The sequence below is a fragment of the Notechis scutatus genome, chromosome Z (genome assembly GCF_049901735.1).
Source record: "Notechis scutatus isolate UNSWTSFEM ecotype Mainland chromosome Z, rNotScu1.2, whole genome shotgun sequence".
NCBI classification, from domain to species: Eukaryota; Metazoa; Chordata; class Lepidosauria; order Squamata; family Elapidae; genus Notechis; species Notechis scutatus.
Genome location: NC_142025.1, coordinates 6,453,167 through 6,597,345, shown reverse-complemented (window position 1 = coordinate 6,597,345; position 144,179 = coordinate 6,453,167). Strand labels below are relative to the sequence as shown.

General features: G+C 41.4%; 2 protein-coding genes across 20 annotated transcripts; both read left to right on the top strand.

The window, feature by feature from the left end:
• Window positions 1-39,286: 39,286 nt before the first annotated feature.
• ACVR2B (activin A receptor type 2B) lies at window positions 39,287-110,873 on the top strand. Of its 19 annotated transcripts, none has more exons than XM_026678930.2 (13): window positions 39,287-40,283; window positions 86,308-86,515; window positions 88,801-88,910; window positions 89,003-89,059; window positions 91,318-91,469; window positions 92,161-92,304; window positions 94,593-94,736; window positions 96,142-96,290; window positions 98,335-98,461; window positions 99,479-99,617; window positions 101,122-101,252; window positions 102,394-102,508; window positions 106,758-110,873. In XM_026678930.2, exons 1-13 carry the CDS (start codon window positions 40,232-40,234, stop codon window positions 106,889-106,891), a joined length of 1,662 nt encoding a protein of 553 aa, XP_026534715.1. In that variant the 5' UTR covers window positions 39,287-40,231; the 3' UTR covers window positions 106,892-110,873. The 19 variants fall into 19 exon arrangements, with proteins under 19 accessions (XP_026534715.1, XP_087802732.1, XP_087802735.1 ...); XM_087946606.1 differs by having other exon boundaries at window positions 39,307-40,283; window positions 102,394-102,575; XM_087946609.1 differs by having other exon boundaries at window positions 39,307-40,283; window positions 102,394-102,580.
• A 5,158-nt stretch (window positions 110,874-116,031) lies between these two features.
• On the top strand, window positions 116,032-140,891 carry EXOG (exo/endonuclease G). Its single transcript, XM_026678927.2, has 6 exons — window positions 116,032-116,290; window positions 117,239-117,388; window positions 120,398-120,537; window positions 121,451-121,527; window positions 124,580-124,694; window positions 139,439-140,891. Exons 1-6 carry the CDS (start codon window positions 116,095-116,097, stop codon window positions 139,898-139,900), a joined length of 1,140 nt encoding a protein of 379 aa, XP_026534712.1. The 5' UTR covers window positions 116,032-116,094; the 3' UTR covers window positions 139,901-140,891.
• The last annotated feature ends 3,288 nt before the right edge of the window (window positions 140,892-144,179 follow it).

Sequence of the window (144,179 nt, the reverse complement as noted above, 5' to 3'; positions counted from 1 at the left end):
ATATTTTGTCTGCCAGAGATTCGTTCCATGGAAAGAAGCTTTCCCATGGACTGCAGGGCCATGGTTTCATGTGCTGCTTGCATCCCACATGTGTGCAGATGAGGCTTTGCTCATTTGTACAGACTAGTTTCTGATGCGCTGTGAACCAGTGCCAGACCGCGGCCAAGGACTTCAGGACTCTTGATCTATTTCTTTGATTCTGCTTCTTTGCACAATCTGCGTTTTGAGTCATTTGATGATTTTTTTCAATTCTGGCCTTGATTTGTAACTACATAGCCAAAAAGGCATGAAGAGTTGTTAACCTAATCCTACGTAGCTTTTTCTCTGGTAATATCACACTACTAACTAGAGCATACAAAACATTTGGTAGACCAATACTCGAATACAGCTCATCAGTCTGGAACCCACATTACGTATCTGATATTAGCACAATTGAGAAAGTCCAGAAATATTTCACAAGAAGAGTTCTCCACTCCTCTACTCGTTGTAGAATACCTTATGCCACCAGACTTGAAATTCTAGACCTAGAAAACCTAGAACTACACCGCCTTCGGTCCCATCTAAGTATAGTACAGTATATAAAATCATACATTGCAATGTCCTACCTGTCAATGAATACTTCAGCTTCAACCATAGCAACACAAGAGCAAACAATAGATACAAACTCAAGGTTAATCGCACCAAACTTGATTGCAGGAAATACGACTTCAGCAACAGAGTGGTCAATGTCTGGAATACTCTAGCTGACTCTGTGGTTTCTTCCCCAAACCCCAAAAACTTTAACCTTAGACTGTCTACTATTGACCTCACCCCTTTCCTGAGAGGTCTGTAGGGGACGTGCATAAGCGCACCAATGTGCCTACCGTCCCTGTCCTATTGTTTCTTTTATTTTTCTTATATGTATCCATGTATTCATAACTATGTTTTTACTTATACCAATTATCTTATAAGCAGTTGACAAACCAAATGAAATAAAATAAAATAAATAAAATAGATTATGTTAGAATAGTTTGCCCTTACATAGCCAAAATCAAACCTTCGGTCTCTTTCATAGGGTTCCAGTTATAAGCCATTACCACATTTTATCTTTGTCCAATTTCCCCTCAATCTTTTGAAAAAATTGACTGTGTGATGCTTCTTTTTTGGCAAGCATTCTGCTCCTGCTTTTATTGTATTATTTTTGATACTCATTTTTTGTTTTCTGTACATTTAATAAGATCTGATTTTTAACTTGCATCAGTGTTTGTTCTTGGCTGACTTTACGTTGTTAGTCAATGCATGCATTTCTACTTTGACAGGTTGTTTGACCTGAAGTAAACCTTTGCCTCCAGATCTGCAGGGCAGGTATAATCTATCAATATCATTATGGGGATGTAGGGGGCATGCATAAGCGCACCAACGTGCCGACCATCCTGTGCTATTGTTTCTTTTATTTTTCTTATATGTATCCATGTATTCATAACTATGTTTTTACTTATATCTATTATCTTGTAAGCAATTGACAAACCAAATAAAATAAACATAAATGCAATGCATAGTGAGTAGTCATTCATTTTCTTGTTTTTCACTCCAAATTGTCCAGTTTAGCTTGATATTATTATACTGATAAGGTAAATTTACACTCTGTTTGCTCATTCCTTCAATTACTCTTTCCCCCAGAAGTTACCAGGTAGTTTAATTATATTTAGTCCTTCTTTCCATATTTGCTATTCTTCCATGCAAAAATCATGGAAAGGCTAAGAACAAAATTAGAACTCTAAATGCTGGCCATGAATCCTATTAAGATAAGATAACTTTTATTATCATTTTTTTACTCTGCCCCACTTTAAAAATGAAATTATGTTGCCTGTTCTTAAAAGAAAGTACATACATACATAACACACAAATACACATGGTGTGTGTGTATAGCAGAAAGAAATAATTTAAGTCAGTGAACATGCTTAATAATCCTTCCCCCTCCTGTATCCCCACCAACAGCAAAACTATGAGGTGGGCTAGGCTGAGAATTAGTGATTGATCTAAAGTTACCTAGCCAACTTCTATACCTAAAGTAGACTAGAACTCCCCTAGTGATTGGCCCAAAGTCACCCAGTCTGTTTTCATGCCTAAGATGAAACTACAACTCACAGTTACCTGATGATTGGCCCATAGTCATTCAGCCGTCTAGAACTCACCATATCCTAGTGATTGGCTCAAAGCCACCCAGCTGGCTTTCATGTCTAAGTTGGCACTAGAACTCCCAGTCTCCTGGTGACTGGCTCAACCAGCTTTCATGCCTAAGATAAGACTAGAATTCACAATCTTCGATTTCTAGCCTTGTGCCTTAACCGCTAGACCAAACTGTCTCTCTTTCTCTCTCAAATGTTGACCAGGGAAACAAGATGGAAGGGATTCTACATCTCATGGATCACCAATCCACACGCTCCAATCTGAGCAGGAAAACTGGAAATTCTAGAATCTCCGTGGTTGGTACATTTGAAAGGTTCGATAGGGTTATTTTTGTAGTGGAATAGGACAACTAACCACATGGCTGTGCCCACTTCATCATGGGGTGCCCACCGCAGCCAACCCATTGTGAGCATTTATCTGCAGCTAACCCTCTGCCAGCATTTCCCCACCACCACTGTTTGCCTGCCACTGGTCCCCCAGCCCCTTGTCCTAGGCAATTCGCAGAGGGACACTTGTCTACAACCAATTGGCTATGCAGGACAAATAGCCATGTGGGGCAACCAAGTTGCTCCTCTCCAACAGGCATGCTTTCCCGGGAGTGGCATAGCGCCCTTCCACCCCCCAAAAGGGAGGGTGTTGAGCTCCACCCCACAATTTCTGCCACCATCATTGCTCGTTGCGTCCTGCATGGCCCCTCTCTGCACCCATCTCCTGTGGGACATGTTTCTGAAAGGGAAGGGGAAAGGGAATTTGGGGGAGGGGGAGTGCGCAAAAACTGGCAGCACTTCTTAAGAGAGAGCCGCAGAGGGCCAGTCACGGATAAATGCCTGTGATGGGTCAGCTACAGCTGGGGCTGGCAGTGAAGTGGGTGCGGCCAGGCAGCGTAGGACCAATTGTCCTAGGTCCATTTTGTACTTTGTTCAATGGAACTTCTGAAATCATTAGGCTCAACTGAGATCTTATGTTATTTTGCTTAAGAGCAACACTTTCAAATCAAGGTATGCCCTGCACAATATCCAGATGTGTGTGTGTGTGTGTGTTAAATCCTCCAGTGGGATTACATTGATAATAGATTGCATTGCAAAAGCAAAAATAGATTCCAATGGATGATGGATTAGCATCATACTATATAATGTAGATGCTTTATATCCATTATCCAGGTTTAAGCATTGATATTTAGGTGCATGCATCCACTTAAATACAAAGTGCATGCCTTCTCTGATCTATGCAATTTCTCTGATTGCATAGATCATTTGCAAACATTAGAGCCTCTTTGATCTTTCCCATCCAAATCTTAAAAAGGAAAATTAAACACAGCATTCAATTTTTCATTAAGTTGTCACCCAGTGGTTTTACAGCGATGACTCTTCAAATAAAGAGTCTTTTCACAAGTGGCTGAAGAGTAGGTGTTGTGTTATCCTTCGAATTATGAAAGCTATATCAGAGAAAAATTTAGCTACTACAGTCCTGCAATTCATACAATTTAAACTAATGGTGTTAACAAAAGGTGGGCCTACTATTTCAATTTCTCATCGTGTGGAAATGATCAAGCTCAAATTATCAAAGTATCCTATTTTGGACAAAGGCAGAGGTGGGAGTCAGCCGGTTTAGCCCGGTTCTTGCGAACCAGATGTTAAATTTGCATCTGGTTCACCAAACCGGTAGTTGAACCGACCAGCCGGCCCTGCCCACCCCGCCCCACCCGAGTCTCCATGTGGCCTGTTTTGGATGCAGGTAAGTGCAGGGTCCGCACGGAGGCTCTGGGAGAGAAAAACACGGGCTGAACTGGAAGTGTTGTGTCCGTCGCAGGGAAAGGAAACTCGGGAGCCAGTAATTTAGTTCAGCTCTTTATTAAGTCCCGAGATCGGCTCGGCTACAGAAGAAAAGCAGCGGCTTTTATTCTCTGGCTGCGGCGGCCGCGGCCAATGGCACCACTTTGAATCTCCCACGATTAGTTTCCACCAATCGCGGGGGATTCGCGGCGGGCCAATCAGTGCGGCTCGCTCAGCCAATCAGGTTGCCGTGCGTTCTGACCAATCACAGCGCGGCGCATGCAAGTATGTTAATGGATTGTACAGAACACCCCTCCCCTCTTGGTATGGTCCTACGTAACGTAGTCCCGTAAGTAGGCGGGGCTCCATACTTGCCTACTTGACCTGCGCAGGTTAGTTGCTGGTTGGCCTTCGGCCGGTTCAGTCGGGTTCTGTGTCGCTCTCTGCCTCTGTGACGTGGTTGATGTCCGTCACTTCGATTCCGAGCGGCGCGAACCACTGTAGTCCCAAAAGGCTGGGACGGTCTTGGTCCACGACCGTCAGGGGAAGCTTTGCTGTGCGCCCTTTGAATGTCACTTCAAAGTGTTCCGACTACCGGGATGCAGTTTCCTTGGTAGTCTTTAAGGATTAACTTCTGGCTTTCCAGCCCCCTCTTTTGGATTTCGGGCACCAGGCGTTTGATTTCCCGCCATGCAACCATGGACAGGTAGGACCCGGAGTCCACCTCCATTTTGCATGGCTTGCCCTCGATGCCCACTTCCACGTATACCTTTCGGGCGTCTGCGCTTGATGAATGGCCGATGACGACCATCTGGTGGGTCTCCTCTCTCCTCCGGTTCTCGCCGTCCCGTCGGCCCCGTCCGTCCCGGTTCCAACGACTCTCGGCTTGTTGGTCCCTGGGCCTAGGGGGTGCCGTCTCGTCTCCGGTCGCTGTTGTCTCGTCGTCGGGGGCTGTAGGCTTTCTTGAGGCGGCAGACTCGGGTGATGTGGCCTCTCTTATCGCAGTGCCGGCAGATCGCGTCGAAGAACCGGCACTCCGATCGAGGGTGGTCGCCTCCGCACCCGGCACATTGGGGCCCTGACTTACGACTCTGTCGATCGCGCCGGTCCCGTTCTGTTTGGAGTCGATGGATGTCCTCCTCTTCATCCGTGGTGTCGGAGGTGGAGTCGAGGTCGCCATGGTGGGTGGTGGTGGTTTCCCGGCGGCTTGCTTCTGGACGCGTCTTGGTTGCCATGCTCGCCTCGGAGGTCGCGGCTCGGTCCCCAGTGTCCGGTCTCCACATTCGAGCCGCCGATTTCCGAGTTGCCTCGGCGGCAGTGGCTTCGGCAAGGGCGTCAGCGAGGGAGATGTCTCCCTTTGCCATCAGCCGGCTTTGTAGGACCGGGTCTTTTAGCCCGAGGACGACGCGGTCTCGTAGCGCCTCGTCCATATCCGTGAAGCCGCACATGCCCCCTAGATTCCGTAGGTCTGCCACGAAGTCACTGATGCTCTCCCCCGACTTCTGGTCCCTCCGGTAGAAGTTGTGCCGCCTGATGAGGGTGGGCACGGCGGGAGCATAGTGGCCTCGGAGCAACGGTTCGAGGTCAGCCCAGTCCATCGCCTTCACGTCCTCGGGTTTCGCAAGGGCTTTTGCCATCTTAAACACTGTGGGCCCGCAGTGTGTCAGGAAAACAGCCCTTTTTTTCTGCCCGTTTGCGTCCTTGAGGTTGCTACTCTCTAGGAACATCAGGAACCGATCAATGTATGATTCCCAGTCCTCAGTAGCTTGGTTAAAGGGTGCGGGCGGTGTGAGGCTGGCCATCTCGTTGGTCTCGTTTCCTTAGGAGCACGTGCTCGGTGGGGATCAGTTGCGGGATCCCACCTTCGTCGCCAGTGTTGTGTCCATCGCAGGGAAAGTGTTGTGTCCGGCGCAGGAAGGAAGCTCGGAGTCAGTGACTGGTTTCAGCTCTTTATTGTGCTCCGGTTACAGCTTAAACTTGGAAGGAGGAAGCGGCGGCTTTTTCTTTCCAAGCGCTGGTGGCTTGCTGAGCCAATGGCACCGCCGAATCTCCCACGCTTGGTTCCACCAATTGCGGGAGATTCTTAACAGGCCAATCCGTGCGCCTCGCTCGACCAATCCGGTCGCGCGTTTTTGTAGCCAATCGCGCGCGGGGTTTACAGTATGTTAATTGACTGTACAGAACACCCCTCCCCTCTTGGTTCGGTCCTACGTAATGTAGTCCCGTGAGGTAGGCGGGGCTTCGTTCTTGCCTACTGGACCTGCGCAGGTTAGTTGTTGTTTGGCTCTCGACCGGTTCAGTCGAGGCCTCTGCGTCTCTTGGCCGCTGATGGAACCGCCTGGAAGGTGTTGCCGGGCCTGTCGTTGCAGCTGCCCCTCCCGGTCTACCGGGTCGGTCGAGGCTGCGACTCTGCGCCGCTCCCGCCTGGTCTTTCCGGGCTGGTCGAGCTGGCCTGGCTGTTTCTTCCTGGCGAGGCTTCGAGTTGGCTGTTACCCGGTGAGTATTGCTGGTTATTTTCTATTCTTTCTTGACCCCCTGTATATTCCTTCCCCTCTTGGTTTGTGTTAATGGGGTCGTCTGTGTTTGCTTGCGTGTCGGTTTTGTTTCTTGCCCTTGATCTTAACTGATCGATGTGGCGTTTCCATGATTGTCCGTCAGTTGTTTGCAGCCTGTAGGAGTGTGGCCCTGTCAGTTGGGTTATGGTCTCCGGTCTCCGGTAAGGTTCTTTGCATAGACTGCATCGCCTGGTGCAAAAACCCGGTGCTTGCTTGATGAGTCTGGGGGTTTTTCCGGGTTGCATGTGGGGTGCAGTCTGTCGAGTGGGGACCTTAGTTTCCTCCCATTAGTAATTCTGCCGGGCTTTTGTTTGTCGTTGTATTTGGGGTTATATGTTGTATTAGAAGCATTTTATTTATTTTTCTTGTATGTCCCCGTGTTCGATTTTTTTGGATGGTTTTCTTTGTAAATTGAACCATCCGTTCTGCCCTACCATTGGCTGCCGGATGTGCCGTCGCTGTCAGTGCGTGTCGTATGCCCCGTTCCACTAGGAATTTTTGAATTCCAGCGAGGTGAATTGGGGCCCGTTGTCTGACACGATGACGTCCGGGAGGCCGTGGGTTGCTGAAAAGTTTGTTGAGTACCTTGGTGACAGCTTCTGTTGTGGTGGTTTTCATGTTGCTTACCTCCAGCCAATTGGAGTAAGCATCCACCGTGATGAGGAATGTGTTTCCTCTTGTGGGCCGGCGAAGTCTATATGTATTCTGGACCATGGCCCCTGGGGGTCTCCCATTCTAGTATTGGCGGCGGGGGTTGGTCTGGTTTCTTGGCAGCGTGAGCACCTGGCTACCCAAGCCTCAATCTCCTTGTCCATGCCTGGCCACCAAGCATAACTTCTGGCCAAGGCTTTCGTCCGTACGATGCCTGGGTGCCCTTCGTGCAAAAGTTTTAATACTTTCCCTTGTAATTTTTTCTGGTATGACTACCCTGTCCCCTCATAACAAACACCCTTTCTGTAAAGACAGTTCTGTTTGCCGGTTTCGGAATGTCCTGAATGCTTCATCGTTGTCTTTCTCCGGCCACCCTTTCTCTACCCAATGTAATACCCGCGCCAGACGCTTGTCTTTATTAGTCTCTTGGGCAATGTCTGACGCGGTTATGGGTAGGTCGGGCAATGTCTCTATGCTGAGGGTGGTCGTTGTGGGAGCTGGGGTCGTCGTCTAGGTCGGGAAGCGGCGAGCGGCTCAGCAGCGTCTGCATGGGTGATCGTCTTACCGGGTCTGTGTGTGAGCCGGTAGTCGTGGCGGCGAGGAACTCGGACCACCTTGTCATCCTGGGGGATAGGATGTTGGGGTGGCCTTGTTCCCTGCCAGGATGCCCAGCAGCGGCTTGTGGTCTGTGATGATGGTGAATCGGCGACCGAGAGGTACTCGTGGAACTTCTTTACTGCTGTGACAATGGCCAGGGCCTCCTTGTCTAACTGGCTGTAGTTTCTTTCAGGTTTGCTGAGTGTTCTCGAGAAGAAAGCGATGGGTGCTTCTTTTCCGTCCGGAAGTGTATGGCTGAGGACGGCGCCGACATCAAAAGGTGAGGCGTCGCATATGACGGCGAGGGTAGAGTCTCATTGTATTGTAATGAGGACGGCCTCCGAGGTGAGCAGGTCTTTGGTTTTCGTGAATGCGGTGTCCTCCCGTTTCCCCCAGGTCCATTTGGCCGTCTTATCCAGGAGCCTATGCAAAGGCTCCGCTGCATGGTCGCTCTTTTGGGGCAAGAACACATTGTAAAAATTTAGCAGTCCCAAAAATGCCTGCAGCTCTGTTTTGTTCTTGGGGATGGGGGCTTCCTTGATGGCTTTGATTTTGCTTCCGGTCGGGTGGATGCCATGTCGGTCTAGGAGGTACCCCAGGAACTCGACTTGCTCTGTACAAAGCTGGCATTTCTCTCTCTTCACTTTTAGCCCGGCCCCCTTGAATTTGGCAAGTACCTCCCTTAGGCGACCCTCTACCTCTTCCCGGTTGGCTGCCGACACTAGTACGTCGTCGAAATAGGGGACCACCCCTTTATCCCTCACAGTAGTCTCTCCATGAGGCTCTGGAAAATTCCCGGGGCCAAACTGGAGTCGGTTACAGCGAAACGCTCCCGGTGTGTGACTATTGTTTGCGCCTCGGCGGTTTCTTCGTCGACCGGCAGCTGCTGGTAGGCTTGTGCCAGGTCGAGCTTCGCTAAAACCTTGCCCCCAGCGAGTGAAGTAGGTGTTGCACTACTGGGACGGGGTAGGCGCTTTGTTGCAGGCGCAATTGAGGGTGGCCTTATAGTCCCCATGAGATTCTTATTGACCCATCTGGTTTGACTGGGGTGACTATTGGGGTCTCCCACCGGGCGTGGTCGATTGGTTGCAACACCCCTGTTTGACGAGTTTGTCAAGCTGCTCGTCTATTTTTTTTCCGTAGTGCGAAAGGCACCCGCCTCGGTTTTAGGCGATGGGGGCGATGTTGGGGTCTAGAATGAAGGAGATAGGGGCCCACAGTACTTGCCTAGGGTGCCGTCGAATACTTCTTGGAAGTCCTTCGCCAGTTGCTGCTCCCAGTCGGCTTCCGCGATGTGATTTATGCCCGTGACCTCGATGCCCAGTGGTGCGAACCATTGGAGTCCTAAGAGGCTGGGTTGGTTCAGTTCACGATTGTCAGGGAAGCTTTGCGGTGCGGCCCTTGAAGGTCACCTCGAACTGCCCGGTCCCGATGACAGGGATTCGGTTCCCCTGGTAGTCCTTGATGACCAATTTCTGGTTCTCCAGTCCTCCCTTCTGGATGGTTGGCACCAGCGCTTGATTTCTTCCCAGGCGACCATGGAGAGGTAGGACCCGGAGTCCACCTCCATCCGGCATGGTTCGCCTCGATGCTCACCTCGACGTAGACTTTCCGGGCATCGGTGGTTTCGGCGTGCCGATGGTGACCGTCTGGTGGGTTTCCTCTCGTTGGCGGCCTTCTCCGTTCCGTCACCCCGGGTGTCTCGGCTCCAGCGATTTTCGGCTTGGCGGTCTCTGGTCCTGGGGGTGTCGTCTCGCCCCGGTTGCTCGGGTCTCGGCGGCGGGGCTGTGTGTTTTTCTGAGTCGGCAGACTCGGGCAATGTGGCCCTTCTTGCTGCAATGCCGGCAGATCGCGTCGATAAACCGGCATTCTGATTGAAGGTGGCTGCCCCCGCACCGGCGCACTGGGGTCCCGACTTACGACCTCGTTGATCTCGCCGGTCCCGTCCTGCTTGGAGCCGATGGACGTCTTCCTCCTCCTCCGTGGTATCTGAGGCGGAGTCCAGGTCCCCGTGGTGTGTGGTGGTCTCTCGTCGGCTTGCTTTGGGGGTTTCTGTGCGGTCCCGTTTTCTGCCCTCCGAAGCCTGGCTGCTGACTTTCGGGTAGCCTCGGCGCGGAGGCTTCGGTCAGGCGTCGGCGAGATCGATGTCGCCCTTTGCCATCAGCCGGCTCTTCAGTGCCTGGTCCTGAGGCCTAGGACCACGCGGTCTCGGAGGGCATTGTCCAAGTCCCGGGTCGCACATCCCCCTAGGTCCCGCAGGGCAGCTATGAAGTCGCTGATGCTCTCGTCCTGCCGTTGGTTCCGCCGGTAGAATTCGTCCCGCCAGATGAGAATGGGCACGGCGGGGGCGTAGTGGTTCAAGTAGTGGCTCGAGATCGGCCCAGTCCATCGCCTTCACATCCGCGGGCCGCGAGGGCTTTGGCCATCTTGAACACTGCGGCCCGCAGTGTGTGAGGAAGACGGCCCTCTCTTCTGCCCGTTCGCATCCTCCAAGTTGCTACTTTGAGGAACATTAGGAATCGGTCCGTGTACGATTCCCAGTCCTCGTAGCCGGGTTGAACGGTGCTGGCGGGTCATGCTAGCCATCTAGTCGGTCTTTGTCTTCCTCGGGACACGTGCTCGGTGGTTATTCTCTGGATCCCACCTTCGTCGCCAGTGTCGTGTCCAGCGCAGGAAGGAAGCTCGGAGTCAGTGACTGGTTTCAGCTCTTTATTGTGCTCCGGTTACAGCTTAAACTTGGAAGGAGAAGCGGCGGCTTTTTATTTCAAGCCGCGGCGCGCGCTAATGGCACCGCTTGAATCTCCCGCGCTTGGTTCCACCAATCGCGGAAGATTCTTAACGGGCCAATCCCGTGCGGCTCGCTCGACCAATCCAGTCGCCGCGCGTTTAGCCAATTGCGCGCCGGGGTTTACGAGTATGTTAATTGACTGTACAGAACAGAAAGGAAACTCGGGAGCCAGTGACTTAGTTCAGCTCTTTATTAAGTCCCAAGATCAGCTCGGCTACAGAAGAAAAGCGGCGCTTTTATTCTTCGCTGCGCGACGTGGCCAATGGCACCGTTAATCTCCGCGATTAGTTTCCACCAATCGCGGGGATTATGGGCGGCCAATCAGTGCGGCTCGCTCAGCCAATCAGGTTGCCGTGTGTTCTGACCAATCACAGCGCGGCGCTTGCAAGTATGTTAATGGATCGTACAGAACAGGAAGCTCCAGAAATGGGCCTGTTTCCGGCTTCTGGAAGCCCTCCAGAGCACGGGGAGGCTGTTTTACCCCTCCCAGAGGTCTGGGGGAAGCCTCCAGACTCTGAGGAAGGCAAAAAATGTCTTGCCTGGAAGTTCCGGTAGGCCACGCCCACCATGGCCACGCCCACCCAGCAACCAGGCAGAGAACTGGTTGCTGGGATTTTTGAATCCCACCTCTATGCAAAGACCTAGCTCTTTGTAAAGGACTGTAATCCTGGGAAAGATGGAAGGAAAGAGAAGAAAAAGACCACTAGCAGCAAGGTAGATGGGCTCAGTTCCAGTGGCAACATGGGCATCATAGGAAGAGCTGAAGGATCAGATCCTCCTGGAGAAAATCTATATTAAGATATTGAAATTTAATAGCTGGAGCAATGAGATTTTGTAGTGAGCCAGAACACACAGTTGTGATTGATTGATAGGAGAGGGCTGGCTCCTGCGTGAGGCAATCTGCACTGTGATTGGTTGCTGTGGGTGTGAAGTAAGAGTGCCCCTTTTTCCCACCTTTTTTCTTCTGATGGCTCTGCAATTTACCTCATGATGCTCCTTTTTGCCTGACTATCTTGTTCGCAGCACATATAGATGTGAAATATACTTATTTATATAAAACTACAAGTTCATTGCAGCATATCTGACTCCTTTTGGACACCCATTGCACAATTCTCTGACACGGGCCCAGAAGGTCCAGAAGGTCCCTGAAGTGACAGTAGTACATTTGTCTGAGGTAAAATTTTCTTTGTGAGCCTGAGGGAGGTTGAGGACGATTGGCCTGTAAAGGCAGCATGAAGTTATCTGTCATAGAAATGGGAGAGATTTCGTTTGGCTCGTCTTAATGAGGTGCATTATCCTCTCACGGAGCCTTAAAGATGGAGATGTTTCTGCGGAGGGAGGATAGTTGTAAGCATTCCTCTAGCAGATCTGAATAAGGAAGAGAAAAAGTAAAATGAAAACACACTAGCCAGTATAATTTTGTGGAAAGGCAAAAGAAAAAGACGACTGGCAGCAAGGTGGGTGGATTTGGTTCCAGTTGTGGCATGGACCTCATTAGAAGAGCTGAACGGCCAGATCCTCCTGGAAAAAGTCTACCTTTGTGGTTGCTATTGAGTTGATGGCACATAATCAATTCAGTGCAGGCAGAATTTGAAAAAGTGGTGAGCACCAGTGGAGGAATTTTATTACCCTAAATATGAACTGGCCAAGAAATATTACTAAATAAACTTCCTGAGAGTGAAACTGTGTCATGGAGAACCATACTTTGGAATGCCTCTGCAAGGAACAAAAAGGCATGTTTTTCTGATGAGGGACATTTATAATAATTAACCTTCATGGATGGTTTAAATAAGTGCCATGCAGAAACATCCTCTTGGGTTTTTTTCCCTACCACATTCATTCAAGATGATGATGGTGATGGTGATATGGTGATGATAGAATAGCAATAGCATTTAGACTCATATACCGCTTTACACTGCATTACAGCCCTCTCTAAATGGTTTACAGAGTCAGCCTATTGCCCCCCAAAATCTGGGTCCTCATTTTACCCACCTTGGAAGGATGGAAGACCGAATCAACCTTGAGCCTGGTGGGATTTGAACTGCCAAATTGCAGTTATCCAGCAGTCAGCAGAAGTAGTCTACAGTACTGCACTCTAACCACTGTGCCACCATGGCTCATATGATGATGATGATGTTATCAAATCAGTCATGTCCGACTCTTGGCGACTCTATAAGCCAGGTCTCTCTACATCTTCCAATCTTGCATTGCTTCTTTGAGCCTTCTTATGCTCTGGGTGGTGTCAGCTTTGATGGTGTGCAGCCACCGGGCTTTTTGACAACCTGGTTTCCTTTTACCACTAACTCTTCCAAATGTAATTGTTTTATCCAGTGAATTTCCCCGCATGACAAGGCCAATGTAAGTGAGACGCAGTTTTGTGATTTTGCCTTCCAGTGACATATCTGGTGTTGTGCGCTCCAGTACTTGCTTGTTAGTCACCTTGGCTGTCCGAGGAATACACAGGAGCCTCCTCCAGCACCCTAGCTCAAACAAGTCAATTTTCTTCCTATTTAGCTTTTTTAAGATTCAAAATGAGGAAAGGAATTTACTTTTAATTTTTATTCCAAAGAAGAAGAAAAAAGTTATCAGAATTCACAAGGAGTAGTACAGTTTCATCCCATTTGTTTAATGACAAATTGGTCCATGAGAGTATATAAATATCTGATTTTTCTGTCATCTGAGCTGTGGTGGTTCAATGGTTAGAATGCAGAATTGCAGGCAAACAGAGCGCTGTAAAACACTGTGAAGCAGTATATAAGTCTAAGTGCTGTTGCTATGGCTATCTTTCCATGGATTTTAAGCCTCCCAAGTGAAGACACCAAACATTCTGGTTTTTTTTTTTCAGTTGGAGGGATGAGAATAACCATTGAAACCACAGAGGTAGAAAGATATCTAATGAAATGAAGGTAATCCTTGACTTATAACCACTCATTTAGTAACTATTGAAAGTTACAACAGCACTAGGAAAAGAAACTTACAACAGTTCCTCACATTCACAGCCATCATAGAATCCCTATTAGTCATTTGATCAATATTTGGGTACTTAGCAACTGGCATATTTTTTACAAAGGTTGCAGTGACATCCGGGGTTACGTGATTACCATTTGCAACCTCCCTGCAGCCAGTTTCCCACAATCAAAATCAAAGCGGGAAGCCAACTACTGTTGACTGACCTTATAAATTAATATGACATCTACCACTCCAATAAAGCTTTCCCAAATGCCTTTTGATTGCATATCTATTAAACTGCTGTAATTTCTCCACTCCTTTTGCATCTGTCCTTCCATTCTTTTGCGTCAGTCCTTCCATTTGATCAATTATGACTTCTATTTTGCTTGCTGTTAGTTTTCCTGCAAAATCCTACCAAATGGAATCCAGATATAAAGGATAAGTTGACCCAGTGATGAATCAAATATGATGAAAGCCAATCAAATCCTGCAAACCTGATTAGGTACAAATAATTAACTATAAATAAAAAAAAATGGGGGAAGAATAACTGGAAAAAAACTAGAGAAAAAAATATAGAAGTCTTCTTTTTGGCTTCTATTTCGGAAAGGAACAAAGTCATTGATGGGGAAATGCGTTAGAAGTCAGTTTGGAAGTGGTTTTTGTCCTTTCTCAGGATGTATAATTCTCCTAACTGCTCTTCACATCTCAAGTGCCATTATTGTTGTTATAAGGGGATATATCCATCCATTTACTCGGAGTCAAGCCGCACGAAAAGCTTCCAATACAGGAACACAATGTTGCCAGCCAATCATGACAAAAAAAAGCTACAAAACAGACAGAAGATATTAGAAACACCAATCAAGCAGAACACAGCAAACTCCAAGACCAATAAACACAGACCAAGACTCCCAACCAATCAGGATGAAGAAAAAAAACCATTCTGGCACAGCAGTAGGCTAGCCCCAAATTTAAAACTGAAACGGCTGTGAAAGTCTAACTCACAGACGAACATAATACAGAAGCCTGATGATGGCAGATGAGATTCTGCCAAAACGTTGCTACAACTTTAAAAGCACAACTATAATGATGTGGGAAAATACCCGAACAAAGCTGGATTAGTTTTGTGATGGAACAATAATTCACAGAGCTTCCAACCAGTATGACAGCTATAGCACTCTGTCATTTGCCAGTGACTAAAAATTGGCTAAAATTCTAAGTATCTCATGACATCTAGAATATGTCAGAAGCTGATAATGCAAGCAAAGACCAGCATTGAAAACTGCATCCCTGTTCTCTATCCTCATGCAATTCTGTACTTCCAAGCAGTGTCAAAGCATTCTGTTATATTTATGGTGTGTTTATCTTTTCATTTTATTTTCTCCCAAAGCGACTCTCCTCTGTTTGTAATCTGTGTAAATTAGTTGTTGCCTAATTATTGTTGCAAAATATGTATTCATTAATAGCAATGCTTGGAGATGATTGCTAGCCAAGCAAAAATACTTTATTGAGTTGAAGTGACATATGGCAAAGATGCAAAATGACTCATATTTGGCAAACTAATTTGAGATCTTATTCATAAAGTATATATGTGTGTATGTACTTCTGTGCATCTGCGTGCGTGCATACGCTTGTATATTAACACTCATTCAAACACATAATTTGCATTTAATCCTGATTCTTTCAGCTTAATTTTGGAGGGAAGCTAGGAACCTTTTCCTGGTGATGATCAAATAATAGTTCATTGCACATTCATCCAGATGTTCAGATCAGTTTTGGCATTTTTGTGTACCCACTGAGTCCTTTCCAAGCATCTAAGATAGGCAGATATGGATGTTTGATGGTGTTAAAGATATATCGTTGCAGGATGTAAGCTGTTCCAAGTAAAGCTGCCTTTTGCAATTGACTGATGGGGATTTTGTCAATGCCAATAATGTTCAAGTGGTGCTCCAGATGTTTCGGGATTGCACTTATACTACTATTGCTATTTCTACTACTTTTGCTTTCTTTTGCCACGGTTGTTCAACTTCTATTTGCTGGTCTTTGCATTTTGTGATTTTCTCCAGTTCTTTCTCTTCTCTTCTGCGATTTCCAAGTATTGCCACTTCCAATATCCAGCTTGTCTTGTCTTCTTATTAACAATTGCTGAGGCTGGAGTGTTATTGTCATTATGGTTCATCACACAGTCAGCTAGATGTTCAGACTGAATTTGGCTTTTTATTCACCTATTGAGATTTCCCCCCCCACCAAGGACCTGGGATAGGCAGATATTCTTGTTTGATGGTATTATTGTTATTGTCCCCTTGATATGGTTGCGGTGTTTGTGTGGTCTCAAGGAAGATAAGAGATATGCCAGAGGTTTAACCACACTGGATAGGTACCACCAGACAAAAAGTATCTATCTTATAAAAAATATGGTGAGATATTATTTTACTTTCCCTGTGCCCTTCAAAGATGGGAGAGCAAATCTTATAAGTCATTACAAGTACAAGCCTATCAAACCTTAAGAACCATGATCGGTGAGCTCTTTATTTTTTATCCAGCAGAAAAAAGAAAGAGAGGGGGGGAGGGAGGGAGAGTGACAGAAAGGAAGGAAGGAAGGAAATATAAATTCAAATTGGAGAAAACAATTAAATATGGTAGGACTATTTCGAGTAACAGTGTTACAAAAAAGCAAGAACAGTACAGGTATTCCTCAAGTTACAACCACAATTGAGCCCAAAATTTATGTTATTAAGTGAAACATTTGTTAAGTGAGTTTGCCCCATTTTATGAGTTTTCTTGCCACAGTTGTTAAGTGAATCATTGCATTTGTTAATAACTTGGTCATTAAATGAATCTGGCTTCCCCATTTGACTTCGCTTGTCAGAAGCTCACAAAAGCTGATCACATGACCCCAGGATACTGCAACCATCATAAATATGAGCCACGTGTCAAGTGTCCGAATTATGATGACATAACCACGGGGATGCTGCAACAGTTATAAGTGTGGAAAAACTGTCTTAAGTCAGTTGTTTCAGTGCTGTGTAACTTTGGTCACTAAATGAATTGTTACAAGTTGAGGACTACCTGTATTAAAAACTGAACAATCGAAAGTACTGTATACTTAACTTCCCTTTCCTTTTCCAAACCTGGAAGTTTTCAGGCTGTTAATTCTGTACAATAACAATAGCAATAGCCTCAGATGTATATACTGTACTTTAAGGCTTTATAGCACTCTCTAAACAGTTTTTACAGAGTCAGTCTCTTGCCCACAGCAATCTGGGTCCTCATTTTACCCACCTTGGAAGGATAAAAGGCTGAGTCAATTGTCAACTAAAAAAATACTTATTTGATCTTTTTAGTTGCCAGCAGAAAGGGAGGGGGGAAAGCAGTGCATTCCTTAAATGCTTCAGATAATCGCCTTGGCAGCCGAAGCTGTTGGCGCACAAGATTATTACTGGAGAGCATGATTGATGACTCTTGGCTATGGATGTGTCTCATTGGAGAATATACATCCAGGGGGTGGGGGGAAGACCAGGGTCAAGGGGGAAATGAATGATGTGTCAGAGTCAGCTGCAACCAGGAAACACCAACATGTCAAGTCCTAATGAATCAATCTTTTTTACTCTTGAGAGTGGAGCTAGAGACTTGTGATTTGAATGGGGATGCATGTTGGAGCCCTGACATCAGCCTTGAGCCTGGTGAGACTTGAACTGCCGATAGTCAGCAGAAGTGGCCTGCAGTACAGCACTCTAACCACTGCACCACTGAGGCTCTATATTGCACATTTGCTTGGACAGCTTGGATTCAAATATCCTGTTCAGCCACCCCTTGAATAACCATGATTTACTGAATAAACCATAATTTGCTTTGAGCTTGCTAAACCATTAATCCCCAGTTATTTGTGGTTTTGAGAGTCCTGCAAAACCACAATCAAACAAGTATCCTTGCTTATATTTGGATCTGTAAAGTCAACCGAAGTACTGAAAGGATCGTAGCCATTCTTCTTTTGTAGAAATCAGAGTTTAAGGATATTTGGGGTTTTCTGAATTAGGACAGCTGGGAAGGAGCTCCACCAAAGCCTTCCTTGCTTATTCTTGTGGTATCATGCAAACCATGAATAAAAACATGTCTCCGCAGGTGGCAGCCTCAGCCTGTCGCAGATCTCAGGATTAAAGGAATTCCAGGGCTGTTGGCTATAAATTCAGTGCTGCCGTCTAGTGTATGTGTGTGTGTTACCACTTCCTCAGGTTTCCCCAGAGGCTTGCTGGAAAGCAAAGTACCAAACTAGCATCTTTTTTTAGAGGGCCTTTTCTCACATCGGCATCGAAGAGTGTCCCTTCTTAACAAAGTTGAAAAACAATGGCAATAAAGAAGAAAACTTATCGCTCAGGGTTGAAAATGAGAGGTCCCCAATGCCTTCCAACCCAGTGGTGGGATTCAAAAAGTTTTAACACTGGTTCGGTGGGTGTGGCTTGGTGGGAGCACTTTGCACACGTGCACACACTTTGCATGCCAAAGATGTACTTTGTGCAGGCACAGAGGCGTTTGAGCAGGCGCAGAGGCATTCCAACTCAGCTCTTGCAAACCTGCACTCTCCCGGTCGCTTCAGCAACTGCCGCGTGGCACTCTTGTGCCGTGCAAAGCAGCTGCACTTCAAAAGCAGAAGATAAAGGGGAGTATGGTAGCCTGGGTGGGCCCAACAGCAGCACAGCGGAGAGAACAGGTTCGGTCTCCGCTGCTCATTGGCGCTACCGGATTGACAGAACCAGGCGAACGTGTAGAATACCACCACTGCTTCCGACCTTGATGGTTTTCTTGCAGATGTTCCATTGAGCAAATCACTTAACATCATCAGGGCTAGACCTAAACTTGTTTCATTTGGATAATAAAAAGTCTGCAAGAAAATCACCAGGCTCAGAGAGTATCATGGACCCGACAAAAATGATGGTTGGGTGCCCACCAGGCAATTTACCCACATGCTAGCTGAGAAAATCTGGGAGCTGCAGTCCAAATGTCTTAAAAGTTTGCTGAGGTTGAAAAACATTGGGTTAGGAAGTGATCGTTCTGCTTCCAAAAAAACCCATAACCTGCAAATCTCAGGTTGTGCAGAGGAAAGGAATAAAGGAAGATTGTGGATGGAAAGTAATCAAGGAGAGAAGCAGCCTAGAACTAAGGAGGAATTTGATAACAGTGAGAACAACAGTGGAACAGCTTGCCTCCAGAAGTTGTGAATGCTCCAACACTGGAGGTTTTTAAGAAATTGGACAGCTATTGGTCCGGTATAAGATCTCCTGCTTGAGAAGGGAGTTGGACTTTCACTTCTCATGGAGAAGTCAAACGACTTCAGAGAAAAACCAGAAAGAACGGAATGGAATGGAATGGAACAGAATAAGAAACAATAGAATGGAATGGAATGGAATAGAATAGAATAGAATAGAATAGAATAGAATAGAATAGAATAGAATAGAATAGAATAGAATAGAATAGAATAGAATAGAAAAGAATAGAGAATAGAATAGAATACAGAATAGAATGGAATGGAATAGAATAGAATAAGAAATAGAATAGAATAAGAAATAGAATAGAATAAGAAATAATAGAATAGAATAGAATGGAATGGAATGGAATGGAATAGAATAAAAAACAGAATGGAATAGAATGGAATAGAATAGAATAAGAAACAGAATAGAATAAAATAGAATGGAATGGAATAGAATAGAATGGAATAGAATGTAACAGAATAGAATAGAATGGAATGGAACGGAATAAGAAACAGAATAGAATGGAATGGAGTGGAATAGAATAGAATAGAATAGAATAGAATAGAATAGAATAGAATAGAATAGAATAGAATAGAAAAGAATAGAGTAAGAAACAGAATAGAAAAGAATAGAATGGAATAGAATGGAATAAAGAATAGAATAGAATACAGAATGGAATGGAATGGAATAGAATAGAATAAGAAACAGAATAGAATAGAATGGAATGGAATAGAATAAGAAACAGAATAGAATAAAATAGAATGGAATGGAATAGAATAGAATAGAATAGAAAATAAAAGAAAATAAAAGAATAGAGTAAGAAACAGAATAGAAAAGAATAGAATGGAATAGAGAATAGAATAGAATACAGAATAGAATGGAATGGAATAGAATAGAATAAGAAATAGAATAGAATAAGAAATAGAATAGAATAAGAAATAATAGAATAGAATAGAATAGAATAGAATAGAGAATAGAATAGAATACAGAATAGAATAGAATAAGAAATAGAATAGAATAGAATAAGAAATAGAATAGAATAAGAAATAATAGAATAGAATAGAGTGGAATGGAACGGAATGGAATGGAATAGAATAGAATAGAATGGAATGGAATAGAATAGAATAGAATAAGAAACAGAATAGAATAGAATAAGAAAGAATAGAATAGAATAAGAAACAGAATAGAATAGAATGGAATGGAATGGAATAGAATAGAATGGAATAGAGAATAGAATAGAATAGAATAGAATGGAATGGAACGGAATAGAATAAGAAACAGAATAGAATAGAATGGAATGGAATAGAATAGAATAAGAAACAGAATAGAATGGAATGGAATAGAATAGAATGAAATAGAGAATAGAATACGGAACAGAATGGAATGAAATGGAATAGAATAGAATAAGAAACAGAATAGAATAGAATGGAATGGAATGGAATAGAATAGAATGGAATAGAGAATAGAATAGAATAGAATAGAATAGAATAGAATAGAATAGAATAGAATAGAATAGAATGGAGTAGAATGGAATGGAATGGAATAGAATGGAATGGAATGGAATGGAATAGAATGGAATGGAATGGAATGGAATAGAATAAGAAACAGAATAGAATAGAATAGAATAGAATAGAATGAAATACAGAATATAATACGGAATAGAATGGAATGGAATGGAATGGAATAGAATAGAATAGAAAAGAATAGAGAATAGAATAGAATACAGAATAGAATGGAATGGAATAGAATAGAATAAGAAATAGAATAGAATAAGAAATAGAATAGAATAAGAAAATGTTAGGGATAACATTGTTTACCCTAACTGGTTTGGGTAAAAATAATAAATATGGTATCATGGTTTGTTAGTTAAAGTGTGTGTAACTTTAACAGCAAGAATGTAATTAAGGGTGTGGTTGTAAAAGCACTATATAAGAAGCGAGGCAATTGCAGCTAGCTCTCTCTGGCTTACTGATCCCTAATTACTGAATGGATTGATGACTGCGTTCTTGCTAGAACGGGGAGAGATAAAGGAGTGTTTATTTTCTCAACGGAGAGAAGATAAAGATTGGACTGATTTATTGTAAGTGAACTGACATTGGCTATTCAACACGGACTTTGCAAATAGAGTATCCCCGACAAGACTTGACTGAAATTGATATATGACTAATGGACCGTTTATAATTGACTATGCTATAATTCTTAAATGGAATAAACTATATTTTTGATAGCACAAGCGTATCTGTATTTTTACTGCGTGTTAACTAGAAAACTTATCTCACACATTTACCTGTCTTCTTATCTGACTTCGCTGCACGTTCTGTTTAGTTTGTTTTCCTTAACACCCGTTGGGGAATCCAGGCTTAACAGAAATAATAGAATAGAATAGAGTGGAATGGAATGGAATGGAATAGAATAGAATAGAATAGAATAAGAAACAGAATAGAATGGAATGGAATGGAATGGAATAGAATAGAATAAGAAACAGAATAGAATAGAATAAGAAAGAATAGAATTGAATAAGAAACAGAATAGAATAGAATAAGAAACAGAATAGAATGGAATGGAATGGAATAGAATAGAATGGAATAGAGAATAGAATAGAATAGAATGTAATGGAATAGAATAAGAAACAGAATAGAATGGAATGGAACGGAATAAGAAACAGAATAGAATGGAATGGAATGGAATGGAATGGAATAGAATAGAATAGAATAGAACAGAAAAGAAAAGAGTAAGAAACAGAATAGAAAAGAATAGAATGGAATAGGGAATAGAATAGAATAAGAAATAGAATAGAATAAGAAATAGAATAGAATAAGAAATAATAGAATAGAATAGAATAGAGAATAGAATAGAATACAGAATAGAATGGAATGGAATAGAATAGAATAAGAAATAGAATAGAATAGAATAAGAAATAGAATAGAATAAGAAATAATAGAATAGAATAGAGTGGAATGGAATGGAATAGAATAGAATAGAATAAGAAACAGAATAGAATAGAATAGAAAAGAAAAGAAAAGAAAAGAGTAAGAAACAGAATAGAAAAGAATAGAATGGAATAGAGAATAGAATAGAATAAGAAATAGAATAGAATAAGAAATAGAATAGAATAAGAAATAATAGAATAGAATAGAATAGAATAGAATAGAGAATAGAATAGAATACAGAATAGAATGGAATGGAATAGAATAGAATAAGAAATAGAATAGAATAGAATAAGAAATAGAATAGAATAAGAAATAATAGAATAGAATAGAGTGGAATGGAATGGAATAGAATAGAATAGAATAAGAAACAGAATAGAATAGAATGGAATAGAATAGAATAAGAAACAGAATAGAATAGAATAAGAAATAATAGAATTGAATAAGAAACAGAATAGAATAGAATAAGAAACAGAATAGAATAGAATAGAATAGAATGGAATGGAATAGAATAGAATAGAATGGAATAGAGAATAGAATAGAATGTAATGGAATAGAATAAGAAACAGAATAGAATGGAATGGAATGGAACGGAATAAGAAACAGAATAGAATGGAATGGAATGGAATGGAATAAGAAAGAATAGAATTGAATAAGAAACAGAATAGAATAGAATAAGAAACAGAATAGAATAGAATAGAATAGAATAGAATAGAATAGAATAGAATAGAATAGAATAGAACAGAAAAGAAAAGAAAAGAGTAAGAAACAGAATAGAAAAGAATAGAATGGAATAGAGAATAGAATAGAATACAGAATAGAATGGAATGGAATAGAATAGAATAAGAAATAGAATAGAATAAGAAATAATAGAATAGAATAGAGTGGAATGGAATGAAATGGAATAGAATGGAATAGAATAGAATAAGAAACAGAATAGAATAGAATAGAATAAGAATAGAATTGAATAAGAAACAGAATAGAATAGAATAAGAAACAGAATAGAATAAAATAGAATGGAATGGAATGGAATGGAATAGAATGGAATAGAGAATAGAATAGAATGGAATGGAATGGAATAGAATAAGAAACAGAATAGAATAGAATGGAATGGAATAGAATAGAATAGAATGGAATGGAATGGAATAGAATAAGAAACAGAATAGAATAGAGTGGAATAGAATAGAATGAAATAGAGAATAGAATAGAATACGGAATAGAATGGAATGGAATGGAATAGAATAGAAAAGAATAGAAAAGAATACAGAATAGAATAGAATACAAAATAGAATGGAATGGAAGAGAATAGAATAAGAAATAGAACAGAATAAGAAATAATAGAATAGAATAGAATGGAATGGAATAGAATAAGAAACAGAATAGAATAGAATAGAATGGAATGGAATAGAATAGAATAGAATAGAATAGAATAGAATAGAATAGAATAGAATAGAATAGAATAGAATAGAATAGAATAAGAAACAGAATAGAATAAAATGGAATGGAATGGAATAGAATAGAATGGAATAGAGAATATAATAGAATAGAATGTAACAGAATAGAATAGAATGGAATGGAACGGAATATGGAATGGAATGGAATAGAATGGAATGGAATGGAATGGAATAGAATAAGAAACAGAATAGAATAGAGTGGAATAGAATAGAATGAAATAGAGAATAGAATAGAATACGGAATAGAATGGAATGGAATGGAATAGAATAGAAAAGAATAGAAAAGAATACAGAATAGAATAGAATACAAAATAGAATGGAATGGAAGAGAATAGAATAAGAAATAGAATAGAATAAGAAATAATAGAATAGAATAGAATGGAATGAAATGGAATAGAATAAGAAACATAATAGAATAGAATAGAATAGAATGGAATAGAATAGAATAGAATAGAATAGAATAGAATAAGAAACAGAATAGAATAAAATGGAATGGAATGGAATAGAGAATAGAATAGAATACAGAATGGAATGGAATAGAATAGAATAAGAAATAGAATAGAATAAGAAATAGAATAGAATAAGAAATAATAGAATAGAATAGAATAGAGAATAGAATAGAATACAGAATAGAATGGAATAGAATAGAATAGAATAAGAAATAGAATATAATAAGAAATAGAACAGAATAAGAAATAATAGAATAGAATAGAATAGAATAGAATAGAATGGAATGGAATGGAATAGAACAGAATAAGAAATAATAGAATAGAATAGAATAGAATAGAATAGAATAGAATAGAATAGAATGGAATGGAATGGAATGGAATGGAATGGAATGGAATGGAATGGAATGGAATAGGATAGAATAAGAAATAGAATAGAATAAAATAGAATGGAATGGAATGGAATGGAATAGAATGGAATGGAATAGAGAATAGAATAGAATAGAATAGAATAGAATAGAATAGAATGGAATGGAATAGAATAAGAAACAGAATAGAATGGAATGGAATGGAATGGAATAGAATAGAATGGAATGGAATGGAATAGAATAGAATAGAATAGAATAGAATAGAATAGAATAGAATAGAATAGAATAGAATAGAATAGAATAGAATAGGAATGGAATGGAATGGAATGGAATAGAATAAGAAACAGAATAGAATGGAATAGAATGGAATGGAATAGAGAATAGAATAGAATACGGAATGGAATGGAATGGAATGGAATGGAATGGAATGGAATGGAATGGAACAGAACAGAATAGAATTCTTTATTGGCCAAGTGTGATTGGACACACAAGGAATTTGTCTTGGTGCAAATGCTCTCAGTGTACATAAAAGAAAAGAAAAAGCCCAATTGCCTCCTGAAAAAGTATCTTTGGGATAACCATGACCTGGATGACTGACAATCTCCATAGACTTCAAGGTCCCTTCCTTCCAACTGTGTTATGCAGAGATATTGGTGCAGAAATGTTAAGATCATTCTCTCTGTGTTGGTAAACACTGTCATTATGCCATGCAGTGGGACCAGCGCCTGGCAGTCATACCTTTTATTTCTTTCCCACTTGCACAGGGATCAGGTGAGGAGTAGAGTAAACCCTGGGGGAAGGCAGATAGGAGGCCAGCCTATCAGTTAGAAAATTCTGGTCATGAGATACCAACCAGGTTGGATAATATAATTACTGGGCTGTGTCCTTCTTGCAAAGGCTTAAAGAAAGCCAGTGTTTATTTTCAGGAAATATTGAAAAGGCTTTCATATTCGAGCAGAAATTGATTTCAAAAACTGCTTCAGCACTCAAGTCAATGACCCTTTTTATCTTTTCAAGATCACCTCACTCTATTGTGCCACATATGAAATCCAAACAAGAACATCCTGAAATTACGTCCTGTTCCTCAATTCTGGTAGAGGCTTTACAGGATTCAGCCAGGAAAAGAAAACCTCTTGGTAAAACACAAGTGTTAGAAAGTTTCAGAAGCAAGGGTTGATATATTTTAAAAAAAACAAATGCAGATATTGTTAGGGGTTGCACAAATGCAATTCTCCCCCCTCATCCCATCAAGAGTTCAAAACCCACCAGCATGAAGATAAATCCAATCCATTCAATTCAGTCAGGGCAGTTAAATGCAAAACTAATGTTTGTGTATGTGTGCCTGTCTGTGCGCACACATATGTGAGTGCATTACTGCATAATTTGCTATTTACTGTGAATGATTGTTTTAGGAAACAATTAGGCGGAATACTTCCAGACAATGAAATAGCTTTAAGGAATGCATGCTGATGTACAAGTTAGTCACCTCATCTGCTATGTTAGAAAAAGCGAATATCCGCAGTGTGCCGAGGTAATTAACATCAAGTTTTGAGTATGTATGTATGAATGCCTACCTTTCTCTCTCTGTGTGTGTATGTGTGTGTGTGTGTGTGTGTATGTGTGTGTGTATGTGTATGTATGTATGTGTGTATATATATATAGAATATATATATATATATCAAGTTTTCGCAGGTATTTATATGTATGGTATTCAGCTTTGTTCGGGTATTTCCCCACGTCATTATAGTTGTGCTTTTAAAGTTGTAGCAACGTTTCGACAGAATCTCATCTGCCATCATCAGGCTTCTGTATTGTGTCCATCTGTGAGTCAGACTTTCACAGCCGTTTCAGTTTTAAATTTGGGGCTAGCCTACTGCTGTGCCAGAATGGTTTTTTCTTCATCCTGATTGGTCTGGAGTCTTGGTCTGTGTTTATTGGTCTTGGAGTTTGCTGTGTTCTGCTTGATTGGTGTTTCTAATATTTTCTGTCTGTTTTGCAGCTTTTTTTTGTCGTGATTGGCTGGCAACATTGTGTTTCCTGTATTGGAGGCTTTTAGTGCAGTCAGCTCTGAGTAAACAGATGGCTATCATTTATTAGGAAGCTAGGTTTCATCTGGGTGCCTGGTTGGGGTGTGTTTCAGCTGGAGGTATCCGGGGTGTCTGTTTGTGCCTGGCTTGTGGTGTGGAGATTTTTTTGTTTGTGAGTGCAGGCTTCCAAATAATTGACAGTCTGGTGGAATCATCTCTTCTATTCATGCTTTCAGGTCTTTTTTCAATCTCTATGGCTTCTCTGATAATTCTGTGGCTGGGGTTTTCTATAGCGGCTAGGGTTTTGGTGCCATTGAAGTTGATGCTATGACCTGTGGCTTCCATGTGTTGGACTAGTGAGGAAGTGTGTTCCAGCTTTTTGACTGCATTTTTGTGTTCATCCAGGCGGGTACTTATTCTTCTATTGGTCTGTCCAATGTATGTGGCAGACCTGAAAGCATGAATAGAAGAGATGATTCCACCAGACTGTCAATTATCTGGAAGCCTGTACTCACAAAAAAAAAAAAATCTCCACATCACAAGCCAAGCAAACACCTGGGCACAAACAGATCCCTCCCGGATACCTCCAGCTCAAACACACCCCAACCAGGCACCCAGATGAAACCTAGCTTCCTAATAAATGATAGCCGTCTGTTTACTCAGAGCGAAGCTGCACTAAAAGCCTCCAATACAGGAAACACAATGTTGCCAGCCAATCACGACAAAAGAAAGCTACAAAACAGACAGAAAATATAGACCAAGACTCCAGACCAATAGGATGAAGAAAAACCATTCTGGCACAGCAGTAGGCTAGCCCCAAATTTATGTGAAATATATATATATATATATATATATATATATATATATATATATATATATATATATATATATATATATATATATATATATATATGGATCTTTGGTTATTCGGGTTTTCTCCCGCGTAAGATTCAAAGTATCTAGGCAACGTTTGATGAAGTCTCATTCATCATCTTCAGGCTTGCTTCTTCGGCTCTGTGCTTCTCAGAGTGATGTGAGCTTTCAGCTGCTTCTTCCTTCTAACTGCCAGTGGGGGTGTGACTTGACTGGGTGGGGGCTTGGCTGCGTTCCGATTGGGTGGGGGTGTGTTCTCATTGGTTGGAGGCTTGGCTGTGTTCTGATTGGTTGGGGCTGGCCGTGTTCTGATTGGCTGGAGGCGTGCTCTGTTCAGGTGGGGGCTTGGCTGTGCTCAGGCTAGTCCCAGCTGCTGGGGGATTTGAGCTGGTGAGCTGGGATCTTGCTGTTTGGCTTTGAGTTCGTGGTCGTGCCACATCTTCATGGTGGGGTCAGTTCGCTTCATGTATGGCTCAGATGGGTTTGAAGTGGGTAGTGATGCAGCTGCAGTGCGGCTTCTGGTCTGTGGTCGTGTCTCATCTTCTGTGTGGGTGTGAGTCTGATTTTTACGTGGAAGTGTGGTGGTGGCATCTTGTGTGGCCCTCGTGGGTGTGGGTCTGGTGTCATTCATCATGTTGGGTACTGCCTGTTCATGAGGGCGGGTTTCAAATGGCTGGTAAGCGGGAGGTGTCATCTCTTTTATTCATGCTGTGTGGGCGTTTTCATCTCTATGGCTTCTCTGATTATTCTGCTGCTGAAGTGTTCAGTTTTGGCGATAGTTCTGGTATTTTTAAAGTCAATCTCATGTCCTGTGGCTTTGAGGTGTTGGACCAGGGAAGAGGTTGGTTCTTCTTTTTGATTGAGTTCTTATGTTCTTCAACGCGTGCACTTATTCTTCTGTTAGTTTGTCCAATGTATGTGGTGAGGCAGGCAGTGCAAGGGATTTCATATACTCCTTGGTTTTCTAACTCGATTTTGTCTTTAGGGTTTCTTAGGATGGTGGATATTTTTTGTTTGTGCAGAATGCTGTTTTAATGTTGTGTTTTTGGAGGATCTTGCTGATTTTGTCTGTAGTGCCTTTTATATATGGGAGGAGGGCTTTGCCGTTCTCTTGTTCTCTGTCTTGGATTTTGGTTGGGGTTTCTTTTTGGATTAGGTGGGTGATCTTCTTTCTTTGAAATCCATTGGCTGTTAGTACGTTGGTGAGAGTGTTTAGTTCAGTTTTTAGGTGTTGTTCATCAGCTAAGCATTTTGTTCTGGAGATGAGTGTCTCAGCTACGGAATTGATCTGTGCTGGGTGGTGGTGTGAGAGCGTGTAGATAGCGGTTTGTATGTGTTTTCTTTTGGTAGATGGTGTGTCCTAGGGAGCCATTGGGTTTTTTGTATACCAAGACATCTAGGAAGGAAGTTGATTGTTAGCTTCTGTTTCCATGGTGAATTGTATTTTGGGGTGTAGGCTGTTGAGGTGTGTGAGGAAGTTGTTCAGTTTTTCTTTCCCGTGTGGCCAGATTATGAAGGTGTCATCTACGTATCTGAGCCAGAGTTTGGGTTTGTGATCATATTTTTCTAGAGCTTGTGTTTCAAAGTGTTCCATGTAGAGGTTTGCGATGACAGGTGAGAGGGGTGATCCCATGGGTGCTCCTTCTATTTGTTTGTATTTTTGTCCATTGTAGGTGAAGTATGTATTGGATAGACAGTGATTGGTCAGATCTAGGATGTGCTGGGGGGTTGTATTTGTTTTGGATGGCTGTCAAGGCTTCTTTTATTGGCACTTGGGTGAAGAGGGATATGACATCGAAGCTCACTAGTAGGTCGCTGGGTTGTAAGTTTTGTTTCTTTATGATCTCGATGAACTGGAAATCAAATCCCCCAGCAGCTGGGACTAGCCTGAGCACAGCCAAGCCCCCACCTGAACAGAGCACGCCTCCAGCCAATCAGAACACGGCCAGCCCCCCAACCAATCAGAACACAGCCAAGCCTCCAACCAATGAGAACACACCCCCACCCAATCGGAACGCAGCCAAGCCCCCACCCAGTCAAGTCACACCCCCACTGGCAGTTAGAAGGAAGAAGCAGCTGAAAGCTCACATCACTCTGAGAAGCACAGAGCCGAAGAAGCAAGCCTGAAGATGATGAATGAGACTTCATCGAAACGTTGCCTAGATACTTTGAATCTTACGCGGGAGAAAACCCGAATAACCAAAGATCCACATACAAATACCCGCAAGAACCTCAGAAAACACACACACACACACACACACACACATATATATATATATATATATATATATACACACATACATACATATACATATACATATACATATACATATACATATACATATACATATACATATACATATACATATACATACACATACATACACATACATACACATACATATACATACATACACATACATACATACATACATACATACATACATACATACATATATATATATATATATATATATATATATATATATATATATATATATATATGGTGTTCGGCTTGGTTCGGGTATTTTCCCACGTCATTGTAGTTCTTTTAAAGTTGTAGCAACGTTTCAGCAGAATCTCATCTGCCATCATCAGGCTTCTGTATTGTGTCCGTCTGTGAGTCAGACTTTTACAGTGGTTTCAGATTTGAATTTGGGGCAGCCTATTGCCGTGCCAGAATGGTTTTTTCTTCATCCTGATTGGTTGGGAGTCTTGGTCTGTGTTTATTGGTCTCGGAGTTTGCTGTGTTCTGCTTGATTGGTGTCTCTAATATCTTCTGTCTGTTTTTTGGCTCTTTTTGTATCTTGATTGGCTGGCAGCATTGTGTTGCTTTATTGGAGGCCTTTAGTGCAGCTTGGCTTCGGGTAAATGGACGGCTATCATTAGTTAGGAAGCTGGGTTTCATCTGGGTGCCTGGTTGGGATGTGTTTGAGCTGGAAGTATCAGGGGGATCTGTTTGTGCCCAGGTGTTTGCCTGGCTTGTGGTGTGGAGATTTTTTTGTTTGTGAGTGCAGGCTCCAAATGATTGACAGCCTGGTGGAATCATCTCTTCTATTCATGCTTTCTGGTCTTTTTTCAATCTCTATGGCTTCTCTGATGATTCTGTGATTAGGGTTTTCTATAGTGGCCAGGGTTTTGGTGCCATTGAAGTTGATGCTATGACCTGTGGCTTCCATGTGTTGGACTAGTGAGGAAGTGTGTTCCAGCTTTTTGACTGCATTTTTGTGTTCATCCAGGCGGGTGCTTATTCTTCTATTGGTCTGTCCAATGTATGTGGCCGGGCATGAAAAAATCTGAAACCACTGTAAAAGTCTGACTCACAGACGGACACAATACAGAAGCCTGATGATGGCAGATGAGATTCTGCTGAAACGTTGCTACAACTTTAAAAGAACTACAATGACGTGGGAAAATACCCGAACCAAGCCGAACACCATACATGTAAGTACCCGCGAAAACTTAAGAAAACAAATATATATATTTATATATATATAACACAGACACACACACACACACACAGAGGTAGTATTCAGCAGGTTTTGACCAGTAGTTCGGAGAACCAGCAAATACCCACTCTGACTGACTGGCCCCACCACCCCCATCTATTCCCTGCCTCCCGAGTCCCAGCTGATCGGCTGGGTCTTCTTTGGCTGCCCTGCACAGGAGAACAGAGCTGGAAAGTGGGTTAGTGGGGTGGGGAGGGAAGGGGGATTTTGCAGTAACCTTCCCCTGCCACGCCCACCAAGCCATGCTCACCAAGCCACGCCACGCCCACAGAACCAATAGTAAAAAAAATTGAATCCCACCACACACACACACACACACACACACACACACACACACATGTTGATTTCAAATATAGGATAATAGTTTTGAAAATATTTCTTGGTCTCAGTTTGGGAAATTTGCTCTCCACTTTGTTAACTTTAATTCATTCAAACTTTAACTCCATGTTAACTTTAATTCATTCTTTAATAAAATAAAATAAAACTGCCAACTGTCAAGGTTTCTGTGTGACAACAATAAAACACGGTTAAAATATAATATTTACAATTTAATATACAATTTAAAAATTCAAAATAAAAACCAGGCAAGAGCAAGGTGTTCTAAACAACATCTAAAACAATGCAAAAAAAAAAAAAAACCAATTAAAATATCATTAAGAAGTCTGGGAAAATGAAATGCATCTGGTGGCATCAAAATGATGCTAATGTGGGTGCTACTATAGAAAAGAGCATTTCTCTAATTATTTGGAATATTTTGTTTTAGTCTTTTTGTTCCCACAATGCCACACACTGCTTAAGCTCCAATATCTAATATTTTGTTTCCCACTGTCCTTTTACAGCAATGTTTCTTAAACTTGGCAACTCTAAGATGTGTGGGTTTGAACTCTCAGAATTTCCCATCCTGACTGGGGAATTCTGGGAGTTGAAGTCCATATATCTTAACAGGTTGAACAAAACACTGATTTAAGAGTTTGAGAGACCGAATGTATACTAGGGAGGGAAGCAATAAAGCCACATGTGCTGCAATGAAGCAGTCCTCACATTTCTGACCTCATATATTGGCTTTAGTAGATTCTCTTATTCAGGAAAAAGTTACACAGACACACAGATAATCAGAGTTGGATGGGACCTTGTAGGTCATCTAGTCCAACCCCCCACCCAAGCGGGAGACCCTACACCATTTCTGACAAATGGCAGTCCAATCTCTTCTTGAAGGTCTCAAGTGATGGCGCTCCCACAACTTCTGAGGCCAAGCTGTTCCATTGGTTGATTGTTCTCCCTATCAGAAAGTTTCTCCTTATTTCCAGGTTGAATCTCTCCTTGTTCAGTTTCCATCCATTATTCCTTGTCTGGCCTACAGGTGCTTTAGAAAATAGTTTGACCCCTTCCTCCCTGTGGCATCCCCTCAAATATTGGAAGACTGCTATCCTGTCTCCCCTGGTCCTTCTCTTTACTAGACTAGCCAGGCCCAGTTCCTGTAACCGTTCATTGTATGTTTTAGCCAGTCGCCTAATCATCCTGGTTGCTCTTCTCTGTACTTTTTTCTAGAGTCTCAACATCTTTTTTATAATGTGGTGATCGAAACTGGATGCAGTACTCTAGGTGTGGTCTTACTAAAGCTTTATAGAGTAGTATTAGTACCTCACTTGATCTTGATTGTATGCCTCTGTTAAAACCAAACTTTCATTTAAAATCCAGCTGGGCTTTTAGTGGCAGAAACATCTTCTAGCAAAGATATTTTACAACCAACCATGCCCATCTCAGCAGTCATTTTGTGAAAGCGCCCACAACATGTTCTCAAAATTCATAATGCATTCACAAGATCAAAGTCATCGCCTATGTCCTGCAGTAGACATAGGGCGATGGTGCAGGGTGGAAATTTTCAAGATCCAAGTTCTAAGATCCAGCGGTGGGATTCAAATTTTTTTACTAATGGTTCTGTGGGCGTGGCTTGGTGGGCGTGGCGTGGCTTGGTGGGCTTGGTGGGCGTGGCAGGGGAAGGGTACTGTAAAATCCCCATTCCCTCCCCACCCCACTAACCTGCTTTCCATCTCCGTTCTCCTGTGCAGGGCAACAAAAGAACACCCAGTCGATCAGCTGGGACTCAATGGGAGGCAAAGAATAGGCAGGGCCAGTCAGAGGTGGGATTTGCCGGTTCCTCAAATTACTCAATATTTCTGCTACCGGTTCTCCAGAACTGGTCAGAACCTGCTGAATACCCACCTCTGCTAAGATCTAAGATGAGACCCAGAATAACTTGCTTTAAGTAGGGGATGAGACTAAGGTCTGGGGGTGAAGCTTGGTGCACCACTGTGTTAAAGATAGATAATTCTCTGCATTGGTGCAGGGTGCGGGAAGGTTGAAGGCAGGCAACAAAACAAAACAAAACAAAACAGCCTTTTGGGCAACTGGCTAGAAAGCAAAAAACTAGTCAGACTGGTTTTCCTCGGCCTGGTTGGCAGTTCGAGTTATGATATACAATCTTTAGGCCCTCTGATTTAGACTTGTGATTTTCTTGTTATGAAACTGAGTTTTTGACTCTTATAAAAAGAGGCTTCAGTGAAAACCCCCCCCTCTCCTCCCCTTCCCTGGATTCATTTTTTAAAATGTATAAAACTGGAACTTTAAAGATCTTGGAAAGACAAACAGAACTGTCTGAAGAACCAGATCTGCCAAGGAACTGATATAAAAATATTTAATTACAAGGTTCAATAATGTTTGCTTGGCATAATTTCTCATCTGAGTGCATAAATCTTGTTAGGAATGGAAAGCAGGAATAGCAAAAGATAATCTGAAAGCTGAAATGGGTTTTAGGAAAGAGGCAGGCAGTAGTTTGCTACTAAATATGGTTTAATAGTTTTACTAGGGTAGTAGCTGCAAAAGAATGCATTACTTGCTAGAGAGAAAATAAATATATACTATAGAATGCACCCTACATCTACAACAGCCTACTTATTCACCTTTTACCACTGAATGGTTTTGGTTAAAAAAATGTATAATACGTTTTTGAATTTATCACAGATCTTTCTTCCCAGCAGCATCCCAATCCCAAAACACCTCGGATCAAAAATAAAATATCCAGTTCCCTAAATAAGACTTCTCAATGCTTACCCACTCATTCTTTTTTTTTTTTTTATGCAAAATGCTCAAAGAGATGTTTCTCTTGGTGGAAGCTTTTCTCTCTCTTGCATTTGTCACATACTACAATCCTCTAAAGCTTTGTTTCTCAACCTTAGCAGTTTGAAGATGTACGGACTTCAACTCCCAGAATTCCCCAGCGAGCCTAGCTGGTGGGGAATTCTGCGGGTTGAAGTCCACGCATCTTTAAGTTGACACGGTTGAGAAAACAGCTCTAAAAGATTCTGTTCCTTGCATTTCAGCAATCCGATGAGCAAACTGCACAGCTTTCCTTCACAGATCCTTCCCCCTCCTTTCCTAATAAACTTTTAGGGGTTGTGTTTCATTCGGTCACAGAGAACATCTCTTACTCCAACTCTACATCCCTCCAAACTCCTGTCTCCATGACCAAATGGAACACAACAACAATTAAAGTTTATTAGAGCTCCTTGGAAACATCTCGGACCACCCAATTCCACATTCCCCTGCCTAACTATAAAATAGCCGTTGTCATTTTTCTATAAACAATGCAATTGGGTAATTTAGCAACAGTGTTGAACTCAATATCCTTCTTATTTCAACCTGATGGGTTTCAACTGGATTATTCTGACTAGAGTTGGCCTCAATCCATTTTTCATTGCGCAGCCAGTTCAGATGTTCAGCTAATGTGGGTGCCACCACTGGGAAAAAAAAGTATTTCTCTATTTATTTGGGAAATTTTGGGTCTAGGTTTTTTGGTTCCTACTATACCACACACTGCTTAAGCTCAAGTTATCTAACGTTTTGTTTTCAATTGTCCCTTTACAGCAATGTCTCTCAAACTTGACAACTTTACGATATATGGACTCAGAATCCCTTAGTTACCTGAGTGGATTCCATCTCCCAGAATTCCTCATCCTGGCTGGGGAATTCTGGGAGTTGAAGTCCATATATCTTAACAAGTTTGACAAAACACTGATTTAGAGTCTGATTTAGACAGACTATGTACTAGGGTGGGAAGCAATAAAACCACACACGTGGCACAATGAAGCAACCGCATTCTTATTCGTAATCCTCACAGATTGGCTTTAGGAGATTCTCTTCTTCAGGAAAAAGTTAAAACCAAGCTGTCATGTAAAATCCTGCTGGGCTTTTAGTGGCAGAAACACCTTCTAGTAAATATTTTTTTACCACCAGCCATGCCCAGCTTAGCAGGTGAGAGCACCCACAACCTGTTCTCAAAATTCATAACGCATTCACAACAGCAAAGTGGAGTACGTAGCCAATTAAAGTACCATTCCTTCACTCCTAAAGTCTCTTTCCTTTTGATTCTTGGTGATTCTAGGAATTGTTGCATGCTTCTTTCTTGGCAAATATTCAGAAGTGGCACACCCTTTCTTTCTTTCAGGATGTTGATTTCTTAACTCTCTCCTTTAGCTACACCCCTGGTGTTTCCTATCACAGTCCTACACAACTCAACTGCTGTGTTTATATCTTGTAAATTTCTCCCCACCCCCAGCCGCCATTTAATCCTTGCCTGTTTCAAGTTCCAAAATGCAACTTGTGTCTCTCTTCAGATTCAAGTCAAATCTTTCCAACAGCCATGCTCTCGCACATGTTTTGTGGCTTTGTTTAAGGTTCCTGAGAACAAGCCAAGCAAGCCAAGGAAAGTTCAACTTTGCTTTTCCAAGAAAATGTCTACTGATAAATGGGCATAGCATGAACACTTCAATTACTTAGCAAGGCTTGGTTATACTTTTAACTAGCCTGGATATATTTAACAGAAGACATTGAGAGCTAGCTTCATGTAGTATTGCTGGCTTAGAAACCAGGAATCTGGGAGTTCTAGTCCTGCCTTAGGTATGGAAACTAACTGGGTGACTTCAGGCCAATCACCAGGAGACGGTGAATTCCAGTCCCATCTTAGGCATGACAGCCAACTGGGTGATTTTGAGCCAATTGCTCTTTGTCTCAGTCCGACCCACTCACAGGGTAGTTGTTTAGAGGAAATAAGAAGCAGGTGTATTAGACATGGCTGCTGCCTGGAATTATATATAAAAATGTGGGATAAAAATATATTCATAATTGCTTTGCATTTTTTTAAAAAGAATTCTACCTTACCTCATCTCTTTCAGAGGATAGGTATCACCTCCCTTTCTTAAATCCACCTTGCTTTCTAATTTTGCCACATGCTGCATAGATATAGGTATGTGTGTGTGTGTGTGTGTGTGAGTGGGTCTTTCTGCCTCCCTTAGAAAATCTCCACCCTTGAGGAAATAGGTTAATGTCTTTTTATAATCCTTGATGAGTGCTTTTTTTTTTTTTCCTAAGTAAACATTTGTTCTTCATGGATAATCACTGCACGATCTCATTAAGAAAATCTTAACAAGTTAATTAGCTTTCTTTTTCTTTCCCAAATCAGAAGTGAAATAGAAATATATGAATGTTAGAATTAATACACATTTTTATAAATGACTCAAGGTAGCAAAGATATATAATACCCGTTCTCCTGTTTTCCCCACAACAACCACCCTTTGTGAGGTGAATTGGGCCCGTAACAGTGACATTACTCCAGGGAAATGGGAGGGGCTTGAAATTCCTTCCTTCCATTTCTGTTAAAGGACCATTTCCCCCTCTTGACTAGGAATGTGCTTGTAAGATTGGAACTCAAGACTGCAGTGTTTTTCTTGGTGGGAGAGCCTGAAATGTGGAACTCAAAAGACAAAATCACACACACACACACACACACACACACGCACTTTTTAGTTCAATCTGGCCACATATATGTTGCAAGAAGTGAGAGCAAAACCATCTCTTCACCAGAACTTGTTGAGGGAACAACCTACCTACAATCAGAAGAATTTATCAGGTAGGCGTGAAACGCTTCTAAACATTTCTCTGAGATCATAGACTTAGTAGATGAGACTTGATTACACATGGCATAAGGGTCTGTCTACTTCTTCCTAATTTACAATTCCACTTATATATTCCACCAGTTTAGTCTAGTAGTTAAGACACCAGGCGATAAACTTGGAAACTGTTGAGTTCAAGTCCCACCTTAGCTGTGAAAGTTGGTTGAATGACTTTGGGCCAGTCACTCACTCTCTCAGCCCATCCTACCTCACAGGTTATTGTTATAGGAAGAATATGAGGTATGATCATCATCTTGAGTTGTTTATTCAAATAATAAAGATGAGAGAGAGGGAGAGGGGAAGGAAGGTCTCCAGATACTTTTTTTTTTAGGTGTCTTCAAAAGACCCTGAGAATTTTGGGACATGTTCCACCAGATAAGAATGTACATATGCTATATAGATAAGAGATAGCTCAAGTATTTTCTGCAACCTTCCCCTAACACATGGGCGAGCCATGTATAACCTTCGAATGTTGCTTAACTTCATCTCGTTAGCATCCTTCACTGTTGGCTGGAATATTTCCTCACAAACTGCTAAGAGTTAGATGCTGTACTTATCTAGTGTATGGCAAATACATGGACTTATAATAGTTCAACTGTCAAAAGTAATAATAAGAGGGAATATTAGAAATTGAATGATGGTATTGCTATCTATGTTTAAACAATATTGTGATTGGCATTGGAATAACATATTGAAGCACTGAATAATTAAATAATGAAAGTCTATAATTTAATACAAATATGCGTATTAACACTAGAACTACATAAGCTTGAGGAATGTAACAAATATGATTAATATCACTAATTTTATTTGTATGAAAATTTATGCCGGGTGCCACACTATTCACACATTGATATGGATATACTATAAAATAAAATCAAAAACTTGAAACAAACAAACAAAAAAAGGACAGGGTGGTCTATGTTGAAAAAAATCAGGCATTGTGCCGGTTGTAAGATCTCAATGGACATGTCAGGTATGGACAATTGTTCAGAGTTGACCAGTGCTGGTGAGGAAGGTCAAAACCTGGCACCTTTTGTGTAGGGTCATTTTTGTGTGTGTAGGCTTTTATTTTTTTTAACCAATGTTAGATTGTTGTCTCCCAGATAGATTACAGTATCCTGTTCTGAAGTCTGATTCTCACTAGATAGGTCAGCTCTCGTGTATTTAACTGACTTATCTAGACTTCAGATGGGATACTGTATTTATCTAACCCTGGTTTAAAAACATTAAAAAAAGAAAAAAAGCCACTGTGACACAAAATAAGTCTTCAGAAAACTCTATATGGTATACAATGTTGCAAAAATCTGTCCTTCAGGGGATTATAGAAAGTCAGAAAGACAGCCGAACATCCAAATTTAGGCCAGGGGTTTTACCTATCTGGTTCAGGGATGAATGCATTGGATTCCCTTTCCCTTCAGCTTTGAAAAGCCAAATATTCCCAATTTGTCTGCTGCTGAAGGAGGTTGATTCAGCTTTTGGGCTTCCTTGCTTGTTCTGGTTTTCTCCCCTAATATTAATTCGAGTGACCACTTATTCTTTGGTGTCCCTTTAGCAGCCAGTATAATCCAAGACAAATGCTTTGAACACAACAGAGTCCTTTGGCTATTGAGATGGGTGGCATACAAGTTTCATAAATAAGTAAAATGAAAATAGCAGAACCACAACGATGCATTTTCAAATGAAGTCCGATTTCAGTTTGAACATAGCAGGAAGGAAAAGAGAAAAGCAAAGGTTCTAGAGCACTGATCCAATATGGATCTCCCCTGGGGGCCATTTCCCACGAAGGATTGTGCTATTAATTATTGCAATTGGGAACAGAGGTAGTGACACTAGGGGTTTTGGCAGTTAAACTGGCACATCCAGGCTTTGCAACATAATGGCACGGTTGGCAGTTTTGTCATCTTCATGGATCTTTATTTTTTGCACCTTTGGTGCCTGGGATTTCCTTGAGGTCTCCTATCCAAAAATGAAACAAGTCTATCGGCACTTAAGTTTGTGCCTGTTTACCATCTATTGCCTTTATTGGGTGAAACCAAAAGGCTGGCACACTTTGCAGCTCATCAGAACTCAACTATCTCCTCTTGATAGTTGGAAGGCTTTCTACTAACTAGAATTCAGGACCCCTGGCAAGCTTGCACATTTTTTTTAGATCATGGGGCTCATATTAATATGACCTATAATTTCCCACTCCACGAGGGATTTATACAGGTTCCGTTTCAAGCAATCCTGGCTCGCTGGAATCAGGAGCCAAGTTCTCCTAGAGATGTTAGCGGCCCGAGAAACCCCCTAGCCCGCATTCTCCTTCCCAGGTGGGGTCGCTCCCTCCGGCCTTACGAAGGTGACATTCCGGAGACCAGGGTACACGCGCCTATGTGGAGACGCTCAAGGGCCGAAGGGGTCTCGATCGGAAGTCCTCTAGCGCTTTACGGGGCAGCAAATAAAAATCCCCCTCCACTTCGCAGGACTTCCTTCCGGACAGAAGGGTGGTCGAGGGCCGTCCTGCGTTACTTGGTACGGACAGCAGCTGGCCTCCAACTAGGGACGCGTGTGTGCGCAGCCACACGTGCAGGCTCCGTAGAGAGGCCAGCGATGCAGCTCTTCCTCGCGGCTTTCGCTTCCAGGGGCGAAGGCGGGCTAACACCCGCCAAACTCTCGGACGCCAAGGAGCGCGCGTGCGCGCACAGGCGCGCGACCTGCCCGTCCGCCTAACTCTCCTCCGAGGCTAGCTCGCCCTGTCCTCGCGGGCACCCTGACGAGCAGCTGCCCGCCCCAGTCATTTGCCGAGCATCCTCCCCTGGTCCCGCCTCCTTGCTCTGGCCCCCTCTTTTGCATCCAACATCCGGGCTCCTGCCTCTCCTCCAAACACCACACCTCATCCTCCGTTTCCCCCTTCCCCCCCCTTTTCCCGAACCGGAGGGGGGGGAAGGGGCGGGCTCGAACGCGCGCGGGGCGGGCTCGTGAGCGCGCCTGCCTGCTTTTGCCTGCCTGTTCATGGCAACTGCAGCCTCAGTCTCGCCTCCCGCTCAGAGCGGTAGGCACGCTGCTCGTCCGTTTCCCGTGCGGCCGAGCCGGCAAGCGATGCCCAAGAGCGAGGGTGGCTATCGCACTCCGCCTGTCCCCTGCAGCAGCGCCTTCGCCACCTTTTCTCCCGGCCCGAACGGCATAGGCGGCGGCGGCGGTGAAGGAAGAGGAGGACGTGACCGAAGCCGCAGGAGCGACTCGCGCTCCGTTTTGATAGCGATGTTGGCAGCCGCCGTTGCCTGAGCGGTGGTGCCTGCTCTGGAGACCCCCGGACTCCCCGAGGCAAAGTTTGTTCTGCTGGCTGTCGCTGCCTCTTGCTTTGGACTTGGAGGCGCGCGAGCGAGGGCGATTTAATTTAATTGGGGGAGGGGACGGATAATTCCGGTGAGGGGTCTACGCCGCGCCTTCTCCTCCGCCTCCTCGGCTTTTCCTCTGCCCACCCCCCTTCCTCCTCCTGCCGCCGCGGCTGCTGAATAAGAAGACCAAGAAGAAGAAGAAGAGGGACGCTTTGGGGAAGGGGCGGCTGGCGGAGGGCTTGCCGGCCTCTGCCGCCACCAGCACCCAGCAGGTCCGGACAAGCGAGTCCCGGATCGGCGCATCTCTGTGAATTGGAGCGGCAGCTTCCTTGCGCCGGGAACCGGGCAGCCTGCGATCCACCTGTCTTGAGGATTTAAAGCCGCCCCCAACGTATCTTCTTGGCTCTCCTGTTGCGGGACTTTGATTGCTCACCGAGAGCCGGGAAGGGTGTTTAATCCTCCCTTTTCGTTTTTTGAAGTCTGCCCTCCCTCCCGGTCCGCCCGTTCGTCTCCCCCGGCGACCCTTCCTCGCACCAGCAGGCAAGAAACAGGAGAGACGGAGAGAAAGGGGGACAATGAAGGTTTCGTGGCTAACTTTCGCCTTCCTTTGGGGAAGCATTTGCACACGTAAGTATGGAGAAAAGTTTGCGAGGGGCACCTCCTCCTTTGTTAAAGAAAAAGGGGGTGTGCGTGATCTGGGCCTTATAATAATCCCATTATTCACAACAACAACAACAATAACAATAATAATGGTGATGCCCAGAAGGGGACCCAGCAGCATCAACCCCAATGTGCAAGCGCCCAAGTCGGGGAAATACCCCAAGTGTTAAATGGGGAGAGATTGGTTAACTGGAGAGGGGAAAAGAACAAAAACAAGCGCTCTTCGGCGCTGCGGGAGCCACTGGGGGCAATCGCTTCCCTCTCGTTGCCGCGTGTTTTGATCGCGGATCGAAACACGGGAGGGGAGCGGTGTCCCGTTGGAAAGGACCCGATAAGGACGGTGCGCTTCTAGGAGCGCAAGGCTGCTTCCCGTGAGGCATGTGCTGGAGGAAACAAAGCTGAGGCGGAGAGGAGAGCGCGGCTCGGCTTTCCCTTCGCCTCGCGTGCTCCGGCTTTTCGCCCTGGCGAAAGATAATCTCATTTTACCTCCAGCACAGGCGCAGGGCGCGCGAGGCCTCGGGGTTTTGCTCCGGGTCTCTCGCAGGCGATGCTAAGCTTAGGGGGGTGGGGAATGCAGGAGCTTGCAAACAAGCCCCCCCCCCGCTCGCCTTTTCTCGTCTTAAACAAGTTTCCCTGGGGGGTTCCTTTATGCGCGTGGTTCCTCCACCCCTTCCCATACCCTGCACCCTCTTTCCAAGATAACGCCTGGTGTGGAAACGGCTATCCGAAATCCTGCGGGCGTGAGACGCACCGCCGGCTCCTACCCAGCGCTGTAGGACGGTTTGGCGTGGTTTGGAAAGCGTTCTTTTCAGCCAGATCTTGGCGATCCTCCGCTTTTATTGGCGGCAAACTACCCTGGTGGCTGAACGGATCAGGGCGCTTTTTTCAAACCAGTTTGCAAACGCTGCTGGCCGGCGCTGGAGAAGGAGGGCGGCTGACACTTTCTCCTCCTCCCTGGGGAATCTTTCAACTTTCGCCCGAGTTGGGCCGGGTTTCTTGGAGGGTGGGGGAGCAAGCACGTTAGCGGAGAAGTTGCAAATGTAAACAAGCGGATGAGGGTGTAGCCCAGGCTTTGGCAAGGCCCTGCTCCAAATAAACTTCCCCGAAGGAATTTTATTCCGTGCTGTTTTGCAGGCAGCCCTTTACCCCCAAACGAAGCTCGACTGTGGGGATCGGGAAGGGTTGGGTTGGTGGTGGGGGGGGCGATGCAGATTCGTTTACATTTATGCCTGCCCGGACCGTGTCTGGCATTTCACTATTTTGGTATTTCCTCCCCTTAGGAGGAGGTGACCCCCAATTGCTAAAGAAAAGGAGCCCGGGGAGGGGGAAGTGCGCGTGCATGGGGAGCGCAGAGCAAAAGGGATGTTTGCCAGCCCCCCGGCTGCAACTTTGCTGCCAGACCCTTTTCTCTTGTTATGGAAATGTTGCCTTATTGTCCCACCGCACTGATCCCGCTGCAGATCTGCTTTTTCTTCCCGCCCCAGCCTTGAGGAGAAGGAGGAGGTGATGACGGCGGGGCGGGGAGGCGGCGTGTTGCGCCTTCCTTTCTTTTGCTCGGCAAACCTTCCACCAGCGCCGGGAGGCGAGCATTGGCGCGTAAGGGGAGGGGGTCGTCTCCCTAGCCCAGCTTTTGTTATGCGTTCTTCCTCCCCCTCCTTGTTTGGATGACTTTAGGAGATGGGGAGGGGTCCGCGAAAGGGGGAGAGAGAGAGAGAAAAGAGAGATCACCCTTAGGGGATTGGGAGCAACGTCGAGCGCGGTGGCAGCGGTAGCCGCCGCCGGCTTGGCCGAAAAACGCGGCGCGCGCAACGCGCCGATCTCGTGGCCGCGGGATAACAACAACAGGGAGCGCTGACGTCACTGGCCGGCGCGGGAGAGGAGGGGGCGGTGGGGCTTGGACCCTGGAAAGCATCGGCCGAGCGTTCGCGCGGCTGCCCCTCTACCCCGGCCGTAGGGAGCCATCCCAAGGCTTGCCAGGGGGAGAAAAGGGGTCCTTCTGTTTGCCCTGGTGGCATGTCCTGAGCTCGCCCGGTGGCTTGCTTCGGTTCTGGACATAAGTTGTCCCACGCTACCTTTTGCCCAGCCCGTTTGCTGCGCGAGCATCTTTCCGCAAGCTGCAAGATGCTGCTCAGTTGGTTTGCTGGGTTTCTTTTTTTTCTCTCTCTCTCTCTCTTAATGGGTACCATCAGCTACTCTCTTTTAGGGAACGGGCCTCCGGGGCCTCCTTCCACCCTGGCATTGCCTCTCAAGAGCCCCCCCTCCCATCACAAAGCATCCAGGCAGGAGAGGACACCCGTCCTCCGGAGCTATTCTGTGCCACGCTAGATATACATGTAGGTCTCCTATCTCCCTTTAACCGTTTTTCTCCCTCGCTTTTATGTCCGCGGCTCCTGCAGATCCGTTTGCGAGCGGGCTTGAAAACTCGGGAGGGGTTAAAGCCAGCGAAGTGGTTGCTTCGCTGGGTTTTCTTTGTTCAGGGTACCCATTATACATTCACTGTCACTGCCTCCTCGCCGGTCGGGTGCTGTAAACAAAGCTCGCTCCATTTTCCTTTTCTCTCCGTCCGTCCCCCCCCCATTTTAATGCAGCTTCAATGTGCAAAAAAGAAAAAAAAACGGGGGGGGGGTGCAGTGTGGGCTAGTGGTCCAAATACCCAATTGAGCTGTGGGTTTTTTCCAGAGGAATTCTGCTGGCGTGGAAAAGCCCCATCTCTACCATCTAGAGATTTCTGGAAAGACCAGGATAGGTTGGAGCAACAATATTAAGTGTGTGCCTGTGTGCTTGCAGTATCAAAATTCTGCATGCCTGCAGTCACCAACTGCTCCCCGTTTTGGAAACATGATTTATATGAAGGAGCTATTTTTAGGTCATCTCTCTCCTGTGTGATTTTTGTTTTAAAAAGATTTTTTTTTTAATCCACTGCGCTTGCTTGCTTACTTGAGCAGAAAAATCCTGCTTGTTTGTCCTTCCTATTGCTCTCTAAAACAAAACCAGCGTTTTTTATGTTGGGGCAAATGCTTATATTTATACCCATGCTGGAATGCAATTAAAAGTTGCCTTTTAGAAACACGCTTTTGCTGGCTTTCCAAAAATGTAATTCTGAAAATTTAAATAAGAAGGGTGGGAATAGTGAGGCTCTCCCTAGGAATAAGGTAAACAGTTAACCCTGGCTGCTTTTTAAAAGGTAGTTTTAATGAAGCCTTAAATTCCTACAGCTGCGTAGAAATGCTTAGCTGGAAAGCTGGAACTGACGTGTTGAAGCCTTGTGTTTGTGTGTGCATGATGTGTGCATGCCTGTGTATTGCATATTACAGCCTGTAATACCAACAACCCAGCAGACGTCAGGGTTTTCGTTTCTTTCGTTTTTAAATGCCAAGGTGAGCTTCTTAAAAGAGGGGAGCAGCCAATGGCACCCTGTAAAGAAAGCAAAATATGGCTGGGTATTTTGCTTACCTGTCTGAGTACACACACAAACACACACACACACACTTGATGAATCTCTATGGTTTTGTTTGCCAATTATCCCATAACTCTTCAGAAATGGGTCCTTTCCCCCCCATTGCTGTGAACACAAATCTGCCTTGTAGGAATAGCAGTTTCTGGTAGAAAATGAAAAAAGTTCAGCTTGCTTTCTTAAAAAGCGATCAGCTATATCCCAAACCCTTTTCCAGAGTCTTTCCTCATTTATCCTCTTGTGCTGGAGACCAGTTTCATTAGCTTGCTAATTAAACTCAACAAACTGCTGTGAAAAGGTTAATGGTTCCGGGCTTTCAAAACGCAAAACTCTTGAACTATTGTCCAAGACCCTATTAACAAAAATCTACGGTTGGATGTAGATTGTGCCATTCTTAATACCAGGACTGTTCAATGACCCTGGTGCTTACTTTAAAGGAAATTTATACGCATATAACAATGAAGAATCATCCTAAATCTGTTTACTAAAAAAGTAACCCAACACTGAGTTAGAAGCCAGGAAAAACACAAATTAATGTAATGGCTGAGGTTTAGGACTGAGATTTCCAACCTTGGCAACTTTAAGACTTGTGGACTACAACTCCCAGAATTCCCCAGTGAACCATTCTGGGAGTTGAAGTCCAGAAGTTTTAAAGTTGGCCTCCTTGTTTTAAAAGGACCCTCCTTGTTTAGTAGAACTTCTCTCTTAACTTCTTCTGATTTAAAGGTTTATCGCTCTGTCTAGGTTACAGCCATTCTTTTAACAAGTTAAAATGGCACTGGAAAAAAAAATGTGATTTATGACCAGTCCTTGTACTTAGGATTATCACATCATTGCCATGGTCACGTGATCAAAATCCAGGCGCTTGGCAACCAAGCTATGGTGGGTTGCAGGTCCTGGATTCAAGTGAATCCATTTGCAGCCGGCTTCTGACGAGCAAAATCAGTGGAGGGGAAGCCGCATTCAGTTAATAACTCTGTGATTCGCTTAAGAACGCAGTGATTCGCTTAACAGTCACGACAAAGAAGGTTCTAAAACCGGGCACGTTGACTTATTTAATAGCCAGCGGAAATCCTGGTCCCAATGATGGTCTTAAGTCAAGGACTACCTGTAATCCTAAATAAGCTGTGATGATGGGCATGGTGTTGAACCGGGGAGGCTCTTCCTCCTCCTCCTCCTTCCATCAGCTGTCACAGCTGTTCGGTTGTCCCTGAACAAAATGAACAGTTCTAAAAGAACTGGAAAAATTAAACTGAAGGACGAGTTTCAGATTGCATTGATAAATGGAACTTCCATGCAGAGATGACATTCATGACATTACGTAGGTGGCTGGCTTGACACTGTTGCAAACAAACATAAGGCTCTTTATCTGATCTTAGTAGTTTTTGTGCTTAAAGTTATCTTTTAATATCTAGCCATGGTCTATCGTGGTTTGCACAACAGGGAAATTAATTGGGGAGAAGCACACACCAAATGAAGTAGGAATCAATTGAATTAAAATGGGTTTGGTTTTTTTTGCCCTCAGTCAGGGCCAGGGAGGGTTTTGTGAGAATGTTCATCATTAATTTATTTTAAATCCTAATTCTTGCCTCCTTAACTCGCTTTAGTAGAGGAAGGGTGTGGGAAATCGTATGGTATTGTGTGTCCTCTTTGAATTTTCCCTAAAAGTCCTTCTACAGGTAATCCTTGATTTATGACTGTCGTTTTATGATCCTTCAAACACCTGTAGAACACCATGACCGGATGTTGGGTGAGTCAACTTTGTGAACAGTTGTGATGTCCCACAGTCATTTCTCAATGTTTCTGTAAAAAAAAACAACCACTCACCATTAAACCAATGGTTCTGCTTAACAGCTGCTGCATTTGCTTAACAACCACAGTATTCACTTAATGACTGATACAAAACAGGCTGCAAAGTTTACTTCCAGTCACATGGGTGCCTCGACTTATAACCATAATGACTTAAGGCTGGATTTCCAGTCCCAATTACCGTTATAAGTGCAGGACTACCTGCAATTTTTTTTTACATAAACCGGGAATGCAGCTAGATCCTTCCGGCTTGAATTGTGGTCTTCTTCAGTGGTTTTTTTTTTAAATTCTCAAACATATGCAAACACAAGGGAGGCTGTGATTGTGTGACCCAAGAATCTGGGCTTTGGATCTAACCATAAATGTTACTGAGAAAAATAACTTCCATAATCCAGTGATTTCATTGTAGTTTATTCCAAAACAAGCCATGTCTTGTTTCATGAATTGGCATGGGCTTAAGAACCATTAGAAAAATGGCAACATGATTTAGTATTGCATGGAAAAATGCCCAGTGTACTTTATCTGTTGATTGGGCAAGGAATGTTTCTATCTAACATATTCATAGATATAGAATAAATACTCAAGTGAAACAACTTAGGACAGCTGCAACTTGTTGGAAAAAATAAACATGGTATTTAGTGACAAGGAAGTGATGACTGTCAATAAAAAAAACTAGTTCTGGACAAATCTCATCTATTTACAATCAAAATACAATGTGAATTCTCAACCTGAAGTTGGAAAATTGCAAGCTGACTTAGAGGATGGAGTTGAGGCAGTATTTAGGGGCCACTGTGAGAATTCACCATCTGCCCAACCAGTTCATTCCATTAGGACTGTGCAAGGCACTGGAATTGAAGAAGAAAATACGGAGCATGCATGCATGTGCAAATACAACCTTATTGAAATTCCTCTCCCCCAACCCCAGAGGCATATGAGCTTAGGAGAGGACACGGCTGCTTTAAGAGGCACCGAAGAGTTATGAAGTGTTCCAGCCCACACTGCAATATGAATCACTTATTCTGCTTCAAAATTGGATCAGTTGATCCTATTATCATGAGAGTAAAGTTTACCTGTGTTTATCCTTAGTCACTTACGCACTGCTGTTCTGTACTGATACATTTGAGTTTTAATAACTCCCTTTTCCTGTTCATTGTATGATTTTCCCCAACTTCGGAAATAAACTATAAGGGGGTTATTTATTCAAAGGATTGATAGGGCCACACACATTATACATTATCATTCTCGGTGGCTTAAAGCCACAACAATAAAACACATACAATTAGTCCTTGACTTGTGACCATAACTGAGTCCAACATCTCCATTACTAAGCGGGACAGTTAAATGAGTTTTGCCCCATTTTACAACCTTTCTTGCCACAGTTGTTAAAGTGAATCCTTGCAGATCATCCTAACATATATGTATAATTTCCTTGTTTCAAACTATTCCCCAGTATCAATTCCAGAGGCTCTGCCTTTTTATGGAGAGAGAGGGAGAGAGGAGGAATTGCAAACACATGTAGCATGTTTCAAGAAGGAAATGCTACTAGTAGATCCCATAATAACATCCAGATTTGTTATGAACTGTAATCCTATATAACTGCTGCTGCTATAAGAGTTTGAAGTCTCAATGTGGTTGAAATCCTGGTCCATTTAGCATACAATTTATGAATGAATTCCAATCTATATCAATTGGTAGAAGCTCACTCTCTGGTTTGCATCTCGCTTCCACAAAGCAGTGAATCAGTTGAGATCAGATGAGTACAAGGGTGAGGTCAGTAGATTCCATACACCTTAGATCTACAAGTCAAACCCCCTCTCAAATCAACCCAAAACAGATGGTTGCACCCCAAAAGTGTATTTTGTTCCTATTTGTGTTTATGTGAGGTGTTCTTTTTTAGAAAAAAACATTTGTAGAACTCACACATGGAATCCTTGACTTACAACCATTCATTCTGTGACTGTTCAGAATTACAACGGCACTCGGAAAAGTCACTTACAACCGTTTTTCACACTTAGCAACTGTTGCAGTATCCCCATAGTCAGGTAATCAAAACCTAGGGCCTTGGCAACGGGCATGCATTTATGTCAGGGATCATGGGATCATCACTTTTAATCTCCCCAGTGATCTGGCAGTCTGAAAGTCAAGATCCCAACTCATCTGGAAAGATGCCAAGTCCTGGGGTGAAAATTAACTAGCAGATATATTTTGAACTGGAAATGTTGTGGCTAGTTTTCACACATATTTAGGTAGTCTTCGACGCACGGCTATAATCCAGCCCACAGTTATAGTCCATGGGCATGAGAATCATCATGCAAGTCACCGTGTAGCGTGCTTCATTTTACAATCTCTTTGGCAGAAGTCATTAAGCAAATGCCATGGTTGTGTAGTTGTTCAAAGAATCAGTCGTTTGGGTGTTGGGTTTATTTAATTTTATTTATTTTTGCTAGAAACAGGATGTAAACACTAGTTTTCAACAAACAATGAATTGTGGTCACTTCTTCTGTGGGATGTTGCAAATGGCTGTAAATGTGAACCACAGCAGGCATATACCCCCCCCCCCATCAGAATTTCAAACTGGGTTGTTAGTCCCTTTTTGGGTCCATTGTAACTTTGCTAAGTGAACGGTCATTGGTTAAAGACAACCTATATGCTTTCTGCTCAAGAAGTGACCATGTTGTCTAAACAAACATTATTAATGATATTTTTTTTCTATGTTCTTTCAAGACAATGATGAACTAAGGAAAGAATAGGGCTTCTTTTTTTGGTATTTTTCTGCAAAGTAATGTTTATTCACTGCCTGCCTTGACAGCAATTGCAGATTCTCCCACTGAGGGTGAAAATTGATTTGGTGGCCAGGAATAACACACGAAGAGCCTCCATTTGGATACTTCCACACTGAGATTATTGGCTCTAAATAAATAAATTTCCAAAGCTTTTTCTAGCTTTGTTCACCCAAATTCTTTTAACTAGGAGGTTTCAAACATTTTTTCCCTAGACTGACTTATGCGCATCAGTTTTTACAGCTCTCTGTACTATTCTGAACTCTGAAATATCTCTTTAATATATTAGCTGTATTGCATTCAAGTTATTATCAGGTGTTCTTTCTGTAATTCTTTTTACAGAAATTTAATTTAATTCATCTAGGTTTTTAATTGTTCATCAACAGTCTGAGTGGTAGATATGAAGTTAAAGGATGAGATACACGTAGTTATATCCATACCTAATGCTAAGGCAGAATTTTCAATCATGGTTTGTGGAACAAGCATGAATGGGTTGGTTTGAACGTATTGCTAAGCCACAATAGGTAAGCAGTTTTTTTTTTTAAAGTCCCTTTAAAGAAATACATAAATCCACTTTGAATACTACTGTAATGGCCACTTGACATCACATATGATAGTGTTCTGGAAAATTGTGCACCCAGTGATTATGATCAATTAAACCCTAATTATTCCAAAACCTTGGCAGCGTTCAGTTCACATCATGAGCTTAATGGGAGTGAGCACCATGCTCTGAATCTGAAGCTAATTGGTAAGGACTCAAACAGCCAAGTAAGAAAACCCAAACAAACTAGTAATCTAAGCTGGTGATGCAAATTCTGTTAATTCTCACCTAGTTAAATTGTGTGGTGAAGAAGTATTAAATCCCTTAAGATTTAATAAGATTCTTTTCAGGCAAGGTTATGAAACCTGATACTGATTGGGTTTTCAGCTTATCCTTTCTCCCCTCAGTTCTGTTTGTTAATGATATTTTTCTGATGAATCCTCGGACGGTGGAGAATTCATAATGTCAAGACCCTTCTCAAATAAAGAAATCAAATACTGTTTTATTAAAATTGCAAAGCCGCTTCGAGGATGCTGCCAGAGTAAGGTTGCCCTTTCTGAATTTCTTGGAATTACATTCTCAAAGCATTTACTCAATCTGCTGCGTTTCCCACGCCTCCTTGTTTCTGTTCCCCTGCTTTTTGAAAGGGGGGACGGGACATTTTAAAGATAAGTTGTAAAGATGGTTGAGGTTTTTGTCAAATATTCCCCCCATTCTGGGTCTATACCTGCAAATGTTTGGAGTTTTCTTATATGCAGAGATTGAAAAGTTAACTCCTCTAGGGATTTTTTTTTTAAAGCTAGGATTCACCAAGTTGCAGTTAACTGTTGAACCCAGAAAACCTTCCCCTTTAGCAAAATTTCAACACAGGTTTGTGTTATCTTTCATTCAGCAGATGTGGAGGGGAGGAGAAGGGGGGGGAAGGCTCCCCTTTCCTGGCTTTTGGGATAATTTGTGGCAAAGAGTAGAGTAAGGACAAAAATGCCTTTCCCCCAAACATCATTTTGCGGCCAAGACAACACATGTTCTCCAATCAGCATGCCAGTATTTTCGATCATTTGCAAATCTGTTTGGCACATTTCAGCAATTGAAACTTACCCACAAATTACAGCATGTGGTGGTAATATCTACAATCTCCCGCAAAACCTCTTTTTGGGGTGGGGATGGAGGGTGTAATTTTCTTCTTTGGTTAAAATGGAATCACAACAGAAATCAAAGTCAGATGAGATAAGGTGTTGCCTGCTTGATTGAATGCCATGATATTGTTTATTTAAGTTCCTTCCATATCTTTTTCTTTCTTGTGGAATTCAGCCTTGCCTTACTTCTAATCCTGTTCCTGGCTGATTAGTTTAGTTACTAGTCCATATGCTCTCAGGGTGCCCCACTTTGTGGGAAGGGCCAACATTAGGTTTGCAGAATGAATCAGTGTCTGTGTGGGTACACTTTTGTTTGGGGTAAACTTTCAGGTTTTGTTTTTTTTTATAACAGAAGCGTGTCCTTTGGGGGCACCTATTTTCTAAATTGCCATGGTAAGAAACAATCCTTTTTAGTAACCATAGCGAGGAGAGAAGATAGCAGCAAAAGTAGTATTTGAGTGCCTTATGCAACCTTGGAAGTGCAGATTCTCCATCCTTGTCCTTTCTGAGCAGATAAATACAAACAGTCCTTGACTTATAACCACAATTGAATCCATTAAATTAAAGTGAATTTTGCTCTGTTTTACAATCTGTCTTGACACATACTTGTTAAGTTGAATTGCTGCAGATGTTAGGAACCAGGTGGTTAAGTCAGCCGGACTTCTCCATCGCCTTTGCTTGCCAGAAGTTTGCAAAAAATGGAGCCACAGGACACTGCAGCCATCACAAATATGATCCAGTTGCCAAGGGTGCAGATTTTGATCACGTGACCAAAATTCTACAATGGTCGTAAGTACAAAGACTAGTTTTAAGTCACTTTTTAAAGTGCCATTGCAACTTTGAATGGTCCCTAAACAGATTGAGTCGAGGATTATCTGTAAAAGCTACCCATCTTCTGCTGATACCCAATGAAGGGGAGGCACAGTCATCCTAGCCCAGGTGTCTGCAACCTGCAGCTCTGGAGCCACATGCGGCTCTTTTGGTCCTCTGCTGCGGCTCCTGTTGGTTGATCCCACCCTTGGCTGGACCTTCCCCTCCCCGTCACTCCTCGCCTGGCCTGAGAAGGCAAGGGTGATGGCGGAGCATGGAGACTCGCTCCATATTCCAGAGCAGGAGGTGACTGGGTGGGAAGGAGTGATGTCGAGTTGGCCATGCCCACCTGGTCATACCAGTTGTTCAATTATTGGCTCCCAGTGTTTTCTGTGGGAAACGGGTCCAAATGGCTCTTTTGAGTGTTTAAGGTTGCAGACCCCCTGTCCTGGCCAATGTTTCTCAACCTTGGCAACTTTAAGATGTGTGCTTTTCAAAACCCAAAAGTCCCCAACCAGCCATTAATGGAGTGACTGCCAACACTGAACCACCAGGAAATCCAGAAGCCACAATGGAGGCTGTTAGCATGACATCATTTGTGGTCCCATTTAAGCCGGCATTAAAGGGGTTAATATAGATATGTATATATCCCACACCTCCAAAGATTCCAAAGCCATGCTGTGGCAAAAGTGATCTCAATAAGCAAACAGGCATCACGGAGACAGGCCATATTTCAAATACTTTTATTTATTTCAGTATAATCCTCGTTTCACGGTCACCCCTCATGAATGAAAGTCGTTTCTGCCTTCCGCAAGGGAATGAAGAAGAAGCGGTGATCTGGCCAGATTGCCTTAATTCATGTTCACTGCAGGCCCCTTGCCCGTACGAGGAATTGGCATTGGGGCTGGGTAAATGGACACCACCCACCCTGGGTTTCATGCCATCTGAGTTTTCCGCAGATCATTGTTAGATGGAAAAGCGCATTTTCAGAAGTTTAGGGAGAGAGTGATTAGCACTCGGCTGGCCTAGAAAGCTAAGTAGGGTCAGGTGTAAATTACACTTGGATGGGAGACCACTAAGAAATCCAGGGGCTGCAGATTAGAAAGGAAAATCAGAATATTGTAGTAAATAACAGTGGCAAATCTGTACAGATACTCCTGGACTGATCAGCCATACATTTAGTGATTGAAGATAAAACGGCATCGAAAAAAGTGACTTACGACCATCCAAGAAAAATTCCTCGTGTGTCCAATCACCCTTGGCCAATAAAGAATTATATTCTAATTTTCACACAACCATTGCAACATCCCCATTGTCATGTGACCAAAATTCAGACGCAACTCTACCTTTTTCCCCACAGCACAACTGCTGTGGGGAAAGAGGCTGGGCTGAAAGAGGGATTGGTCCAAGGTAGCACCCAGCTGGCTTTCATGCCTCAGGCCGGACTAGAACTCACCGTCTCCTGGTGATTTATCCAAAGTCACAGTGTGGAGGGTGTACCTTTCAGCCTGGAGATAGTAAGTCTTAATTGGGCCTTGCTCAGGGGTGTGTTCTGTGCTCACAGCTTTCCCCCTGTCTAGTCTTCCTAAATTAAGGATTGTCTTCCTGTTGGGTAAGTACATTAACATAACTGGCTTTCTGCATTTCCATAGATTGTCTTCTACATTCCTACAGGTAGTGATCACTTAACAAACACAATTGGAACCACGACTCCCACTCAGTGATAACAGTAATTCAGCAAAACATCATGTGCCAGTTTCTCCATTTATTTTGCTGGTCAGAAGCTGGCCACAGAGCACTCAAATGGTGATCATGTGAGCATGGATTACTGTCATTGTTATAAACGCATGCTGATTGCCCAATGCTCCCCAAATCCATCACTGTTAATGCTGTGATGGTCATTTGTTTCAAGGACCGTTCATCAAGTTATTTTTTTTTTAGTGCTGTTGTAACTTTGGTCACTAAGCAGGGCAGCCATTAAGGGAGGACTACTTGCATTGATATTTGGGTCATCACGATGACATTTATTACAAATAATCGAGACATAGCACTGAATTCATGATAAAAAGTCTAAATCAATGCCAGCATTGGAGAGTCATGAAGTATAAATTTAGCATCTCTTGAACATTAGGAAATCAAAGTGAGACCTGTGGGTTAGATTTTTAACGTTATTTTCGGTGTAAAATGCCAACAGCTTTATCATGTTCAGATGTATGTGCATGACTTAAAATACAATATTGGAGGGAAAATAATAAGGTTGAACAAAAAAACCTCCATTGATAATGAGGTGTGTATTTGTGAAATCAAAAGCAATACAAATAATATTTATTTAGTGATAAACACCTTCCAGGACTGACAACATAACTTTTAGGGGAAACATGCAAAGATCTATAGTCCTTGTGTCAATCAGTTTATAATCAGTTATGCACAAGGCCTAGTCATCAGTGATTAATTTTCTCCTGCACGCATTGATGCTAAAAAGTCAACTTACCCATTGCATGTTTGACCATCTACCCTGTCTGCTTTATTTGTTTGCAGATTGTTCCTAAAGCGTAAAACTCTTCAAACTTAGTGTTTGACAAACCCAAGTTAGCTAAAAATAGCTCTCCTAAATATGAAAGCTAGTTCAAAACTCTGAGGGTTCCTAGAGTCATTTTACAGTTATTGTTGATAGAATTTCAGAGTTCCAACTTTGGGATGTGAATGACTTTCTGTTGAGCTACTAACAGCTGTTCTGTGCCTGTTGGGATCTACAGCTTGCCTTCCCAGCTCTTAATAATTAAACAGAAGTGTTATTTTACAGCAACTTGTATGGAAGATTGTAGTCCTTTAAAAAAAAAAATCTAGATGTTAGAAGCTTTAAAAAACATGTTTTTGAAAGGCAGGACAATTCATTTAGGGCTGTAACTTTGTTCACACTTTACCCGGGATTAAATCCTACTGAATTTAAGTGGTTTTACTTTCAGCTAAACACATACAAGATAGCACTCTTTGTTAACTTCATTTATGAGTAAGCACAGATCCTTTGGAAACCTTTGGATTTGTCTGATTTAATTCTCTCTTTTTCCCCTCTCTCCCCCAACTTTCCTGTAGGGTTTCCAGATTTCTTATGATTACTGTTTAAATTGCAGCCCTAAGTAAACTTAATTGAAAAGTAAATCACGCTGCCCTTGGCACCTTTATTCAAACATTGTGATAAGCCAAGCTAAGCAAACCACTTTGTGGTTTGCCGAGATAATGCGAATCTTGGCACGGGATTGTATTTCTGAGCAGAGATGATGAGGGCTAACTTCTTTTTAAAGAGAAAAGTAGGATAAAAATATCTGGGATAAATGTTTAAAAATCTACATCATGTTCCAATTTAAGGGTAGTAAAAGTAAATTCAAACATATGCCACCAGTAGGACAAGGAGCATAACACAGTCAGAGTTAATGGCACCCAAATAAACCCTATTTGAAACAGGCAGCTGTTTTCAAAGCTTTGGAAAAAAAACACTCCAGCTGAAGAGACCCCCATTGGGGAAAACTTAAAAAAATTTAAGTATCACATTCGAGAACATTTTATTATCTTCCAGGCTAATTGAAGGAGAATTCTTCTAGTATTTATGTTAAAGCCACATCATGGGCTATGGTGGCCAATTCCAGGTAGTCCTTAATTTACAACCAAAATTGAAGCTGGAATTATAGTTGTAAGTTGAGGCATCATGTGATCAGAGTTGATTTTTGATATTTTTTTGTGCTGGTCATTAAGTGAACACTGATTGTTATGCTAATGTGGCAGTTAAGCACCATGGCCCATTTTCCCCAATCTGTTTTTCCCAGTGGGTGGTTTTTTGCCAGAGACAGGGAGTAAATGCCTGGGGGGTCAGGGGCGGGGGAGAAGAGAAATTGTGGTAATAGGATTTGCTAGTTGTAAAGTGCCCAAAATGCATGTTGCTGATGTAACTTTGAACAGTCGTTAAAAGACTGGTCATAAACGGAGGACTATGTATCAAAGTGAAACATTACATCATGGTCCAAAAAACAGAAAGCTATAACTTTTTAATTGGAGGAAGAATCACAATATTAACCAATGCAGAATTTTGATCTTATGCAGAGATTTACAGCATAGTATTAACTATATTAATGTGCCCCTAAATTTGGCCGGCAAAAATCTCCTATGAGATTTTATCAGCATAAGACATCAGGTTAGCAAATAGGAGGTGGTGAATTCTAATCCTGTCTTAGCCATGAAAGCCACTTGGGTGATTTGGGGCCAAACATCAGGAGGTGGTGAGTTCTAGTCCCACCTTAGGCATGAAAGCTGGCTGAGTGACTTTGAGCCAGTCAATCTCTCTCATTCCAAGCCACCTCACAGGGTGGTTGTTTAAGGAAAATAGGAGGAAGCAAGAGTATATTTTGCCATCATATTTATCATAAAAATAGAGGCAGGATAAAAAGTTTTACGAAGTGGTCTGAAATTCCAAAAGATTCTCTTAAGACAAACATGTGCAACAAACATGTGCAAATGTATTGATGAACCACCGTTTCCAACAGCCACAACAATTAACAGCAGTGATAAATGCTGGGATCTGTAGTTCAGTAGCCTCCAGAAAATGTCTAAGAGGCAGGATGAGATAATTAGTGGTGAAAATAAGTCCATTAAGGTCCATTCAGATCCGTCTTCATCCAGGAAGTGATGAGATCACGGTAAATGTTCTCTCTTTCTCTTCATGTTGGGCAAATTTGGAGAGAATAGGAGTTATCCTGATTTGTGTCCCTGGAAGGAAGACAAGATCTGAATGTAATACATGCACGAGTTAGCACAAGTAGTGATAATTTGCAAAATAAGAGTTTGGTGGAAAATAAATCAGATTGTTGCTACCCCTTTTCTATTCCCCACTTCTAACACGACTGATCTGATTTTATGACCTTTTTTGCAGGGGTGGTTAAGCAAAATATCTTGGAGTTAAGTGAACCAATGGTTTGCTATGGGTTTGCTTTGGCTGAAAAGTGGAAGTTAGTGCCAGCGAGAACATCGCAAAACATGCTCATGTGACCTCTCACTAATGGCCATAAACGCAGCCTGAAGTGAGGTTATATGGCCACAGGAGGCTCCACCACCAGAACTTTGATCGTTGTATGTAGGTGTGTTGGAACTTCAAATGTTTACTAGGCAACCAGTCATAACTCAACTTACAACCATCCATTTAATGAATGGTTGAAGTTACAACAGCACTGAAAAAAATGACTTTTTTTCCCCCCACATTTAAGACCTCCATGGTCACGTGAACAAAATTCAGATGCTTGGAAACCAATGTATATTAAAGCCCCGGAATCACTTTTTGCAGGCTTCTGAAAAGCAAAGTCAACGGGGAAGCCAGATTCGCTTAATAAGCCTGTTACCGACTTAATAACTGCAGTGATTCCCTTAACAACTGGGGCAAGAAAGGTTGTAAAAAGGGGCAAAGTTTGGTTAACTACTGCCTTGCTTAGCCATGGAAAGGCTGGCTTCAGTTGTGGCTGCAAGTCAGACTACCTGCAAGGACTTTATTTCACTCCTTCAAACTCCTAATCTCTCCTTCCTGGTCACAGACCCCCGGCCATCGTCATTCCTGGGGTTTAACTCTTTGCCATACCCATTCAAAGCCTCGACGTTCTTTTCAAAAGTGCTCTTTTTGCCCTTCTCTGCTTTATAACTGATCTCGAGAGATGCACCTCCTTACTTTTCCCTATCTTTCATTGGTAGAAAGACGGGTGGAGTTATGCAAACATTCGCTTCCAGACGCTTATCTCGGGCACATTCTTATATAGTCCTCAGGCTTCCAACCCAGATAATAGGAATTAAAAGAAATGGAAGAAAGAAAGAATGCATTATTTTTCCCAAACACACACACACACACACACGCAACCCCTACCCCCATCCATTCCTGCAAACTGTAATCTCAAAAAAAAAAAAAAAGTCAGGATAATTAAAATTCTGCTGACTTGTCCAGGGAACAGATATACTTGGATAGGGAGAAAATATTCTTTGTTTTGAAAGTATTATCACTCTTATTTTTTCCCTCTCATTCTTTTCCTCTCCCTACTTCTTTTTGCTGAATGCAGCTGGCGTTTCTCCTGTAAAGTTTGGTAGCTATAATTTTAATTCCCCGCTGCCTCTTTTTTTTCCTGCCTGCAGGTTGGAGGTGTGTGAAATTGATTACAAAAGAATTCCTGTTCTGTGGAGGTCTTGCTTAAATCTATTCCTGATACCAGCACAAGCAATGCAACCTATTCATTAATTTCTCTGCTTGTTTGCAAGATATTATATTCTACGCTATCAAATAAAAGGATAGCTTGCAAAATGTTAAAAGATAAAATTCAGGTAGTATAAAAGAAATTTAAAATGCAATTAAATCAGTTACCCTTAATAACAATTAGACGGGAAGTTACCGCTGCCTCTAGAACCAACATTAAAACGTCCACATTATGCAGTCCTAAGTACACATTAATACCTTAAAAATTGGGCCAAAAGAAAAGAAAAAGAAGTTTGATGTGGTGGTTAATGGACTGGCCTAGAAACCAGGCGCCTGTGAATTTTAATCCACCTTAGTTATGAAACCAGCTGGGTTACTTCCAGCCAATCAGCAGGAGAGACTGAGATCTAGTCCTGCCTTAGGCACAAAAAATAATTAGCTGACTTTGGGCCAATAACAGGCAACAGTTCTAGTCCCACGAAAGCAATCTGGGTGACTTTGGGCCAATCACCAGGAGACTTGAGTTCTGGGAAGATTGCTAGTTGCAGTCGTGATGTTTTGCTTAACGACTTCAGTGATTTGCTTAACATGGCAAAAAGGGCTATAAGATCTGATATGGTCACAGGATGCTTTGCTTTATGACAGATTTTCTGGTCTCAACGGTAATCATAAGTTGAGTTGTGGACTGTAATTCCAGCAGGAATGATCTGAGCAGCTGTAGTATTCCTAGCACTTTTAAAGCCCAGGTAACATTTCTTAGCAGTGTCTTTACCTGGGCAGGAGCTAGGATGCTAAACATGGACCGAGAGCAGGGAAATTTATCTAAACGTGATTCCCAGCTTTATTTAAACTCCAAGCAGAGAATGGTGAAATAAAAATATTTCACTGATTTCTTACTGGCAAAAAGCCCACTGCCAGCATCATCATAACAGATGGGAAAAGGAGAGGCTTATGCTATGACATCACTGCAGGGCAGGGCCTTCCACACCTGACCTCACCTTGCTGCATTCATTTCTGAAAGGGAGATGCTAAAAGCTTCTACTTCTGTTTGAATCTATGATAAGGGCAGATTCCGTTAGGTGTCTTAAAACTTTTTACAAGTTGTTGGAAAGTTAGGTGCAAACAAACCAGCCAGTTTATTGCCACCATGGAGGGAAAACTATCCATTAATTTTATCATCTTATGAAATCCTCTTGATATTTCCTTAAGTAAATAAACCTTTTTGCACACTTTTAAGGCTATGCATCCCATAGTTTGATTGTTCGGTGCATAGGGTCATTTATTTATTTTTACTTTGAAAGCATAACAATATTGAAATCACAGCCCTGCTAAAACTTTTTTGCAGGCAAAAGCATCCAAAGACGATCCAGATTTCAAAGTTGCAGGCAAAGATTGGCATTTGCGAACAAAGATGACCTTTGATATTATATCCCACAGCATTGCAACCAGCTGAAAAAAAAAAATCCTTGCTAATGCAAGGTTTTGTGAGTTGAACCTTGCCTTTTTGTGCAGGGCACAAAATGTTTTATGGCTTTCTGTAAATCCGCTCCCTTGGGTCAAAATAGAAATGCAAAGCTGTAGATAAGATGCTAGATGTCATGAGGTAGAAAAGTTTCTATGACTTTGACACTGACCTAAGAAGCCAAGTTTGACTAGGTAGCTGCAATTTTGGGATAAAGCTAACAAGGATTGAGATTGGTGCAATACAGGAATCCTTGTTGCAGTTTGTTTACAGGTCATTTCTTAGTCCCCAAGGAACTTATTTTGGTTTATCTCCCTTGTTAATATTGAAATTGTAATCTAAACCATTAAAAAAAAAGTAACTTATCTTTTCAGTACCAGCAACCCACTCCCCAGTGGCACGAAAGCTTTCTAACTAACATGTTTGCTTTTACTGTTTTATATAAAAGTCTGTCGTTGGATGGAGTGTCCCGTAAGCCAGCTAAGTAAGTAAACTGAACTACTGCTGTGCGTTGCATATTTAATCATCGTTTTAATTTTCCTTCCAGTTAAAAACTAAACCGTGTTATTAATGCATTGCAAGGGTTGGTGTGCAGATTGAGGAATGATTGGCAGGCTGGGGAATTCTGGGAGTTGAAGTCCACTCCTCTTCCAAGTTGCCAAGGTTGAGAAACACTGATGTGGAGTCCAAAATAGCTGGGACAGGAACCAAATCTTCTGTTTACACCCAGCCCAAGCGTGCTTTTGATCATACCATCAAATTGTAAAGAGCAGTTCTCCTACGCTGCTCTGGAATGCCTTGGCTGCCTGTTAGTGGCAGGAGTTGACAGCATTCAGCAGCTGCACTTTAGGCGGGGAGATATATTTGCTGCTACCAAATGTTGCTGTTTAATTATATGTCTTTAATATAGTCATTAAGAGTCTGCCTGTAGGCTATTTTGATTACTTTTGTTTACAAGCACATTATTTGACACCCAAGTGGGTTGGAGAAATGGGGTTTTTAGGCTGGCTTTCATCAGTGTTTTCCTTGGAAGGTCGTAGAGAAATAATCTTTTATTTTATTTTTGTTAAATTTCCATTGGATCCTCGATGCTCAAGCTACTATTTTAAAGAAGGCAGAATGAAAACAGTTAGGGCTTTTCTGCAATAAAGGAGTGAAAGAGAATCACAATCTGTTTCCATGAATGCTCCTTTCCAGCCAACCATTCTGTTTAACTTACACACACACACACACACACACACACAACTCCATCTATAGGAGTATAGCATTTTTTTTCTTGGCTCATGTTTACTTATATCTATTTGCACATGAGCAAGAGCAAGATCTTGCTTTATAGGGAAGACCCAGCTTATTTTCTGTTAATACAGAGTTGGGTTTTTGTCGTTGTTTGTGTAATTCTTGTTTCCTTCAGGCCTCCCCTTTGCACAATAAGGAAAACACCAGCTTAGTGTATATCCTGGGGTGGTTGCGTTTTCCTTTTACGACATTTAAAGGATGAGTCCATGGCTCAGAATATGAACCCTGTGAGCTATAAAGAGCCTGTATTTATTTTATGCTTATTTTGGAAAAAAAGTGTAGTCAGTTTGCAGAGGAAGAATTAATACTCCATGGAATAGTATATTAGGCCATCACGAATAAATGTTTCGTTTCAGTAACTGAAATCCTGAAGATTATTTTGCATGCAGGCGGTCCTCGACTTAGCAACCACAATTGACCCAACATTTATGTCCTGTTGATCACATGACCGTAAGGATGCTATGCAATGCTCCTATGCATGAAAAATGGTGATGAGTCACTTTTTTAAGGGCCATTATAACTTCACTAATTGAAGGTATGTGGAAGGACCAGAAATGATTAAAAATAAATGTCATTTCTTGAGTCCTAGTAAAATAAGGAAAAGGAAGCAACAAAAATGAAGAAAGTGAAGAAGAAAACCCACTTTTCATTTTCTTGTTTTGTAATACTCCTGGTGGGGGGGGAATTAGAGTTGAAGATTGGAGCCTTAAATACAGCAAGTCTTTTTCTCTTTATCATTTATCACTTCACCGCATTCCATGGGGGTCCTTCCTAGCATTCCAACGTATTTATAATTGACTCAGTATTTATTTTCAAGGCACCCTGTGGTGTCCTGGTTATCAAATGAACTCAGAATAAAACAGGGAATGAGGTGGTAGGAATTCAACAAGAGAAAAGTTATTTATATCGAAAGAGAATAGAATTCCGAAATTCTCTCCCTGTTTTTTATGGACGTGAAGAACTTTTAATTTTCCAATTAATTAGTGGAACAAATCGCCCCCAGAAGTTGTGGGTGCTCCAACACTGGAGGTTTTTAAGAATAGATTAGACCAGGGGTCCCCAAACTTGGCTACTTTAAGTTGTGGATTTCAACTCCCAGAATTCCTCCCCCAGTCTTGTTAGCTCAGGAATGCCTTTTGTTGTTGATTCAAACATCTTTTTCTCTTCTGGATGTTTAAACATGGTGTGTGGAAGGCAGAAGCAAACCACCTTCAAGCTCTTGTCCAAATACAGATGGTCTTTGACTTAGAACAGTTTGTTTAATGACCATTTGAAGTTATCGCAGCGTTGAAAAAAGTGACTTACGACTGTTTTTCACACTTGAGACCATTGCAGCATCCCTAAGGTCACGTGATCAAAATTCAGGCACTGGGCAACTGGCATGTACTTATGACAGTTGCAGAGTCCCCGGGGGTCTTGGGATCCCTTTTTCTGACCTTCCAACAGGCAAACTCAATGGGGGGTGGGAAGCCAGATTCACTTAACAACTATGTGAGTAATGTAACAATTGCAGTGATTCACTTAACAACCATGGCAAAAAAAGTCATAAACTGGGGCAAAACTCACTTAACCAATGTTTTGCTTAGCCACAGAAACGTGGCGCTCAATTGTGGTATGTCGAGAACCTGTACTTTTGTTAACCATCATATAAGAACTAGACCAGAAGTCTCCAAACTTGGCAACTTTAAGACTTGTGGACTTCAACTCCCAGAATTCCTCCTCCAGCTATGTTAGCTCAGGAGTTCTGGGAGTTGAAGTCCACAAGTCTTAAACTTGCCAAGTTTGGGGACCCCTGGTTGACTTTTTCAGGAAGAAACCGATTCTAGTAGTTGTTGTGGGGGAAATAGAAGGGGAAAGAGTTACTACGTACGCTCATCACCTTGAGTTACTTATAAAGTAATAAAGGCGGGATAAAAATATAATAATTAACAAACTTAAGAGCTAACGAACCGAGGAAGGCTTAGTACAGCATGCCTTGATGGGGAATTTCCGGGCTGGGGCGGGGGAGGGCTGGGTTGAGGAAGATACTCTTGGTAGTTTTTGGGAATCTCTTTAGCAAAAGACTCTCTTTAAGTTAAAGAAAGGGGGAAGAGGTTAATGCGTCAACATTTCAAAAGAAAGAGAAAAAGAAATCCTCGCCTTTTTGTCTCTGGGAATTTGGCAGCAAACAAGGTTTATCCCATGCTTAACTCTGACATGGAAGATGGGAAAGAGATAGTATTGGCAAGGGGGGAAGGGGGCGGGTTTATAGTTTCCCTAATCCCCCTTAATCTAAATAACACCCCACTCTACCCTCCCCCGCTTTCCTTCCTTTGTGGGAAGGGAAGGGCACGCAGGGAGGATGGGCTGATTCCGGTGGTTGCTCTAAAAATAATTGTCCTACCTTCCATAAAGGCCCATTCAGACAAAAGTATAGTTAGTCCCCAACTTAACAACAGTTCGATCGATCGAAACTACAGTGGCACGGAAAAAAGGAGGCTTATGGCCATTTTTCACGCTTTATGACCGTTGCCACATACCCGTGGTCTTGTGATTCACATTCGGATAAGCTTGGCCATGGGTTCATACTTGCTGTGTCCCCCCGGGGGGGGGGTCCACGGGATCCCCCCCTTTGCAACTTTCTGACAAGTAGAGTCAATGGGTAAAGCCGGATTGGCTTCAGAACCTTGCGACTAACTTAATTGCAGGGATTCCATTAGCGAAGGTGGCAATTAAAGTCATAAAACGAGGCAGAACTCACTTAACAGATTTCTCACCTTGGCAACATAAATTTTGGGCTCCGTTGTGGTCAAGGACTACCTTTGTCCTTTGAGAAAAACCTATTGAATTGGGACACTGACATACACCTGCAGTTTCCCCTTTCAATTGCTTTATGGTTGTTTCTTCCAGTACGACAACCCTGTGAGGTAGTTTGGGCTGAGGGAGAAAGGAAGATCAAGGAGCTTGTCCTTAAGTCACCTGGGGAGCTTCTCGGGCTGGCGGTAGGACTTGAACGCAGGTTCTCTCCCTGATGTTGGCCCAACATCATAACCTCGACAGCCCATGAGGGTGTAAACAGTGGCATTAATCCTGGTCTCACACTTTTGGTCTCCGCCACACTTCTGATCCGTGCAGGCGGGCAGCTCGGTATTCTAGTATTTCCAGCTGAAGTTTGTTGTGTGTGGGAATGCAAGTTCCTATATCTAGCTATGCTTTAAAAAAAAAGAAAAAAACCCAAAGCTCTGCCTATCAGGTTATGCAACTTATTTCACTTTGTAATCGAACACCGAACACCCAACGGCCTCAAAACTGCAGGGAGCAATTTAACGAGGGTTTTTGTTGTTGTTGTTGTCTGGATCAGAAACTGGTGCCGTGTAGTGCATCTGCTCTGCAGGGTAGACCCTTTTCCTGGTTCACGCAGCGAATCTCTTTTGGGAGAAGGGGACACTTTCCCACGGAGGCCTGGCATGCTGTAGGTGAGTTAATGCATTGGATCAGCTCTGCTTTTCTCCACCGTGACTAGAATCTGATTGGCAGGATCTAAACCAGGAAACCAACCTCCCTGCCCTCAATAAATCAATCCCTTTTTGAAATGAGCATTGTTGCATCTTTTACAAATTCCGATTGCACAAAGTGCCCCAGAGTGCTGTGTGGTTGGTTCCTGCCCTGTTACCTTCGCTCACCTATCCTGGGAAAACGGGACAAATTGTTTTCTTCCTGTCCTCGGCTCACCCTGGGAAGCTACTTCCCCTCCGCCCTCCGCTGAATTCGGCAATGTGGAAATGCATCTTTGGCAATCAACTTTGTGGCTTCTGGAAATTTAACCGGGGTTTGCATGCGGTGCCTTCTCTGAGCCTGCAGCTAATCACTGTTTCTTCTTGAAACTGGGTGGTACAATATGCCTATTGGGCAAAAGTATTTATTATTGATTTAGATTTAGACCTTCTTTTAAATACCATCCTTATTATTTTTATAGATAACTCAAGGTGGTGAATATATTAATCTTTCCTCTTCCCGTTTTTCACAACAACCCTGTGCGGTAGGCTGGGCTAAGGAGAAAGAGAGAGACTGATTCAGTCACCCGATTAAGTTTCATGCCTAAAGTGGGACTAGAACTCACCGTCTCCAGGTGATTGGCCCAAAGTCACCCAGCCGGCTTTAATGCCTAAAAGCAGGACTAGAACTCACACGTCTCCTGGTTTCTAGCTGTGTGCTTTATAACCACTAAAACAAACTGGCTCAGAATTTGGATATCTATAACATATTAATTGATATCTTAAAACCAGGATGTCATTAAGATGTCTTCTGGGTTAGAAGCTGAAATAAGTGTTGTCGTCTGCGTTACAGATGAATTTTCAGTACTAAGGTTTAAATCCCTTCTTAGTCACGGAATTGCTGCACGGTAATGTAGGATAAGCTACTTCTACAACCTCTATTCCCCCTCTGGGCAAAATGGGCCTCAGATAAAGCACTGTTGAAGTGTTAGATTAATAAATTGGAAAAGTTGTAGCCGAGTGATGAAATGCAGGCTTCTACTAAAAGTCCCCCCCAGGTGCAACCACACCTGAGCCAGGCAGTGCTCAAGGAAGCACCAAGTTTGAAACTGTGGTTTGCTTCTGCTTATGGGCGTTGCAGATTAAGGTCAAAAAAGTCAAGATGGCAGGTTAAATGATACATTCATTTAAGTGGGAGACTTTAAATTAAAATTAAAGTTAGACTAGATTTAAAGCACCACTTGCTTTTTTGCATGTACCAACTTGTTTAACAAGCCCATCAACAAGTTAATATGAAGAATTAAACGCTGGCTTTTTAGGGCTTTGAAAACTTTAAATAAAATAATATGAGAGGTGTTTGTGGCACCATTCTGTTTAAAGGGGGATTTAAAAAAAAATTGAAACATTGCAAAAAAAAAAGATCACCTGAATCCTCAAAATCAGCTGAAACATGGAAGTTGTAATACTGCCAGCTTTTTTTTTTTAAAAAAAAAGCTTTCTTCACTTCTGTTAATGAGTAAACTTTTGGGTAGCGATGATTGATCATTACTCAGGGAAGTTATCTGATCAGAGTCAAATGCTAACTTTGAAAATGCAGCAGCTTCTTGCAAACTGTAATGCAAAATAATATTTCATGTAGAGACAATTGGGTTCCCCCAATTTTCCAGATGTTTTGAAGTGTAAAAAGTCCATCTTTGCAGCCTTAAATAAAATGGGTGCATTCTGCTTCTGATGATTTCAGATCCCTCCCTCCCTCCTTCATTCCCGCCACCTCTAACTTTATCCCTCCCTCCCCTTCTTCCTTTCTTCCTTCCTTCCCCTCCCTCCACTTCCTTCCTTCTTCATTCCTCCCACTCCCTACCTCACCTCCTCCTTCTTCCTCCTTTCCCCCTTGTCTTCTTTCCTGCCTCCCTCCCTTCCTCTCTCTCTCCCTCTCCCTCCTGCCACCTACTCTAAATTCCTCCCTCCCTCCATCTTATCCACTTCTATCTTCCTTTCTCCTTCCCTCCACTTCATTTCCTTACTTCCTCTTTCCTCACACTCTCTACCTCTCCCTTCTTATCTCCCTTCCCTCCCTCCTTCCTTTCTTCGTGGCTTCCTCCCTTGTTCCTTCCTCCCTTCCCTTCCATTCAGCCTCCCTTCCTTCCTCTTTCTCCCTCTCTTCCTCCTTCCTTCCTCCCTCCCTCCCTTTCTCTTGCTCTTCCATTCCTTCCCTCCACCTCTAACTTCATCCCTCTCTCCCTCTTAGACCCTTCTTCCTTCCTCTTTTATTCCCTCCCCTCCACTTGCTTAGTTACCTTTTCCTCACTCCCTACCTCCCCTCCTCTTCCTTCTAACCTTTCCTTCCTAACTTCCTTCCAGGTTCTCCCTCCCTTCCACTTCCCTTCCTTCCTTCCCTCCCTCCTTCCTTCCTCCCTTCCCTTCATCTTCTTTCCTTCATTCAAACCTCACTTCCTCTCCCTCTCTCCTGCTGCCTCCTCTCCCTCCCTCCACTTCCTCTCTTCCTCCACTTCCTCTCTCACTCCACTTCCTCTCTCACTCCACTTCCTCCCTCCACTTCCTCTCTTCCTCCACTTCCTCTCTTCCTCCACTTCCTCTCTCACTCCACTTCCTCTCACTCCACTTCCTCCCTCCACTTCCTCTCTCCCCTACCGCCCCTTTCTTCCTTCCATCCTTCTACCCTCTTCCTTCTTCCTCCCTTCCTCCCACCATTTCTTTCCTCTTCCTTATTGTTTCCTCCTTCTCTCTCTCCCTGTATCTCCTCCTCCTTGTCTTCCTGTCTGTCCCTCCGGTCCTTCCCTTCTCCTCCTCCTCCTCTTCCTCTCTTTCCTTCATTCAAACCTCACTTCCTCTCCCTCTTTCTCTGTCCTCTCCCCCTCCACTTCCTCTTTTCTCCTTCTCTCTCCCTACTTCCCTGTCCCCTTCCTTCTTCCTCCCTCTTCCCTTCCCTTCTACTTCCTGTTTCCTGCCTTTCCCTGTATTCCCTTCTTCCCTCCCTCCCCTCCACTTCCTCTGCTTCTTTCCTCTCTCCCTCACCATCTTCTACCCTCCCCCTTTTCCTATTCTTCTCTTCCTCCTCCTATTCCACTCCCTTACTTCCTGTTTCTCCCCGTCTCTCTTCCTGTATCTCCCTCCATTTCCTTCCTTCATCTTTCCTCACTCTCTCTCCCCCTACCTCCCCTCTCCCTAACTTCTCTCCTTCCTCCCTCCCTTCTGCTCCCCTCTCCCTTCCTCCTCCTCTTCTTCCTTCCTTCCTCCATTGTTTCACTTCCTCCTTTCTTCTTCCTTCCCCTTTCCTTCCTCTCCTTTCCTCTCCCCTTCCTTTTCTCCCTCCTTCCTTCCCCTCCCTCCCTTCTTTCATCCTCCCTCCCTCTCTCTCTGTCTCCTTTCCCCACCCCATCCTTCCTTCTTCCTTCCTGTCCTCCCTTCTTTCCTTCCTCCCCTCCCTCTCCCCCTCTCTTCCTCCCTCCCTTCTTTCCTCCTGCCTTCCTTGTTTCCTCTCTCTCTTCCTCTCCCTCTCTGCTTCCTTCCTCCCTTCCTTCCAGAATTTTCCAGCTGGCATGGAATTCTGGGAGTTGAAGTCCACCCATCTTAAAGTTGCTGAGATTGAAAACACTGGTCTTAACTATTTTCTAGAATACAATGCAACGCACCTCATTTGTTGAAACAGGTCAAGATAATTCTTAGGCAAGTAGTTTCATGTGTTAATTTATGTGTGGGAACATATTTTCCACTATTTGTTTAAGTCAAATTACAAAGAGGGGACACAAAAGCAGGAGTGAAAAATCTGTATTTGGATAAAGGCCTTCATGTTGCAAGAGCAGTTTGTTTGGCCAGCTGTCAAATTGCACAATCGGAGCAAACTAGGAATTCTGTAAAGCTTTAAAATGTTTTCCCCCCAACCAATATCCCCAAAGTAGATAGGACATGTAGCCCTTCACCCTCCCTTCCGCACCTCCCATAGAGAAAAGTTTGGAGATTATACATAAGATCATTCTCACCTTAAGGACTGTCTTCTCTTAGGGGGCTCTTACCTGTCCAGTTCATGCAGGCATGTTGGGTTCCATCAGCCAAGGAATGTTCAACTTTATCTGGAGATATTAGAAATCAATCCTAAAGACCTTTGACCTAGGAAGTGCATGCTTTACCATTAACCCACGCCTCCTTCCATGTCCTGAAGACCTCAAGGGGCTAACATGTTGCTTACTGTCTTACTGTCTTGCAAAATATTCTTGGCCTGTTCCTCCTTTAACAACCAAGGAGGCTACCTTACCTGCTGTACATAAGCGCCTGTTTTGAATAGAAAAATCATGTGGAAACTGGCCCCAAATATGGCCTGGGGGCACTGTTGCTACACGCTAATGAATAATGCATTACTTTCCACCCAGAGGTGTATTGTTAATTCTCTTTGTTTAATTGCCTCATTGATTACATTGAAGGCTGAGCTTTCAGCCAGCGCTTAGTGGTCCCCCTGCTGGCGAGTGTTTGCAAACACATCTTCAACAGTGCTAAAACCCAATTACCTTTGGACTGACTATTCCATCACAATCCTTGTTGATTTTGGACCGATTTTGAAGTTGTAAAAGATTGTATGAAATAGAGAGAGAGAGCCAGCTGTAGGAAGTAGGAGACAAGTTGAGGAATGGCGGGGGTTTGGGGTGCAAGAAAAAAAAACAACTAAGGTCCTATCCCTTCTGCATAGATTTACTATTAGTAGGAATTCCTCTGCATTTTCATTTATCACCAGCTGCCCTCTGGGGTTTTGCCCTGCAGCTTCCCATGTTTGCAAAGTTGCATTTGCACAGCGGTGAGAAATCATACCGACCGTTCTTGGATTTATCTCTCTCTCACACACACACACACACACAAACATACAAACACGTCACTTAAGAAAGTGAGATTTGGGATTGTTTGGTTGTTTTTTTTAAAAGGTGCCTGCAGATTTTTAAAGAGGGTGCACATTGGGCTGTGGGAGCAGGGGGCTAGCGGGCAGCTTGCAAACCAACTGCTAGTGTGTCTAGCTCTCTTTGTGAAAGGAACAAAAAGGGTGTGTGGGAAACATAGCTAAACACCTGGCGCTCCAATGCAGGATAATATGCATTTGTATTACACTGCGGTTCTTTGCTGCTAGCTATCCATTGCCCTGTGACCCATTCAGTCCTGCTGCCTTCTTTTGAGGAAGGCAGTTGTGTATTGGAGGGGAATTGGGGGGGAGGGGGGGAGAAAGTTGTACAGCAAAAATAGCTGAGGGGTATGTGTGTGTGTGTGCGTGCGTGCGCGTGTGCAATTGTGCATAGTAACAGAAGAATGTTATTTAAATTTCAAATTGGCTTGGGAGTTTTCAGAGCTACCATGTCAATAGAACCATCCCATGAAAGGGGCTTATAAGAATCCTCTTTTGTGTGTTCTTTCCTGCTGGTGGCTGCTCAGCCCGCCGAAATGAAAACAACCCGACTTGTCAGTCGAGGGAAAGTTAGCAAACTCTTTCTAACAACGTCGTTTCTTAGAACTTGCTCCTTTCCTGGGGGAGAATTTGGCGCATTTTCCAAAAGTTGTCATTTAATGAAAACTGCCTCTCATGCTTTTTTTTTTTTAATGGAATAAAATGGTAAGCAGTTGGTAACTTTTTTGTTTTCGTTTTAATGGGGGTTAATGGTTTAGCCGGCTCTTTGGTTTGAAGGTGGGAATTTGGTCTGCAAACATTTGGTTACTGTATTCGATTTGGGGGTGGGGGGGGCAGAGGGAACAGAGGTAGGCGCTGAAAATATTTGGAGGAAGTACGGTAAAATTTAGGAGATCTTCTTTTAAATTCTGTGTTGTTTTTTTGCTTCCCAAAAGTAATCGTTTCTCTAATCCTGTAGTAAGTAAAATTGACTCTTTTAATTTTGAAAAACTCTACCTTGGATGGGATGTTGTTATATGCAAATAAACAGGTATAAGAGCCTCGCATGTGGGTGTAGAGCAGTGGTTTTCAAACTTGGCAACTTGGAAGATATGTGGCTTCAACACCCAGAATTCCACAGTTAGCCAAGTTGGCTGAGGAATTCAGAGAGTTGAAATCCAGCCTCTTAAAAGTTTCCAAGTTAGAAAAACACTGGTATAAAGTATCGGGGATAATCTGGGGAAAAACAAGCAAGAACCATTACAGAACCAGTTTACTCAGTAGTTAAGGTGCTAGACCAAAAACCCAGGAGGCCATGAATTAATTATGTTAAAAGAGATGGAATGAAATTAAAGAAGGACATGTTAAGATGGGAGGAATTAAAACTGCCGTTGTTGGGGAGAACTACTGTGATAAAAATGAATATCTCACCTAAAGGATGTGTGTTTTTTTCCAGATAATACCTGTTCTGACCAGGTGATGTACCCTTTAAACAATGGCAAAAAGGATACAGGTAGTCCTTTAATTACAAACATTCATTTAGCGACTATTCAAAGTTATAAACACACTGAGAAAAAAGTGACTTACAACCAGTTCTTGTGCTTAATGACTGTTGTAGCATCCCCATGATCACCTTATCCAAAGCTGGGCAACTGATGTGTATTTTTGACAGTTGTCATGTCCCTGGGGGGTCACATGGTCACCATTTGCAACCTTCCCACCCAACAAGTAAAGTTTAATGGAAGGAGCTGGATTCACTTTAATGACGGCTTTTCCTACTTTCAGCTGCAGTTCACCTCCAAATATGGCAGATGTGCAGCAGCTAATTATTGATAGATACTGTTCATAAGCTGAACTAGTAGACCAACTCAAACATCTAGATGTGTCCTGTAGGTCTCCTTGGGATAGACAGAGTGATCTACCCACCCCAATTAGTTCCCTCCAATGCAGCATCTCCAAAAGTCAGTGGATCTCAAAGTTTGTGGTACGCTGATCCCATAAAACGATAAATCCACTGGGTGATGCCTACCACCTTCCTGTAAATCACACAAGGTCTCTTCTCTGTTTAGATTGGCTAGATCTCCTGCCGGGATCCAGAACCAGCCTGAAAGTCAGGGGTGAAGTGTAAAACTGGATTGGTGTCAGAGCCAATGCAACCCGACCAGATCTTTCTAGTGTCCTGTTCCAATCTTGTTTCTTATCCTTCCAAGGGTATCTTTTTCAGAGGAGGATATTGCTGGATCTTGATGCTGATCCTGGGTGTCATTTCAAGAAGCAGCAGCAAGAACATTTAGGCTTCAACAAGGCTTGTTGTCCTACTTGCTGACTCCAGCAAAAAAAACAACACAGGGAAGGCCATTTTGGGAATAAAGACAGACTAAGCAAAACCTGCAAACCTGTCTATACGGAACAGGAATTCTCAGTTATTCTAGGAATTCAAAGGATCTCAAAATTTGAGAACCACTCTCTTATAGAGAAGCTGCATTGGGAAGGACTCAAAGGGAGGCTTCAGATTACAGTTAGTCCCAAGTCGATTTGTGGCCTTCATATGCATTATATCATTGGCCGCTTCAAATCAACCAACTGCTGTGATAGTCTTGAGTTGTTTTATATGCATCGGAAGTGCATTAATTTAGAACAGGCATGGAAAAGTTTCTGTCAATAAGAGCTGGGAAGCCTTCACGGGGCTTTTAAGTTTTGTTCCTTCTGGCTATACCTTGCAGGTGCTCCGCAGTTCTAAAAATAAGACTTTTAATTTAAATACTGCCACCCAACAAGGAGAGACAGAGAGGTCATCTTCTAGATGCTGTGCTTAAATTCTGCAGCCCTCCTTCCTTTCCTCCCACAACTATCAGCAATGAATCACTTGCTTACCTTTATCTCAGAAGGAAGCCAGATCTTATTTTAAAAAGGAATTAATGCTACTTCTTATCACTTACGTTCTCTTAGAGGGTGCATAAATCTAAACAGTCTTTGAGCAGTCAGTCGAAGACTATAAATCCTTGTTCCTCTTCCTTAAAACATTTCAGGCTACTTTGTGCTTCCAAGCACAGTGCGCTATGCTCTAATAAGCATATTTTGGGGGGTTTGTTTCTTCATAATTTCTTTTGTTTAGCTCTTTCTTTTTAATTACACAGTCAGTTTGGTGTAAAGGCCCCAGGCTAGAAACCTGGAAAACTCTGAATTCTAGTGCTACCTTAGGCATCAAAGCTGGCTGGGTGACTTTGGGCCAATCCACTAGGAGACTGTGAATTCGAATCCCACCTTAAACATGGTCTTGAGTTATTTATAAAAATAATAAAGGTGGCATAAACATCAACCAATCCATTGCAAGCTGCCCATCTAGTCTTTCTTAGAAGGGAATAAGCAAGCTCTGGTTTTACCTAGACAGGTGCTTGTGCATACAGCGCAAGAGCTAATTAAATCATATCTGCAGCTTGGAAGCTAATTAAGCCTTTATTCCCTATTATAACAAATAATTACAATGCACAATAGGAAACAGCTCGTATGCACCATCACCTTTGGAGGGCTTTACTCCTTGTAGAAAATATGCAGAAAGGGAGCCTGAATTGCCAAACAGACCCTTTCTGTGTTGAATAAGCAACCTTACAAGTTATGGTCAGAATTTCTGAGTAACGCAGGGAAGGCCAACCTTTTAAGCTAAATAAAGCAACATCTTGCGGCCTTTATAAATCACGAGAAGTAAATTCTGCTTATTCTGCATGATTCTTCTAGGGAATAGAGGCGAAACAATTTAGTATGAATTACAAAGGAGCACGTTTAAGATTCATTAGAGAGCCAGGCTTTGTGTACCACAATTTAAACAGTGGTTCGTTGAAAGTGCAAGCTGAATAATGAATCATGGTATAGGTAGTCCTTGAGTTACGTCCATAATGAAGCCTTCCCATTATGGACATAAGCCATAATGGTGATATAAAACAAGTTGGTCTCAGGGCAATTTGATAACTTTTTTTGCAGCCATTGTTAAGTGTATTCCTTGTTCACTATGGCACAGTTTTGCCAAAAATTGGAAGCAAGTGGCGGGGGTTTTTGGGGAAACTGTCATAAAGCATGGTCAGGATGCAATGGCTGGACATGCGGCCATATTGCTGAACACCTGAGGTGTCCAGTCTTTTGACCATAGGAATGGGGAGTGACCATTGGAACTTTGAGGTGCTAAGTCCCCACTTTCAGACAAAGCATAACTTCACACAGTTATTAAGTGAGTGGTGGCAAGTCGAGGATTACCCATGTTAAAAGCAAACAAACCAATTTCAGCTTAGTATAAACCTAGTTAAATGTTTTAGGAGAGTATGGCAAGCAAGTTGCACGTTGGAAAATTATGTAAAACAGAAATTATGTAATTCTGTCATACAAGGGGGGCACCACTGATAAAGCCATGTGTCCTGCATGACTTCTTCCTGTACTTTTTTTTTGGGGGGGGGGGGGCTTAGTAGTGTCATAAAGTGACTTTTCTCTGCTCCATATGCATAGTCATAGTCACTAAAAGTTCAGCAAACTTGGGCCAAGTCTTCTCTTTGGCCAGGAATTCCACTCCAGGAATATAAAATGTGTTTCTCAACCTTGTCCACTTGAAGGCAGGTGGGACTTCAACTTCCTTGCCCAAATCTCTGTTGGCCTCTCACTTCTTCCTCCCCTCTTGGTGGACGATGGGGCTGCTGGATTCCCAAGGAAGCATCCTTTATGCTCTGCGCTGCCGGCCGGTAATAATAAGTTTGGGGGTGTTTTTTTTCGTGAGTTAAACCTGTGGTTTTGTGGTTGAACTGAAGCTGGTTCCTTGCCAGCAGCTATAAATAGCATTGTGTACGGAGAAAGAAGTTTTTTGAGCGAGGGTAAGTGGGAGAAAAGGAAAAACCCTTTAACTCTCCAGCTGGCTGCTTGCCAAACAGACAGCTGCCTCTGCGAATGAATGCATGGAGGTAGCGTGGGAAGGAGGGAGGAAGACTGTCTTCCATTGGTTCCTTGGATAACTTCAAAGCTTCCCCTCTTTGGGTCCTCTGCCTCCCCTCTTTTTCATAATGAAGGTTTGAACATAATAACTGCAATTTGTTAGGCACGCCCGGATGGCCAGAAAAATGGAGAAGGGAGGAAATTCAGGGCTACTTATATCTCAGGGCTGCAAAAAAAAAACACCACAGGCCGACACTAGGTGGCAGTAAAGAGATGCCTTTTCTGCATCCTTTGGCTTCCCTCTAGTGTTGAGTAGATTTTTTGCAGCCTACACAGCTGGAAGCCTTAGAGGAGTCAAAAAGCAAGGCAGGGGTATATGGTTGTTTTATTTTTTTATAAATTTATAGGGCCACCCAACATTCTAATGGTGCTTCTTGGCAGCTTGTGCAGAAATAAAACCTGTATTTTATTTACATTTAGATAATAAATGAATAAATAAACCCCAAATTAACCCTCCCCTCCCAAACAGGCAACAATATTAAAACCCACAAATATTATCTTCTATTGGTAGTAAATCTAAATTCTGAGGTGTGTCTCATTTATCTAGAAACAAACATTGTCCTTCTGTCTAATTGTCCAATACTAGAGTATTACAATACTAAAGTATTTCTCCCCCCCCCCTCCAGCCAAACATTCCCACTTTTCTGTGGGGTTCTAAGCCAATAAAACAGCTCCTCTTTCCTTTCCATATTTGGGGGGGTGGCTCTTAAGAAGCGTGGGAAACCTGACTGCTCCTCCTCTAATTCAAATATTTTTGCAGGTTGCAAAGTTTGAGATGAGCTATTCATGCAAGCAGTACACAGGGCAATATATATGGTAATCAATAGATAATTAGTTATTAAGAGTGGGTTCTGTGTAATAGAGGAATAATGCGTAGAGTGTTGCAACACCTTTTAACGTCCATAAAGACTCTGTCAACCCCCTCCTCTATTTCAAAATCTTCCTTTGATCGTTGGATCTTATTTTAATTTTTTCCCCCTTAAAATAAATTAATGGGCTTCTGACGGTTCATGTACAAAATGGGTGAAATACGAACCTTTTGAGGGTTCTTTTCAATCAGTTGAATGGGTGATCTTTCTTTGATCTTGCCAATAATGAAAGTGCCGCTGAGGGAATGCTGGGGAGGGGGAAATGAGGAGGGGGGAAAACCCCCTCAGCTTTCCTGTTTAGATATTGCTGGTGGGCAGTCGAGTATTTTCCTCCAAGCCAAGACTAAAACACGTCAATTAAAAATAATAAAACAGGCAAGGGTGTGAAAGTCCCTTTACCCCCAAATCTTTCTGTTTTCTTGCTTTGTCTAAGGCAGGTCTGTACATATTTGGATTTGGGGGGGGTGGCTCTTGCAGTTGTGCTGGTAAAAAAATAAAAAGTGGTGTTTTGGGATGTTGCTTTTCCCTTGAAAACAATGAAAACAGGCCAAGATGGGCCCTGTTTTCTCTAGGGGAATTGTGGTGGTGGGTTTAGCAATGTGACCTTGCCTGACAGTGGGCTGAGGTCAGCTGTTTCAGGAATGGAAACTCCATCTCCAACAATCTGCAGGGGTGAAAGGTCACTGGACCTCCCATTCGAGGTGGGGGAGAGGTCGTGGCTCCCTGGCTGTAGTTCAGAGATTGAGGACAGGGCTGCAGAAGGCGGGTGTGGGAACCGCAGAAGTCCTTCCCAAAGTCAAAGAGGGAGATCCCGGACAAAGATCAATGAACCGCAGCACAAAAGTTCAAATGTGAGCATGAGATGGTGGTGGAAGGTTAATGGAGAAAAATAAATTGGAATGGAGAAATGTCAATTCGGAGGGAGAGAGAGGGAGGGAGGAATGAAGGAAGGGGGTGGGAAAAAGGAAGGAATGGAAGACGGCGGGAGGAAGAATGGAAGGAAGGAAATGAAGAAGGAGGGAAGGGAAGGAAGAGGGAATGGGAAACCATAACAGAAATGAGGAAGGGAGGAAGCAGTGAAGGAAATTGAGGGGAAGGAAATGAGGGAGGAAGGAAAGAAGAAAGGGAGGGAAGGAAGGAGAGGAAAAGAGGGAAGGAAGGAAATGGGAGGGGGAAGGAAGAAAGAAAAGTATAAAAGAAGGAAATGAAGGAGAGGAAAAGAAGGAAATAAGGGAGCGGAAAGGAAGGAAGGAAGGAAGGAAATAAGTGTGGAACGAGGGAAGAAAATGGAGGGTAAGGAAAAAGGAAGGGAGGAAGCAAGGAAGGAAATGATGGAGGGGAAAGAAAGTAGGAATGGAGGAGGGAGGGGGCAAGGAAGAAGAATGATTGCTTGTAGCTTTTTTCTTTTTGAAGACATTCTCAAATCACTTTTTGAGACTGGGTGGTGATGGGGGTTAAAAAACAGGGGAGACTGCAGATCAAGGAGGAAGTTGATAAGAAAGGGAGCCCGTTGCGTCTTATAGCTGAGACCAGATTTGGTATCAAGCTGTTAGACTTCCTTAGAAGTATTAATTACAGTGGCCCTTAATCTTAATTTGCATAATCTTAATTAATTAATTAATCTTAATCTTAATTTGCATAAGCGCACCAACATGCCTACCGTCCCTGTCCTTACAATAAAGACAGTATAACTATGTATAAGTATATACATAGTTATGAATACATGAAATGAATACCCATTTCAGGTATTCATAACTATGTATATACTTATACCTATTACCTTGTAAGCGATTGACAAATCAAAATAAATAAAATAAAATAAATAAAATCAAGGAAGTGTGACATCACCATTACAAATATTGGTTGCCTTTACAAATAACAGCTGTTTTAGCCTATTGCTTTGCATAACTGCAGTTGTTGTCCAAGGAAAACGGCCACCGTCCTTCTTTCCTGTCTCAGATATTCCTTTGCCTTACGTAAAATGTGATTCTCTAGCCTTTATTTCTAGAAGTAGAGAATGTAATACAGGTAGTCCCTGGCTTGCAACCATTTCAGCGACCATTCGAAATTACGGACGGCCCTGAACGAAAGGACGGGACAAGCTAGTAAGTAAGTAAACCACAAGCTAGTTAAATAAGTAAAACCACATTGTTGTAAGGTTGACTGGTTTCCTCTTGAGGTCTTCCCCTGGGATTTAGGAGGGAAAAAACTTCAGATGGCTGGACAGCTGTTTCTACTGTGAAAGAGGGGGCATTTCTGTGCACTTGAGGGCCATCTGCTAACCCCTGGAAACCTCTTCAACTTCCAAAACCAAACAATTAAAATAAGGGGAAACACATTAAAACCAATGCTTTCCCAATCAAGTGGAACAGATTAAGAAAACGCAGATGGCATTTTCCTCTGAAAACTAGCCACTCTGTGTGTATTTCATCCCAACCTTTCTCTTTATCAGATGTTTGGTTGGATATATCATCTGGGAAAGCACGGTTGATATTATAGAAAGTTTTTCAGTCAATGCCCAAATTCTCGCACTTTTCCTAGATAATGATATTTAATCTTTTCCAGCTTTCTTTCTTCATTCGCTGGATCAGCCGGACAAAATGTTCAAATCTGTGACAAGGGAAAAGGGAAGTGGGCTCCTTTTTTGGCATCGGGGATGTGTGTGTGAGAGAGACTCTCTTAACACAGACTCCACAACCAAAAAGTGTGGCTTGTCTGGACACACACACACACACACCATTTATTTTTGCAAAAGGGAGTGGGGGGAACAGTACAATTTGATAAGTTTGTGTTTTAAAAAAATAAGCTTTCCTTGCCAGAGGTTACAGTTATGAACATTGAACATCATTAAAAAATAAAAAGAAAGGGAGTGCAACAGTGATTTTTATTTTAGAGACTTGCGACAAAGAGCTAGTTAAATGCAAATTGAATAAGAACCTAAACCCAAGCAAGATGACATATTTATCTTATTTCTGCAGTAAAAAGTAGCATGCATTTTTTTAGGGGGAGAGGCAAGATATCCTTTTTCCTTCATAGATATCAATAAGATAACTTTCTTGCAAATCCAAATAAAACTTGGAAACTGAAATAGAAATTTCCCAATTCTGTTTTATTGCAATTTCATTAAGGAGGGTTGATTGTGAATCATTTGAAATGCTTCTTTCTAGCTTTCTGCCCACCTGGGCCGAGCTTATGATCTCAACTTCAAAAGTTGTAGGTGCTCCAGCATGGGAGGTTTTTGAGAAGAGACTGGACAACCATTGGTCTGAAATGGTGTAGGGTTCCATGTTTGAGTAGGGGGTTGGACTAGAAGACCTCTGAGGTCCCTCCAACTCTGTAATTCTCTTAAGCTACATTCTGATTCTCCTTCTGTCTTTTGACAATTTATTATCTGTTCTTTCTTCCATTCCTTTTCCAGACATCCCACATTGTGTCTTAGCTCCCTGGGCTAAGATAGACAATGCTGATCTTCCAGGCTCATCTTCCAATGTGTTTGATTTTAACTCCCATGATTCTCACCTTCCTGACCGAAGGATGATGGCTGCTGAAATCCAACACACCGAGGAGTGAAAAAAAAAAGCTGCTATAAAGGTTAAAATTGCACAACCAAACCTCATGGTACCTTCTATTTGCTGATGGTTGATGGTAACTATGTGCTATCAAATCAGCATCAACTCCTAGCAGCTACTAGATAGATTTTCTCCTAACCTGGTCCTTCAGGTCTTCTGAAACAAATTATACTCAGTAGCATAATAGCTTTTCTTCCCTTACTAGTAATGTCCTCATTTGCATCCTAATTTGGATATAATTTATTGTATCAAACTGCCCTTATAGGCTAAATTAGCTAGACAAATAAGATCATGAAGATGAGGTTTTGTTTTTTTTCTGCAGGGCTTCCAAATCCATTTTCCCCCCCTTCGATGAAAATACCTTCTTTACATTTTTGCTAATTAACTTGCTGCAATGGCTGGTAGCTGTTGGTCCACTTGTCCATCTCTGTCCATAGACTTATTTTCCGACCTAGGAAACCAGAGACAGTAATTCTCAAGAGAGAAGGTTCATCAAACGGGAAGGAATTTGGGGTAGGTTATCCAGACCTACCATTCTTTCTGTAAGTAATTCACCTTTATTGGTTTGATACTGAAATCTATTCCCTGGCCTCTTGATTTGTCCAGCATATTTGCATTCTTACTCATTGATCTATTAGTATTATTTCTACCTGACTTCATTCAAGCTGGTTCTGAGCAGCATGTTACTTTTAGTAGGAAAGGAAAAGCAACAAGGATGAATCACAGAGTTGTGATAGTGACAATATCCCTCCCAGTGAGAATAATTGCTGAGCCCAGCTTTCACAGGCAGAGAAAACCCTTCTTTCCTCAGTTTGCAATCACAGTTTAATGTATTTGAATGCTGCCTTTAATTCAGGCTTGTCTGGGGAAATACCCTTTTTTTTGCCTTGATTCATTTTCAGCAAACTATTCACAGCCAGAGAGAACAGCCTGAATTTACAATGACATTTTCTAAAGAAAAAAAATGTTCCAGAGGAACATTTAATGGTCCTATCTGAACCAGATGCTTCACTGAAAGGGTATATATTTGAAAGTGTGTGGGGGATAGGAAGTAAATGATGCATTTTAGACTTCCCTGGCCTATACTACTGAAGTCTCATTATCATGACCTTTAACTGGGCAAAACATTGCATCATAGGGCAATAGTTTTTGAACCAAAGCACTTTAAATGGGCTAACATACAGAATGCATCTAAAATGCAGGGAAAGTTGTAGCTACTTATGCTACCGGTTGCTGTTGTGGTCACGTGATCTTTATTTTCAACCTTCTGTGACAGTTTCCCAGCCGCTCTCTCAATCCCTTGCTCCCTCTCCTACCCAGCATCAGATACTTACCTGTTTGCTGGGAGGGGAAGGGAAAAAGGAATATGGGAAATAAAAGAGCCCTTTTTATTACCCTAAACCAGGCACTCAATGGGGATTTGGGTCCATTCCTTTCTCTACCTAGTCTTAACAAGTTAATGAGCACATGAAGAATTATATGCATTTCATTCAGAAAGACGTTTTAAGTATTTAATCCTGCCCTTTCAAGAGATGTGAAGAAACTTAGATGTCCTTGCATAGATGAGTATCTTCCAAAAGTTTCGGCTGTGATGATTTCAGCAGAACAGCCTTTCCTAATCTAGCGCTTTCCAAATAGGTTGGACTTAAATTTCCATTTTTTTTAAATGCCCTAAGAGCTGAAGGACATCTGAAAGAGTCCCAAGTTGGGAGGGGCGGGAAAAGAGAAGCAAATGCATAACCATTAAGGGAAAAAAAATCTATAGACTTTCTTGTCAAAAATGTTAACCTTGCTTGGGGCAGCTGACTTTTCAAATGCATTTTATTCACACAGCTCTCAAACTTTTAAAGAAATAACCTTCCCTGTTGGGGAATTGCTATTATTAAGATGTCAAGAAGAGTTAAAAAAAACGTAGGGGTGGATATTATTTCGGAGAGGATGTTTCTGTAACACAGTTGAGAAGCTGCCAACTTCATTCTAGGGTGTAAAACTGCCAAGATTTTGACTCCATAGCAGAATAGTTCCACAGTATCTGTCGTAACTGCGAGAACTAGTTGTAAGTCACTTTCAGTGGTCATCTGGGTAGCCCCACTTATTAAAGGAAGGCCTCGACTTACAACCCCACATTTAGTGACCATTAAAAGTTACAGTGGGGTTGAAAGAAGTGTCTTATAACCAGTCCTCGTGCTTACGATGGTTGCAGCCCCCTGACAATTCCCATAATCAAAATTTGGGCACTTAGGAACTGGCAGGCATTTACAATGATTGCCGTGCCCCAGGGTCATGTGATTGCTATTTGGGGGAAGCTGAATTTGCTTAATGACTGCATGGTCCATTTTATGACTGCAGCGCTTCGCTTAATAACTGCTCGACAAAAAAGGATTGTAAAATTGGGCATAACTCACTTAAGGACTGCCTCAGTTAGTGTAGGAAATTGAAATCCATATCAAGTGGCCAAGGTTGGGAAAAAAACAACACTATGCTGGTCCTTTATAAAGAGTTATCTCTGCCAGCTACCTTTTGCGTGGGGCATTTCCCACACATTTGCTGCCTTTGGACCTCAGCAAACTCTGCTGCATTTTCAGCAAAATGGGCCAGAAAGCATGCAGCCTGTAGCCTTTAATTTAGGTACCTGCGCATTTATGTGCGAGGAGACATATGGCTCCAATAATTGGCTGAATGGAGTCAGAAGTCGCCCTGGAATGAGATGAGAATGCTCTTTCTTCTAGCAGGATGGTCCTCCTGAGAGAGATCTGGCCAAAGTATGATGGGAAAAATGCTCCATTCAGCTGAATTCATGTTGTGCGCTAGTTATGACTTCCCTACATGAATCCTGAATGATATTTACAAAGAGGAGGAGGAGGAGAGAGAGAGAGAAAAACACCTCTTGCCTTTACAGGTAGTCCTTAACTTACGACCATAATTTTGTGACTGGAACGTCCCTTGCTAAGTGATGTAGTCATTAACTGAGTCAGCAGTTGACTGCACCCAATTTTATGACCCTTTTTGCTGTGATCATTAAACAAATCCAGCTTCCCCACCCCCAATTGATTTCGCTTGTCAGAAGCCCATGAGAAGGTAGCAATTAGAGTTACTTATGAAAAATAATAAAGGCAGGATATAAATAAATTAAAGAAAAAAGAATATAAGAAGACTGGTGTTTAAGGTGGGACAAATAGACTGCTGATTGGAACCCCCCACCCCCCACCCCCCAAAAAATTGTCAGCCTGGATGGTCCTTCCAGAGGGAATTTTATTTTGTCCTGCTTTATTAACTAAACAATATGGGAGTCTAAATGATGTATTCTTCCATTTACAATTGAAGAATTGAAAAGGCTCCATATGGAAAGCAAAAAAATATATCAGTGAATTAGCTCCTCCCTGTTTTAGGGTTGTTTCTGGTCTTAAAAACAGGCTTATAACTTTAGAACAAAGTGCAAACATAGGAAATAAGGAAGGAGAAAGAAAGCTTAGTGAAAAGGCTTAAGGATGTAAAGCAAAAGAGTTAGAGATACCTAGGAAGGACTAAAGAAATCAGGGCACCACAGAGGCACCTGGGCAAAAATCACTGAATCTTCTAGAATTTCCTAACGTCTTCCTCTGTTTTTTATTCACAGTGATGACAGGACAATTCTTGGAATTTTCCAGTTGCCTCAAGATACTTCTGTGGTCCCTGAAATAGAATATACCCAACAGAGTAGGAAGCTAACTCCTAAAATATAATGGTAGGGGAGGGTGGCTTTTAAAATTCTTTCCTGGAATGTGAAAACTGAAGGCACCCAAGTCATCTTTTTATGGGTTTTGGCTTCTTCCCCTCTTGAAGTATTTCAGGAATCTGTTGGCTTCCTTCTGGGCCTCTTGAGGAGCATGTGGTCTTGCAAAAGGCTTCCTGATTCCCCTTGCCACCCTCTTTTAAAAGACAAACACAACAACTTGTCTCCTTTGTTTTGTTGTTAGCTGAAGGTTAATTTCACTTCAAAGCAAGGGGGGGGGGGAGGGAAGGAAGCTTGAGAATAGCTTTCGTAGGAAATGAGCTTGGATAAGAGAAGGCAGTCTTCGCCTCTGTATGTTATTAGATGATTCCTAAAAAGTTCAAATGGTTTCGATTATGGAAACATTAAGAGAGAGAGAGAGAGCATAGTTTTTATGGCTCTGTTGTTTTTTTTTAAAAGGAACCCATTTAAGGTCACTCACTCCCACCAATATGTATGGCTGAAAAAGAGAAAATGGTTTGTAAACAGCATTCCAAAACTCCCTTGGCCTTATGTTTTCCACTGTTTTTTTGGCAGGAATCATGGAAAGAAATTTGCTTTCCTCTCCAGTTTGGACTTGAGGAGGGAGAGCACAGGATATGATTTACCTCCTTGAGTTTTCTGCTAAGTTTTGGAAGGAAGAGCATCTAGGTAGCTTGATATTTAAATAGTGATAGAATCTTCTTTGAATTTTTAAACACTGTGATAGAAGTAGGGGCAAAGTATTCATTTCACCTGTCCACCACACACTTAATTTTCCACTGTATCTTGTGACAGGTTTATATTATCTGCCATTGTTTTATTTGAAGTGAGAGGCTAGAAATAGGGGAAAACCCCAACTACTGAAATAACTCTTTTAAGAGTTAAATTTTCATTGACCTTTATTCAAAAGCTCTAGTTGTCATGACCCTTAAGTGGGTGAAATGGTGCATCATAGAGCAACCATTTTTGATATAAAGTACCTCAAATGAGCTAACTTACAGAATATGTTCAAAATTCAGAATCCACGACTCCCAAGGGAGTGAAATTTGAGAAAGTTGTGGCTCGTAATGTGCTACTTACTGCTGCTGTGTCATTGGCTTGCTACTGCAGCCACATGCTCTTCCTTTTCAACGTTCCATGACAGTTTCCCAGGCAGTCACGTAGTCCCTTGCTCCCTGCCCTGCCCAGTATCAGCTACTTACCAGCCTGCTGGAAAGGGAAAGGAAGGGGAGATTTCCAGTGCTCCCTTCTAGATTCCCACTCATTGGAGATAGGAAGTTGGAAGTCACTCTTGCTCTTACTGCTTTTTTGCCCACCATTCTGTTTCTACTATGAGTGTCTGGTTCTTCTCATTAAGGCTATAGATTCCAGAAGAAAGGCTGGGCATCTTTTGGCAATAAAGAAGAGACTGGACAGTCATTTACCTGGAATGGTGTAAGGTTTTCTGCTTGATCAGGGAGTTGGCCTAGAAGACTTCCCAGGTCCTTTCCAACCCTATTGTTCTATATTATATGATAGATTGTGGAGGAAAATGGGTGTTTGCAATTTCTTTCCAAGGAGGAAGAGATTTTGGCAAATCCTGATGAATGAAATATGGTGGTGCCTTGGCCAGTGGTCTGTCTTTGTACCTGCTCCTATTAGCGGTTAGCCCTCTTTCAAATTCCAACTGTATTCCAAAATAACCCCAAGGAAAAATGAGGAAGGAATACCTAAACATACTGGGCATAAAATATAAAAACAATAAGTTTATTAGGAAGGGAGAGATGGGAAGCTTCTCCAAAAAAGCAAGCCAGGTTCCAGGATAATGACTGAATGAGTACTGAAATACTGTGTCCTGTCTGCAAAAATGGAATTGTTTTTTCAGCAGGGTATAATAGTTACAGGAATAGATTAGAACTTGGCTAGGGGAACCAGGGTGCTCAAGGTAGCTATGAAAATATCTGTTTATCATTTGTGAATTCTTGGATGTTATTCTTAAACAGGTTGTCAGGTGTTTGCAGGAGAGTGTTGCCCTGGACAGTGTTTTTCAACTTTGTCAGAGGTGTGGACTTCGAATCCCAGAATCCCTCAGCCTGCATGCTAGCTGAGGAATTCTGGGAGTTGAAATCCATGCAGTTTAAGTAGTTGTCAGGGTTGAAAAATACATTGTCAGAGCCATCAGGAAGTAATCAAACAAATCAGTGCTTTTCATTCAAGGCAGACAATTTATTAGTTAACGTGTTACTTCTGTAAGTTTTTTCAACCCAGTGGTTTTACTAGGAATCTGTGGGACAATGTAATTCTGCCTACCCCTTCCTCCTTGAAAATAGTACATTGCTATAAAGTGCTCCTTTATACCTTTAACTCCCGAGCTACATTTGCTGACTGGGGTAGAGGGGGGGGAGGGAGGAAGAGAGGAGGGAGGGGAATAAGGAAAATAGAATGGGAAAGAGGAGGGAGAGACAAGGAAGAAGGAAGGAACAAGAGAGAGGATGGGTTGGTGGAAGGAAGGAAAAGGAGGGTGGGAAAGGGAGGAAGGAGGGAGCAAGAAAGGAAGGAAGGAAGGAAGGCAGGCAAATTTTAGATTTCGCTGCGCATTCTGTAAAACTTGCTCCATGGAATTGCCCCATCTTTGAAAGTTTTATCAAATCCTTCTGTTGCAAATCTCCTATGTTTACATGCCTATCTGATCACTAAATTGGGAATCTGTGGGAGTTCCTTTAATCTTTCTGCAAAGCTGAAGTTGCAGTGTTGTGTTGAGAAACAAAGTTATTTGAAAACAATTCCTTTGATTTCTGAAGCATTTTCCAGGCATCAAAGTTACAAAGCCTTACAGAATGTAACAGTTGTGTTCAGTTTATATTTTCCTTGCTTTAAAAATTGTTCCTTTTCATCCATGAAAAGGAAGGAGATTTCCTCCTCCAGAATGCTATAAACTCTCCTTATAGTCATGATTGTCTCCTACCAGATTAAGTTGGTCATAATGTATCTTTCTAAAACTTTTCTCTCTCTGGTATTTTAAACCATGCATTTTATTATCAGGTTAAAACAAGAAATGTAATAAGAGTTTTATCATTTTTGAATATTTTTAGTTTCTAATTGAATTAAGGTGACTATATAGTATGCAATAATAATGAGAGAAAGCCTGATATAAATTATTATTACGTGTAGAAGCTGAAGTTTGAAAACAGCTGTGATTAATTCTTCTTGCCATATATGTACATTTTTGACACCAAGATGAAGCTTCTTGTTATAATGATCATTTCTTGACTTTTTTTTTCATTGCAGAAGATCTCTTCTCTTTACACATGCCCAAATTCTACATAACGCGGACAAATATCTGTCTGCATAATAATTCTGTTCATGTTTCACCACAGATTGCAGGAGGCAAAAAAAATATAGTTTGATATGGTCAACTTTTGCATTAAACAATTTCATTAATCTTCAAAACTATTGACACAATTTTAAAACTGCAATTATTTCCTTGGCTGTTCCTGTACAGTTGCAAATTGTTAACAATACAGCAAATCCTGCTACCAATATACTTACTGATCAATCAGTAAAATATGAAATTGTCTTTGTTTTAAAACTGCTTAACTAGTCCAACTTAAAATAAGTAGTATAGAATATATTTCATTATTATGATTATTATATGTATTTACTAATTGCAGGAAAATAAACTTCGGTCACGATTCTTTAGCCTAAAATAATCTGAACAGTGTAATTTAAAGATATGTCCCTGTGTTAGATCAGTGGATGTAAAAATGAGCACCCAATATGAGCCTTTTGTTAAATAACTAGCATTAGGAATGCCAGCAAATTGGGAGATCTGATAGACCCAAGAAAGATCAATATTCTATTTCTTAGTCATTTGGATTGTGCTTTGGAAATCTAAGGAAATTGAGCAGAATTGCTTTGGATGAGATGAAGAGGGCCTTAAAATATATAAAACCACAGAAAGCAAACATAGAAATGCAAACTAATTTCTTGTTTAGCTTTATATGAGTTTGTCGCCTCTCTTCATCCGAGAAACTTTAGGACATTGTGGGGACATTATTGCCAGTTGAGGCTTATGTAATCTTCATTTCCCAACCAATTGGCAAAAATTGTTGTATAAATGTGGAAATGGCAACATTCTTGTTCTTGAGAAATAAGTTGCCCCCAAAAATGAAAAAACAGAGGCAAGGAACACAAAGTTGCAAATGATGAGAAATGAATTTTCAGGCTTCATTCTACTCTAGGGAAAACCTCTCCCTTATCCACTTCACGTTTTTATTTACACCCCTGTGGTTTTCCCTTCTAAAGAAAGTTTTGAGTTGTGGTCCCTGACCACCAAAACCTTGTCCCCTTCCTCTGGCACCAATCCAAGACAGAAGTATTGGGTTTTGTGCAAGCAACATCACCAGTCCTTTCCTTTGGTTTTCCAGACTTAATTAACCCTTAAATTTGTCAACTCTTTGATGCTCTGTGTCCTTTGCCTGTTATGAAGGCCATCACAACTTTGAAAAATTGGTTATAAGTAGCTCTGGGGAGATCTGTTGTAACTTCAGATGTGTCATGAAGTGAGGACTGTCTGTATGTGCAGACTCTGTGAATGGACAATCTAGTCTTTTACAGGTTTCAAGCATGGTCATCCAATGGTAACCTTGATAGCGGTAGTGAGTATGCTGCTGGTTTAGCTTTATCTAGAAGGTCTTAAGTTGTCTACCTTTTGAGAGGTCCTCGGTGCTCTCTGAGCGTGGTTCTTTTCTTGCAGACATTTCATTACCAAACTAGGCAACATCTTCAATGCTAGTGGGGAGTGGAGTTTGGTCTCATTTTATATTCTGTTTATATCTTTATGGGAATATAAGAAATATGGACAGTAACCTTCCTCAGTCTGGTGTCTTTCAGATGTTCTGGATCACAAGTCTTATCATCCCTGGTCACCATGATCAATGACCAGCCTTCGTTATTTTTCTTTCCTACAATATAATCATTAGTGTTGGATTCTTTTACCTCTTCCTCCAGGATCTGGCCAGGGAGAGGCTGAGACAAGAGAATGCACTTATTACAATGCCAACTGGGAACTGGAGAAGACTAACCAGAGTGGAGTGGAACGCTGCGAAGGTGAAAAAGACAAGCGCCTGCATTGCTATGCCTCCTGGAGAAACAACTCTGGATCCATCGAACTGGTGAAGAAAGGATGTTGGCTTGATGACTTCAATTGTTATGACAGGTAAGAGCGATGAGGTAGGAATTCCTCATGAAATAGAGACATTGTCCTGAATTCTTGTTTAATAGTTCTATATCACAGGGATGGTCACAGATTGGCTGTCAGCAGTGGAATCTTGGCTCCGTGGTTCATAGTCTTAATGTAAACAAATGTCAGGCACAAATAACCAGGAGCATTCTTTGAGTTCAAAACACCTCTCTGCCTTCACCCGCCTTAAGAAAGTCTTCCACGCCAAAAGGGGCTATTTTCACAGAGCCACTTTGAGGAGTGGGAAGGCTGGCGGTCATGCTGACTTCAATTTAAGGTCTCTACATTAGGTCAACCATCTCCTGCTTCCCCCCGCCCCCCCCCCATGTAATTGTAGAATCCAGGAAAGTTTAAAAAAAAAATCTCCCAGGTGTTTTCGCACAATGAAAGCCCAGTTCCTTTTCCAGCCAGCTCAAAAGAATATCCTGTACGTGGCAAACCATGTGCTCTTGTTTGCTTGTTTTCTGTAGAAAAGGAGAAAATTAATCATTTGGAGCGGCAATCTGGAGAAAAACAAGTTGGGGTTGAGGGTGGAATGACTGGAACCTGTTTTTGAGCTACTGTTGCCCGTTAATTGCCCATTTTTCAGGATGGCCACACAAGCACCCACCTTCCATTTTGCTGTTTTTTTTTTGTTTTTTTTTTGACGGCCTCAGCTAAACCACTCGGCTGCATTCCCTTTTAAATGCACTTAGTTGGGCTTTCCCCCCCCTCTTTGCTCCAGGAGTTTTATTAAATGTTTACAACCACATCAGTCATAGTAGTTGAAAGAAAAAAATTAGATTTATAACAAGCAGTGGGATGATGGTCATTGCTGAGAAAAAAACAAATATATTGTGGGTGGTCTGAGCCTGTTTTCAGCATTGCATTTTCCACGTGGGCTGATGGCAGAAATATTTCTTAGAACTGGTCATGATTCCTACAAGCACTCCAATCACCAGGAAATGAGTCAAGGAGCCTCTATTTGCATTAAAGGTAGTCCTTAGGATGGGTTGGTTAGGGACCACTTGATGCTACCATGGACCTCCAAAAAACTACCTCCAAAAAGCTAGGACCTGGTTTTGGAATTTGATCAGTCGCTAAGCACCCAAAGGGTGCTCGCAGGACTGTAGAGAGCAAGGGCTTAGCCATTTTAAGACTTGGGGACGTCAACTCCCAGAATCCTCCAGCCGTGGCAGCATCCCCTGGTCACATCTTCAGGCGCTTGGCAACTGACTCGTATTTATGACGGTTGCAGTGTCCCTTGGGGTCATGTGATCCCCCTTTGTGACCATCTGACAATGGGGAAGCCAGATTCACTGAACCACTGTGCTACTAATTTAACAACTGCAGTGATTCACTTAACAACTGGGGCAAGAAAAGCTCTAAAATGGGGCAAATTTCACTTAACATACATCTCACTTAACAACAGAAACCTTGGGCCCAATTGTAGTCATAAGTTGAGGACTACCTCTATGATTTGCTGGAAATATTATTTCCTCTCCTTTCTCCTGTGTTCAAAACCCAAAGGATAGGTTATTTGTGTGTTTGTTTACATTCTCTTAGAACACAAACATATAGTAGCTATATTTATTTATTAATTAAATTTATATTGGCCGCCCACATCAAGGAAAGTGTCTCTGGATAATATTTGCAATCCAATAATATTATATAGCTAGTCCTTGACTTACAACCAATCATTCAGCAGCTGTTTGAAGTTATGACAGTGCTGGTCCTCACACTTACAACTATTGTAGCATTCCTGCAGTGACAAGTTTCAGAATTCAAGCCTTTGGCAACTGGCATGATAGTTGCAATGGCCTGGAGTCATGTGATCACAATTCGTGGCCTTCCCAGCCAGATTCCAACAAGCACAAGTCAATAGGGGGAAACCAGATGTGTTTATCTGCCAGGTGCTTCACTTAACGACTGATTCACTTAACAATGGCAAAAAAGGTTGTAAAATCAGACCATTCACTTAACCATTTTGCTTAGCATTGGAGATCCCAGTCTCAATTATAGTTGTAAGGTGAGGACAACCTGTGACTATTATAACTATAGCTTTACTTCCTCTGATTTGACCTTTTGCAAGTTTATTTTAAGGTTTGGAGATCTCCCACCGGGAATTTTGTTCCTTTAACACCTCTTGTAAAATATGTTGCATCAGCAAAAGAGGAAAAATAAAAAGAATTTGCTTGCACGGTGAAGCAGGTTCGGTTGCATGGACAACACAGGAATTCACTGGCTTAGCTTGTTTTCTTTTGTGTTGTTTTAATCTACAGGCAGGAATGTGTGGCCACCGAAGAGAATCCACAAGTATATTTCTGTTGTTGCGAAGGGAATTTCTGCAATGAAAAATTCACTCACTTACCTGAAGTTAATGGCCCAGAAGGTGAGAATCAAGGGTATAAATATTTGAACCCAGTACAGTAAGCCCTTTTTCGTTTTGTTTTCTTTTTTTTACAAAATGTAGTTTTTTCCCAGGTCCTGCAAAAAGGAGGCTGGCTTTGAAAAGATATGGAGAACGGTTGCAGAAATTGGGTATGTCTGGTTTAATGAAAAGAAGGATTAGGGATGACATGAGAGCAGCCTTCCAATATCTGAGGGGCTGTCTCAAAGAAAAGCTATTCTTCAAAGCAGGACAAGAAGCAACGGATGGAAACTAATCAAGGAGAGAACCAACCTAGAACTAAGGAGAAATTTCCTGACAGTTAATCAGTGGAACGACTTGCCTCCATAAATTGTGGGTGCTTTATCACTAGAAGTTTTTAAGAAGAGGATGGACATCTATTAGTCTGAAACAGTATAGGGTCTCCTGCTTGAACAGGGGGTTGGACTAGCAGACCTCCAAGGTCCCTTCCAACTCTGTTATTCTGGTTGAAATTCAATGCAATTTTCTAAGATGAAAATAAAAATACCTTTCCCTCTTACAGTAGAATAACGGGGTATATTCTGGCAGGCTGAATGTTTGTTGGCAGTGCTGGCTTTTAAAAGTCCATTGCTAAAGTTAAAAGGTTATGGGTTGAAAAGTCTACGGCCACAGAAAGAGTTTGCTCAACATTTTCATGGTCCCCCTCCTGCTTTTCCTCCCCTTCTCCTGTATAAAATATGATTTTGATTGGTTGGTTTTTCTTTTAGGTTAGGGACATCTTCAGTAGTAGGTCAGGTCACACTGCTTCCTACAATTCTTTTCGGGGCATTCAGGACATCAGTGATCTAGAAGGACATACAAGTGATCCAGAATGCAGTGTCCATCCAAAAAAAAAAAAAAACAGAACACGATGTTCTTCATTTACAGACCAAACCCTACTCGTCTGCTCTTTGTCCTGATGAGAAATAGCTGGTTTAAAAATTGAACCAAAGTTCTTTGAGATCGTTTAAGTAATAGGCAGTGAGCTGCTGCACTCTGTTGATTCAATAAATGAACAAACTACAGATGGTTTGACGTAAGGGGGATTTTAAAAATGATGAAATAATACATAAATAAGAAAATTTCATGGAAATTTGATGATGAATGCCTAGTGATGCCAAATGTGGATGAATACTTGAGTCAAATTCCTTAGCACAAGTTTCAAGTCACATGTTTTGTGTGATAAGAGTCATGATCTATGCTTCTTCATTTCAGTTTCACTGCAGATTCTTGCAGATGTTGCTGTTCAGAATTTCTTGTTCTGAAGACATGGCAAACATGTTGAACCATCTTCAAAACAACTGCCGTTTGTTAATGATGCCCACTTAAGGGACAGTTGGTGGACATAACTGGATCACTATGGACCAATGGACTGTTCATTCCTAGCTAAGCCACCACGCTGCAATTTTGCTTCACTCTGTCAGCTGAATGCACTAATTATGAAAAATATTGGTCCCTAATAGACCATTTTTCAGGAGCCAAAATCAAAACATTATGGAGCCTGTTCAATGATAATATGCATGCCTCTCTAAAATGTTTTGATTAAATTAACATTTTAAAAGCCACAATATAATGCTTTAGAAATTCCTGTCATATAAACTTAATGGAAGCTAAAGCTTCAATGCTGAGACCCCAAAGTAACAGTCATTGGGTATGTGAACCTGTGTCTGATGCCATGAAGCATGGGGTCTTCGGTGCAAACTCAATTCCCCCCCATCACCTCTCTTTCAAATTGATTTTTCCTGGGAGAAAAATGTATTATGGTAGGGCTCTTAAGCGCTATCATTTTGGGGGAGAATTGGGGGGCTCTCCATAGAAGGAGAGATAAAGATATTGTGGAACTTACAAATGCTTAAGAAAGCTGCAGCGGTTATTAATACGGGCAAAGTACTAACCCTCACATCAAATTGGTTAAAATAGTCACGTTAGGATACAGGTAGACCTCGACTTACAACAGTTCATTTTGCGATAGTTCAAAGTTACAACGGCACTGAAAAAAAGTGACTTACGACCTTTCCCCCCCACCCTTACCACCATCGCTAATGGTCACGTGATCAAAATTCAGACGCTTGGCAACTAGTTCATATTTATGACAGTTGCAGGGATCATGTGAACACGTGACCTGGCAAATAAAGTCAGTGGGGAAGCCAGTTTCATTTAACAACCGGGCTTCTCACTTAACAGCTTGAAGTGATTCGCTTAACAACTGTGGCAAGGAAGGTCTCAATCTGGGACAAACCATACATGTCTGATTTAGCAACAGAAATTTTGGGTTCAGTTGTTGTAAGTTGAGGATTGCCTGTAGCTTCTACCTTGCCTTGAAGGCAGGATGTTGGAGACGTGACATTTGTGTCTGATCTAAACAGGGTTACTATTTTCTTTCTTTCAGTGGTTTATGAGCCTCCTCCTCCAAATGCGTCTCTGCTCCATGTTGTGGTTTATTCCTTGTTTCCCATGACTGCTCTCTCCATTGCCATCCTGCTGGCTTTTTGGATGTACCGTCACCGCAAGCCTCCATATGGGCACGTCGATATCAGCGAGGTATGTAAAATGGGGATTGGTTTCTGGTAAAGTAGTAATCTGTTCAAGGAACTCAGCATTGTCCTTCATTCCAGTGGTGAAAAATAAACCAAATTTAAACCTGAGCGTAGTGGGCAATGGCTCAGCGGTTACAAGTGCTGAGCTTGGAGAGCTGAGAGCTGAGAGTTTGAAATCTAAGTTCCACACAACAGAGTGACCTACCGTCCCTTGCTCCAACTCCTGCCCATCTAGCAGTTCTGAAGCATGCAAACGCAAGTAGATAAATAGGTACCACTTTGGTAGGAAGATAGCAGCATTCCAGGCACCTTTGGCGTATAACCATGTTGGCCACATGACCATGTAAATTGTCTTTGGACAACGCTGGCTCCTTCGGCCAAGAAACAAAGATGGTCACTATGCCCTAGAGTTGGACATGACTGGACAGGGAAATTTAATTTTGTTGTACGAGGTGCAGTGACAATAAAGTAAACTAAATCAAACCTTTACCTTTTTGTGTAGACCACCACTGCATAGACTTGTTTAAAAACTTCTCTGTTGAGAAAAGATAAGATATTCTATAGACATCCTCTCAATTTGTGTTGGTCATTGGCACCTGCCAGCTCCATAACAACTCCTGTGAGAAATTCCTCCGTACCCTGACAATATTTCAATTTTATCTGATTCCTATCACCCCCCTACCTTTCTCTCCTAGGACCCTAGTCCCCCACCTCCTTCTCCAATGATTGGACTGAAGCCACTACAGTTGTTAGAGGTCAAAGCCAGGGGTCGTTTTGGCTGTGTCTGGAAAGCACAATTGATGACTGAGTTTGTGGCAGTGAAAATCTTCCCCGTACAGGTGAGGAATGGAATTACTTCCCAATAACACCTGGAGCAAGGTAAAAATGTTTTTACAGAACTCCAGGTTAGCAATTTTATCGAGAGCTTTGTGTTTTAAGTCTTCGAGGTAAGTAAAGTCTGTAGCAGTGTTTCTCAAACTTGACCACTTGAAGTTGGTAGACTTCAACTCCCAGAATTCCCCCGCCAGCCATACTGGTTGGGGAATTCTGGGAGTTGAAGTCTGCATGGTTTAAATGTTGCCAAGACTGAGAAAAACCTTATTAGGTAGAAAAAACACAAACTTGAATGCTTGGTGGCTTCTCTCTGCCTTATCTTATATCAAACAAATCAAGGGTTATTTTCACACTTCCCCAGGACTGAGTTACCGTTTCTCCCCCCATAAAGGTTCATTGATCTTGTCCCTATTTTGAGCAGCGACATCTCCCTTGTTTCATAGATTGCAACCCAGTCACATGATTCAAGACATAGCCAAATGGCTTGCGGGTCCGTTTTGGATTTCACACTAAGCCATTATTTATTCTGTAAGTGTGCAGGCAGCCTCTGTTCTATGCACAAGTGAATGGCAATAAGTTCCCAGCTCCGTGAATCTGCAAGCATTTTATATATTGCTGTTTTATGTTATTTATCTTGGCAGCTTCTTCAGGCATGACAGCGGGGATAAAATATTTCAAATCACACTTCAAGGCACGTTGATTCCAAAGTCTTGGAACCATATCCTAAAGCCTTTTCACGAATTGCCAAAGGATTGTAATTTGTAATGCAAGAAGAGGAAAATAGTTAAATCTATGGCTTGTCATTGCATTTAATGTCAAAAAGATTGCCCATCCTTGCTAGAATTAAGCATAAATAATGCACTTGGCAAAGGCCTGGGACTCCATTATGTTCAGATTGAGAGGAATCATTAAAAAAATTTATTCTTCTTTCCTGGGTCATCTAAGAAAACAAATTTTACAGTATGAGGTAACAGATTTTTGGATAGCTTAAGCTGTGAGACATTCATCACACAGACTTAAACAATGTCGAACATGTAAAATGGGGAAGTATCTTTGGAATAATTTATTACAGGAAGCCCTCCTCACTCTACAACAATTCATTTAGTGACTGTTCAAAGTTACAAAGTCACTGAATAAAATGACTTATGACCACAGTTTTCATAGTTACAACTTTTGCAGCATCCTCATGGTCACATGATGGCAACTGGAATATACTTATGACAGTTGCAGCATTCCGGGGGTCGTGTGATCACCTTTTGTGACCTTTCGACAAAGTCAATGGGGAGGCCACTTAACCCCCTGGGTTACTAACTAAACAACTGCAGTGATTCATTTAACAACTATGGCCAAGAGAGATCATAAAACGGGGCAAAACTCACTTAACAACTGTCTTGCTTAGCGATGGAAATTCTGGGCTCATTTGTGGTTGTAAGCTGAGGACTATTTGTATCGTTTCATAGACTTCTTTTCTGGTTTCTGGTTTTTTTTATTTAAATCCACCATCTCCTGTACAGATAAATCAGAAAACGGAATGTGAAGGAGGAAGCAGATAGCTGCTCCTTCATTAGGGGTATTTCAGTGGGGGAGACATGACGAGCAATCAACCGGATATAACCTCTGCTCCTGAAGGTTTGAAGGACTTCCTAGCTTAGCTGCTTTTTCCAACTGACAATGGAAAGTTTGAGCCAAGGCGGTAGCTAGGAGAAACACAAAGCATAAGAGGAAACACACACACACACACACACACACACACACACACACACACACACGTAAACTAAAAGCCTGTGAGAGTTTATCAGGTTCCTGTGCCTTTTCTCCCGATTTTCTAAATTTAAAATAAATTCAGGAAATGCAGAAGGTGGCAAAGTTGCAAAGTTGATTGTGTTACCTGGCCTAGGTAGCAGTCTGAACGGTGAACCAATCATCCGCAGGGCAATCAGCAGCTTCATCTGTCCACCATACTTGTTTCTGAGCAAAGTTGAGCATGTTTACAATTGGAAGGATGCAGGTTTTTTTTCCTCCCCTACACCGCCCCCCCCACCCCAATGTTTGCTGATTCCATCTCTATCCGCATTTGCAAATTACGAAAAGGTCAGAGTTCTGCCAAATAAGAAAGGGAGGAAATGCAAAGATGGTCAAATTACCAGGACTATATATATTTTTTTGATTGATGGAGATAAAAAAGAAGCATTCAGGGGGCTATAACACCACAAATTGTCTAGGGATGTCATTTGTTCTCCGAACAGATTTCGTCTTGTTTCTCCACATTTTTAACCTTCTGCCATCTCTCTAGGACAAACAATCTTGGCAAAGTGAGAAGGATATCTTCAACACCCCGGGAATGAAGCATGAAAACCTTTTGCAGTTTATTGCAGCTGAGAAGAGGGGAGCAAACTTGGAGACGGAGCTGTGGCTGATCACAGCTTTCCATGATAAGGTAACAAGGACTGGTTAGGTTGATGCTTTGTTGATGGCAGAAAGACCAAGAACGCATCTCCTCGTGGAGAGCATTTTACAGATATCTATCTATCTATCTGTCTGTACAGGTAGTCTTTGACTTATGGCTGGTCACTTAATGACCGTTTGAAGTTCCAGAATACTTACTTGAGGGGAGGGGGTATTTACAATTTGAATTAAAAAATTCTGACAGCCCCTGGCGGTCACACAACCATTGCTCAGCAACTGGGTCACATTAATATTGCAATCATATGACTGCATTTTATGGTGTGTTTTTTTGTGAAAAACCAGCATTTACTTTCAGTTTTTGGCAAAAACCTCTCATCGTGAACCATTGGTTCCCTTAGTGGCTGCAGAGTGATTTCACTTCACTTCCAAAAAGGTCAGTCATGGGGCTTTAAGGAGTTATGACCATGATAGGCAGGGTCTATTATGGCCATAACATCTACAATGACCGGGCCCACCTGTAAGTTGGCTCAGTCATTGTAGATGCATTGCTGTAAACACACGTTGAGCATTAATTTTCAATCCTGTTTATTCTATTGGAGGATATTTAAGTTTGTGTTTAATTCTCTCCTGCAGATGAATGTCACTGGCACAGAACCAATTTAGAACTTCTCTAAGGAGAAATTTCCTGACAGTTAGAACAATTAATCAGTGGAACAGCTTGCCTCCAGAAGTTGTAAATGCTCCAACACTGGGGTGGGGTGTTTAAGACGAGAGTGGACATCCATTAGTCTGAAATGGTATACGGCCGTGATGGCGAACCATATGGCATGGCAGAGCCATTTGTGCCGGCACGCGAGCCATAGGCAAACTTACCTCCCTGCGCATGTGTGCGCCTCACAGCTGTAATACCGGAAGTGATAAAACGGGCCTATTCTGCCTGCAGAGGCCTTTTTCAAGCCTCTGGGAGGCCGAAAAAGGCCTCAAACCAGCTGAAAATCAGCTGTGAGGCGCAGTGCAGGTAAGGGGGGGGGGCGGCATGGGGGGATTGCGTGCGCCTTCGCAGGGGCGTGGGAGGGGGGGGCACACATTGCCTTCTGGGTGCTGGCGCAATTTGGCACAGGAGCCCAAAAAAGGGTTATAGGGCTGCTTAAACAGGGGTTGGACTAGAAGACCTCCAAGGTGCCTTCCAACGCTCTGTTAATTCTGGGCACTCTTTGGCGTCTGTATTCTATGCAGAGTCATGCTTTTAAAACTGGCCCTTGGGCTGACTTCCAGAGAAGCATGCTTAAGATTCCTGCTTTCAAAATACTGGCTGGGCTCACAGTAAATGCCACACACACACACACACACACACACACTCTAGTGTAAAGACTCATGGATCCGATTTGAGAGGGTGTCAAAGAGTCACAGGCATCACCTAGGTTTGTTCCCCCCAGGGGTCCTTGACTGACTATCTGAAGGGGAACGTTCTCAACTGGAATGAGCTCTGCCACGTGGCGGAAACCATGGCCCGCGGACTCTCCTACCTTCACGAGGACATCCCTTGGTGCAAGGGGGAAGGGCACAAGCCTGCGATAGCCCACAGGTGGGTCTCAAATTTTTCGTCTACCCTAACGCTAAATCAGAGTTTGTCCTACGTACTTCTAGGTGTTGATGGAGCTCAAGGAGGGTGTGTATGGATCACTCCCTCTCCCAATCTAAGCAGTGCATATTCCTCCAAGGGAATTATGACCTTTTATGGGAACGGAAGGCTAGCCCGTTCCTTGGTTTTTTTCCTTTGAAGTAGTAGGCTAAACTGCTGCGTGTGTGTGTGTGTGTGTGTGTGTGTGTGTGTGTGTGTGTGTGTGTGATTGAGAGGGAACAAAATGGACTGGAGAAGAGCAATCCAATGGGACATCCTGAGCCCTCTGGGAGCTTCCATGCTAGTTGCACAGAGGGTTGTTTTAACCAATAAAAGGAATCTGCAGAAAAAAGGTTGCGAGCTAGAAATCGAAAACTATTACCGGGGTCTTTTTGACGCTGTGCTGCCCCCTAATGGCACTTAATTTCAGATACAATAAATCCACTTCAAACACACTCCAGCCCTCCTCCCTCCATCATTCATTGTGTTGGAACTACCGTTTTTCCTTCAGTAAAGACATTCTTCCTATCCCCTCATCTGGACAAAAATGAATGGGAGAGGACAGGTGGAGAGGGGAGGAGAAAGAAGGGAAGGGAAGGGGAGAGAAAAACTGGTGGCTCTGCCCACAACTCTTAAGGGCCACGAAACAGCTACTGGGACTCTCGGGGAATCCATAGAATATCCACCCTTGCCTTAACAGTCTTTTTCATCCGCTTGTAGAAATAATGTTAGTCTTTCCAATCCCTGCAAAAGGGAAAGGTGGTTTGTGAAACACCACAAGCCCAAAATATCTGCACCTTTTCTTTTCTTTTATTATCTGGAAAACAGACCTCTCATCGGCGGCTTAGGGGAACACACAAAGCTACGGCTTTACTGAATTCAAACGGGGGTCCGAATAATGAAAGGATTTAGTTGTTCTGAATTCTGCAGCCTAATCCCCTTTCTCTTTTAATAAATCTGGATAGGGAAGCCTCTGTGAGAATCTTGGTTTTGGGTGTACTTGGCTGTCAGAAGTTTGACTAATCTGGCGTAAGGTCTCTGCGATAGTTTCTCTGCCAACTTTAACAGCTTTAACATGTACCCAGTGCCTGGGAACTATCTTCCTTCTTTTCTTTCCCTCCTTGGAAAAACAAAACAAAACAAAATTGTGGGTCAGGAGGGGTGGGTTTTCCTTTGGGATACTGTACACGCTGGGAATTCATTGCGTTTCCCCTCCATCCTTTTGTGAGCTCTTTTTCTCCATGGTGGCATCTCTCTTCCTAACGTATTCTTACAGAGCATTTCGCGGGAGAGGGGGGTGGGGAAACACAATCTGCCCTCATTAATTATATTACTTGGCCCCACATTTGTCCTGTGATCCAACCGGCTGGGATACCACAGTCAATTAAACTGACAGCAAGAGAATTATAATGCCAGGCACACGTGGGTCCACCATCTGCTGCCTCCAGTCTGTAATTTAATTATATTCAACCCCTTTCTTTATTCCCCCCCCCCCCTGTTCTCCTCCACCCCTACCGAAGGAAACTCCAGGAGTCGCTTAATAAGCACAGGGGTTTAATTTAAGAGGCAGATAAGGAAGTAATGCAGCTGAGTGAAACTCCAGGTAGAGATCAAAATCCAAGGCAACATTCTAGAGCCAAGCCTGCTTTCTAGGAAAGAGCTGACAAAGGAATTAAGAGTACAGATAATAAGGGAAGGATGCCACTGCACATAACTTGTGTTAATGTTGGTCTGGATAATGTCCTCACTGATTTCTTCTTCCTTTGTGGTCTTTCTCATAAATCGGGTTTGCATCCACCTGTTAATGGCATTGGTGGCAAAAATCTCACGTGGATGGCTTTATCTTGGATGTTGATAATGTGCTACATTAAATACCTCCTCTTCTCTTCTCTTCTCCTCTCCTCTTCCCTTTTCTCCCCTCTCCTCTCTTCTCTTTTTCTCTCCTCTCATGTCCCCTCCCCTCCCCTCTTCTCCTCTCCTCTCCTCTCTTCTCTTCTTTTCCTTGCAGGGATTTCAAGAGCAAGAATGTGTTGCTGAAGAATGATTTGACTGCCGTGCTTGCTGACTTCGGACTGGCCGTACGCTTTGAACCCGGGAAGCCCCCAGGAGATACTCATGGACAGGTAAACCTGCAGGTTAGCTTATACTACTTCATTTCGCAAATCTAATTGGGAAGGCAGGTGAAGATAAGACAAATCTATGTTATTGTCACATAGTGCCTAGGTTCTATATTTTGAAAAACAAGTCACAATTTTTGTGTACACATAATAGTGTATAATTTATCCTTTCTCAGTGCCATTGTAACAGTCACTGAACGAGCGATCAGGAAGTGAGAACTACTTGTATTTTTTTTTTGGAAGTATCAGCAAGCAATTGATCTTGTCAAAATGATGAAGAATGCATTGGTAGATGGTTCAATGCCTGCCAATAGAAGATAATCTTTGTAGCTCAAGGTTGAATTGTGAGGTTCTTGCTACTCTCTGAGATTGGTTGTTTTCTTGCAGACATTTCATTACCCAACTAGGTAACGTCATCCATCCTACTAGCCAATGGGGTCATGAGTGGGGGAGTGGGGAAACCACAGGGAGGAGCTGCAGAGCACAGGTGGGCAGGGAGGTCTGTGCCACAGAGTATGAGATCCCTGGGAGAAAAAGCAGTGGAAACAACCTCTGATCTTTCCTGATGGCTTCCCCATTGACGGCTCATGGGAAGCCAGCGGGAGAGGTTGCAAAGGGCAATCATGTGACCATTGGCTCACTACAACCATCATAATTGCGAGCTGGACACCTGAGCACCCAGATCGTGATCCCATGATTGTGAGAATCCAGTGACAGCTGCAACTTCACAGACCAGTTGTAAGTATTCTCATTCAGCAACATCTTGGTGTGACAAATCGAGGACTACCTGTAGCCAAGGTAATATCAACAACAATTGCTATTACTTCTGCTTTTTTCCTCTCCTTTTCATTGTTCTCTCTCTCCCTCTCTCTCTCTCTCCCTCTCCCTCTCTCTGTCTCTCTCTCTCTCTCTCTCTCTCCCCCTCCCCCTCCCTCCCTCTCTCTCTCCCCCTCCCTCTCCTTCTCCCTTTTTTAAAGAACCAGAGTTTGAATGTATGAATTTAGTTCCAGTAACTGATTCCTGTGTCTATTATAGGTGGGAACAAGAAGATACATGGCTCCTGAGGTCCTGGAAGGAGCAATTAATTTCCAGAGAGATTCCTTCCTGAGAATTGATATGTATGCCATGGGCTTGGTCTTGTGGGAGTTGGCTTCCAGATGCACAGCAACTGATGGTGAGTTCCAATATCATTTTTACATACTGTTCTTGCTTCCTTAGAAATTATGAAAACTGTTTGTCCAACCCACTTGGAGTTAGTTTAATTCAGAATATCTATGTGGACCTTTTTCCTAGAAGAAAGATACTCTAGGTCAGAGGTCTCCAACCTTGGCAACTTTAAGACTTGTGGACTTCAACTCCCAGAATTCTCCAGCCAACTGGCTGGAGAATTCTGGGAGTTGAAGTCCACAAGTCTTAAAGTTGCCAAGGTTGGAGACCTCTGCTCTAGCTCACCCATACCTATATAGACTATCCAGTCCCATATAATGGAAACTGTTGAAATTTGTAAGCATTCTGAGACATTTAAATTATACAAAGTCTTTCTTAAAGTGATAGACTTTTGTTCAAAGAAGAAGATTTAGAAAAAGCTAAAGGTTTTATAAACTTTGCTTCATCTACATGATACTACTGAGACCAAGGTAAGTCATTAAAGGGTATATTTTTATTAGCCTATGTTTAGTTTTATTATTTGGATGTTTTTGTTGTTTGGATGACCAAGTAAATCTAAACAATTAAGATTTTGGCATATACAAGTTTTATAAGTGTAATTTATTTAAGGGGCAGCTGGAATGTGTACTGCAGGGTCTTTGAGAATTGATAAGCTAATAAATGAAATGCCAAACAGTGCATGCCTGAACTGCAGCATGATCCTTTAGTGAAGAAAAGTAAGATTTGAATTTCTGACAGTTATGGGATGGAGATTATTACCAAATTTTTTTCAGGAAACTTCCTGGGATTCACTTTTTGCAAATTCCAATTAAAGTAATTAAATCAAACTTATCTGATTTGATCTTGACAAAGGTGTTGGCTTGTAGCATATCAACACACTATATTTCTTAGCTTTTAAAACAAACAAACAAAACAAATGAAGAAAAAAAAAACAGCTCAGAATAAAAATATGTAAAAATGATACAAATCTGAAATAGAACAATTCTCCGTTCCCCTGCTTTTTACCAAATTCTTGCAATTCAACCTCTTGTCTTTTAGAGAATCTTTCTTAAAATGTCCTGTCCTTAAGTCAATCTATCCCTTTATAAAGAGAACTAATAAGAATACACTAAGTAGTTCTTTAAGCAGCTGCCTAGAGTTGGTTAGAAGATGGGGCAGTCATAGAAACATTTTAATTCAATAAACATTTTAATTCAATAAACAAACACCACAGCTATTACTTGAGGAGGAAGTGAGGTGACATGCAGGCAGATTGTAATGGGGAAGGGAGGGAATCGGGCCGAGGGAGCCTGCTCTCGTTGTTACGGAGTGGCAGAGTTGGCTAACAAGGTTGATTTGCAACATTAACTTCAAACAAATGACTCCATTTAAACATGGACATAAGTAATCGGCATATATCTGTGTGACGCATACCGTTGAATACAGCTGTGAGGTGCCAGTGGGTAGGAGCTACCTGTTGGTTCCAGTGGATTGTCTATGGTAGCAATGTCCTTTCTTCTGTAAATATATAGGCCCCGTGGATGACTACTTACTGCCTTTTGAAGAAGAAATCGGTCAGCACCCATCTCTGGAGGAGCTGCAGGAGATTGTGGTCCATAAGAAGATGCGTCCTGTGTTCAAGGACCACTGGCTGAAACACCCTGTAGGTCCTTTCCTGATATTTGCATTCCCCCCCCCCCCAATCCCTAAATGTCCATGGCTGGGTGGGCCAGTATGGTCAATTCAAGCAGCCCTCAACTTACGATCCAGATTTCCATTTGCTAAGCAAGACACTTGTTCAATGAGTTTTGCCCCAATTTACAACCTTTCATGCTGCCTCTCTTAAGTGAATCCCTGCAATCGTCAGTAAGTGAAGGTTGTTAAGTGAATCCAAGCGGAGGCTGCAGTGGCCTTTAAGAATTTGCCATTGTAACTTTGAATGGTAGAATAGAATAGAATAAGAGAGTTGGAAGGGACCTTGGAGGTCTTCTAGTCCAACCCCCTTCCTAGGCAGGAAACTCTACACCACTTCAGAGAGAAAGGGTTATCCAATCTCTTCTTAAAAACTTCTGGTATTGGAGTATTTGCAATTTTGGGGGGCAAGTTGTTCCAATGATTAATTGTTCTAACTGTTAGAAAATTTCTCCTTAGTTCTAGGTTGCTTCCCTCCTTGATTAGTTTCCACCCATTGCTAAAAGGTCACAAAATGAAAGGTTGCAATTTGAGGACTACCTTATAGTTTCAGGGTATCTTCTGTTTCATGTTCTTAGAAGCCACTTCTGGTTCTCTTGGTTGACCCATCCATGAGATGCCTTAACATGCTTTACTGGCACTTAAGGGGTTTATTTTGGCAGAACCGCACCATGGACAACAATGGGTTCACTCAACAACCATGACATTTGTTTAACAATCATGGCGTTTGCCCTCACGTCTACCACACTTGCTTAACAATCACCCCAAAAAATAATGGTAACATCTGGTCAGTCACATGCCTGACTCATTTTGTGACTGTTAACAACTTAGAGCAGGGGTCTCCAAACTTGACGGGCTTGAAGACTTGTGGACTTCAACTCCCAGAATTCCTCCTCCTCCAGTCATGTTAGCTCAGGAATTCTGGGAGTTGAAGTCCACAAGTCTTAAACTTGCCAAGTTTGAAGACCCTTAACTTAGAACCTTAATGGGGAGACTGCATTACAGTTGTGCCACGAATATGACCTGTACCTCTGGCCATCCTCAAGCTTGCATCGGTGTACTTTCTCTGGTTAAACCCTTCTTCCTTCCTTCCCTTCTCCTTGGGCATGCAGGGCATAGCCCAGCTGTGTGTTACCATTGAAGAATGCTGGGATCATGATGCGGAGGCCAGACTGTCTGCCGGTTGTGTGGAAGAGCGCGTCACCCAGATTCGCAAATCAGCCAATGGTAGTACCCTCGACTGCCTTGTTTCCATCGTGACCTCTGTCACCAACGTAGATTTGCTGCCCAAAGAGTCAAGTATCTAAATCCTTGTTTGCCTTTTTTTTTTCCCACTGGTCTCTTAAGAAGCAGTGGATTTTTTTTTTCTGAAAAAAAAAAAATTGCAGAATTCAACACACACACGCATACATATACATGAATGCAGCTGCTATTTTCTTGACTTTTCTTGCTATTGTTATTATTTGTTGTGTTGTTGTCGTTGTTGTTTTGATTGAATCAATTTACCAGCATTTTGCTCTACTGTATTGAAAAGAGAAAAAAAAAATAATTAGAGAAAGACATCACTCTGAAAGCATCCAGGTGCCGACTAATGAATGCAGTTACAGTGCAGGTACCTCAAAACCTCAGTGAACTCTCTTCATTTCTTTTTTCAACCTGTTTTCTCTTCTAACTAACCTGCAATTTTTACACCAAATATCAGTGACAACAAGAAAACAACCTACTCATCTTCTTATCCATGCTGCAAAATCAAGACTGTTCCATGAGATCACATCTCTCTCAAAAAAAAGGATCACCCCCTCCTACTTTCCCTTTTCTTTCTTTCCTATTTTAGACAGTGAGCTTAAAAAAAAAGAAAAAAAAAGCAGATGTGTCTTTTACGGGTCTAACGGGTGTTGCTGTGCTTTTTTTGTGGGTGAGGGTGGGGGTGTGATTGAGTCGAGAATATTAACTCTGATGGTAGAACTGAAAATGAGAAGTTAGGGCTGGGTGGGTAAAGAGGCATTGGACTTTCGCAGCATCTGGACAAAGAGTGGCTAAAGAGTTTTACTTCTCAGGAAAACAGTTAATGAGAGGATGGGCAAGTTTTGAGAAAGGCTTATTAAACTGCTACAACATACAGAAAAAGTTGGGTCACAAAAATCACCGATACAAATGGATTCTTAAATATCTCAGGCTTGGGTAACATTAAGTGAAACCAACCCTTTCTATTACATTTATAAGTTCAGAGAATGAGGTCTTAGGATTCAATAACTGCAGATTTCCCTCAGTTGTCTAACAGGGCAGGGTTACAGCCCTAAACAATTTTTTCTGCCATTTTAATAATAATAATAAAATAAATAAATACGAAAGACAACAAGCATCTAACCTGGAGCTTTAAAAAGACCAGTGTATCCAGTTATGTATTTGGTATTCAATGTCATTCATGATATGAAACAGCCTTTCTTTGAAGACTCATTGAAATCAGTAAAACTTATTTCCAAGTAAATGTAGCCAGGACTAATAAAATTTAATCTCACTCTTAGATCTTAATATCTGCAGGACAAATGTCAAGGCTGTTTAGCTGCTATGACTATCAGGCATTGTAAAGGGAGATAAACATTCCCCATTAAGGACACACAGAAATACCATCATCGATTGTCCCCAAAACTTTATGGGAATGTATGTGTGTGTATTTAAAAACAAAAAGTCAAGATGGCAGCTGTGATCATACCTTTTTTGAACAGTCCTTTCTCTGGACAGTCCTTTGGCAAAAATCATGGCGGTTGAATATAGTTGAATACAGTTGAATACAGTGGTCTATCTTTCTTTGATTTATGGTAAGAATAGGCATAGTTTAGGCCAATGTTTCTCAACCTTGGCTACTCACATCTTTTATAGAGTTCTGTTTCTAAGTATACTTTCACACTTTACACAAATTCCTTTGCTTTCAACACAGCCCACAGCTGGTTGAAATTGATGGCTTTTGAATTTTTCTTGATTCTTCATTCTCTGAAGACTGTCTGTCACCCAACTTTTTCGTCTTAACAGTGGTGCATATTTTCAATATACTTAATTCTACTACGCCATAAAATCCGCTCTAGTCAGTGAATACTCCTAATGCTGCCAATATAACATTTAAATATTTTTTTAACTTGCAAGACATGCAATGATTTATAAAAAAAAAAATACTTAGAAAACACATACACATGAAGTGGCTTTTGAGGTTTAACTAAAAAAAAAAAAAACCTTCATGACCACAGACCACCTCAAACCAGAAATACCTCAAAATTTTCTACTTGTATGAGTTTATATATTTTGTTAGTTGTGTTATCTTGGAGTATGTAAATTTTAATGTAAGTTGGCTTTTATGAAAAGGGAGTTTTAAAAAAAGAAGAAGAAAAAAGAAAAAAATCCCCCGATCTTTTAAAAAAAATGCTACCACTTCTTTTCTTTTTCTTTCTATAAAGCACCATTGTAAATAAGTGTAAACAATTTTAGAGGAATTGGCTGTACAAGATTCCTGGACATATTCATCATTACTTGTGAAGGCTTGTTTCCATTTTAAAAAAAAAAAAAAATTGGTGGAAGTAGGAGCATATGTTGTTTTAGTAAAAAAATTATTAGTATAGCATTTCCTTTATGAAACATTTTCCCCGGGAGATACTAATCCATGAATGAAAATTATTTTCTTTACATTTGTTATTCAGCTGTTGGTTGACTGATACCCAGTTAATGCAATGTAAATTTGATCATTCGGTAAAAACACAAAAGGTTGCAGTGCAATTCCTTTTCCCCAAGGCATTTTAATTAACTGCAGGAGAAAATCAGAGAAGCTTTTCTAACAAATAAAGAACAGCAAAGGGAAACTAATCTTGCTAAGTGGGCATGTGGAAGCAGAGGTGTCCAAAACGAACTGCCTTTTTCACTTTGTAAGACGAGAGGGAAAGTTGCTTTTGACTGCTTATGAATGTGCTAAAAAAAATAGTTTCACTCTGCATGCTTCTGTATCTCTTTCAAGGGGTGGGGGAATTAAAATTTGAGCTTTTTATTCTTTTCTTGGGAAACAGCTGCCTCTCTAATAAGGAAGCAGAAATACTGATGCTTCTTCTCTTTGCTCAATCTTGAATCTCTGAACTATTTAAGGTAACTATGAGCAACCCTGAAACATGTTAAGATTTCTTTTACATAAGCTAAAATTAATTTGAGGAAGATGAGTTAATTTATTACTTCAAAAATGGTTGTAGATGGCAAATGCAGACACCTTTTCTGAACTTGGAGTGGACTTCATTAGGGAACAAGTGGTGACATGTATGTAATCATACAGATGCCATAATGTATATATTTTGTCTCAGGTGTCCTGCAACTTGTACATTATGGTGGCATTTGCTGAATTACATCACTGAGCAGATGCCATTTTGGCGTCATTGCAGCTTCTGCAGGCGCCGCGAGCTTCTTGGGAATTTATTCAACATTTGTCAGTGACTAGTATCTTAAAGACTAATTTTGCATACAATTGACTAAACAGGATAATTGTTTCATTGGTCATGGATTGTCCTTTTTTTTTCCGGAATAGTCTTTTATCGCTCTTCACTCTGTTTTATATCAAGATTAAGCATCTGATTGATTCAGAAACTTGATTTGGCACTGGCTCTATTAAGAAAAAAAAGTCTTAGAAGAGTCAGTGATCTAATGCATTCAGAATATACAAGAAAGTGGTTGGCACATTTGCTCTGCAAAGCCTCAAGCCACTGTGGAGAATCAAACTAAGACAACATGGGACGTACTTGTCACTTGCCAAGTTATTAGCTACTCCTTTGATTTCTGCAGTCTTGATGTAAGACATGTTTTGAGCAGAGACTATCATTTTATATACAGGAGTAGCAGGCTTTATTCAGAAGGCTACCAATTAGGAGGCCTCAACAAAGTTCTAATTATGTCTTTATGGATGATAATGTTGCCCTTAACAACAGGGGCTTCAGGCAAAACAAAGTGAAGGAAAATAGATCCATTAAAATGAAATAAAACCTTGACATCTGTATGTCACTAACAGTCAAGGTGCATGGTTAGCAGTGAGGAAGATACACTGTTATTATTGCTGTGTTGCTTCAAGTGTGCTTTTTCCTGTCTCGCAGCATTATTCATATAATGGTTAAAATAAGCTTGATACAGCAGTTGCTTTGCTTTTCCATTGAAACAAAGTTTTGAGAAGCTTTAAAGTATTTATTGAAAGTGCCATATAGAGGTTGTTTTTGTGTTTTGTCCATTAGGAGTGTTCTTAGTCCTTCCCGCATAAAGTGAGAAGCTGTGTCTGTTGATCAGACGGCTTGAGTTAAATAAAGTTAATTTTCAGCCAGATTGACGGCTTCTTACTTACATTTCCTTGCTTACAGATCATTGCCAGTTGCTTTGGTTGTGTGGTTAGCTATGATTCAAATGTGACCATATACATATTCCTTAGCTAATATATGTTGTCCATATCTTTTTTTTTTGTTAGCTTCTTGGATTCTCAGCCTTCCCAAATGTGGTACCCATCTCCTAGAATTCTCATACTTCATGGCCAAAACTGCTGTTGGCTCAAAATTCTGCAATCCAGACCCATCTGGCAGACTCCAGGTGGAAAAAGGTTAGCTTATAGCATCTCCAGTGTCTTGACAGTCACATTTACCTATTAATGATGCAGTTTTCCTGTTGTGTAATCGCATTTTTTCTTAGTGCATCTCTTTAATCTTCCTGGCCTTCAGTTGGTCTTGTATATTTAATGTTAAGAAAGTTCTTGATATAGCAATAAGGAAGCTCAATCACAAGTGTAGCTATGCATGAGAGAAAGAAAAAAAATCCAAATCAGATTTGGTCTAAATATAACTATGTCAATTACCATAAGTAGTGGTAGTTTGAATATATTTCATTGGCTGAAATAGGGGCCTTTAAAAAAAACACCAAGGCTATCCTTTACAAAACAGTGAAGTGGGATTTTCTCCCAGGTTAGGTGGGGGATAGAGTTCCAGCTTACTTAATTTTATACTGTGTTCATTCATCACCTTAAGCCACAATGGAATTGGAGGGATACATTTAATGTGATGTGTGAATCATGATATTGTCTAATCCAAGTCCAATTCTTTCTTTAAAAAGTTTGCTGCAATTGAGATGTTTGTATCTCTAGGATCAGCCTGTCCATGTAGCTGTATTTTGTTCCTTATCTGGCATAGGGAAACTTAAATTAAAATCAATAAGTAAGTAAAGAATCTATGCCATTTTTTGATCTTAATAAAGAGACACTGCCAAGTTTGAATTCTTATTTAGAAGCAGGAAAAATAATATATTTAAGAAATAAAAGCACATTATATTTAGAGCCCTCAATCTTATGCAACATTTTCATGATTATCCAATAGTCTATGACATACAGGGTTTCCTCATTTTTAAGTACAAGTGAATCTGTTTTGCAACATTAGCAATAGTGACAGGATAAAAACAGTTTAAAACTTGATCAATATTTATTAGTAAGGGAAAAGCTAATTATGTTTACCACTGCCCCAGTTCAGATACACTGATATACCAACATTAGCAACAAAACATGAAAAGAAAATCATATAGTTTTAATTTAGTTCTCCAAAATTCTTAATCATGATAATGCTTGGAAACTGTTCTACTAACTGAATTAAGTCATGATGTGCTAAGGCAATATGCATGAGATAGAATTCCCTGAAGATGTGTTTCGGTTTTTTATATCAAGGTAGTGATTTATTTTTATAGATATCTGAATTTTTGATTCAGGGATACATTCCTACATTAGACACAGTTTTAAATATATGCTGAGCATTCCAGAATGATCAGCCACATAATAATTGTTTTGACAACCCATAGCAACTTGGCAACAGTTTTCCCACAGTAAAATCCAATAACCTAGATAGGAATCCATGTTTTATAAGAAACATCTCTTGAGTCTTTCTTACACTATATTTGCCTGGCTTGGTAGGAGACAAGGAAAGATTGATGCCATTGCTACTGTCTAGCATTGTGGGGAACAATCCCCATATCGTGGTGCCATTTTATCTATCAATAATGTACGTATTGTGAGCTATATGAAGTAGAAATTTTAGGCAGTTCAGCAAAAAGCTTAAAATCAATTTAATGGTCTAAAACATATATGTACTAGTGTGAATGTGTTTTACTTAATATTTTCAGTAGATTCTATTTTATGCATTTCTACTTTTTCTAGAGGTGAATCTATTGCCAGACAATGGCACAGAATATAGGTCCACAACTTAATAATTATTTCAGTGTCCGCTAATTAATAAAAGGTTTTCAGTGAATTTTCTAAAATCTGTTAGGTATATGTGCTCTTTCTGAATATTTTTAAAGATTTGAGACTCGAGTTTAGTGTCCCTTAGTCATAAACGCAACTGGCTATTTTAGTGGACACATCCTCAAGGAAGTTACCATTTGAGGTCTCATAGCTATGAATTCTAATGCTTTTTAATTTGTGCCTTCATTTATTGCAATGCAAAGCAACTGCTGTAAACTCTTCTAAACTTTTTTTTTGAGTCAGGGTTATGGTAAAGTGAGGCTTAGAAGTTAGAAACTGCTTTTGTAACTTTCTTATTTCTGGGTTTGATCTTTCATCCAATATATTTGGGGATCTTATGATCCTCAAATTTCACATTAATGCAATAGTTCTTTCTGGATTCTTCTTAACAAACTAGCAACATTCATAAACAAGAAATCATTATATAAAATGAAGAAATTTGAGGGAGAGGAGAATGGAACAGATCATCAAGGGGTAAACATGTAAAAATAAGCTGGTGGTTATTTCCTACAAAGATTCAGCTAACAGGCTTCTTTGTCAAACACAAGTTTCTTGGATTTATGTAGTTGCAAGAAAAAATGCTCCTTTTCTATAATACTTGGATTTCTACTGCTTCAGTTTTCTCTTAGGATAAATTTCCTGATGATCTTGACAACTTTGCTTTTTACTTGTAATAGCAAAGAGGTCCTGAAGGATATCACGACAGGATAATTGTTTGGGGAAAGGGGTGTAACAGACTGAGCACAGGAATTGTTTACTGAGCCCTTTTAGAAAAGATTGGTCTACCCCATTACTTTGTTACAGCAAAATATAACATTGCCATTTTCTATGGAATGAAAATCTATAGCATTAATTTCATTGATCTTGACTTGGTAGGGAACTGCACTTTTAAAAAAATCTATTTATATATTCCCATAACTTTCATTACTGGTCATCAATATATTGAAATAAAATCTTCCCATCAAAATTCAAGTTTGATGGTACAACAGAGATTAACTTTCACAGGTGTATTTTTCTTTTTAAACATATAAGTAGATCATCAATTATTCATAATTTTTTTGTGATGAGTAAGAGGAAAACACCCTCTCTACTAAAATGACTTTTCATATTAATTTATATTGCTGGACGTATCAAAGTGGTTGCTATTCTTGGTCTCCAATATAGCATTTACAAATGCCAAGGGCCTTCAATCTTGCTGCTGTCCACATTTTAAAATGAAAATGAAACCCTACAGTCTTTCACCTATCAATATATGTTGTCCCTAAGTTTGATGACTTACTTCTCTCTAATGTAAAGTCAACCTAAGTACAGTTTGTCAATTCTTATGGAGCTTTCTGTATTATTTTGTAGCATTAGAAATTTACATTAAAAGTTGAAGAACAAAAATTAGAAGGAAAACAAAAAAAAATCCCTAATTTAATCCAACTATTTGGTGGTTGTTTATTTTTTCAAGGATTTCTAAATTGTGAGGTTTATTCAAGGAAACCAGATAAAAGTCTTAAAATTACTTTAACATAGTGAAATGTGCATCTTATTAATAAATAAATAAACAGGAGTTTAGACCAGATATAAAATACAAAATTTTCAGTTTTGGATTCCTGACAAACTTCAGAAATAAGAATTAATTTAGGAAATACTAAATGCAGAAAGCTCTATCAGATGGTGAAATAATTCAAAAGATTATCAATCCTTAGCTCATATTCCAATGTACTGTTTGTATACCAAGATATGTGAAATGTAAATTTTGTGGGTTATATTTCACTGTAGTAGCTAAAAAAAGAAGAAGAATGTAGATCAGAGATAGCTTGTACTACTGAGTTAACAAAACATAAGTATCCGCTTAAAAGAAAGAGAATTAAACAGAGGAGCTCATAGCTGTAATCCCTTTTGAACTGAAAAAGTGTGCTGATTTTTATATATATATATATATATATATATATATTATATTATATATAAATATAGATATGCATATGTAAGATGGCCTAAAGAAGACATTCACTGTATTGCAATTCTTTAAATGGAAATGTTTTGAAGCATTGTATCCTAATTCATGCATTTGCAATAGATCTTTGTTTCTTTTTATTGTTGTATTTTAGAAATGAGTCTCATGTTTGAAAATTAGATCTGCCAGTTTGGGTATCGCTGCTTCAGCTAAGTACAGGGTGCCCAAATAAAACAGTATGAATGTAGTATTTTTGCCTTGTGTGAAGCAGTTCCACTGCAGCAAATAGGGGGTGGAAATGTAGAAAGAACTATTTCAAAGTCTATCTTTTTCCTATATTAAAATAAATATTAAATGGCAAATTATTCATCTGTTTTGTGATTTTTAATTCTGATTCTATTCTTTTTCATCAAAGACAGATTTTGCAGTTTAGTAACATGCCACAATGGTGAATCACCTATACAGTACTTAATTGTATTTGTGTAGCTGTTACATTTATTCTAATTCCTGTAACCACTGTTAACCATTGATCAGTATTACCATACACTTGCAATGCATTTTACAGTATAGAGATTTAATAAATGGGAAAATTTGTGGTGAACAGAACAATTACTAAGAATAAGTTGACAGTGTTGCAAAGGAATTATGTGGGGAATGCGGAAAGCCCCAACTTCTAAAGTGAACTTCATTATACACTAAGACACGGGTGTCAAACTCGTGGTGTCACATTGCCATCATGTGATGTTTCACGTTTTTTCCCTTCGTGGAACTGGGGTGGGCATGGCCTATGCATGACTCATCCAGCCCATGGGCCGCCAGTTTGACACCCCTGCTCTAAAAAGACACTGTTGTACAGATGATTATGTGTATCAAAACATAACACCCATGATCATTTTTTAGATAGTTCACATTTAGAAACCATAGCTGGGATCAATAACTTGGTTGTTAAGCAGAGTGGTCACTGAGTGAAAAATCCTAATCCTAATGCTGGGACTGAAGTACACCAAGAGGTAAATGCGGGCACTGGTTGCAAAGTTACTTTTTCATCATAATTGTAAACTCAGATGGTCATTATATGAGGCAAAGACAAAGACACTGAATCATATGAAATTACTGCCTGGGATGGTCAATCAATATTTCTCTCTAATTATTGCAGAACAAATTCTGGTCTGATGAGAACAGAAATATAATAAGCTTAATTGAACAAATATTTTTTTAATGATAAAAAAGCAAAACAAGAGAAAAATATATATACCATCAAAGAAAAAAACCCCACAGAAAATGTTTTTTTTAAAAAGGAAAAATACAACAAAAAGTATATCATTTTAGCAGTAGTTACAATTCTATATTAAATTATCTAATGCATTTAGATAATGCCAATACTATTATTCAAGTACATATACATTACTAATATAATTATGAGTCTTAAGTATACCAGCGTCTCATTTTATCTCTAGTTTGATGGAAGAACTTAAAAATGTCATGATTTAGATAAAGAATAATCACACTTTCTTATAGTCAGTGATTTCTAAACTGATTTAATAGCTGACATATAATTTTCATTAACTACATGGTATTGGAAAACTGGAACATGTTGCCTCTATAAGGCACACATTTTTCTCACACATACTGTAGCTTTCACAAACCTGAATGGCTTTTTTTGCAACTAATTTTTTAATTACTTTGGTAACGTACTAAGTTAATGGGAAATATCTCATAGCTTTTAAAGTGTAAAGATAATTTTGATCAGATATACTTGATACACTCAAAGATCAATACATTTAATGTGGCATATTTTAACATTAGGATTACATTCCATTTCCATCAGATGAATAAAAATGTTCTCAGTTGATAAATACAGGAGTGGAAAAGTCAAATTGTACATATGAAAGAAGGTTGGAAACAGTTAAGTGATGGTGAAGTTCAAACATTAAAAACTAATCAAATTTCACAACTGAAATGCACACATAAAGATAGCAAGTATCCATTTAGGAGAGTAGTGTTTGGCAATTGCTATTACTACATTTCAGCTTTAATTGAAGATCTTTCACATTTTATTGCCACTTACCGGCTGTTCGTAATTTTTTCTTCTCACCCATGCAATCAAATATTTGATGTTTATTTTCACCATGGGGATGTGAGTAATTAAACATGAAAATCAACTATGTGGACCCATCATATGCAGTACCTATATATTCTTTAAAAGAGAAACACTTAGGCAAATCCAACCATGTTTAATACAATGAATTCTATTTGGAAAATATCTTTGCTGCACTGAACTCACAGGAATCCACAGGTGGGGCATAGGGTTTAACAGAAGTCAAGATGGAAGTTGTAGCTAGTATGATAATTATACATAAAGGTAGTCTTTGATTTATGACCCCCTTGAGACTAGATTTCCATTGATAAGAAAGATGTTTATGATTTTTGCCCAATTTTCTGACCTTTTTTTACCACAGTCCTTGTGAAGCACAGTTATTGAGTGAATCTGGCTTTCTCCATTGATCTTGCTTGTTGGAAGCCAACTAGGAAAGTTGCAAACAGTGACCTGAGAAACTGCAACCATCACAAATACATGCTGGTTGCCAGGTACCCAAATTTTGAAAATACGGCAGTGATGATAAGTGCAAGTCATTTTTTGAGTGCCACTTCAAAGTTGCTAATAAATGGTTTTAAGTAGAGGACTACATACACATGCAATGTGACACATGCAAAAGAACAGGGTTTGAATTAATGTCACAACTATCTTAATTTTTGCGATGCCTTCCCCCTGTGGATATTAGTTGAACCTCAAATACTTCTTAAAAAGGGGCTTCCTTGCAAAATTAAATTGGCATTGAGTTCACAAATGACACTTCTAAACCATGTGGGACTGGTATAGTTTTGTCTTGATGTATGGCATGAAACTGCTGGGATTGACAACCAATTATAGATTTGGGAATCCAGCCAACTTCGCCTACAAACTGTAGCACAGAGTAAGAGAAGAAAATATACCTCCGCTATGCAAGACAACAAAGACGCCCTCAAATTGACTTTTTTATGCAAAAAAACACAGACATGTTTTGCGGCAGTCGTTTTCCAAGGGTTCCCCCTCTTTTCTATGGCCAAAATTTCCTGGTGATTCCTAACAAAAAAAAAAAACACTCCAAACTGCTTAGCTTCAGAGTACATCTAGGCTGAATGAGATGCTCTATCTGCTGATACTAAAGGCTCCTTTAAACCCAGCTCAAATCTGGATGATTTCATGGATGCAGCCATGTTTTTTCTTCTTCTTCATTACAACACAGAAGTGGTCTGTTTTGAGATAGCAGTTCAGGTTTAGACCAGCCTACAGACTGGGATTTCCCAGTGGCGCTACATCCAAGAAATTGCCCTGCCTGCTCTGTGGATTTACTTTCATGCCTCCAGGGCAAGTTTCAGGGAGTCACAAGGATATTAGGCACATACTCCTGAGCTGACCTGGGCATTTTAAGGCTTGTGGGCTATATTTGGCCCTTTGGTTGTCCTTATCCAGCCCTCTGCTGCAAGCAGTAGCAGCAGCAGTGCAAGGGGTGGTGGCAGCAGCCTCTACAATTGTTTATTTCTTATATGGCCCCTTGAGAACAATAACTGCCCATCCATTCAGTTTTGGTCACCATGATGTAAAAAAAGATGTTGAGACTCTAGAAAGAGAGTAGAGAAGACCAACAAATATGATTAGGAGACACTAAAACACACAAAGAATGGTTTCAGGAATAGGGTATGTCCAGTTTGATGAACTACGGGTGGCATGGTAGCAGTGTTCCTATATCTGAGGGGCTGCCACAAAAAGGGGTTATTCTGACCCAACCTTGTTCCAAGGAAACAAACACGAAACAGAGGTAATAGCAAAACCTTTTAATGATTCTTTACGAATTCTGTTCCTTCACGGTTAAAAGGCTGTTTCAAACTAATTGTCTCTGATAAGAATGAGCCTTGCCAAGGTTGTGCATGGCTGCCAAGTACACTAGATAAAAGTTACTAAGAAATATTTCAAACACAAAGAGTCTCCAAACACCAACCAAGATATTCCGAACGTCCACAAGGCTTGAGTGGAAAAACTTATTTGCTTCCTGCAAAGAACTCTGGTTTCTCAGCTGGCTTTTATCTCTTAAGGGAGGGGCCATTACCTTGCAACCTTACTCCCGACTCGTCCGTGCTGCAGCGGCTCTTTCCTTTGAGCAGCCCTGCATGCACCTGCATTGGGCACAGGCTCCTTGGGGTCCTCTTCCTCACTGCTGCCAGCCTCCACAATCTCCCAAGGCAGCATTCCACTCCCTGATGGTCCTGGCCCCATCCCTGCATCACACGCAGGCCCCTCGTCTGAGTCCTCGCTCTCCCAGACCTCAGCTGCCTGCACCTGCTGCTGCTGGACCACAATAGGGGGGTCAACCTATTCCCCAAAGCTCCTGAAGGCAGCCTAGGAAGTAAGGGTTATCTTATCAAGGAGAGATCCAACCTAGAACTAAGGAGAAATTTTTTGACAATGAGAACAATGAATTAGGAATTGCCTCCAGAAGTTGTGTGTGCCCCATCACTGGAGGCTATTAAGAAATTGGACAGTTATTTGTCTGGAATGACATAGGGTCTCCTGATTGAGCAGGGGGTTGGGCTAGACAACCTCCAAGGTCCCCTCCAACTCTTACTCCATTAACTGCTTATGACCCCTGCTCTTGAAGCTGGGCCCTAGAGGTAGTCCTCAACTTATCACCACATTTTAGCACAAATTTTTTATTGCTAAGCAAGACATTTTAAGGTGAATTTTGTCCCACTTACAACTTTTGCCACAGTTGTTAAGTGAATCACTGCATTTGTTAAGTTTGGTGATGTGGTTAAGTGGAATCTGGCTTCCCCATTGACTCTCAGAAAGTCACAAAAAGTTGATCACGTGACGCCAGGACACTGCAACCATCATAAACAGGAGTCAGTTGCCAAACCTCCAGATTTTGATCATGTGACCATGGAGGGAATGCTGCAATGGCCATTAAGTGTGAAAAACAATCATAGTGCCCTTTTAACTTAGAATGATCACTAAATGAACAGTTGCAATTTGAGGACTATCTGCAACCCTCATAAATAGGAGTCAGTTGCCAAGCGGCTGAATTCCCATCACCGTGACCATGGGGGGTGTCAAAATGGTGTTAACTGTGAAAAATGGTCCTCTTCTTAGTGCCGTTGTAACGCTGAATGGTGATTCAGAGAACAGTTGTAAGTCGAGGACTATCTGTATTCGGGGATGGATGGGGATGATGGTCTAGGACAGGGGTCTCCAACCTTGGCAGCTTTAAGACTTGTGGACTTCAACCCCCAGAATTCCTCAGCCAGCAAAGCTGGCTGAGGAATTCTGGGAGTTGAAGTCCACAAGTCTTAAAGCTGCCAAGGTTGGAGACCCTGGTCTAGGAGGAAGCACACACGCCTGGTTGAGGGAAGAGCGACTTTCCCGCGCTTTCTCTCTCTCTCTCTCTCCCCCCGCCTCGCCAGAGGCAGAGTTCTGAGTCTGCGCAGTCCGGGCAGGGGGCGGAGGAAAGCCTCGCTCCCCGCCTGGCTGGCTTCCCGACGGGGATTCGAATGGCAGAGGCGATAGGCGCCCGTCTCGTCCGGAGCCGCTTCTTCGGCGGTTTCGTGTGCGGAGCGGCCCTGGGTGCCACCGTCTCGGGGCTGCTCGCCAAAAAACTCCTCAGAAAGCCCGACTGGCCACCGAGCGCCGCCGCGCCCCAGCCAGATGAACCACAGCCATCTCCGTTGCTGCTGCCACCGTTGGGAGGTAAGGAGGCGACTGCGCAAGCGCATAGCGATCGATCCGCCCGCGGGAAGGCGAAATGACGCGAAGAGTGGGCGTGGCTGAGCGGAGGCTAGAGGGCGAGTGCGCAGGCGCGGGAAGCGCCAGCAGCCGTTCCATGAGAAAAGAACAAAAGCTGTGGTTGCTTATCGCAGGGATCCCCAAACTTGGCAACTTTATGGACTTCAACTCCCAGAATTCTCCAGCCAGGAAAGCCAGAATTCTGGGAGTTGAAGTCCACAAGTCTTAAAGTTGCCAAGTTTGGAGACCTCTGGCTTAGCGCAACACACAGTCAGAAAGTAAGGTAGTTAGACCTGATAGTACTTGGATTGGGAGAAAGGTGATGGAAGTAATTTGGAATTCACGGTATAAAGACACAGCATGTGACATCCCATCAATCACTTCTCTTGACATAATCTATGGGTGTCCAAATCTAGTGCAGTGTTCATATTAATTCATATTAATCAGATCCCTGGCATTTATATGGCATGGATTAAAGAAGGAAGGAACAGATCAGACATCCAGCCCTTGCTTATCAATGGAGACTGAGCGGAGCAAGTGGCCAGTTTTAAGTTTCTGGGTGTTACCATAAAAGAGATCCTGACCTGGGGTGCTCACATTGCAGCCCTGGTCAAAAGGACCCAGCAGAGATTAGACTGCCTGAGACTTCTCAGAAAACAACAATTGAATGAAAAACTGCTGGTGACCTTCTACCGCTGCACCATAAAGACTATCTTAACTTACTGCACCTCTGTATGGTTTAAATCGAAACCAGTTATACAGTGCTGTGTAATCTTTGAAAGATTATATAACACTGTATAATTATTTTTCTATTACTTGTAAAAAGTTGGCTCCAATTTTTAAGATAGGATGTGATTTCTCTATGCCTTTGTTTCAAAAAGGGTGTTTTTTTTTTCTTTCTTTCTCTCTTAGAACCTGGACCAGAATCTATATTAGAAAGATACGGCTTTCCTGCAGCTGGAACTCAGATCAGATATTACACCAATCATGCTCTCTCTTATGATCAGGCAAAACGAGTACCTAGATGGGTGATTGAACATATTTCCAAATATAAAACTTCAGGTATTTAAACGGTTCCTCTGCCTGGATATTGTAATTAATTTCCTTCTAAGAAGAGAGGGCTCCTTGCCATGTATGAATCATAAAACCACAACAGAAGATTTGTTCCCCTGGCTGCATTTTTATCTTTACAAGTAGTCCTTGACTTATGACCACAACTGATCTTGAAATTTCTGTTGCTAAGTGAGACTTAAGATTCTATCCAAAGCGTGTGTAAGTGGGAAGCCTCGATTCATCTTGGAAAATAACCCCATGCCACAGTTCTTAAGTGAATCATTGTATTTGTTAAGTTAGTAATCTGGTTCTTAAGTGAGCCAGCTTCCCCATTGACTTTGCTTGCCAGAAGGTCACAAAAGGGGATTGCATGACACCAGGGACACTGCAACCGTCATAAATACGAGTCATTTGCCAAGTGCCTGAATTTTGATCATGTGACGGTGAGAATACTGCAGCAGTCATAAGTGTGAAAAGCGGTCATAAGTCATTTTTTTCAGAGCCATTGTAAACTTCAAAGCGAATTTAATCAAGGACTACCTGAATTCACCCGAAAATAACGCTTATAAGACAAGGTTACTTTCTTAGAGATATGCATGGGGTTATTGTCTAAGATGAATCGAGGTTTCTACGTACATGGGCTTTGAAATTCTTAAGTTCATTCGCCTTCCTGCTTCCTTGTTGGAGACGCTTGCAAGCAAGGGGTGAGCCACAAGTTTGCTTCTAATTGCCATGCCTTGCAAGCTTGCTTCTTCCTTTCCTGCCAATCAACTTGCATCCAGGTGCAGTGAATCCTATCCCATCATCCTGAGGCAACTGAAAGGGGCTTGGTGTCATTCTAGAGCAAGGGTCTCCAACCTTGGCAACTTTAAGACTTGTGGACTTCAATTCCCAGTTTTGCTGGCTGAGGAACTCTGGGAGTTGAAGTCCACAAGTCTTAAAGTTGCCAAGGTTGGAGGTCCCTGTTTTAGAGTACTGTGGTAGTGGTGGTGTGGGAGCGGAGAGAAATGAAAGTCAACACCTAGAGATAAATACAGGTAACCCTCGAATTACAACCACAATTGAGACAAGAAACTTCCTTGCTAAGCAAGGTGATTGTTAAGTGAATCACACCCACTTTTGCAACTTTTTAAAAGTTATTAAATAAGTCATCCTGGTAGATAAATGACTCTCATGGTTTGCTAAGCAAATATGGGGTTGATTTTGGTTGTCAGAAGCTGTGAAAGTCGCTAATGGTGATCCACAAATCATATGCATTTATGCAGCTGTCATAAATACCGTTGCCCAGTACCTGAATTTTGATCATGGGAACATTTCAACTGCTGTAAATAAGGACTGGTCATAAGTTACTTTTTTGAGTGCTGTTGTAACTTTGATCAGTCACTAAACAAATGGTTGTAATTCGAGGACTATCTATATTCCAATCATTTTATACCAAGTTTGATTATGTCAGTTTCCCTTGGAGTGACACTTGTGAACTCCATTGTTCTCAGTGTGATCCTGTTAATTATGGCTGATAGGAACTGACTTCCAATGCAGCTCCAAAATGTTGGATCAGGAATGTGCTGTAATAGGACAATGAAGTGGCCAATAGGGTGAACTCTGCTTCTATAGTTATGCTTTTATGATTTCGCTTGCATTTTTGACTTGGCCCTGATTTGTGTGGTCAAGCCTCCAAAATTTTGCAGCCTTACTGAAAGCCGTCTGAAGTGCCATAAAAAACAGGAATCCTACACCAACCACCCACCTTCATCACCTCCTTCCTCCTCCTCCTCATTACTATCATTAGAATTATCCTAACATTATTCATGGAGGGAATCTCATGAGCAGCATGGTGGCCTAGATGGAGCTCTACCCTCACAATAAGGAGGCTGTGAGTTCGATCCTAAGAAGCAACACACATTTTTCTCTCTGGGCGCAAAGAAAAATATCCGCTGTGATCTCCGTGTAGATGTTGGGAAGGGCATCTGGCCAGAAAATGCTCATCTCCATTCGATTGGCCTGACTCTACCCCAATGCAAGGAATTACAGGATATTAAAAAGCAAAAAAAAAAAAAATCATGGAGGGAATCTTATACATTCATGTATTATTTAAGGAAGTCACAAAGTTAGGGAACCTGTATCTCATGGAACACCTGCTTAGATTGTTAATGAATAGACCTTTGGAATAATCTTTTCAGCATTTGAAGTTCAATTCAGTTTACCTCTTACATTGAGATTTCTATTCTAAGGAGCTTTAGATTTCATCAGAGGCTTGGCTATTTATTTATTCATTCATTAAATTTATATGCTGCCCATCTCACTGTTGGCAGCAACTCTGGGCAGCTTAATAAATGATTACAAAATAGTATAAAATGATACCTGGTTTCTCAGTGAGTAAAATCAATGGCAGGGTGCAGCATTCAAAAAGATCATTTGTTTCCGATCTTCTCTACAACAGAACACTAGACAGGTAGTCCTTGATTTACCACCATTTGTTTAGCAACCATTTGAAGTTACAATGGCATTGAAAAAAGTGATTTGTGACCATTTTTCACATGACCGTTACATTATCCCCATGGTCATATGATCAAGATTCAGGTGCTTGACAACTGGTTCATATTTATGACGGTTGGAGTGTCCAAGGGCATCATGTGATTCCCTTTTGGGACCTTCTGACAAGCTAAGTCAGTGGGGAAGCCAGATTCATTTAACAATTGCAGTGATTCACTTGACTGTGGCAAGAAAATAAAATGGGACAAACCTCGCTTAACAACTGGTCTCACTTAGCAACAGAAACTTTGTAGCTCAATTATGACCATACAATATGTCAAGAACTACCTGTATGGGAACGTTGGAGGCACATTTTCTGCTCAGAATGGTTAGGAGGCCAGACAACCACTTAAAGTCTCTCTCTCTCTCTCTCTCTCTCTCTCTCTCTTTCTCTCTCTCTCTTTGTAATTGTGTAAGTTGCTTTCAGCACAGAACTGATTTTTGAAAAGGAAATGTAATCAAATTGTTTGGTATCTTGTCCCACAGGCAGTGCAGACAGAAAACATTGTAAATTTAAAGCAGACCCCAACATCCCTTCTATGTTCAGTGCTGTGAATGAAGATTACATCGGCAGTGGCTGGTCACGAGGTCATATGGCACCAGCAGGGGACAACAAACATTCACCGGTAGGGTTGCTCAATAGAGTTTGATTCCTTGTTTCTTTGAAGGGGAAGGGGTGGGAGGTTGAAAACAATTCACACTATGCCATTTTCTACTAAACAAGATTGCATGTAAAAATACGCAGCCTTTTTTGCATGAGAAAATGCAAAATCCAAAACTAGTTTTTTTTTCTTTTTGAAAAAAAAAGAATGCAAAGAGAACCAGTTTGGTCTAGTAATTAAGGCACCAAGCAAGAAAGCAGAAGACAATGAATTCTAGCCCCACCTTATCCATGAAAGCTTTGAGCCAGTTACTAGGAGATGATGAGTTCTAGTCCCACCTTATCCATGAAAGCCTGTTTGGGCCAGGCACTAGAAGACAATGAATTCAATCCCACCTTAGGCATGAAAGCCAGTTGGGTGATTGTGTGCCAAGCACCAGGAGACTGAATTCTAGTCCTGCCTTAGCCATGAAAACCAACTGGGTGATTTTGTGCCAGTCCCTCTCTCTCATCCCAACTCACCTCACACGGTTGTTGTTGTAAGAGGAGGAAGATGTTATTGAGTTATTTATAAAAATAATAAAGGCAGGGTGTAATAAATAAAACTGCTTAACATTGGAATGTATTATTCCTAAGTCTGTTAAAGAACAGCCAAACAATGATGTGGATGTTATGGAATCTCTGCAATTTTGTACCTATGTTTTTTAGGGAAGGAAACAAGTTGATTAAAAAGCAGACCCAAATTCAAAGGATCAAGCCTTGCCCTGTAATGCTGACTGATATAAAAATTGTAGATGAGTCTATTAATATTCTTCTGAACACAAGCTCTATTTTGATATCTGACTTAATTCTGTTAATATGATGCTTAATTCTGGGTTCTTAACTAATGCAGGCATCCTTCAGAAACTCAATTTATAATCCTTATTTTTTAAAAATAGGAAGCCATGGCAGAAACATTTTATCTATCCAACATCGTGCCTCAGAACTATGAGAATAATGCTGGTTTCTGGAATAGGTGGGTGCATTTAACAAGTATACTAAAAGCAGGATGCATTTTGTTTAACTGTTACCATCACACTTCAACCAGAATTGGACTAACCAAAATAAGCGAAACACGTCAAGTTGGAGGAAAAAGATCAGAGGAAAAAAAAAGATGTAAAAGTGCTCTCAGAGAAAGAAAACATGGTCCTCGACTTACGACCACAATTAGCACCAGAATTTCTATAACTAAGCAAGACGGTTGCTAAGTGAATTGCAACTGATTTTACGAACTATTTTGCCACAGTTGTGAAACACGTCACCGTGATTGTTAAATGAATCATATCATTTAGCAAACCTGGCTTCTCCCATTGACTTTGCTTGTCGAAAGCTAGCTGGGAAGGACCCAGGGATGCTGCGACTGATGTAGATTCTTGCTAGTTGCTAAGTGCCCAGGTTTTGATCGCCAACCATGGAGTGTTGTGACAGTTACGAGGGCTGGCTTTTCACTGCCGTTGCAACCTTCAGTGGTCGCTAAATGAACGCCTGTAAGTCGAAGACCATCTCTGCTATTTGAATTTGGGTGATCTGGCCCCCAAACCCACTGCAACTTCCTCATCCAGTTGAGAGAATTTTGGCCCAGAATGTATGGTGGACACGCCAGTCCAGAGTTTCTCTATGTGTATGTGTGTGAGTGGAGACAATATATAATATCTCCCTTCTTGAATACTCATGGCGCATAGCACTTTAAGGCAGTGGCCCCTAACCTTTCCAGCTCTGTGGACCAGCAGTGGAGGAGGGAGAGGTGGTAGTTTTTCAAATGCAGCTACATGGCCATTTGCGTGGCCTGTTCCCAACTGCCTGCAGACTGGGGGTTGTGGACCCCTGCTTTAAAAGATACACAGGTCTAATGAAATGGGATGGAAATCGATGAATTAGACCCATACTGCTGAGAAACGGAGTTAGTTGGTTTCAAGCCAGGGAAACAGTGTGATAAATATCTATGGAGATTCTCCATTGTCCTGGTCAGGGTTGTGCCCAAAGTGTTTTCTTTCAAAAGGCAACTGGACTTTCTTGTTTTGCTAGAATATGTTTCAATTCTCATCTAAAGAAGCTTCCGGAACTGAATAAGCTTCTTGGGAGAGAAGCGAAATATCTTCTAGCAAAACAAGAAAGTTCAGCTCTCTTGTGAGAGAAAGCATCTTTGGGACACACAGTATGATAATAATTTTTGAAGGGGTCCTTGGTGCTCTCTGAGCTTGGTTGTTTTCTTGCAGATGTCTCATTACCTAAACTAGGTAACATCACTAGCACTGGTGATGTTACCTGGTTGGGTAATGAAACGTCTGCAAGGAAACAACCAAGCTCAGAGAGCACCAAGGACCCCTCATGTCAATCCTGAGCTACAAATATTCTCCTTTATTGATAATAGTTTTGTTAATTTGGTAGCTACTCGTGCAGGCAAGTCCATGAATGGTCAATTCTCTGTTTGCCATACATAAAGAGATGCTGTTACTTCTATTCCCACAGCAAGGTGCAAGCCCTCCATTCCATTCATTCATTCATTCATTCATTCATTCATTCATTCATTGTATTTCTTATCTGTCCAACTCCCTCCCTCCATTGCTTCCTCCCTATCAGCCAAATACAAATCCAACAGCAATATAACTTCGCCTTATATACTGCTTCATAGTGCTTTTACAGCCCTCTGTAAGTGGTTTACAGAGTCACATATTACCCCTAACAATCTGGATCCTCATTTTACTGACCTGAGAAGGATGGAATTTCAGTGTTCCAGCAAACCTCCATTCCTATCAGTAACTCTGAGACCAGCATAATCTCAAAAGTACCTTTATTAGAATAGCACCGGGCACATCTGTGGAATCTCGAAACTAAAAGTTTCCCGGACTTCCCACAATGTCCCAAACTACAATCCATCTCCTTTTGGCCATCATCACATCACATGGACCAATCACGATCCGTTCCAGAGTAAGATCCTTTTTCCATCCTGCACCACACTTAATAACCTTGAGCTTACAAAATAATGTTATTTTGTCTACTTAGAACCACTCAATTGAAATCACCCCCCACTTTCTCAGGCTATGTGACAGTGTGGAGTAGGGCTTCCAAAGCCGACACTGAGTCAACCTCGAGACAGTCTCAGGATCAAACTCCTGGCAGTGGGCAGAGTTTGCCTGCAATGCAGCATTCTAACCACTGCACCCCCAGGGCTCTTCAATGCAACCAAGGGGATGACTTCTTCAGAGGCAGATGTCACTAAAATATCACCACTAACAACTTCCCCAAGGAAAGGAATGAATGTAAAGCAGTAGATACAAGTTAACCTTGTGTTTTTCTCCCCCAAGAAACTTGTGCATTGGAAAATGATGATGCTGAGGGGGGAAAAAAGCCTTCAGAACTGCTTCATCAGGCAGAAATCTGAAGTTTTTTTTATTAGAGCAAAGCACACCCCAACTTTTTTCCCTCTCCCCTGGTGAGGAAGTTGCGGTTTTAAAGTAGAAATGTTTAAAATGGCTAAAATTTGCTTCTAACCATGTACAATTTGCCTTGAAATAAAGATAAAGTAGAAAAATAGAAGTTTTTATGTTTGGAAGCTTACTGTCTGTTCTATGGAACAACATCTAGTAGTGCAACTCAAGCCTTATGCAAATAATGGTGTTTTGCAATACAGGAGGGGTGTCCAACCTTGGCAACTTTGAGACCTGTGGACTTCAACTCCCAGAATTTCCCAGAAGCTCATGTCAGGGGTGCCTGTGGCGGCTTGAGCACTCTGCCAGGGAAAACGGGCTCATGAGCTCCGTTTTGACTGTGACAACCTCCTGCAACCCTCTGCCAGTGAAAACTGAGCTCAAGAGGGCCGCAAACAGCCCTCCCAAGCTCCGTTTTTGCTGGCAGAGGCATTGCAGGCCAGTCCTTTGCTGGCCCCGGGGGCCAGATCTAAGCACCCTGCAGTCCGGATCCGGCCCTCGGGCCTTGAGTTTGACACCCCTGCTATAGAGGGTGAGGTGAGATATTTTATTAAAGGAACCAGCCTGTCAGTTTACCTGGTCTGTTTGACATACTTACAGAGTAGAGATGTATTGCCGGGAGCTGACTGAAAGATTTGAAGACGTCTGGATTGTTTCAGGACCCTTGACGTTACCTCAGTTGGAGGAAGATGGGAAGAAGAAGGTTATCTATCAGGTTAGGATGTAATCTGGGAAGGCTGCCTCTTCATTTTATTGCACATTTTTGTGTGTGTGTGTGGACTTGTAATGAATGCAGTCTTGCGTTTTCACATGCATGAGGAAAATGTGTTTCAGAAATAGAAGTGTCAGGACAGTTGAAGAGTACTTTGCTGTATGTGTGGTGTGTGTGTGTGTGTGTGTGCGCGCGCACATGCGCAGGAAATATGTAGTCTAGAGGCTTGAATTACTGAAAAAAAGGTAAGTGACAGTAAGTGACAATACGTGATAATTACCAAGTCTTCACACACACAAAACACACACACACTGTATATATGAGAGCCTAGTGGGTTGAGACACAGAAACTGGCCAACTGGGAATTCTAGTCCCGCCATAAGCATAAAAGCCATCTGGATGACTTTGGGCTAATCAACAGGAGATGGTGAGTTCTAGTCCTGCATCAGCCATGGACACCAACTGGATGACTTTGGGCCTCTCATTTTCACTCTTTCTCGCATCCAAGTCTACCTCACAGGGTTGTTATGAGGGAAACGAGGAAGATATGCATTTATTGGATATCTTCGCTACCTTGAGTTATTTGTAAAAATAATAGTAGGATATAGAATAGAATAGAATAGAATAGAATAGAATAGAATAGAATAGAATAGAATAGAATAGAATAGAATTATTTATTGGCCAAGTGTGATTAGATGCACAAGGAATTTGTCTTGGTGCAAATACTCTCAGTATACATGAAAGAAAAGATACATCCGTCAAGAGTCAAGAATCATCAGGTACAACACTTAATAACAGTCATAGGGTACAATAAGCAATCAAATCATACTAGGAAACAGTCAATATAAATCGTGATGGCATTCAGGGGGAAAACTGTCCTTGTGTCTAGTTGTTCTGGTGTGCAGTGCTCTATAGCGTCGTTTTGAGGGTAGGAGTTGAAACAGTTTATGTCCAGGATGTGAGGGGTCTGTAAATATTTTCACAGCCCTCTTTTTGACTCGGGCAGTATACAGATCCTCCATGGAAGGGAGGTTGGTAGCAATTTTTTTTTTTTCTGCAGTCCTAATTATCCTCTGAAGTCTGGGTCTATCCTGTTGGTTTGCAGAACCAAACCAGACAGTTATAGAGGTGCAGATGGCAAACTCAATACTTTCTCTGTAGAACTGGATCAGCAGCTCCTTGGGCAGTTTGAGCTTTCTGAGTATATAAGTAAATACATAAATATTCTCAAAGTTCCAAGTGTGCCCACTGGACATAACAGTTTTCTGCCTTTTGGCTCATGTTCACTTCAGCTGAATTTGGCATATCCCAAACCAAATGTCTGGTGAAAATATAGAGTGATGACCACAGTTGGAATTTGAGGATACACTTGCAGAATATAAATATACTCTTAAGTGTGGAAATTGAAAAAAATTACCCATAGGAAAAATTCATGTCACCACAAGGCAAAACACACTGTTTCATTTTTTTACAGAATAAATAAAAACGACAGCATCTAATCTTGGGGATGCTGTTCTCTAGGGATCCCCTGTATAGTGAGTTTTGTCCTCTGGCAGCTTTTTGCTTCTAAATAAGCTTTTTTCCAATAATTTTTCTTCCTCTGCTTCACTCAAATCAAACCCAGATTAAAAGCATAATTTAAAGCTTCGTCACAGCACTTGCTATGATCTGAGCTTTTCTTCATATTTATGAAATCACCTCGTTTAATTTTTAAGTGTTTTAGTGAATTGTGACAAATTGTCAAAAAATCTTAAAATAGATTAAGGGATAAAAAAAGGTATATTTAGTGAATTAAATACAGTTATGTTTAAGTAAATGATATCATTTTAGGCTGTAAGCCATATAGCCTTAAGTGCGTAGGAGAATCTCCCTCCCTGTCTATCTGTCTGTTATACACATTCACAAACACTCAATCAGTCACTTCCCACACCTCCTCCATTCCTCCGTCTCTGATTTCCTGTAGAACTTCTGCAGGGAATTGAGTGGGTGATCCCAACTCTGGCATTCTGTGTTTCTATGATAGGTGGCCAGGTGATATTGTGATCAAATGAGTCGGAGATGCTTCAGAATTTTCCCATGAACTGGTTGGCCTGTTGCAGAGGTACTCTTATAATTTGTCGACTGGCTCACTATTTATATGTAGCAGCATTGCTCTTAGAAGCACACCCCTTTCATTTAATAAATGTAGAAATTACAATTCCTTAGAGTTTTGCCGGCTGCAAAATGCATAATCAGTTTGGCTCTGCTGTTGTCCTCCTGGCACAACCCTCTGAGTCTTTGAATACAGCGGCATTGTCAAAAACAATGAATTTTTCAGTCAGCCAGGATAATGTCAGTGATAGATACAACTGCAATCTCAAAGGGCCTTTTTTTTCTTCTTCAAAAGGCAACTGCACTGTTTTTTCCTTGAGGAAGAAGAAAAATGTTTTGCTTCTCATCCAAGAAGCTTCATCGCTTCGGTTGGGAGAAGAAAACTTTCATTCCCCTACCATTAGAACGGATGAAGCTTCTTGGATGAGAAGTGAAATGTCTTCTTCCTCAACAAAACAAAACAAAACAGTTGCCTTTTGAAGGGAAAAAAAGCACCTTTGAGGCAAAATCTGGATGACTGAGAATCTCCACAGATATTCCACCAGCAATGTATGGATTAAGATGATGGGTCACTATGAAAAAGATCCAATTTCAAATCCATCCTTTGCTATGGAAGGTGCCTGAAAGACTTTGGGCTGAATATTTTCTCAGTTATTATTAGTGGAGAAATTGAAAAAGGAAATGCTACATACACCATTGTGCATTCCTGCATTATAATTTGGGTTATAAATTTGACAAAACAGTGAACATAAAAGAAAACTGTAATACTTGACTAGCAGTCAAAATAAATACTGGCAATTGTATTGAATAAATGAACTTTACAGTTATAATTTCTTTTCAAATGATATTGGAAAGCAAATATATAACAGGGCTGCTTCTACAGTTTAGGACAAAAAGTAGAATCATGCACATCTTTTCAAAGAGTAACATCAGTATTTTGAAACAAGTCTGAAAAAGGACACACAATAATGCAGAATGTAAGAGTTAATGTATTCTAAGCATATGCTAATGTTTTCTCAATTTTTTTAAAAGAATAGTGACCTTTTAATAATGAAGAATTTGTTACTGTTTTATGGAGGGCTGTAACAAATATTTATTACCCTTTTCTGAAGAATTGTTTTAATCGGTTTTGCATGTTTTCATAATTTCTGACAATGTTTGAAACGGGGTTCAAAGCCTCTAGGAATCAAATTTCACTTATGGTTGACCCAAAACACATTAAAGGAAGAATATTTTACTTAATATTGACTCAAAACACTGTAAAAAGCTCTAATAGTAGATTTTCTGGTAGGGAATAGGCGCCTACCAAACAAAATCAATAAAATATCCCAACCCTACTTATTCTAGCTGAACACAAAGGTAACAAGTGGATTTGAGCATCTCTGTTATTAATTCCCTCTCTTGAAAGGTCCCTTTTAAGATAGCTCAAAAGTGCCAGGCTGTAGGGGTAAGATCCCTTGGAATAACATTATCATGATGTCATCACTCAAGTATCAATTCAGGTGAAGTACAGTAGTACTTTGGAGTTAAAAGAAGCCTTAAACGTCAGGTAAAATAAGGACATTGGGATTCCAAATTGTATCAGAAGACCACTGCAACCGAATGGATGTCTAGAAGTGATCAATATCTTTCCTCATTTCTGGTTTTAAATTTGTGGCTAGATTAATTTCAATCAGGATACATCAGAAATATTTGTAGTTCAGTTTGACTGTAGGATCCATTGCCTTTGGCTGGAATTAAAATCAATAAACATCTGCACCATATATAATTAATTGGTAGTATTATTACGATATAACTAAATGTTTTAATGGCCGCCTAGCATCAGCATCTTTTAAAATGGATTACAGTGGTTCATTTGTAAGTAAGCCGATATTGATATTGCCATCATCTCTTACTTTTGACTCTCCTTGGCTTGATTTATCATCTTTACAGACATTATAGGTTGCCCTCAACTTATGACTTCAATTGCCGATTTCCATTGCTAAGCAAGGCAGTTGTAAATTGAGTCATGCTCTATTTTACACCTTTTTTTGCCGTGGTTGTTAGGTGAATCTCTGCCATTGTTAAGTGATTTATATTGTCATTAAACAAATCTTCTTGTCTTTGCTTATCTGACACCACTGGGAGGGACAGTGCAGCCATCATAAAAACATTCCAGTTGCCACACACCCAAATTTTGATCACGTGACCATGGGGATGTTGCAGTGGTCGTAAGTTTCACACTTACGGTCATAATTTGATTCCCCCCCCCCAGTGCCGTTTATTCATTCTTGATCTTCACGCCAAGAAGCAGTTTTGGAAACGAAAAGATCATTGGGTTGCAGAAGGAATATTTGTGGCTTCTCTTTGACTTTCTGTTGACATTGCCTTCAATACAGAGAGAACTACAAAGCTCAGTCAGGTGTGTTGGCTGTCAGGTCTTGATGGAATTTTATGTCTATTGACCTGCAGAAGTCTTAAGCAATTGCCATACCCCCCAAATATAAGTCAGGGTGACAAAAGCCCAGTTTTGTTAATTCTGGTCACTGTAGCTTTGCCCCTGAGTCTGTAAGAGCTTGATAAATCTTTCATCCTCTACATCTTCCTTGCAATACAGCAGGAAACTTCTGTTTTCAGGTATTGACCACTATTAGTTTCTTCAGTACATTCTTTGGGGCAACAGGGAAAAGAGTTGAGGGGGGTCCTTGGTGCTCTCTGAGTTTGGTTGTTTTGTTGCAGACGTTTCATAATCCAAACTAGGATATTTCTTATTTAATTAAGGCTGCCATAGCTGGCCTGCAGATGGCAAACAGCCACGAGATGGCAGCAGAACAGGTACTCAAAATTCTAACCTTCTACTGTTTGGGTGGTCAAAGAAAACCAGGAAGCGCAGAGAGCACCAAGGACCCCTGAGCTACAGATGTTTCCCTGTATAGAAAAAGAGTTCTTTGACATCGTGTGCACGGATTCCAAAATGCTGAAAGCACTACTGTCACATTTCAGGCTGCTTATTAGGGACAAGCTGAAAACAAATTTCCATTTGGCTTTCCTTCTTTTTCAAAAACAAACCTTGCCTTTTTTTAAATAATAAATTACAGGTTTTTGTTTTTTTTAAATGTGTGTATTATTTTCTACACAACACTGGTTAAATTAAAATCAGAATTTTAATTTAATTTGTAGAATGCAAATTATGTACACCCCCCTCTCTCTCTGTGTGTGTGTGTGTGTGTGTGTGAGAGAGAGAGAGAGAGAGAGAGAGAGCCAGGGACACTTGCAACCATCATAAATATGAACTCTGTGTGTGTGTGTGTGTGTGTGTGTGTGTGTGTGTGTGTGAGAGAGAGAGAGAGAGAGAGAGAGAGAGCCAGGGACACTTGCAACCATCATAAATATGAACTCTTTGTGTGTGTGTGTGTGTGAGAGAGAGAGAGAGAGAGAGAGAGAGAGAGAGCCAGGGACACTTGCAACCATCATAAATATGAACTCTGTGTGTGTGTGTCTGTGTGTGTGTGTGTGAGAGAGAGAGTGAGAGAGAGCCAGGGACACTTGCAACCATCATAAATATGAACTCTGTGTGTGTGTATCTGTGTGTGTGTGTGTGTGTGTGTGTGTGTGTGTGTGAGAGAGAGAGAGAGAGCCAGGGACACTTGCAACCATCATAAATATGAACTCTGTGTGTGTGTGTGTGTGTGTGAGAGAGAGAGAGAGAGAGAGAGAGAGAGAGAGCCAGGGACACTTACAACCATCATAAATATGAACCGGTTACCAAGTGTCTGGATTTTGATCACTTGACCATAAGGATGCTTCAATGGTTGTAAGTGTGAAAAATGTCCCAAATCACTTTTTTCATTGTAGCTTCGGTCACTAAACGAATGGTTGTAAGTTGAGCATTGCCTGTATCTGATCACTCATACAATCCTATTTTTTATTTTCAAATAAAGAAAAAACTTTTCAGTAATGTTCAAAATAGTATTTATTTTCAGGCCCAAAGCTTCATCCAAAGTTTTTAACAACGCGTTTTCAGCCTAAGACAGACATTCATTAGGACACCTGCTATGCAGAGTGTTGGACTGCTGGTTTCTTTTTATTTCTTTCCTTCCATTATAATTTAGTTTAGAATGAGATGCCTATCTAGAATTACAAAAGAGCTGGTGAAACTAAATCTCCTAGCTTGCCAACTCAGTCAGAATCCTTTGCTTTTGCAGCATTGTTCTATAATAAAGTGAGATGTAAAATATTTTTAAAAGGCCTTTCCTTAACAATAAAAAATAATGTATTGCTTATTATATCTTAAAATTGCTTTAATGTTTTAGAAAAAGCAAAGGTTTGTTATTATATAGGAAATTTGGATTAATTGTTACACGAGAGAGGGAGAGAGATTGAAAGGGTGATGATTAATCTGTTGAAGATTATTTCATTTGTCATCAGCCATAAGCTAAATTATTATGATGGTACAACGAAAACTAGAACATATAAATTCCATTGCAATAAATGGGGCAGGCTTGAAATCAAGTAATGGTTTTTTTTTCTGATTACGTTTGGACTAACAGCTTATTCCAAAGTACAGTACTGATTAGAATCATAGAATTGAAGAAGCTCTCACACAGCTATAGAGTTTCTTTGCATTGTGTGGCATGTGAAGTTTAAACTTTAAGTTTACACCTACAGTATGTCTTTGGAGGTTCTCAGTCATCCAGGTCACAGTTATATCCACGGGTGGGATTCAAATTTTTTAACAACCGGTTCTGTGGGTGTAGCTTTGTTGGTGGGCGTGGCTTGGTAGTCATGTGACTGGCTGGGTGTGGCCAACTCAACATCACTCACATCGAGGCACGCATCTCCTCGCCTGGCTTCTCAAGACTGTGGGGATGCTGCAACAGTCGTAAGTGTGAAAAATGGTCATAAGTCACCTTTTTCAGTGCCATTGTAACTTTGAATGGTCACTCCACACAAGCAAAATACCAGTAAAGGAGGGGGAAAAATACTCCAGAGAAGTTCCAGACACAGGAAATCTAGTCCTGCCAAGAATGTAATAAGGGTTAACGGAGAGGCAGTTTCTGTAAGCAACACCAGAATGTTTCCTTCCTGCCTTCCTTACAGGATTAGGCCAGTAATTTCTTCCAACAACAGGTTCTCCGAACTGCTTAGAATGTTAACAACCAGCTCTAGCGAATAGGTGCGAACTGGTAGAATCCCACCCCTGGTTATATCAAAAGTGGTGTTTTTTTTATTTTTGAAAAGGCAACTGGACTGCTTTTTTGAGGAAGAATAAGATGTTTTGCTTCCTATCCTGGAAGCTTCATCAGTTGTAATGAATGGTATTGGAGATGGAAAGACAGTTATTGACAGTTGAGATTCATTTGGGGATGCTGGTGAATAAAAGGTTCTCATAGGTAGGGAGGAGGGAAATGGAAAGATTGTGTTTTGTATGCAGTCAAAACCTCTCTGAGAGCCATTGTGGTTATTTGAGGTTTTATCTGTGACCTCAGGGTCACCTGAATCAGATGTGTGGAATCTTCTTGAAACAGTTCAAAGAACTGAATTATAAATTGGGGTTGGTGGTGCCTCTGTCAATAATTGTCCTTCCATCTCTAACACCATCCATTATAACTGATGAAGCTTTCAGGATAGGAAGCGCGAAACATCTTTTTAATCCTCAAAAAATTGACCCAGTTGCCTTTTCAAAAATAAAAATCACTTTTGAGATTACACCTATGAAGCACAAGTATGTCATGCATGCCTTTATTGAGATTTTTCTTTAAGCAGAAATGCGCTATTGTCAAAATATATCCCAATAAACAAACAATAATCATGATGAGGTACAGGTAATCCTTGACCGAAGACCATTCATTTAATGATTGTTACAGCAATACTGAAAAAAGTTCATAAAACCTAGAACCTAGAGAAATAGAAGGGATCTTTGAGGTCTTCTAGTCCAGCCCCTTGTTCAACAGAAGACCCTACTACACCATTTGAGACAAATGGTTGTCCAGTCTCTTTTTGAAAGCCTCCAGTGATGGATGACCCACAATTTATGAAGGCAATCCATTCCACTGATTGATGGCTCCCCCTGTTAGAGCTCTTCTTGATTAGTTTCCATCCGTTGTGACTTATCTTGCCTTTTGATGCTTTGGGAAATAGTTTGATTTCCCTTGTCTATGTAGCAGTCCCTCAAATATTGGGACACTGCTATCGTGTCTCCCCTAGTCCTTTTTCATTAGACTAGATATACCCAATTCCTGTAACTATTCTTTGTGTGTTTTAGCCTCCAGCCCCCTAATCATCCTTGTTGCTCTTCTCTGCACTGTTTCCAAAGTCTCAAAATATTTTTTATATTATGGTGACCAGAACTGGATGCAGTATTCCAAGTGTGGCCTTGTAAAGCGGTACTAGAGCTTCATGTAATTATGATTTTGCCCCTCTGTTAATGCAGCCTAGGATTACATTGGCTCTTTTGGCGGCAGCTGCACACCGTTGGCTCATATTTAAGTGATTGTCCACTAGGATGCCAAGATCCCTCTCAGTATTACTGGCCTTAAGCCAAGTGTGAACTAGTCTGTCCTTATACAGTTGTTTTTTCTTGCCCAAATGTTAAGTGATTTACAACTGTCCTTGCACTAATGACCATTGCAGCATCCCCAGAGTCACATGATCAAAATTCGGATGGTTGGCAACTGGCTCATATTTATGACCGTGGCAGTGTCCTGGGGTCATGCGATCCCCTTTTGCGACACTCTGACAAGCAAAGACAACGGGGAAGCCAGATTCAGTTAACAACTGAGTTACTAATTTAACAACTTCAGGGATTCTCTTAAAAAATGTGGTAAGAAAAGTCGCAAAATGGGAGAAAACTCAACACATTTCTCACTTAACATCATACATTTTGGGCTCAATTGTGATCGTAAGTCAAGGATTACCTGTATACTGTAGTTGCCCAAGTTATGTACTTCATGTTTTCAGAATCTCTGTGATCCGTACAAATTGTGGGGCCAAGTTCTGTTATAAACCATACATTCCTATGTTGCTTGTGTTGAAAGAACAATTTCTTTTTAGTCCAGCACTCTGGGTCACTGAGTGGCCATTAATAGCTATTTATAGTTTCGTGAAGCTGTCCACTTCCCTTTGAAAACCATCCAGACTGGGTGCCCAAGTGCCCAGTTTTAGTCTTTTTCAGCTGCAGAAAATACTTTTCATTGCAAGAACTCTGGATGTGACTAGTGGCCCAGGATTAGTTTTCCTCATACACACCTGCCCAGCTCTACAGCACAGATAGTCATCCACTTACAACCATTTATATCATTGATTAAGGAGAGATCCACTACACAGAGCATCTATCTAGAGCAGTGGTGGCTAATCTTTTTGGGCTCCTTTGTCAAAAATGGAGCGCGCGCTTGCATGCTCACACTTGTGTGCTAGCACCCAGAAGGCAATGCATGCCCCCCCAGTCCCCTACGCATGTGCATGCAATCCCCCGCCCCTTGCCTGCAGTGTGCTTCTCAGCTGATTTTCAGTGGGTTTGAGGCCTTTTCGGCCACCCAAAGGCTTGAGGAAGGAGGCTTCTGCAGGCTTCTACAAGCGTTGTAGGCCAAAATCTAGCCCCATTTCATCACTTCCTGTTTTTCCGAAAATATTGGAAGTGACGAAACAGGGTTAGATTTTCGCCTACAAAGCTTGTAGAAGCCTGCAGAAGCCTCCTTCCTCAAGCCTTTGGGAGGCCGAAAAGGCCTCAAACCCGCCGAAAATCCATTGTGAGGCACGCACATGCGCAGTGAGGTAAGTTTGCCTGCAGCTCACGTGCCGACACAAATGGCTCTGCGTGCCACCTGTGGCACGCCTGCCATAGGTTCGCCATTACGGATCTAGCATTACAACAGCGACTTGAAAAAAATGACTTATAACTAATTCTCGCGCTTACAACTGTTGTAGCATCCCCATGGTTGTGTGATCAAAATTCAGCTGCTTGGCAACTGACTCATATTTATGACGGTTGCAGTGTCCCAGGGTCATGGGATCCCCTTTTGCGACTTTCTGACAAGGGAAGTCAACGGGGAAGCCACGTTCACTAAACAACTGTGTTACCAACTTAACAACTGCAGTGATTCACTTAATAACTGTGGCAAGAAAAGTGGAAAAATGGGGCAAAATGCACTTAACAACCGTCTCGCTTAGCAACATAGATTTTGGCTGTAAGTTGGGGACTACCTGAATGTCCTCTTTGCCTTCCTGTTTCAGGACCGGACTATTTCCTAAAGCTTCCATATCCTGGCATTTTCTCATGTGCACAGCAGAGCCAGTTGAATTCGAACAGTTTTACCTTGTGTGAGAATAGCACATTAAAGGCATCACTTCTGGTTAAGCAGAACAGTTCATTGCAGCCTGCCTTTTAACACAGCACACATGAAAGATGAAATATCAAGGGGAGCTGAGCCACACCAGATGATATTGAAGAGAGAATGTGATTGTTTCGCTGCAGGTTTTTTTCAACATATCACAGCCCTAAACTCCATTTCCCTCCTCTTATCTGCTGCCAACCAATATCCTTCCTTCTGTTATTACTAATTTTATAATTCTGGTGTGAGCCCTGTGGGGGCTTATTATAACCTAATATTCCTGGTTATCTCTATTTAGAATATAGGAATAAAAACAGTCTTGTGACTCCCAATAGGCAACAGTAACAGTAAGAAAAATCTGTGAATAAGGCTCAAATGTGAGCTTTAGATACACCAAACGGGGGGAAGTGAGCACAGGGCACAAAAGTTCAGATGAGTTAGAATTCCAAAATAATAACACACCCAGACAAGGTAAATCTAGGTTGATACATATTAATTTCAGTTAAATGGGGAGATATTGAGCCTTGGCTACAGGAATGACATTCAGAAGAGGACAGATGTGAACATATAAGTGTACTGAAGCATTAGATGTCAAATAATTGCACTATAAAATTCTATATTTTGTTTAATATGTACTGGCTTTTAACCATAGCAAGTCACTATTAAGCTGGGAAGGAAAAGGAGGTTCTGTAGCTAAATGTTTCACTGCTACTGTCATAAATAATTATTCCTTTATCATTTCTTATGTGTGGATACAATAGATGTTCACAAATCAGACAAAAACAGAAATCGGAGTTGGAAGGGATTTTGGAGATCTTCTAGCTCAGGGGTAGGGAAACTTACACTTATATTTGTCCTACATTTGTATATTAAACATTCAAGTCAAAAATTGATTTCCCCCACAACTGAAAAACCAGTAGGCCAGGGATGGGGAACCTTTTATGGCTCACTCAGGAATACTGGGAGTTGAAGTCCATAAGTAATAAAAGAGCCAAGTTTCCCTACCCCTGTTCTAGCCCAACCGCTGCTCAAGCCCTGTACCATTTCAGACAAATGGCTATCCAATCTCTTACAAACCTTCAGTGATAAAGTAAGTGTCCACAACTTCTGGAGGCAAGCTGTTCCACTGATTAATTGTTCTACCTGCCAGGAAATTCCTCCTTAGTTCTCGGTTGCTTCTCTCCTTGATTAGTTTCCATCCGCTGCTTCTTGTCCTGCCCTCAGCTGCTTTGGAGAATAGCTCTTCTTTGGGGCAACCCCTCAAATATTGGATGATTGCGATTATAGAGTCTTTCTAGAGTATCAACATCTTTTTTTACTGTTTTGTGTATTGTGTATTCTGGATGCAGTATTCCAAGTGTGGCCTTACCAAGGCATTATTAAAGCAATATTAACACTTCACGTGATCTTGATTTTATCCCTTTGCTAATGCAGCCCAGGACTGTGTTGGCTTTATCTTCTTATATTTCCTAGTCTCTCCATAGAAGGGCACAGCTGTCTGTCCTAAATGACAGGGAGAGAATTGTTGGCCTTAAATAAAGGAGATAGAATGCTACAGTTATGAAGGTTGGCTACAACATCCACTGGGTGGCACTAAAGCATCACACAAACCAAGCTTCAGGATTTCCTCATGGTATATTTCAGGATGAGGCTAATCCTTTTAAATCTATACAGACACAGCTTATTAACATGCTGATTTTTTTTCCCCCCGGCTTCTTTGAGCTGAGCAATCATGTGGAACAATGTACATTACTTCTCTAAAGAACGCCCTATAATCACAAAAGGTCTCTTAGTGCAGTTCACATGGTGAAGAATAAGATTTTAGTTGCTATGTTTGTCAGGAGGTTAATAGTTAGATTCTACTTCTAGGCAAGATGCTGCTACCACCCGTTGTAAATCACAAAGGAATATCAGAGCCCAGAATTGAAAAGCAATGATTCCATAGGCACCGTTCCTTCAGTCCGGATGTTCTAAGGCAGAGATAGTGAGGTGAAAGTTCCCCTCACACATACGTGCTACTCGTCAAGTATACATAGCTGGCGCAGGAGTTCTGGGAGTTGAAGTCCACAAGTCATAAAAGGGCCATAGTTCTCCACTTTTGTTCTAAGGCAGGGGTGTCAAACTCAATTTCATTGAGGGACATATTGTGCTTGACCTCAAGAGACCGGGGTATGGGTGTGGCTGGGGTGGGTGTGGCCAGCTTGATGCCACTTGTGAGGCTCCATTGAGCCGCGACACTTGGAGAATGGAGCCCACTGCCAGCAAAAATGGAGCTTGAGAAGGCCACTTGTGGCCTGCCCAGGCTTTGATTTGGACTGTGAAGGGCTCCTGCAGTCCTCTGCCAATGAAAATGGCGCTTGGGGAGATTGCGAACGGAGCTGGGTGGCCAAAAACGGAGCCCTGGAGGCCCATGCACAGCCTTCCCGAGCTCCGTTTTCTCTGGCAGAGGCACCACGGACCAGTCCTTTGCTATTTCCGGGGCAGCTCCAGAGGCCAGATCTAAGCACCCCATGGGCTGAATCTGGCCCGCAGGCCTTAAATTTGGCACCCCTGTTTTTAGAGCATTGTGGATTGTTAAGTCTCACACAGTTTGCCAAGGGGCCTGCTCTCTCTTCCATTCCCTTCCTAGCCTCCCCAGGGAGGCTGAAGCTTTGAACATGCAGAAACCGTCTACTTTTCATTTCAGATCTATGTTCTGAATGTCACATTTTTTCAAACTCTCTTGTAATAACAAACAAAGCAGGAAAGGCTTATATCTTTATAGCGCTCAGTGGGTTTAGCCTTTAAAAAGATAAAATGCACAGATGTTACTTTGAGAATTTCAGTGGGACCACTAAGCTTTCTTTGCTAATGTTCTCCACATACACTCTCAAAGGAAAAAGGATGAAGAATTTAAGAATTTTCCATATATCAGCCAGGATGCGCTGGTGCGTTGCTTTATTCTTGTGATTTAGAATCCCAGCAACGTGGAACCACTTAAAAGTGGTATATTTACTGAAGTTTGAATTAATTGTCAAACATAATATAATGTTCTGTCTCCCTTTCGTGTGGCTTTGGTAACTTGTTTGGGGCAGCTATCTGTTACATATATTTGCTTATATTTGTTACATAGGTGTTCATGTGTAGGGATTGTATCACTTGTTTATGTATTAGGTGTTTTTAATCCCACTTTTATGAGTAACTCAATGAAGCGATTGTGCTTGATGCACTTTCTTCCTCCTTACAACAACAACTCTGTGAGATGGATTGGGCTGAGAAAAAGTGACAGGCCCAAATTTACCCAGACAGATTTCATGGCTAAGGCAGGATTAGAACTCACAGTTTCCTGATTTCTAGTCTAGTGTCATAACCAAACTGGCTCTCATTAACGAATTATTAAATTAAACTGCAGTGATTTGCTTAACAGCAGTGGCAGTGAAGGTTGTAAAATAGGCCATGACTCAATTAGCATCAGTTGTGGTAATAAGTTGAGGACTACCTCCACTTTCCCAGGAATTAACAACTCCTTTCCAATCTGTTTGCAATGCCTTTTATCAAACTAGGGGGATAATTACCTAACTGGTTTCCCTTTTAACTGTTTTCTTTTAAATGGGTAGAAACATTGTCAACCATGGGCTTGTGTTTATTCAATAACTCTTCTTATTGTTGTGTTGGCAGTTCCATGTTCATCCAAATGAGATCTGGATTGTGCCCTAATTTAAGATGAATTTGAATATTCAAGGTGTTTTTCCAAAAGGCAACTGAACTTTCTTGATTTTTTTTTTCTTTGAGAAATGTTTTGCTTCTCATCCAAGAAGCTTCTTCGGTTCTAGTTTGATGGTGGGGATGAAGATGGACTGCTGAATCTCCAAGACAAGTGTCAGTCTTGTGAAGTCAGCAAAGTCCACATTCCGGACCGAGAGGACCACATTTTTGAAAGGAGTCAAAGAGGCCACCTGGGTTAAGATTGAACAGCCCTCTCTCAACAGAGTGGGAGGGATATGACACCACCTGCCTCCTGTTTACAACACGATCCTTTCGGCAGTCCCAAGGAAGTTCCACACTCATTTGCACTGTGATTCAGATGATCCTGAGGATACAGATAAATCCTCAAGTTGGCCTTAATGGCTCTCAGAGAAAGTGCTAATGACTAGATGACTACTACAAAAATATAAATGCTTCCATTCTCCATCAATCATTTAGAACTGAAGAAGCTTCTTAAGTGAGAAGCGAAATATTTTCAAAGAAAACAACAAGAGAGTCCAGTTGCCTTTTGGAAAAGCACCTTTGAGACAGCCATGCCTGGGTGACTAAGAATCTGCACAGATAGATGAATTTGAGTAATACAATCTCTCCCTTCTGCTGATAGGTAATTGGGAAGGATGAGGTGGCTGTACCTTCTCATCTCTACAAAGTCATTCTCGCCAGGCGAAGTGAAGTGCTTCAAGATCCTTTGTTACTTGGAGCCTTTGTGGTACCAAACCGTCCTATTGGATTTGACCATCAGCTCCAGGAATTCCAAGTTGGCATCGAAGATCTGGAGAAAATGTCCGGCCTTGTTTTCTTCCCAGAACTGAATAAATCTGAAGATGTTAGAAATATCTGTGAGGTTGATACTTGTAAGCTAATGACCCTGGAAGAATTTACTTTGTATATCACAACTCGGAAAATACAGAATGCAAGGACAGCAGAAAGGCTGGGGAAAATCATGTCTGAGTTACGTGAAAAAGGAATTGAACCGGATGAGTATCTCTTAAAGATTTATAATAAGAAGAAAGAAGAATTAGCTGAACGAACCACAGCAGAAGTTAGAGAAAGAAAAGTTGGTTGAACTTTACAAGTTTGGTGTTGTATTTTCAGAGATGTAGCTGTTAAGAAAGCTTTCATAACCATTATCTGGCTCTTCTCCAATGATCAAAATATACAATTTGCCATATTGAAAGATTCTCTGTGCTGGAGGTTGATAGAGGTGCTTTTCTAAGTTAGCCATCAAATATTCAAATTTATGGGATTCTTTCATATAATGCTAGAGAAAAACTACTGGGAATATAAGCAGGATTTTTTCATTGCTATCTGTTCAATGCTTTTCTAATATATTTACTTTAAAAGTGTTTTATTCTTTCCTGTTAAGATTATATCACTGATTTTAATTTGATGTTTTTTAGAATATTATCTATTATTTTCTTCTTTCCTCTTCCCTTCCCTGACCTCCAGTTCCCTATTCAGCTGCTTTCTTCATGGGAATTTGATTAAACCCACGTTTCTAATTTAAAATCTGGGTATACAGCATAAAACACACGCACTCTGTTTAAACATCTTACAATAATATCTCACATTGAGCTCACATATACTGCCATGGTTTGTTAAACTGTGATGTAATTATAAAAACATCAGTGACTGGATTTACAATGGCTGGGTCAGGCAACTTACTAAAGTAAAACTAAATGAACCATATAATACCTTCCTGTGTGAATCCAGTCATTTGAGTATCTTTATTGCTCTAGTAGGCCAGCTCATTTTTTTATTATGGCCAGCTATTTTTTTTAAAGAAAACTGATTGCTTTTTGTTGTAGTAATAACATTATTATAATATATTAATGGTATTACTGTCCTGAATTTAAATCTCTCTTGATTCTTCAGACTAAGCATTCTTACTACTATCACAGTGGCTTCATCTCTAGATTGGCTAATTAACATCCTGTTTTAATACTGTTTTTATTTTTCCCCCGTATGCAGCTTGTTTATTTGACATATAGGTTGATGCCCTGAGAGTGCTATTTTGTGATTTTGAATAAATAGTTTTGAAATAAAGATTTTCCCAAGATTTCTATTCTGATTTTTGTTTTGTTTTATCAGAATTATAAGATCAGGTATGAGACCCTGCCTTAGCATTTTTCTGTGCAAGTTAAAGGTATATTTTTACTGTTTTCCTTTTATTTTTCCATCTTTATGCCACAGTTTCAAATCACAAATTGCTTATTAAGCTGCAAAATGAGAAGGAAAGACCACTTTTTTTTTAGGGGAAAGCAAAAGTTTACATCTGTTTCAGTGATTTTCTGAATCACAGCCGGAGCCTCAATTTTAATGTATAGTTTTTGGGTTAGAGTTGCAAATAATATTCTAAAGGGAACGTTTCTAGACTGTAATGGGGTTTTCACTGTTCATGGCCACAGCAAGAGTTGTAGACCAATTTTAATGATTTGGCAGCAGGATTGGGCATTTGACCAACCCTCACGAAAAAAGGAGGATTGGTAGTTGTGTTGCAGAAAAGTACAATACAGCAATATAACAATTAAGGTATAGGTAGCCCTCATCTTACATTCACAACTGAGCCCAAAATTTCCATTGCTAAGTGAGGGAGTTGTTGAGTTTGCACCTCTCATTTTATGACCTTTTTTACCACAGTTGTTAAGCAAATCTGAAGTTGTTAAGTGAATCTGGGGTCGTCCGTCCGTTCCCGCCCCGCCCAGTTGACATTGCTTGTCGGAAGCCAACCAGGGAGGTCAAAGATGGTGATCACATGACCCTGGGATGCATGCCAGTCACCAAGCATCTGAACCTTGATCACATGGCTGTGAGGATGCTGCATAAGTGCTAGGACTAGTCATATGTCACTTTTTTCAGTGCTGTTGTGACTTTGAACAGTCACTAAAAGAATGGTTGAAAACTGGGGACTAGCTGTATTGGACTTAAGGAAGAGATTCCAGGGTTATTATTATTTAAAAAAAAAACACACAAATGGAGAATTTAAAAAACGGTTGTCCAAACTGGCATTTCAGGCAAGAAGAAAGAAAGGGAAAGGATTATACATCTTCTTGTGCCCATAGAATTTAAGAAACCTTTAATCCATCTCATCTTGACATATTCAGGAGTCTGGTTTGATTATTTAAAACTCATCACTTTAAGATAGAAAAGGTTGCTAGGACTACGTTGCATTTGCATATATGCTTTATAATTAAACTCCAGAAATGTAAAACAGCAATATAAGTATATTCTTGATTTTTTAAAGAGATTCTGTTACTTAAAAATAACAGAGGAACAAAAAGGATAAATGAGAGTAATTGATTTGTTCTGCAATTTAACACATTCAAGTTTACTAACCTTCACATCCAGAAAAATATTTCCTGAAATTTTCTACATAAAATGCTTCCACTCTTTCTAAAAATTAGCATGCTATGGATTCTATTGATCCCAGACTGCTAGCTTTCCAGGAGTTTAATAGTTCCAAAACACTGATACCCTTCAATGTTGGGATCCCAGCTCCCTAAATTCCCAATGAACAATGCCACAGTTGGCAAGATGATTGGAAGTTTCTGGAATTCCAGTCCAATCTATCAAGTGCCAAATTCAGGAGAATAATTTTGAGATTTGGCTTTACATCTTGCCAAGAATTTCCATGAAAATCACAATCCTTAGTTTTTAGAGGGCACTCAAGAGCTGCAAGTGTTGGTTGGCTTATCTCACCAAACTCTTTGAAAATTTAGGAAGTTCTGCCATATGAGATTCCATACTATTCCGGACAAAATAGCTGTCCAGTCTCTTCTGAAAACCTCCAGTGATGGAGCACCCACAGCTTCTAGAGATAAGCCTTTCCACTGATTGTTCTCATTGTTATATTCATTACTTCATTAATTCAATATTTATTAAATTTCTTCACTGCCCATCTTATAAGTGACTCCCGATGGTTTACAACAATGTAAGAAAATGAAACATGACTAAAAAGTTTGTGGAGATTTCTGAGATGTGGGAACATCACCAAGGATAATTAATCTAAGAGGTGGTGTTACTCACATTTACAGACTGTTAAATCCGTATGGCCTGTTGGTAGAGTGAAGGGAAAGTAGGGTCTACAGACCTACAGGTGCATTATCTACTTTATCTATAGATAAAGTAGAAGTACAGACTAATATGCAAGCAATTCAGGGAAATTGTGAACGTTCCAGTAAAAATAGCAAATTGAAGATGAATATGCTTCATGACTAGTAAAGGATGAGCGAGGAAATGGATTTTCATAGTATCTCTAAATTGCTTCTCCTTCTCTATACTCAAATAACTAAAGCAGTTGGTTTTGGTTTTCTTGTCCTTGATGCATGAGATTTCATTGAGGATCTGAATCAAGCGGGACTTGTGATATCTGAGAAATTGGTTCTCCACAAACACAATGGAATACAACAAGCAATGACATAAGAGTGCTCTTTCAAGCAGCAAATTGAAGGACTAACCACTTACTCCTGAGATGAAGGGAACCCACTCAGAAAGACCCCCTATTGATTGAGTCTTTTCTTAACTGATGGTGACAATGTGATTATTGGAACTGTTAAGGTTTTGAAGAGAAATTGGACAGGAAAGAAAAGTCAAGATAGCAGTTGGAATGCATGGATGTGAAGACTTACACCCCATCTTAACTTTTTCTTTTCAGAAGCCTCATTCAATCTCCCCCCAATATCTAATTGGGTAGATCTTCCAGGTCAGAAGAAGCTTCTCCAAATTTTATGGGAGAACAAAGTAGCATAATTGGGCAAAATGTTCTTGGCTTGAAGGCCATTTCAGAACAAAACATTCCCTGGTCTTCCTGTCATTGACCTCGAGTTTTGAACTAAATGGGAAATTTCATTTCTAAAGTTTTCAAAAGGAGCAATAGCACTTGAAACAAAACTAGGTTTCCTGTTTATTTAATTATAAAATCATAGAAGTAAAGAGTGGAGGCTGTTTTACAAAACTATTGGTTGGAAGAAGTTTAATGCAATCATTTTTCATTTTTTTAATGCTAAACCCAGGAAACTAAAATTTTTCAGGTTGGCCATTAAATGTTCGTTACTCAACCTGGGATTTCTGTGTAAAGTAGAGACTGAAATTGAGCAAGTTTGTATTTCATAATGTTCAAAACTCCTGGTCCCAGTTTTCAGCTATCATGCCACCACATTTTCTAAGTTTCTATTCAGCATGATTCTGCTTCTTTCTCCTCCTTTTGCTAGCAAATGATTTTTCAGAGATTTGGAACATTTTAGCAAGGAAAACAAAATAAATAAATATAATAAAAGTTTAGAATTAAAAGTAGAATAATCACTGATAAGAATCTAAGCTATAAATCAAGAAAGACTGTTTTTCAA

Coding starts and splice junctions, on each gene's coding strand:
- EXOG (XM_026678927.2), top strand. CDS start 116,095: ATGGCAGAGGCGATAGGCGCCCGTCTCGTCCGGAGCCGCTTCTTCGGC. Junction 120,538..121,450: donor GGGACAACAAACATTCACCG/GTAGGGTTGCTC, acceptor TTTTAAAAATAG/GAAGCCATGGCAGAAACATT. Junction 124,695..139,438: donor AGAAGAAGGTTATCTATCAG/GTTAGGATGTAA, acceptor TTCTGCTGATAG/GTAATTGGGAAGGATGAGGT.
- ACVR2B (XM_087946598.1), top strand. CDS start 63,057: ATGCAACTTATTTCACTTTGTAATCGAACACCGAACACCCAACGGCCT. Junction 88,911..89,002: donor TGAAGTTAATGGCCCAGAAG/GTGAGAATCAAG, acceptor GTTTTTTCCCAG/GTCCTGCAAAAAGGAGGCTG. Junction 94,737..96,141: donor TCACAGCTTTCCATGATAAG/GTAACAAGGACT, acceptor TGTTCCCCCCAG/GGGTCCTTGACTGACTATCT.